This window comes from Symphalangus syndactylus, chromosome 11, assembly GCF_028878055.3.
Source record: "Symphalangus syndactylus isolate Jambi chromosome 11, NHGRI_mSymSyn1-v2.1_pri, whole genome shotgun sequence".
In the NCBI taxonomy this organism is placed as follows: Eukaryota; Metazoa; Chordata; class Mammalia; order Primates; family Hylobatidae; genus Symphalangus; species Symphalangus syndactylus.
This window is the reverse complement of record NC_072433.2, coordinates 42,996,168-43,138,542: the sequence shown is the minus strand read 5'-3', so window position 1 is coordinate 43,138,542 and position 142,375 is coordinate 42,996,168. Positions and strand designations below refer to the sequence as shown.

Below are 142,375 nucleotides of genomic sequence, written 5' to 3'. Positions count from 1 at the left end.
GCAGCTCTGTAATCCCTTCCAACCCAAATATTCCAAGACTGTCCATCAGAATGACAAATGTTCTTCCAACAGCCTTTGTCCTGTTTAGAGGTTGTCACTAAGTGTTCTTTCTGCTGACTGCTTCCTGGAGAGTGGCCTCATGTTTATTCACAGGAGCCTTCATCTTCTGGGGCATGATGCCGCCAAGCACGATCTTCATGCTGGAGCCCTGGGGGACCCTGGGAGAGAGGAGAAAGCAAGCAGGGGGACGGGGTGGCACTCTTTTGAGAGCCCAGAGGCTTGGCATCCCAAGGCTGAAGCAGAGGCTTCAAGGAGAGCAGGCTGGGATGGGTGGGCAGGGTGGCACAGTGGGTAAAGCACAGGCTCTGAAGTCAGATCCCAGCTCTGCCTCTTACAAGCCATGTGACCGTGGGCTAAGCTCTTGTTTTCAGTCCTTTCATCTTAAAATGGGGGCAGTAATAGGGCCTACCTCATAAGGCCACTGTAAGGGTTAAGTGGGCCAGGTTCATAAGGTACTGAGCCAGGGCCGGGCTTGAGTGCCCTCCACATACAAGGCATGGGTAATTGGTGGTTATATTTATGTGGAGGCTGCTTGGAGCCTCAAAGCGAATCCAGGGAAGGCAGGAGCATTGGGTGGACTGGTGCTGATCACTTCCTATTCCAGACAGGTCCTTTCAGGAACCCTGTGCCAACACATCCCCAGATCTCACTACTGTCTACAGACAATGTATCAGCTAGCTATTCCTACATAACAAACAGCCCCAAAACAACAATAACATCTGATTTGAGTTCACAAAACACATGGCTGAGAATTGGCTGATCTTGGCTGAGTTCACCCACATGTCGGAGTGGGCTGGCGTCAACGGATCTCAGCTGCCTTGGCTCAGATCCACTTGTCACCTCATCCTGTGTCTCCAGCCGGATACCCTGGGCATTTTCTTCTCATGACGACAACAGAAGCTTAAGGGGGCAAGTGAAATGCATGAGGTGTCTTGAGGCCAAGGCTTGGAGCTGACACACTGTCCCTTCTGCCACATGACATGGGCCAAAGCCAGTGTCCAGGACAGCCTGGACTCAAAGGGGAGGGAAATTAACCCTGTTTCTTTAGTGAGAAGAACTGGAAATGTGTGTGGCAAATGGCATGGAGATGAGGGATGAAGACCCAGGCCATCACTGCAATTCACCACACACTAGTATGTTAAGGAGGTGCCTGTGAGGAACTTTTGGCCTCCTAGCTGGTTGCTATTCCTGATTCTTTCCTTAGAGAATCTGGGGCTTTGGAGTCAGAACACTGTGCTCGCCTCAGGCTCAAATTCTAGCTGTCTGACTGCTATCATACTTGGTGCCTAATAAATATTGAATTTATATTTGCTGCCCCAATTTATTCTTTTATTAACATATTTATATTTTTTAATTTTAACATTTTGTTTTTGTTTTCTTTTTTTGTTTGTTTGTTTTTTGTTTTTTTGAGACAGAGTCTCACTCTGTTGCCCAGGCTGGAGGGCACTGGCATGATCTCGACTCACTGCAACCTCCACCTCCTGAGTTCAAGAAATTCTCCTGCTTCAGCCTCTCAGGTAGCTGGGATTACAGGCTCCCGCCACTACACCCAGCAAATTTTTGTATTTTTAGTAGAGACAGGGTTTCACCGTGTTGGCCTGGCTGGTCTCAAACTCCTGACTTTAGGTGATCCGTCTGCCTCAGTCTCCCAAAGTGCTGGGATTACAGGTGTGAGCCACCGCACTCGGCCAATTTTAACATTTTTAAATTTTAATTTCTTTTTGTAGAGATAGAGTGTCACTATGTTGGCCAGGCTGGTCTCAAACTCCTGGCCTCAAGTGATCCTCCCACCTCAGCCGCCCAAAGTGCCAGGATTACAGATGTCAGTGGCTGCACCCAGCCTATTAAGATATTTTTATTGTGAAATATAACACACAGAGAAAAGTGCATAAAAGTGTACAGCTTAGCAAATTATTACTAAGCAAATACTCTTATAACCATCACCCAAGAGTAAGAACTGAGACTCCTCACTGTCCCCATCCCAGTCAAAACCTCCACACCCCCTGGAAGTGATAACCACCATCTCAACTTTTATAGTAACCCTCTCTGCTTTTTTTAATTTCAGGAGTTGTGATGGTTAATTTTATGTCAGCTTAACTGGGCCATGGGATGCCCGGATGTCTGCTTAATCATTATTTCTGGGTATGTCTGCTAGGAGAGATTAACATTGGAGTTGATGCCCTGAGTGAGGCAGACGGTCTTCCCCCATGTGAATGGGCATCTTCCAATTCACTGAAGGCCTGTACGGAACAAAAAAGGCAGAGGACGGTTGGATTTGCCTCCTCTATGACCGCCGAGCTGGAGCCTGGATCTCCTGCTGTTAGCATTCTTGGTTCCCAGGCCTGCAGACCCGGACTGGAGTCTACACTGTCAGCTCGCTGGCTCTCAGGCCTTCAAACTGCACCACCGGCCTTCCTGGGTCCCCAGCTTGCAGATGGCAGATGCTGGGACTTCTCAGCCTCCATAATTGTAGGAGCTCATCGCTTATACTAAATCTGTTTATATGCAAATATATAGACATATATGTCCATATCCATATCTATCTCTGCTCTTGGTTCTTTTTCTCTGGAGAACCCTAGAGCAGGAGTTTTGTCATCTAAGCAAGCATCCTTCAGCCGTCTGGTTGAGTCTGACCTGTCCTTGGCCTTCAGGAAATGGAACCACACAGGCTGCATCAGTCTGTGTCTGGCTTCTTTCGTGCAGTCTCTTGTGAGGTTCTTCCACTTCCTTGTGTCCAAGCATAGCTTGTTTCATAACTGTCTCATGTTCCACATAAGAATACCACAATTCCTGTCTCTGTTTTATGGTTTGCAGACACTTGGGTTGTTTCCAGCTGTGGGACAGTATCAGGAACGGTTCCTGCTGTGCAGTTCTGGTACATGTCTTTTGGTGAGCATGCTTGCCTATCTGTCTATAGGGTATATTCTTAAGAGCGGCATTGCTGGGTACTTATAGGGCAGTTTACGTTCAGCTTTGAGGGATGGTGCCAAATGGTTTTCTTAAGTGGTTGTACCATTTATACTCTAACAAGCAGGGAGTGTCATTTCTCTTTTCTTTTCCTCCCAGCCTCCTTCCATTTTCCTTTCTTTTACTTGTTTATCCAACCCACATTACTCACAGTCTCTACAGCCTCGTGTGTCTACTGGTGAATTAAAAGGTCACTAGTGGCGTCCCCTGGGAGTCCTCTTCTCACTCCCCCAGTTCAGTAGGCAGATGGGTGGGGAGCCCCTCTCGCCATCTGGGTCCTGAAAAGGTGGGAGATGGGATCTGTAAGGAACAGGGCATTCAGTCTCTCCCCCTGGAAAGTGACGTGGCGAGGACCTTACTGGGGAAAGGCCTCTCCCCCCAGACCGAGAGAGGCGCAGTTAAGCCCTTTCCCGGGAGCCATGGCCGGTCCTGCTCCTGGGGGCGCCGATACTGGCTATTTGCAGCGCCCTCTCTTATGAAACCCTGAGGATTCCGCTTGTGGGAGGTGGAGGGCGGCGGCCTCCGTCTTTTGTGGCCTCTGTGCTGAGGGAAGAGGATGGTGGGGCAGAAAGGGAGGGAGGTCCCAAACCCCAAGTGGAGGTCGCCCGGGGACCCCCCACCAACACTTGCTGGGGAGAGGTTATAGAAGCAGCAAAGCTCTTTCTTTGCAGCATGATTTCAAATCCCGTCTAAGGGCTTTCAGAAGCCTGGAGAAAGTTTCGGTTTCCCAGCTGTTTCAGCTCTTTCCGCCCGCACCGCGGTGATGCGTTCGGAGCCGCCGAGGCTGCAGCGCCACCTGCTGTCTACTTTTTAAATTGCAGGATCAGATCCTCTCGGTCTCTCCAGACGTGCCCCGTGGAAAGGCAAAAAAATTAAACCAGTAAAAATAGTTTAGATCACCTGAGGTCAGGAATTCGAGACCAGCCTGGCCAATATGGGGAAAACTCCGTCTCTACTAAAAAAAAGTACAAAAATTAGCCGGGCGTGGTGGCGGGCGCCTGTAATCCCAGCTACTCGGGAGGCTGAGACAGGAGAATCGCTTGAACCCAGGAAGCGGAGGTTGCAGTGAGCCGGTATCACGCCACTGCACTCCAGCCTGGGAGACAAGAACGAGACTCTGTTTCAAAAAGAAAAAAATAGTTTAAAGGCCAGGCGCGGTGGCTCATGGCTGTAATCCCATCACTTTGGGAGGCCGAGGTGAGTGGATCACAATGTCAGGAGTTCGAGACCAGCCTGGACAACATGGTGAAACCCCCGTCTCTACTAAAAATACAAAAATTAGCCGGGCATGGTGGCGGGCGCCTGTAATCCCAGCTACCTGGGAGGCTGAGGCAGGAGAATCACTTGAACCCAGGAGGCAGAAGTTGCAGTGAGCCAAGATCGTGCCACTGCACTCCAGCCTGGCCACAGAGCAAGACTCCATCTAAAAAAAAAAGTTTAAGGCCGGGCGCAGTGGCTCACGCTTGTAATCCCAGCACTTTGGGAGGCCGAGGTGGGCGGATCACGAGGTCAGGAGATCGAGACCACAGTGAAACCCTGTCTCTACTAAAAATACAAAAAAATTAGCCGAGCGTGGTGGCGGGCGCCTGTAGTCCCAGCTACTCGGAGAGGCTGAGGCAGGAGAATGGCGTGAACCCGGGAGGCGGAGCTTGCAGTGAGCCGAGATCGCGCCACTGCACTCCAGCCTGGGCGACAGAGCGAGACTCCGTCTCAAAAAAAAAAAAAAGTTTAAAACGCCCACAGCCACTGTTATGCAAAGTTCAAGGGCCTCTCTCACACTTAGCTGGTGGAGGAGTGAATACAGCCTTTCTGAAGAGAGAAAAATTAAGTAATAGCAAAATCATTGTTTATGATTCATAAATACAATTTTTGTCAACTAAAAAAATAAAATATGTAAAAGTCAAAAAAGTTTCTATGATTCAGAAATGCCACCGTTAGGAGTTGCCATAAGAGTGCACACAAAAAGGACATATGGGTCAAAGTGTTTGCAGCAGTGTTGCCCCAAATAAGGACATTTTGCAACATTGTGGGGTGGATAAAATAACTATAGAATATGCATTAGAATACAACAAAACCATTAAACATAATGTGGAAGAATATTGTATATTATAGGGAAATGCTCATAATATATAGGGACAATTTAAAAAGTAGATTACAAAACAATATGCCAAGACATGATTTCTGCCCAAGTCTGCCCTGATGGGTGAGCTAACCAAGGTTGCTGCACTGTGAGGGTACAGGGGCTGCCCCTCAGCCCCCACCCCAGCCACTGGGCTCCTCAGGAAAGGACATGTGAGTGTTTACTGCACATCCGACAGATGAGGAGCTCATAAGGACCCTGGATGGGGGAGTCCTCTGAATTTGCTGGAGCTGCTGCAGCCATCTTGTCACTGCCAGGGGAGAGCTCTCTCTGAGAGCGAAGGCACAGTGGAGGAAAGCAGAACTAAGAAGAGACAGAGAAAGCGAAAGTGGGAGAGAGAGAGAGAGAGACATGAGATGACAAAGTGTGAGTCTTTGGATTCTGCTTGGTGTAAAGCTAGCCTGCTCCTGGACTTTACAGATAATCAATTCCTTCCTCATCAGATTAACCTGGGTTTTTGTGGCATGTAACCAAAAGGGTCTGCACAGCCTACACACAGGCTCCCAGCTCATTTCCTTTGCAATGAGCGGTAACTGGAGGTGGGCAGTGCATGGACCTGCCTTGCAAGGCTTCTCTGTTAGTGGCACCTGGAGCCCACTGTCTCAGCTGGCACAGCCAGTGTGACACATCAGGCTGGGTGTGTCCTGGACCTGCCCCCTTTCTGGGTGCAAACCAGAACTGAGGATCCTGAGGGTGGGGGGGGGGGGGGCGGGTAGTTTCCTGCCTCAGGGCTGTGCTCCTGCTACCCCTTTGCCTAAAATGCTCACCTCTCTGTGCTCCCAGGGCCAGCTCCTTTGTATGCGCTGCAATTCTTTGAACAGCGCCTCCTCTGAGAAGACTTCCCTGACCACCTGGCTGAGGACATCATTCTGTCCCAGCTTCCATTTGTTTTGGGAGTGGCCTCCTGACACTTCACTTCCATGAGGCAGGGACCAGTTCTGTCCTGGTCACTGCTGTATCCCCAGCTCTAGATAAGGCCTGAGACATAGTAGGAGTGCCAGGGATCTTTGGTTACTGAGAAAACGAGCAGCTAGATCAAGGCTCCCAACACCAACACGCTGGGGACATGTTGGGAGTCAACTTAGCCCTACCAGCAGGTGGAACTGGTTTTGCTGCTCCAAAACAGAGTTCTAGCTATGGGGACAGCCACTAGAGAGCAGAGCTAAGGCCATGCTATGCTGAGGGGCCACAGTCTGCCCTGAACTGTGCCTCCCAGCCTGGAGCTAGTGAGGGGGCCGGACCTGGGAGCTGATGGATGGGGGCTTGGTGTGGGGACTTTTGGAGGGGAGGGCATTTTCTTGCTCTTACCATGGGGGCAACAGCTAGATGAGTGGGGGATCCACTCAAGGACATACTGCGGCTTCAGGCTTCCACCAGCCCAGAACACTCGCTCCATCTGAGGGTCTTGATATCAGGGTGTGGCGTCAGGAGCTGGAGCCTATGGGTTGAAAGCCAAGAGTGGGCAATCAAAGCTGAAACCAGGCCCACGTCTTAGGAGCTGGAGAGCACACAGGGCTGAACACACGACTTGGGGACCAGGAAACCAGGGAGCAAAGTCTCCAGGGTGCTTGGGCAAGACCCCAGATGGTCTGCAGCAACGCACAGGCAACATGGGATGATCAGCGCTACGTGGTGAGAAACTTACCTCCTTTCACAGGACAATATTTTCCAGTCCTTCTGAGTAAATCAAAGAGAAGTCTTAGCTTGGTGATTGCAGGTCTCTAATGCTTATTTCTCTGTCTCTGTCTCTCTCTCTTTTAACAAAAGTCTATGAGCGGCCTCAGGCTCAGGGCCTGTCTCAGGTAAAAGCGGGTTAGGGTGTAATAACAGTGATCGGTTTCATTGTGTTTATTTTTATAGTTACTTTCTAATTATAGCAAGTGATTCTGAGTTTCCATTTAGGATAGTAATAGGAAGTTTCTTTTTCAAGTAAATGTGCATAAGTAAAAGGAGACTGCTCAAAGGAAAACAGCTGGTGATTGATAGAACAGGCTGTGGCATTGTTGGGCCCCAGAGGGAAGGGCTGTGTGAGCACGCAGGAAGTTCTGGGAAGGCAGCTAAATGCAGTTGCTGCATGGGGACCAGGAAGCATTTGGAGACGTGGCTGGGCACAGCTTGGCTTTTGAGCCCAAGACAGGCCTGCTGGGGATGTGTTGGGAGCCAACGTACCCCTACCAGCAGGTGGAACTGGTTTTGCTGCTCCAAAACAGAGTTCCAGCTATGGGGACAGCCACTAGAGAGCAGAGCTAAGGGCATGCTAGGCCGAGGGGTCACAGTCCATCCTGAACTGTGCCTCCCAGCCTGGAGCCAGGAAGCTCAGAGAGGCCAGCGGCCCTGCCCAGGCCTCAGCACTGACCCTGCACCCCTAGGCCCAGCTGGGTGACCCCTAAGGGCTTCCTGGAATTTGAATGCAGGGTTATTCTGTGTGTGCTGCCTCTCAGAGCATATCACTTTGACGTGGACATCTCGGGTCTGGTCCTGGTGCTGTCCCTATCTTGCCATGTGACCCTGGGTGAGTTACCTCTCCAGGCCTTATTTCCCCATCTGTAAACGGAGATGAGTGAAATGACCTTTAAAGGCATGTCAGTCCATTTTGCATTGCTGTAAAGGAATACCTGAGGTTGGGTAGCTTATAAAGAAAAGAGGGTTATTTGGCTCACAGTTGTGCAGGTTGTACAAGAAGCATGGCACCGGCATTGCTTCTGGTGAAGCTTCAGGAAGCTTCCACTCATGGTGGAAGGGGAAGGGGGAGCTCGTGACTTAAATAGCAAGAGAGGGAGCAAGAGTCATGTCAGGCTCTTCTAAACAACCGGCTCTCACGTAAACTAACAGAGCGAGAACTCATTCATTACCACCGGGAGGGCACCAGGCCTTCCATGAGGGACCTGCCCGCATGACCCAAACATCTCCCACCAGGCCACACCTTCGACACTGGGAGTCACATTCAGCATGAGATTTGGAGGTGGCAACCATACATCCAAACCATAACAAGGACCCATTTCGGTGAGGGGACCAGGGACATATCCCTTCCCCTCTCCTCCACATCCTTTAATGTGGGGCTCAGCAAGGAAATTAGGGCTTGGGTCAAATTAAAGCCTGGGCTTAATTTCCTGCTCCAGTTATTAGCTGTGTAACCCTGGGCAAGTCACTTAACCCCCTCAGGTTACAATGTTACAAATGATCCCATTTTCCTCAACTGAAAAATGGGATAGGAACATGTCCTGAGCAGAGCTGGAGTGATGGTGCTATCAATGGCCCAGCAGTGCCTGGTCACACAGTAGGCCTGGGGAGCCCTGACTTTTACCGCACAGGGAGCTGCTTGCAGAGCTTGTTTTCAATCGTGGGCGTGGCAGGGACCTGCCAGCATCCCAGGGGACAGGGTCTCATGAGGATGCCTAATCCCAGCTCAAAGTGAAGACCCCAGGACTCCGTCACAGCCAGTAGGGGGGAGTGGCTGCTGCAGCAGGGCTTCACTGGAATGAACCCCTTTAAGCTCCAGGCCAAATGCCCACAGTGGTTTTGCAGGTATGGTTGTGAGGCTGGCATGGTGATCCCATCTGCAGTCCTCTAGGATGGGGCACCTGTATGGTAGAGGGCCAGGGTGGAGAGAAGACAAGGATGGGGATGAACCCAGGACCACAGACGACCCAGTTCCATGGACGATTTTCATCGAGGTGCCTTCAGGTCAGTTGAACACTGGGCTTCTCAACCTTTGAGGTATGCAGGTAAGAGTCACCTGCGGCAGTGGGGGATGCTCTTGTTAAAGTGCAGACTCAGATTCAGCAGGTCTACGGTGGGGTCTGAAATTCTTTGTTCCTAACAAGGCCCCATCCTGGAGGTCAGGTACTCCTCACCTTTCCTGTGGACCCAGCTTTTGAGGGGTCAGGAGAAGAATGTTCAGTCCCAGCTGCCACCACTCTAAAGTCCCCTAGAAACAAAGACTAATACAGGTGGCGTGGGAGAGGGCCCAGGCAAACAGGGAGGTGGGGTACCCCGGTGGGGCTGCAGTGGGCCCCTCGGAAAGCTTGCGGGAGGTGGGGGCCTGAGGAATTCAAGGACTTGTTCCAGGAACCCAAGGAATGAGTGGGCTCTAACTGCTGCAGCATATGGGAGATGCCAGGAGGAGCTGGCTGTGGCAGGCCATTCCAGGCCATCAGACAACTTGTAGCAGATGAAGATGCAATGTCCATGGCCAGAAAAAACTCCCATGGACGCTCAGGCAAGGCTGCCAGAAGCACGAGGAGGGGGAGCATAGAGTGTCATCGGGAAGAGGCAAGGTGATGGTCCTGAAGCTGCCCCATGTGGCCAGTCCCTTTTTGGGAAGCCTGAATAAATCCATTTCCTGTGCACTGTGTGGGAAGCCAACCCCTCTTCAGAGGTACTGATGGGGAACCCCCATGTGATTCTATAGGCTCCTTTACTCCCATATAAGTATTTTCTCTCTCTGTGCACACCACACACACACACACACACCCCACACATATCATCTATCTGTGATTTTGAGATGCACTTTTTTTTTCGCATTTCAGCACCTCTGAACTCAACAGGATCCTACACTTCTTATAGGCCTGGCTTGATGCTGACATCCTTCAGCCCCAGGGAAGACCTAAAGATCTCCAAGTCTTGAGGCACCTGGAACACCTCCATCTGAGACCACTTTAACATGATTTCTCTGCTTGAGGGATTTTGGACCACGCTGTGTGTATTCAGCCCTAAAACATGGGTGAGTGCCCGCTTGCAGTTCAGATTCTCAGAGGAAGTTCCCTGTACTCCACCCAGTGTCAAGTTTAATTTGTGCAAATTTCCTTAATGTCCCCTCCTGTACAACAGGTTTATTTGGTGTTAACTCTCACATCGGGGGTCTAACTCTTCGGTTTTCCAGTTTTCTTGCTGGAATACCACATTAAACTGTCCATGTTGGGTATTTTTTCTGTCTTAGTAAACATTTGGTGCATCTTAGAGTTGATAGCATTTTAGATTTGAAGAAATAACTGAAAAAATCAATATCATGTTTCATCATTACAAATAGACTCATAGCTCTTTAATTTTTCCATTTAACACTTTAATGTTCCATAGGCCTAGATTTTCAAGAAGTCCAATATCTCTCACTTGAAGTGTCTTTTCCCTGGAGTAGATTGGGAGATTTGAGGGATATCTGCCCAAAGACGAGACAGTCTGTTTTAGTTTCCCATCCAGCCTGATGGGGCGTCTACAGTTGTTACCACAAGGTGTCGCTGTTGAACAGATTCTGATGCAGTCTAGTGCATGGTTGTCCACTTCGAGTGATCACTTGCTGGGCCAAGTTCCTCTCCTTAAGTGGTGCCTCACATTAAGGTTCCCAAATTACAGACTCATTAATTCACCCTAATAAGCTCATCCAGGCAGTTTAGGTCTTCAGGGGCTTCCAGCCTCCAACACACATTGGGCCAAAACCAGCCTGTACCACCAGCTCCAAGCCCTGTGTTGAATCTAGATCATTGGTCCAGATTCCCCTTCATTCTGGGCCTGTGGTGTCCTTTCCAGACAGCAGACCTCAGTCAAGGGCATCCCAGTCCATCAGAGAGGTTCCAGGATCACAGATCCTCAAAAGGGGCAGTGTTGAGGATTCAGTCTGTTTTCTACCCAGAGGCCCCATTAAGTATGTTGTTATCACCTCCTCCCAGGGCTGTTTCTACATAACCCAGGGAAGCCATTCAGGGAACAGCTGCCTTATGAATGAAAATCCACCCCTAGACAATGTGCTATGCCATTCCAGCCAGAAAAATTGTTGGCAACTTCCCTTGCCAAAAATGCCTTGTATCACAGAATCTTATGCCATTATTGCTTTCTGGCCCAGGGTCCTCCCACCCTTCAAAAGGATGGCATACAACTCCCACTGTGTGTGTGTGTGTGTGTGTGTGTGTGTGTGTGTAGAGGCTGTTCTTGAGGGCAATAGGTGAGCTTTTGTTTTGCTTCTTCAGGTCTACGTGGTAAGGGGGAAGGGCTAGAATACTAAGATAGTATTAGGATAATGGATGGAAATATTTTAAAGCAATTCCAAGGTGGAAGGAACAGAGAGAAAAGCCTTGGAGCAGCTGGAGAGAACTGTCTTCAAGGAAATGGACTAAGTTTCGTCTAGAATGTGCGAGGTAAACTTCTCCTCCAGCTTCCCACGAAGACACTGGTGGGGTGGACACTGCTCTGGACGGTTTTGGCAGTTTGTTTTGTGTTTTGGAGATGAAGTGGCCCTGGCATCAAGGGGACGTGGGACACAACCCGAGACTTCCAAGGGGTCCGAGGAGCACCTCTGTCCGATACAGATGGGGAAACTGAGGACCACAGGAGGGGCTTGTCCAAAGTCACCCAGCGAGGTAGAGCCCCCAGTGGCTTTTTCCATTAAAAATGAACTCCAGGCCAGGGGCGGTGGCTCACACTTGTAACCCCAGTGTTTTGGGAAGCTGAGGCAGGAAGATCATTTAAGGTCAGAAGTTTGAGATCAGCCTGGGCAACAGAGAGACCCTCTACAAAAAAATTAAAAATTAGCCTGGTGTGGTGGTGTGCACCTGTAATCCCAGCTACTTGGGAGGCTGAGGTGGGAGGATTGCTTGTGCCCAGGAGTTTGAGGCTGCAGTGAGCCATAATTGAGCCACTGCACTTCAGCCTGGGTGACAGAGCAAGACTGTCTCAAATAACAAAAAAGAAAAGAAAAAAGAAAGACAGAAGAAGAACCCCAAACAGCTCACTGTGAGCCATGGTGACCCCAAATCTCCAGCGTCCCTGTGGGGTCCCAGGCCGGCTCAGTGCAGGTATTCTCGCACGGTGAGCTCCTTCAGGGTGATGCCGCGGGGCGTGGGCCTCCGGAGCTGGCTCGCCTCCAGCTTCTCCTGAAGAGATACGAAGTCCTTGCCCAGCGCGTAGGCCAGGCGGACCATGGCGTCCAGCAGAGGCGCATAGTAGCGATGGCCCTCCCGGGCCTGCAGGCGCTGGAGGGCCCTCTCTCCGGCCGCGAAGGCCTCGGCGGGGCGGTCGAGGTCGCGGTGGCACAGCAGCACGGCGCACAGAGCCGGGACGGCGGCCGCAGGGCAGTGGGCAGTGAGCTTCTCCTGCAGCGGCAGCACGCGCAGCAGCAGCTCCAGAGCGCGCGGGTACTGGCCGGCCCGCAGGCAGCCGAACGCCTCGCGCAGTTCCGGCCGCGTGAGGAAGTCCAGGAACTCCCGGGAGCGGCGCACGCAGCGGATGGCGTAGAGCAGGCCCAGGTACTCTTGCAGGGCGCGCCGACGCTCACAGATCATCTCCTCCGCGAAGTTCCCTGTCAGGTGCTTCCTGGGGAACTCCACGTCTTCGATCTCCTCCCTGAACGTCTTCAGCAGCGCTTTCTGGAGCTTCGCGAAGTCGGAATAGCGCCTTTCCAGGACGGCCTTGTTGTTGTCAAAGCTCCCAGTCTGGATGACGATGATTTGGTACACCTAGGGCGCAACCAGAGAGAGCTGTGGCCACCTCCCGGCGGGGGCTGCGGTGGGCAGAGCACCCCGAGAGTAAAGTTCACCAGGCCGGTGTAAAGCATGCCCTGAAAACGGGCGATCCTTATATGCAATTCTGTTAATTAATTAATTAATTTATTTATTTATTTTTAGAGACAGGGTCTCGCACTGTTACCCAGGCTGGAGTACAGTGATGCGATCATACCTCACTGCAACCTTGAACTTCTGGGCTCAAGTGACCCGCCCACCTCAGCCTCCTGAGTAGCTGGGACTACAGGCACACCCACTACCCGGCAGATTTTTTGATTTTTTTTTAAAGATGGGGTTTGGCTGTGTTGCCCAGGCTGGTCTTGAACTCCTGGGCTCAAGCGATCCTCCTACCTGGGCCTCCCAAAGTGCTGGGATTACAGGCATGAGCCACTGTGCCTGGCCCAATTCTGTTTTAAATTGCTATTGGCATCAGCTGAGTCAACCCTGGAACAACAACACAGCAAGGTGGGGACATCTGGGAGGAGAAAGGGCAGAGGGTCCTGCCCTGCAGGCTGCTGGGGTCCCTCTTGGCTTTACTTGCTAAAACTGGGCCTCTGTTTTCTGAACTGAGATGCTGTGTTTTCCAAATGTTTCACACTTGGGAATTAGTTTTAGGTACAATATAACATCATTTAGGTACACTGGTGATGCCGTTATATGGTAAGAAAATCAATTCTTTTCAATTCTCTTTCAAGAGAATCCTGATTACAGGCAATTATATATTAAGGGCAATTATAACCCGTGCAATCTGACTCCAGAGCCAGATTGCATGGGTTATAATTATAGCCCCACCATGGTCTAGCTGTGTGGTTTTAGATGAGTAATTTAACCTCTCCAAGTCTCACTTTTCTCATTCATAAAACAAGGATAGGCATAGTGCCTACCTCACCTAGTGAGGATTAAATGAGTTAATGCACTGAAGCCACATGGGGCTGTGCCCGGCATGCCATTGGCATTCAGTGGTAGCTTTGTTATTTATCCTGGTCCCAGGTAAGTGAAGGAGAAGGATGAAGTGTGGCTCTTAGGCAGTCTTTAACATCCCTTAACACAAGCTAAAATTCCATTCTAACAGAGAAAGCAGCTCCCAGGTGCAGGGCTTTCCTGAAGCCACAGTACCCAGCTAGAATTTAATAACAGCACATAGCTTTCCTTGTATTGACTTTCCTTGTATCGACTTTTCTAGTATGTTACTTTTTCTTTGTGCCATGTGATATTGGTTTTCCATTTAACGTATTTCTCTTTGAAATAAATGTGCTTCGTGTTTTTAAAAAGTGATCCAATTTAAAGAAAAAAATAAGTAATAATAATTATAACAGATACAGGGATATGGCAAAATTGGTGAAGAAAGGATACAGGTGACCAACACCCGTTAAGATGGGATTAAACTGGGCTATTTCCTTCTTGGGACCAAGAAATACGACTTATATGGTTCGAATCCTCACAGACCCTAGCAGGTGCTGAGCCTGAAATCTTGCTCTTTGGCCATTTTCTCCAGAAGAACGCTGTGAGTTAGTGTATTGACCCATTTCATAGTTGGGAAACCTGAGGCTCTACAGACGTATTCAGGGCCAGGAAGGAAGCAGAGTGAAAGAGGCTCCACCATTTCCTGATCTCTGCTTACCACAAACTTAGAGACTTTTCTCTCCTCGATGCGAGCTGAAGCTATCTCAAAGAGCAGTTTGACGTGCTTCCAGTGGCATTTCTCGTTCTGCCAGTACTGCTGAAGCTCCCGCGTGGTCATGCTGGAGTTGGAGCTCAGGCCACTGTGTGTGTCTGGAAGGGCAACACCCTTAAGGATCTGCACCCGGTCAGTGCACTTTCAAGGCATGGGCTTGGGGAGATGGCTGGGTCTATCTGAGATGGCATATCAGAACTCCTAAAGAGTATTGAATATCCCTCTCTCCCACCCCGCTGTTTATAGGCCCAATCGGGGCGTCAGACAGACCTCTGTGCCCAGCCTGGCAGAATCCACCCTACCACTGACAATCTCAAATAGCCCATCACCCCCAAGTGGTTTCTCAGCTGTGGAATGCGGTGCGGGCACCTTGCATCATCCACTTATGGTCTGCAGATTGGCCACGGTGAAATCCCTGCTCTGGACAAGCAGAGACGGTGGCTTGTGTGTTTCTGTGCTCCCTGCAGCCCTGACTTCCTGACTCTCGCCAGGACTCCTTGAACACACATCAGTGGGCAGGGGAGGCAGCGATGAGGATGTTATGTTCCAGCCTCAGCGAGCTGGCCCTTCCTAACCTTCTCATCTAACTGCCCACATGCCGGGCTCTTCTCGGACATGCACTGCTCTGCCTTGCATCCAAACCTCTATTTCCATGCCTGGAAAACGAACACAGTGTTTCTTAAACCCCACTTGAGCCCTGCGCCACTCTGAGCTTCTTAAGAAGCACAAATAATTGTGCATTTTATTGCAAAGGGCATGGGTCCCAGCTCTTTTCCAGTCTACCCTTCAAGACCCAGCCCCCACATCACTGCAAATGCCCCTTGGCATTAGAGTAAGAGCTTCCCAACTTGTTCCTATAGGTTTTTAATTTTATTTATTTATTTTTCGTGGCACGTCTAACTATTTTTCACTGATCTGTTTCTCTACCAAACCTCAGGACTAGTGCAGTGTTTGATTTGTTCCTGTTTCTGTTTCCCCAGTGCCCTGCATAGGGCCAGGAACAGCAGGTATTGAATAGGGGCATCTCGAAGGATTGTAAGAAAATATTTGTTCCAGGAGATGGCACTACGGCAGATGCTGTCCATGCCCCAGGCTGGACCATGCCCTCTTGGCACCCACTTTTCCAGAACATGCCACTGGCTTCCCTAAGGGCTTTATAGGGCCATAGCAGCAGGCCCAGGAGCGTCCCTTCTCCTATGTAGGGCAGGACTGGTAGATAACAGCCCGGCTTTCTCACCCCTAGGATAGGACAACCCAGAGATACATTCCAGGGTCTCCCAGAAGACCCCCGCTGGGGTTGAGCCTCAGCCACCTACCGTGCCTATCTGTTCACTGATGTCCTGCCCTGGCCTCTTGCCCTTTCCTTCCATTCCCACTCCCCTGCCATGACTCCTAGGACCGTCTCCCGGATAAACAGCTTGCACCAGATCTGTGTCTCAGTGTCTGCTTTGGGATAACCCAAGTTACAAGAGCTGCCCGGGCCTCTTGCTGTATCCACCAAAGTGACCCACATTTGTACTTTGAATGTCTTCAGACCTCTCCCCCAGACTGAGTCTCAAGCCTCAAGCCCACCTAAGTGCCCGTCAGGTCCTGGGCGCAGGAGGTCGGGGCCAGTGGCTGGTGCTTCCTGCTGGGTCCTTGCCGTGCAGTGGGTTATGGGTCCTGTGCAGCCAGGGCTCCCAGGGTGCTCTGGACTTGCCATGCTCCAAGGCTGCCAGAGGAACAAGAGAACAGTGAGGACCCACTCCAGTTGGGGTTCCCGGTGGCTCCTGGGGTGCCTAGGTGCTGTGTCATGCCCCCTACTGGCAGGCAGAGGGAATGACAGTGGCTCCACGGCTCAACCTTCCCTACTCTCCCAGCTGCCAGATCCCAAACCTGGGTCTGCCCCTTTGCTGGACAGGTTACTCCAAGGCAGAGAAGACCCTTCACCTATTGTGATGATCCATGTGTTATTGAGGTGATCCTTACGTATTGCTCAGAGTTTTAAATGAGATGATTTCAAGTAAAAGTATTGGCTTTAGTGATTACTTGAAAGAAAGATGCTGGCTTGTCTAGATACTCAGTTTTATGTTACACATGCGAATGAAGTCTCAGTGTTCAAGCTGAACATGGCCGCTCATGCCTGTAATCCCAGCACTTTGGGAGGCTGGGTTAGGAGGATCACTTGCGCCCAGGAATTTGAGACCAGCCTGGGCAATGTAGTGAGACCCCAACTCTAGAAAAAATAAAAAAAAAAATTATCCAGGATGCACGCCTGTGGTCCCAGCTACTTGGGAGGCTGAGACAGGAGGATCCCTTAAACCCAAGAGACTGAGACTGCAGTGAGCTATGATGACGCCACTGCACTCCAGTCTGGGTGACAGAACAAGACCGTCTCAAAAAGAAAAAAAGAAAGGTCAGTGTTCAGAGCAGGTAGATACTGGTATGAATCTTCTATTGATCAATCAATCAATTATCTATCTATCAGCAAAATTAACTGATAGCTTATTATACCCACTTCATACCCACCTAGGTTCTTCATAGCCCCTAATCTAGTTTAATGCTCACAGAAGTCTATCATTACCACCACATAACAGATGAGAAAACTGAGGTCTAAAGTCACGCAGCTGGTGAGTGTGCGCAACAAGCAAAGCTGAATTTGTCTCCAGTGCTTGTGACATGTTGGCTGTGCACTTCACACCCAACACACACTCTTGCACTAACCTGAACACTGTCTGTACTCAGGACTGTTTGCATCTCTCTTTTATGATAAGGGAACTGAGACTTAGAGTTGGCAAAGATGAAGAGCTGGTGAGTGGTGGGCAGGATACAGACCCAGGCTGGGCTGACTTCAGAATTCTCTCCACCTTACTCAGGGAGGGAGAACAGGCAGCTGGGATCCGGTTTACATAATAACTCTGTCTGTGACCCGGATACGTGGATGGGATGATCTGGTAGCTGGCAAGTGACTCAACTTTTCTGTGCTTCTGTTTCCTACAAATTGGGGATAATAACAGAACCCACGTTCACAAGGCTGGGGTGAGGATTCAGTCAGGCAGACTCTGAAGCCTCAGCTCAGGGCCCTGTCCATCTGAGGGACTGTGTAGTGCCCCTGCTCTTAGTGTCTGGTAAGTGCTAGATGTTTCCAGAAATATTTGTGAAATAAATGACTAAATTAAGGTGGACTGGAATAGAATTACAAATGTTTGAGACAACTTAGAAAAAGGGACAATTAAAACATTAGCTTGGCTGGAGGGAGTAGCTGGTATACGGGTTAGGCATGGAAATTCAAGACAAGGAAGGTGCAAATGACCTGAGGAAGCTGCCAGTGGAACATAGAGGTAGAGCTGGGACTCGAACTCTGGTCTGTTGGATTCTGGGCTCTTGGTCTGAACCCCTGGGCTGACTACGGCCTAGAGAAAGATAAAACCAATGCCTCCCTGGCACCCCCTGAGCACAGATGGGGGCAGGAGTCATGCATGTCCCTGAGCACAGCCAGTGCCTGTCCCTTGCTCCAGGAGTGAGAGCCCCTGGCCTGGGAGAGGGGAGGTCAGCTGGAGCCCAGAGCCTGCACTTCAGGGGGAAGTGCTTGCTGTGTTGGGTGAAAGGAACCCTGGGGCCTTCTCCATATGGCTCTGCACAGCCGTCCAGTGGGTGGCCCTCAGGGACCCTCGATCCAACCTCACCTTTTACAGATGGGAAAACAGAGGCATGGAGCAGGGGCCTGACTGGCCCAGGGCTGCACATTCTTGAGCATGCCGTCACGGGTACCTCTTGCTTGTCTCTTGTCCCTGTCAGGGAGTCGGGAGACATCGCCTTCCATCCTGACCAACTGTGTGTCCTTAAGCAAGTGCTTTAATATTTCTAGGCTTCAGTTTCCCCACCTGAAAAATGTGGCTACAAGCCCCGTCCTGCTGATAAGATGACGGATGACTAGGGGTGGGTTCCCTACATTCTGATAGGTGCCTAAGTGAGACAGCGGGTGGTCTACGTGATTCTTGGTGGCTGGGATTATTGGGGGCCCAGGGCACTCCTATGCTCAGCACTTCTGTAAAATGGGGGATGGCGAGTGGCCTTGGCCTCAGGGGCCCCAGCCTTTGCAGATCTGCTTTCATGACCAGGCAGCTGGCTCCAGGTCAGAAGCAGGGCACTACTGGCCCAGAGACCCTGTAAGACCCTAGAAATGATGCCTCGGCTTGACACTCCAGTAAAGACTGAGAAAGCTGATTATGAAACCAGGCCTTAGAATAAAATCAAATTCAGCAGCCACAGTCAGCGCTCTTATGGTTGTTTCTTACAGGTTTCATTGGGAGTCACCCATTTAAAGAGGAGGGGGAAGGAAAGAGTTGTGCACTGGTGTATCCATGGGGTCTTGGGTAGCTTCCCATCCCTCTCCAGGCCTCAGTTTCCTCATCTGTGAAATGGGAAAGCAATCCTGTCACTCTAAAAGCTCTCTGGGGATAGCCACATAGACGGTTCCATGGCCCTTTCCTCCCCTCTCCTCACCCTCTGTAGCAAAGATTTCTTGACTTTATAACAAAATGCTATAAGTGTTGTCGCTGCTGGCCTGGGGGCCTGTAGTTAGCCCACGGGACAGAGCAGCTTCCCAGCCCCCTCTACCTTCCAGCCCTGTGTGCATAGACAGTCATTCTCCAACTCCTGTCCCCGGGTGTCCTAACCACCCCCCTCTCCAAGAGCTGACTGCCAAATCCAGTCCTTCTTCTACTGGGCCCACAGAGGCCACACTATCTTTCTGAGGGCCTGCAGAGGACTTTTCATGGGGGATGAGCCTCTAGGGGGTGAAATAAAGCACCTGGCCCACTCTGGGAGACAGGAGATCTCAGGTTGTTAGATGTGTGGCTGCCTCTCTTGGGGAAAGGGTGGGTACCCTCCAACAACTGGATGCTCACCTGAGAAGCCTTGCCAAAGCCAGGGGCTCCCAACCCGAGTGTGAGTAAGAATCCCCTGGTGGGGTGGGGGTAGGATCCCAGGGGCTTGTTCAAAAGCAGGTATCCTGGCTCCTAACATAGGAAAGTACGATTGAACAAGCCAGGATTCTGCATTTTCCATGAGTTCCCTAAGGCTATGCTGACGCAGGGGTTCCCTGACACTGTTTTTTGAGAAACACAGGTGTGGTGACTTATTCTCCAGGCCCAAGATGCGTTGTACAAGCGCCTAGCATTTCAAAACGAATGGAGGTGGTGGAGGATCCAGGAGCTGTCCCTTCCTCTGCCTCAGTGCGCTAAGGAGAGCTCCAGACACAGCGGCTGTCACTAACTCTTTCCCCTCCCACCCTGCCCCCAACAGGTGCCAGGCAGGGCCCCAGGAGAAGGGGACTCAGGCCACAGCGGGCAGAGGACAGCTGAGCTTGGGATCAAATACTGACCTCCAGTCTCCAGGGCTGTGTGTGTCCAGGGGTCCGGGAGGAGTGTCACATGGCCCCTTTGAGCTCTTGGTTCCCAGCTCCGGCGACCAGATGAGGGGCTGCCATTTTCTAAGTTCCCCGTTTGAAAACAGGAAACAGGCTGTGTGACCTGCTTCTGATCGCCCCAGCCCATTGGCTGGTGAAACATGGTATATTGAACTCAACTGCCAGCCTGCCAGCTGTACCCACCTCTTCCTCCGGGTAGCGCAGGGAAGGGCGAGGCAGTGCCGGGCCAGCCCTGTGGGATCTAGCTCAGCCTCACTTTCCCTGCAGCCTTGCAGCAGTCTGGCTGTCCTTCGAGTCCCCGTTGATCTCTGGCATTCAGGCATTAGCTCCCAGAGCCCTTTAACGTTCATTATTCTACTCTATGAGCTAGGCATGATGGGGGCCGTCATGCCCCTTGAACAGATGGGAAAACCGAGGCTTGGATCACAGAGCTGGTGGGACACAGAGCCAGTGACTGACACAGAAGAGCAGTAGGGTAGAATTACAGTTCCATCTGGTGCCTTTTCTCTGAGCAAATCTGTATCCATCACCACCAACAGAAAGTCCCAGGGAAGCGAAACCCCAGGGCAGTGGTGTGATTCATGGCCACCCATCTTTGTGGCCTTGAGGGCAAGAGACGGAAATCAGACAAAAAGAAAAAAAAAAAAAATAGAACTTTGCTGCCTCGCCCAGAAGTTTACCATGTGTTTTTTTCTGAGCCATGATTCCCTTCCTCTCTATTAGAGGTAGTCACAGTCCTGATTCAGATGGGGGTTACTTCTTTGCTTTTCCTTAGAAATTTACCACCTATGAGATCCCCAAACAATTCAGTTTCATTTTACTCATTTGTGAATCTTATATAAATTGAACCATGCATACTGTGTGTATTCTCCAGTGCCTTGCTTCTTTCTTGCAACATTTATAAGATTCACTGATGCATTTCTGTGTAGCTACTTTTTTTCATTTCCATTGTTGTGTTGCTACATTATTATTATTATTTATTTTACTTTAAGTTCTGGGATACCAGTGTAGAACCTGCAGGTTTGTTACATAGGTATATATGTGCCATGGTGGTTTGCTGTACCTATCAACCCATCATCTAGGTTTTAAGCCCTGCATTCATTAGGTATTTGTCCTAATGCTCTCCTTCCCCTTGGCCCCCACTCCTGACAGGCCCCAGTGTGTGATGTTCCCCTCCCTGTGTCCATGTGTTCTCATTGTTCAACTCCCACTTATGAGTGAGAACATACTGTGTTTGGTTTTCTGTTGTTACATTATTTAAATACATCACCATTTATCATTTTTTTTTTTGTCTTTTGATGCACACTTGGGTTGTTCCTAGGATGGCCATCATGATCAATGCCACTGATGATATTCTTACACATTTATCCAAGTCCGTGTACTTACCTGAGGTGAAATTGCTGGGTCTCAGAGTATGGATAGCTTCAACTGTGCTAGATTACGCTACGCCAAATATTTTTCAGAGTGGCTGTGCCATTTTGTATTCCCACCAGCAGTGTATGAGAATTCCAGGTGCTCCACCTTCTCACCTGCACTTGATATGGTCATTATTATTATTATTTTGGAGATGGGGTCTTGCTCTATCACCCAGGCTGGAGTGCAATGGTACCATCATAGCTGACTGCAACCTAGAACTCCTGGGCTCAAATGATCCTCCCACCTCAGCCTCCTGAGTAGCTAAGACTACAGGTATGTCACCATGCTTGGCTAATAAATTTTTTTTTTTTTTGTAGAGATAGACCATCATGGCCACTATGTTGCCCAGGCTGGTCTTGAACTCTGGCCCCAAGCAATCCTCCTGCCTTGGGCTACCAAAGTACTGAGATTACCAATGTGAGCCACTGTGCCTGGCTTGGTCAGTGTTTTTTAGTGTACCACTGCATTAATGTGCAGTGGTCTCTCACTCTCATCATGGTTTTAAGTTGCATTTCCCTAAGGACTAATGATGTTGAGCATCTTTTCATGGGCTTATTTGCCATCCTTATACCTTCTCCAGTGAAGTGTCTGTTCAAGGTCATTGCTCATTATTGACTTGATTATTTTTAATTGTTTGTAGGTGTTCTTTATTTATTCATTTGGGTTTATGTGCTTCTCAATATCCTTTTCCATCCTGCAGTTTGCATTTTGTACTCTCTTAATGGAGTTTTGTGATGAATAGAAGTTGCCAACTTTAAAGAACCATATTAGTCCTTTGATATGATTGAATTTCAACTTTCCTAATTGCAGCATGAAATTTAATGAAGTCCTCCTAGTGCCAAAGCATTCTGCCTTGAGCCTGTGTCATCCTTGGAGGGCATGGAGGTTTCTCCCGTATTTGCTTCTGCAGCAACCTCATAGGCCTGTGAACCTCAAGAGGAGTTCAGATGAGCCAAACACTTAGAACGACACTGTTCCGTGCTGTACAAGTGCTGGCAGTTCTTGCTATTCTAAAACCGTTACTGCTTGTCTTTTTCATTGGAGGCTCTATAATGTCCCTGTTTACCTATTGACCTTGCTTATGACATGGCCCTGCAATCCCACCTCTCTGTAGTGCCGTCACTGTCATTAAGAACCTCCACATCTGCAAAGGTCTGTCTCTGGGCAGAGCTCACGAGGAGCGCCATGAATGGTGTGCCTCTGGCCTGCTAGCTGGGGCACCCCGTAAGTGCAGGGCCCATAGGTCAGTCATCTCCACCTCCCCCTGCCCAGCAGAGGGCCTGGTGGTGTGGCTCCCTGCATACAGTGAGGCTGGAATGTTCTTTCCTCCCTGGGTTGTGTCCCGTAACTTTCCAGTTTTCTCGCCTACTCTCTGCCCAGGCCTGGAATCTGCGAGACACCAGAGTGGACTCTAAGACTTTCTCTGCAGCCCTGTGAGCCTCTCATGCTGCAGAAGGCAACCACAGGGGAAAAATGTGTGGTTGCGACCGCTTCCTCTTATGGTGAAAGGAGATGTTTCTTGGAAACCCCCTGATGGAGAGGGGCCTGACCTACGTAGGTAGGACCCAGCTGAGCCAGAGTGACCGGAAGATGCCACGCATGGCCACCTGTTGGATGTTGCTTTTTCTCTGCAGCCAGAGGCAGAAGGCATAGGTAGTGTCTTAGCTTGGGCTGATGTAGCAACACACCACAGACTGGGTGGCCTAAACAACAGACATCGCTTTCTCACAGTTTTGGAGGCTGGGAAGGCCAAGATCAATGTGTTAACAGATTCAGTATCTGGGGAGGGTTTGATTCCTGGTTTGCAGATGGCTGCCTTCTTGTTCTATCCTCACATGGCAGAATGAGGGCTAGAGAGTGCTCAGGGATCTCTACACTCATGGCCTAATTACCTCTTAAAGGCCTCACCTTTATCATTAGGATTTCAATATATGAACTATATGCACTTGGAGGGCACATACTCTGTTCATAACAGGCAGGCAAGGTCCCATCGTCATGCGGGGGACACAGGAGTGGGCATCCTCCATTGCAGCGCTGAAGCCACATGGCGAGGAGGGTCACCACGAGGCAACAGGAGTGAGAAAGGCGAAATGGTAGTAGTGTCTCAGAATCTGATGCCTCTCCTAGAATTCAAAATCAGAGCACCTCTCCATCTCGCTTGGACCCTTCAGTGGCCTTCCACCACATTCAGAGTAAATCCGAACTCTCTGCTGGGGCTTCCATGATCTGCCGATTGTCTGCCTTCCCATTTGTCACTCGGTCCATTCCCAGTGTCACCTACCACACACCAGCCGACCCAGCCTGCTCTCTGTTGCTCAAACGTGGCTTTGTTTTCGCAGTTCCTTCAGCTGGAAATACCCTCCGCTTGGTTTTTCCATCTCTGGCTGTCTTGTCTCGTCTCATCTCGTCTCGTCTCGTCTCGTCTCGTCTCATCTCGTCTCGTCTCATGAAGCGGCAGCTTCGTTGTCGCTCCTCCCTGCAGCCTTCTCCTGACCCCTCTGTCGAGATCTGTCCTTGTTTTGCTTATTCGTATACTTGTGCATTTCCTGTCTCAAATGCCACGATGGCAGGGACTTTGTCTGTATCATCATCTGTGTCTCTAGCGCCTAGCACGTTGCCTGCCGCATAGTGGATGCTCAGTAAGTCATTGTGTGCATGAATGAATGACGGAGTGAATGCAGAGAAGTGGCCACCCAGGCTGTGGCTGCAGCTCAGCCCTGACTCATTGTGTGATTCTGGGCAGGCCACCACCCTGTCTGATTTTTGGCTTTCCTAATTGCAACATGAGATTAAATGACGTCCTTTTACCACCAAAGCATTCTACATTGAGCAAACAATTGAGTACTAGAAGCTACTACCCCTCACTAGCGCTCTGGATGCCTGACGTGCTTGGAACTGCAACAGTGATATGCCTTCTTTGAGAAATTCAACAAAGAAGTCCCAGGTGTGCCTCTCAACGCTGGTACAGCAAACCACAACTGGCCAGGTGTTTTTCGCAGGTGACACAAAATTTGATCTTGTCAATCTTGTTTTTCTGCAGCTGGATGTGCCTGTATAGCTTTTTATTAAATTTCAAAGGTTCTTAATATTGCAGGATTTAAAAACTGGGGCTGCAGACAGGATGCACTACGGGGCACCGCTGTGGCTGTATTGAGACATGGCAGGGTGTGGCTGGGTACAGGCCCATTTACTTCTACATTGCAGGCTGTGGGAGCTTCAGTCACCATTACTGAACTTCCTGGTCTTTGTCAACCTCAGGACTGTCAGAACTGCTGATTGTGTAAAGACTCATGGCTAAGATTAGGAGAAAATCCAACTTTTCTGATCAGGAGAACATACACCTCCCATTCTTGGGACATCTGTTTGGGCAAAGGTGCTGATGAGCAGTTTGGGTGGGGTTAAGGGCCATCAGGGCCATTGTAAATAATTTTAAGGTATGTGCCTTGCACAGAGGACCTAAAAAAGGGCAGCAGTGGGCCGGGCACAGTGGCAGATCACGAGGTTGGGTGATCGAGACCATCCTGGCCAACATGGTGAAACCCTGTCTCTACTAAAAATGCAAAAATTAGCTGGGCATGGTGGTGCATGCCCATAGTCCCAGCTGCTTAGGAGACTGAGACAGAAGAATTGCTTGAACCCAGGAGGTAGAGGTTGCAGTGAGCCGAGATCATACCACTGCACTCCAGCCTGGGCGACAGAGTGAGACTCCACCTCAAAAAAAAAAAAAAAAAAAAAAAAAAAGGCAGCAGTGATGCTAAAATCCAGCCCTGGCTCTTCTGTTCCAAGCCGGCACTTCTGACCATACAGATGAAGCTGGCACTTGTGTCCACACATTGGAAAAGAAGAATGATATGGACTTCTGTGAGTTAATTAATAATGGAGGAGTGAGAAACTGATTTTCAAAGACAACACCCTCAGCCAATGGAACATTTTATTTTGCTGAAGTGGGGTTTGTAGGCTTGGGGCTAGAATGGCAGGGTTTGAGAACAGAGGAGTGATTCTAGAAACAATATGGCAGAAGGGAAGGAGAGAGAGGAGGCACAGCACGGGGTCTCAGGAGGAGGCTTAGGCAGGGGAGCTGGATTGTGTTTTCAGGGGTCTGATCTTCCTGCCCAATGTACTGATGAGCTTGGAACTGGGTTAGGACCTGAGGTAGGGAAGTGACAAAATGCTGGGTCTGGTCTTGAGGTGGGAATGGGGCAACCTCAGAGGCTGCCCAAGAGAGGCAGACACGTCGGGTTCCCAGGCTGGAGGCTGCTCTGTGGAGAGCTGCCTGCTCCAATGTGTCCTTCTTTCAAGCATTGTCCCTCTGTCAGTAAGTAACCCATGGATAGGGTGCAGTGGCTTACGCCTGTAATCCTAGCCTGGGAGGCTGAGGCAGGCAGATCACCTGAGGTCAAGGGTTTGAGACCAACCTGGCCAACCTGCTGAAACCTCGTCTCTACTAAAAATACAAAAATTAGCCGGGCGTGATGGCACATGCCTGTAGTCCCAGCTACTTGGGAGGCTGAGACAGGACAATTGCTTGAGCCCAGGGGGCAGAGGTTGCAGTGAGCTGAGATGGTGCCACTGCACTCCAGCCTAGGCGACAGAGTGAGACTCTGCCTCAAAAAAAAAAAAAAAAAAAGTCACTCTGCAAACAGACCTGGCCAAGCACTGGGCCAGAGGCTGAGGTCTAGCAACAAGGAAGGGACAAGGAAGGGATACCTTGAACCCTCAGAGACTGGTGAAACACAGGACGGACACATGGAACTTGGGCCAACAGTGGAGGACCGTCTCGGCTGATGGCCAACAGGAGGACAGGCAGGCTGATCTTTGCAGTTGAGAGGACTGGGAGAGCCCATAGTGACTGTGGGGTCTGGAGAGCCTCCTTGCAGGAGGTGGGCATGGAAGGTCCAAATAAAAGCGGGTAAAGAAGGACGTGGACTTGACTCATAGTCCCACCATTCCACAGCTGGGTCATCTTAGGAAATTCATGAACCTCTTAAAATCTCCGTTTCTTCATCTCAAAGATGGGGATGAGGAATGGAACCTGTTCCACAGAGGTGTTGTGAGAGTACAGGACGTGGCATATGGCAAGTGTTCAATAACATATTCACACTGTGGAGTGCTCACTGTTTACCAGGCACCAAGTCCTAGTGTATGCATCCCTCATGACAAGATCTAAGTGGACTGTCATCCCCACTTAACTGTGAGGGAGACTGAGGTCAAGAGAAGTGAAATGACTGGCCAAGAGCATACAGCCACTAAGGAGCAGGGCTGGAATTCAAATCCAAGTTCGCTGGGGCCAGAGTCCTTGCAGTTGCCACCTGTTGCCTCTGCCTGGGGTGCAGAGTGAGCAGAAGCTCAGAGGTGGGAGTACTGAGAGCTGCGGGAAGTTGGTGAAGCTGGGGGTGCAGAGATATGGGGAGGGAAAGCCATTCCTGTCTTCATCCATTTGGGCCAGCTTGTGGAAGTGTTTGGACTTTGGTGAGTGGGCGGGCTGCTTGGAGCAGAGGATCACCAGCGTGGAGACTGCAGCCCAGTGTGAGGTGGGGTAACCACCACTGTCAGCAGCAGCAGCAGCAGCCGCCAGTCCTGGGCTGAGCTCCTACCATCCAGGCCTGCTGATGGGGGCAGTCCTCACTCCTGGGGGAAGTGCTCAGGCACAGGCAGCTTCCCGGCCTGGGAGAATTTTAAATGACACAACCCAAGGATTTCTCTCCTCAGAGGCCCGGGGGATTCTGGAGGCATTTTCCCTCCACCTCTTCTGAGCACTTCCTGGCTGGTGCCCAGGTCAGAGCACTCAAGGACAGAAATGTCCCCAGGGCATCCCAAGTGCCTGTCTCGGCAGAGGGCCCTGCACACAGGGAGTTTTAATCAATGTCCCTTAACTCATGGAAAGTTTTAAAAAAAATTATTAAACAAGTAAATTATGCTTATTAGGTAATACAGGTTAGCACAGAAGAGTTTTAAAAGTCCAGTTAAAATTCTATCCTAACTTGTCTTTTAGTTGTTTCAATGCATATATTCACACATATCTGTTACAGAATTTTCGTATAAAGTATGAGGTAGTAGTCCAAATTCATTTCTTTTGCAAGTGGATATCTAGTTTTCTCAGCACCCTTTGTTAAAGAGATCATTTTCTCCCCTTGAATTATCTTGGCATCCTTGTTAAAAAAAACAGCCTACTTTTTAAATTTAGCCTTATATTCTTTCTACACAAAGCATTTGGCAGCCCAACTGTTTTTCATTGAGATATAATTCACATACCATAAAACTCACCCTTTTAAGGTGTGTAATTCACTGGTTTTTAGTCCATTCACAAAGTTGTGTAACCATCACCATGATCTAATTCCGGAATATTTTCATCATGCCAAAACAAAAAACAAAAAACAAAACAAAACAAAAACCAAACCTCACGCCCACTAGCAGTCACTCCTCATTCCTCCCTCCTCAGTTCCTGGCAACCACAAACTACTTTCTGTCTTCATGGGTTTGCCTATTCCGGACATTGCATGTAAATGGACTTATACAATAGATGTCATTTTGTGACTGGCTTCTTTCACTTAGCATAATGTTTTCAAGGTTCATTTATGTTGTAGCATTTATCAGTACTTTGTTTTTTTCACAGCTGAATAATATTCCATTGCACAGATAGATCACATTTTCTTTATCCATTCATCAGCTGAGGGACATTTATGTTGCTTCCACTTGTTCCTCTTATGAATAATGTTGCTATGAACATTTGTGTACAAGCGTTTGTGTGCATATATGCTTCAATTCTGTTGAGTATACCTAGGAGTAGAATTGCTGGATCACACGGTAACTCCATGTTTAACTTTATGAAGAACCCACAAACTATTTTCCACAGTGGCTTCACCATTTTACACTCTGACCATCAATGTATGAGGCTTCCAATTTCTCCACATTATTCCCAGCACTTGTTTTCTGTCCTTTGGACTAAGGGCACCTTTGTGAGTGTAAAGTGGTATCTCATGGTGGCTTTGATTCACATTTCCCTAGCAATTAATGATGCTGAGCATGTTTTCATGTGCTTGTTGGCTACTTACATATGTTCTCTGAACATTTTCAAATCCTTTGCTCATTTAAAAAGTTGTTTATTATTGAGTTTCAGGAGTCCATTATATATTCTGGATATGAGTCGTGACTATTTTCTCCCATTCCGTTGGTTGTCTTTTTACTTTCTTGATCATGTCTTTCAAAGCACAAAAGCTTGGAATTTTGATAAAGTCCAATTTATCTAATTTTTTCTTTGGTTGTTTGTGCTTTAGGTGTCAAATCTGAGAAATCATTGCTTCATCCAAGGTCACAAAGATTTTCACCTATGTTTTCTTCTAAGATTTTTATATTTTAAATCTTGCATTTGGGACTTTGATCCATTTTGGGTTAATTTTTGTATAAGGCCTGAAGGAGGAGTCCAAATTCAGTTCTTCTGCACGTGGATATCTAGTTTTCCCAGCACCATTTGTTAAAAAGACCACTTTTTTCCCTGCTGAATTATCTTGGCATGCTCCTTAAAAAAAAGTCTACTTTTTAAATTTAGCCTTATATATTCTAGGCAGCTTTCTTCTATCTGATAAACATAGTTATAGCATCTTTAAAAAATAAATATCTATTGAAATATGACAAGCATAAAGGAAAATGTAAATATCATGTGTTTAACTTGGTCAGTTTCACATGTATTTGCATCAATGCAACCACTATTCAGAGTAAAAATAGGAGATTACTGGCACCCCAGAAGTCCCCTTCACTCCTCCTCTAGTCACTACCTCCAACTTTCTCCCCAGTGGTAGCCTCTATCTTGGCTCCTACCTGTAATGCAGTTTTGCCTGCTTTTGAACTTTATAGAAGCAATACCATTCCGTATGCATGCTTTTGCACTCAGCCTCTTTCACCCAACATTATGTCTGTGAGGCTGCAGTTCTCGTGGGGGTACAGTGGTTCATTTATTTTCATTGGTTATTAGAACCACAGCATTATTTTTGGTATATTCACTTAACAAAGATTTATTGCATGCCAGGTCCTGTTCTAGGCCTTGGGAGAAGGCAAGGAACAAGGCAAAAATTCCCTGTTCCCTTGGAGCTCATGCTGTCTTGGGTGAGAGGCAACAACAAAGACAATAAATAAGTAGAATACATAATGTGTTGTGTGCAGAGAAGTGCTATGGAGAAAAATACAAAATAAAGCATGAGAAAGGATTGGGGGGTGTTGCAGCTGTACACTGAATAGTTAGGGAAGGCCTTGCTGAGAAAGTCATATGGAAGCAAAGACCCAAAGGAGAGGAAGGAAGGAGCCATGCAGATTTCTAAAGAAAGAGCATTCCAGGCACAGCAAAGGCAAAGGCCTGAGTGTAACTGCAGGTTTGGCATATTTGAGGAACAGCCAGGAGGCCAGTGTGGCTGGAGCAGAGTGAGTAAGATAAGAGTGTAAGAGGTGGGCAGAGAGGGTGCCAGGGGCCAAACAGCAATTGTAAGGACCTTGGCTTTTACTTTGGGATGGGAGTCATCAACAGAGGAGTTTCAGCAGAGGAGTGATATAATTTGACTTAAAACAACAACAACAACGAAAAACCAACAGACTCACTCTGGCTGCTGGATTGAAGAAGGGCTGTAGTTGGAAGCGTGGAGAATGGCCAGGAGCTCCTGCTATCACCCAGGTGAGAGATGATGGAGATGTGGACCCAGGTGGTAATGGTGCATATGGCAAAAATGGGCTGCATCTTGGAAATATTTGAAGGCCAAGCTGAAAAATTTGCTCCCAGATTGGAGAGTAGGGTTGAGAGAAGATGGGTCGGGTTAAGTGTTCTAGGTTCAGATATTCTGTCAGTTTTCTTAATTAATTTTCTGTTACTGGGCATTAGGGAGGTTTATAGCTTCTCACTGCTATAGGCAAGATGGTGGTAAACATCCTTGTAGATGGATCTGTGCACTGCCCAGAATGAGTTTTCTAGGGTAGTTTCAGTCCCTCTAATGCAGCATTTTCCAACCTCGGCTGACTGTGCACCACCTGTACAGGTATTTACCTGAAAGCGGTATGGGATGGTGGTTAGACCATTCATTTGTGCCAGAGGCCTGGGGCAAATCCCATCTCTGGGGCAAATCCCCATCTCTGGTGCCAGAGGAAAGGGGGCATCTCGAGGCTGGGGAGGCCCCTGGCAGGAGTGAGAAGTCCTGAGGAGCCCGGGCTTCAGGTCTCAGAGGGGGGCCACTGTTTTTTGAGTTCCTTCCTCTCTGTGGGACTCAGTTTCCCCATCTTCACCATGCCAGTGAGTGGGTGGGTGTAAGTGAACGAGTCTGCCTGGAGGATCCTACTGCTGCTCTCTGCACCTCTTAGGGGAATCTCCTGCCTCCTCCTTCTCCCTTGGTGGGCATGAGATCCAAGTTCAAATTTGTACCTCAGTTTCTGCATCTATAAGTTAGAGGCAATAATAGTCAATATCCTAGAGGTGGAAGTAACTGAGTTACTGTATGTAAAGAGCAGCACATGGTAAGCACTTTCAAGATGCCAGTTATTTTCGTTATTTTTAAAAATTGACTTAACATTTTTTAAAACAACCAAATACAAGAGTTTCAAAAGGAACATTTACATTAACACGTTAAATGGAAAACCGGCGTCATTTGCTCTGGAGAACAGAAGAATGTAAAATAAAATATATTTAATGGAAACAAAAAAAAATGCTATTAAAGCTAATTAGATAGTTTCAGAGCCAAGTAGTCTAGGCAGTGCTAGAGAGGTACTCAAGCCCTATTAGTACTAAACTGAGAAATAGACTCCATTCAACATAAACGGAAAAATTGAAAGGAAAATGAAAAAAAAAGAACCTTAAATGACCAGTCCACTCTTACCTAACATGTAACCTGTCACACTCCGGAAAAGTTTTCCTAGTTTTGGCTGTGTGTGCGTGTGTGTGTGTGTGTGTGTTGGGAAGTGAGGGTGTGTGTGTGTTGGGAAGCGATGTGTGTGTGTTGGGAAGTGGGGTGTGTGTATATATTGGGAAGCATATTTGTGTGTGTTGGGAAGCCGTGTGTATGTGTGTGTGTTGGGAAGCGGTGTGTGTGTTGGGAAGTGGTGTGTGTGGTGTGTGGTGTGTGTGCGTTCGGAAGTGGTGTGTGTGTGGGGTGTGTGTATGTGCACGTGTGTGTTGGGAAGCAGTGTGTGTGGGGTGTGTGTGTGTTGGGAAAGCAGGGTGTGTACTGTGTGTATTGGGAAGTGGTGTGTGTGTGGGGTGTGTGTGTGTGCACGTGTGTGTTGGGAAGCGGTGTGTGTGTGGGGTGTGTGTGTTGGGAAAGCAGGGTGTGTGTGTGTGTGTTGGGAAGTGGTGTGTATGTGTATGTGAGTGTTGGGAAGCAGGGTGTGTGTGTTGGGAGAAGTGGGTGTGTGTGTGTGTATTGGGAAGCATGTTTGTGGGGGGCAGAAGCAGGGCACGTGTGTGTGTGTGTGTGTATGTGAGTGTTGGGATGTTGGGGGAAGCGAGGGCTGTGTGTGTGTATTGGGAAGCATATTTGTGTGTGGGAGGGAAGCAGGGTGTGTGTGTGTGTGTTGGGAAGTGTGTGTGTGTATGTGAGTGTTGGGAAGCAGGGTGTGTGTGTTGGGGAAGCGAGGGCCGTGTGTGTGTATTGGGAAGCATGTTTGTGTGTGTGGGGGAAGCAGGGTGTGTGTGTGTGTGTGTGTGTTGGGAAGTGTGTGTGTGTGTATGTGAGTGTTGGGAAGCTGGGTGTGTGTGTGTGTATGTGAGTGTTGGGAAGCAGGGTGTGTGTGTGTGTATGTGAGTGTTGGGAAGCAGGGTGTCTGTGTTGGGGGAAGCGAGGGCCGTGTGTGTGTATTGGGAAGCATGTTTGTGTGTGTGGGGGAAGCAGGGTGTGTGTGTGTGTGTGTGTGTTGGGAAGTGTGTGTGTGTGTGTGAGTGTTGGGAAGCAGGGTGTGTGTGTGTGTGTGTGAGTGTTGGGAAGCTGGGTGTGTGTGTGTGTATGTGAGTGTTGGGAAGCAGGGTGTCTGTGTTGGGGGAAGCGAGGGCTGTGTGTGTGTATTGGGAAGCATATTTGTGTGTGGGGGGAAGCAGGGCGTGTGTGGGGGGAAGCAAGGCGTGTGTGTGTGTTGCGAAGCGGTGTGTGTGTGGTGTGTGTGTGTGCGCGTGTGTGCTGGGAAGCGGTGTGTGTGTGGTGTGTGGTGTGTGTGTGTGTGTGTATGTGTATGTGTTGGGAAGCGGGTTGTTCCGAGGACTCCCCGGTTCCCTCCTGGTTGAAACGTGGCCCAGAAGGAGAGGCATACTGGCTAGGGCACACAGCCAGGGCCGTCCAGCCTCGCAGGCAGCCCCGGTCCTGCCCTGTCCCAGGTAAGCCTGGCCAGCCCTGGAGCCGGCGCTGCTGGGTTGCGGGGCTGCGGAGCTGCGGGGCCTCGGGACAGGAGCGGGTGCTGCGGTCCCGGCAGAGCAGGGGCGGGGTCCGGGCGGGGGCGGAGCCGAGCGCCCGCGCACCCGGAGCCGCAGCCCGATCCGGAGCTGGAGCCGGAGCCGGAGCCGGGAGTCGTGGCCCGGAGCGGGCCCTGGAGTCGGCGCGCAGGCGGCTCGCGGTGAGTGCTGTGCCCAGCGCCTGGGGGTGGGCTGGGGGGAGACTGTGGGCACCGAGAGTCCCGCCCCCGGGACTTGAACACTTGGCTTCTGAGCCGTCCTGGCCACAGGGCTTGGGCAAGGGTTGCCTCGGTTTCTCCTGTGGGAGTCCCAGGATGTAGATGGGAAGTGAGACGGAAAGGGGGCATCTCGAGGTTGGGGAGGCCCCTGGGCCACTCTTTTGATTTCCTTCCTCTCTGTGGGACTCAGTTTCCCCAGCTTCACCATGCCAGTGAGTGGGTGGGTATAAGTGAGAGGGTCTGCCTGGAGGATCCTACTGCTGCTGTCTGTACCTCTTAGGGGAATCTCCTGCCTCCTCCTTCTCCCTTGTTGGGTGGGAGATCTAAGTTCAAATCCATCCCTTCCCAGACAGCCCACACCAGCACCTGCGAAGCCACATCCCCTGGCTGTTTGCTCTCCTCTGCTTCTCAGGTTGATGGAGCAGCCATCTGGTCCTGCTTTCATTCCAACAAACTGAAAAGCCCTCCACCCCAATCCCCCTGGGGAGGATCTCCTGAAGCTGCATGAGGGCTGGGGGCTGGACCCCTGCTTCTGAGTTTGCTGTTTCTGAGCCTCTCCTGCCATGGCCTTGGTTTCCCCATGGGCTGTGACCTGGCCTCCTCCAGGGTCCTTGTTCTACAGAGGGGAAACACCTGCCCTGTCACCCCTCCCCTGACCCCTTAGTGAAAAATACCAGAGTGACATCCCACCACCTGTACTTGCCTGTTCCGATCACTCAGCCATAGGGCTGCTGGGGCCCCTGAGTTTGTTGGCCGCTCAAGGCCCCTTTGCCTCTCTGCACCCTGGGATCTGAGGCTGGAAGCATCCTCATCCAGCCTACCTCCCTCCTACCCAGTGCAGAGCCCCTCTGTGACACATAGCCAATGGTGGGGAGCTTGTTACTGATGAGGTGGCTTTTTAGTCCCTTGCATCTCTTGTTTCCTTTAGCTAAAATCTGTGGCTTACAGATTCTACACCTTGGTTCCATGTCTGTCTCCCGGAGCCATGCAGAGCATGTCAATTCTTTCATTCATTCCAGCGGTCATCATTCATGCACTGGATGAGACACGAAACAGAGCAACAGGAAAATCAGACAAAACTCCCTGCCCTCATGGAGTGCACATTCTAGAAAGGAATGGACAGCAATGAAATAAATAAATACATGGCATGGCAGGTAGCGGGAAGTGCTATGAGTAAAACAAAACTGGGAAGCAGGATGGGGTGCTGGGGCTGGGTATTGCATTGTATGTAGCACAGCCAGGGAAGGCTTCCCCAAGACCATAATAGCTGGGCAAAGTCATAAGGAATTAAGGAGTGAGCCACTTGAGTATCTGGGGTCTGGGAGGCTTTGGTTTTCACTCGAGCGTGATGGGAGCACGGGTTTGGAACAGAGGAGTCACCTGCTCTGACTTGGGGTCTGGCAGGCCCATCTAGCTGTGGGGTGGAGAATGGATTATGGGGGGCGAGGTAAGGGCAGAAGGAGAGCCCGGTGAGAGGATCATTGCTGTCATTCTGGGGAGAGACCATGGTGGCTTGCCCATGGTCCAGAGGGGTTAAAAAAAAAAAAAAACTCAGACATTCAGACTTGGGATATATTTCAAAGGCTGTGTCGATAGGATTTGGGGTCCAAGAGAAAGGTAGAGTCAAAGATGATTCTGAGTTTTTGGCTCGAGCTTCTGGAGGTTTGAAGCTGCCATGAACTGAAATGGGAGTTGCTTAGGGGAGAGATCAAGAGTTTCGTTTTGTGCTTGTGGAGTTTGAGCTGTCCATTAGGCATCAATGATGAGTAAGCAGTTGGGAAAAGTTAAGGGTGGAGGTTGGAGTTGAAAATAAAACTTTGGGCATCATCACCATATAGCTGGTATTCAAAGCCACAAGAGCAGATGGGCTCATCTTGGGAGGGAGTGATATGGAGAAGAGAAGGGGTCTAACCATTGAGTGCTGGGGCCCCCAGTGTTAGGAACCAGCCAAGAAGACAGAAAGTGAAAATCAGAGAGTTGGGGTGTCCTGGAGGAAATGAGAAAAATGCCCCAAAGAGGAAGGAGGGAACAAATATGACCAATGCCCCTGGCAGAGCAAGCAGGCTGAGGGCTGAGGATTGAGCAATGGGAGGTCACTGGTGACAGTTTCACTGGAGCTAGATGGGGAACTTGAGGGAATGGGAGGGGATGGGAGGACCTGGGGATAGCAGTACAGGCAACAGACAAGGGGGCCTGCTGTAACGGGAGCAGATAAATGGGATTGGAGCCAAATGAAGAAGGGGGTGTCAAGAGAAGGCTTTACTTTTACAATGGAGAATTAGAGTGCATTGTGCACTGGTGGGGGGATTGATCTCCTAGGGAGAGAATAGTGTTGGGGAGGGAGAATGCAGGATGGCTGGGGGAGGGTGGGGGGCTTGGCCCCAGCAGAGACTCAGGACACTTGGGAAGTTGAGCTTCCCTGGGCTTCCCCTCCTCTCCTGTCTGCAAGGGGTCAGTGGGCTGAGATTTCAGCACTTAAGCAAAGCATTTGCTCTTAGCCCCAGAGAAACCAGGCTGGCTGTGGTCTCAGGAAGGAAGGAGGTGTCCAGGTCCAGGCTCAGGCCTGGGCCTGGGTTTCAGGGAGGGCCCACGTGGGTCACCCCTTGACCCTCTCTTTCAGCAAGGAAATGCTCCTTTCTCTACATGGGCCTCACCTTGGGGAGGACAATGGTGTCTTTGAAGTTGTAGTAACTGAAGTAGAGATCGAAAGGCAATGCAGATAGACTGATAGATTTCACCTGAAGAGGGGAAGCCCGACCAGGTAATAAAGGGGTTAGAGGAAGGATGTTAAGGACAATTTTTAGGGAACAGATAATGAGTGAATATTTTTTCTCTCTCTTTCCCAATTTAAACTGAAGCAGGAGAAACTGAAGCTAGACATAATGAGGAACTTCCCAAGCTGGTGAGCTTCCTGAGCTGGTTAGTGAGAACAGCACTAAGGCCAGGTCCTCCTCCCCAGATGTTTAAGATGAGACAGGACAATGCCTGCTCAGAGACAGGGGGCTGGCTGAATTGGCCCTCAGGATTCTCTCTGCTCTGAGGTTTCTGGAAGAAGACCAGGGCAGAGGTGCAGTGATGCAGCTGCTGGGATGACAGAGCTCCGAGTCATGTGGCTTGGGCGGGCCTCCCCTTCCTGGTGTCCACAGAAGCCCAACGTCACTAGCTGGGGTGTGTATGGCTCACACGTAGGCCAGGCTGCCCTTAGGCTTGGTGTGTAAGGGAGGGGCCCCTACTTACTTGTGGCCTGTCTCCTCGTGGATGTGTCTCATGTCCCCAGTGGGGGTTTTTCAGTGAGGGTCATGGTCTCCAGGATGCACAAGGCTTTGTGCCAGAATTGCCTGGAATTACCTAGTTCTGGAAGGCTGATTGACCAACTCTGGCCTCCGGCTTTTCCTTTGGGAATTTCCCTTGAAGGTGGAGTTGGTAGGCAGATCCAGGCTCACCAGTCCTGTGCCACTGGGCTTTTGGCGTTCTGCACAAGGCACACCCACAGATGCCATGCCTACTCCACCAGCCTAATGGGCTTTGATGGGGGAAGAGGGTGGTTCAGTCTCTCACGATGAGGAGGAAAGAGCAAGTGTCCTCCTTGGACAATATCTGGGTAAGAGGAGCAGGCATTGTCCTGTCTCAGCTTGACTCTCAGCCTTCTTTCATCCCTGGCTGCGCACATGCTCCCGGGCCTGGGGTCAGATGGGGAGTGCTGACTCTGTTTCTGGGCTGTTTTCTGGGGAGAGTGGGTGGGTGGTTATTTTCCCCAGGAGCTGGGCAGGAGCGATGGTGGGGGCTGCTGTCGCATCCTTGGCTGGTGTTTCCACAGCTGAGAACCACTCCAGGGCCAAGCCCAGAGCTTATTCTACCCCTTTTTTGTCCTCTCTTCTCCGTCCCTGGCCACCCCACCCTCTTGGCTCCTCTGCTTAGACGTGGGCACAGGGAGGAGAACTCCTTGGCCTGAGAGAACTACCTTAGATCCTGGGTTTCCAGTGGCCTCTGCGGCAGGGAACACCCTCTCTCTCAAGCAGCCAGACACACAAATAACCTTATTGCCTCAGTTTCCTCATCTGACCAGCACAGGGCCCCATGTGCCCCAGCAGCATTCTGAGAGATTGGAGCTTTCTCCTTTTGCTTACCTTGGCTACCGTATGAGGACGGGTACAGAGTTTTCCCCCCGCCCCCAGCCCAGGGCATATTTGATTCATGAACATTCCCGCAGTGTCTTTGTGGGGGACAATGCTGTGCCAGGCTCAGGGATGCCAGGACGAGTAAGACCCAGGCTTCCACGTGGCCCAGGCAGGGAGAGAGACACATAAACAATCATCAGGAAAGAGGTAAAATCCCCAGGCCACTTGGCATCTGCTCCCTCGAGTGTCTGGGAATGTCCCTGATTTATAAAAAGAAGCTGACGGCCCTCCTTGTTGTCCATGCCTACACCCTTTCACTTTCGTTTCTTCGGGGCACTGCAGCAGCCCTTGTCCACGGACCCCATGACAATCGCAGAACTGACCATGCTGAGAGATTTTCTTGGCTGCTCAGGGTCCCTCCCAGGGTTTGAAGCTCCTGGAGGGTCACTTCCCCTCAAATTCCCAGAACCCACAGCAGGTCACTGATGATAGCAGTGGCAGCAGTCTGTGCACCATGGTTTCGAGGGCGTGGGAGGGAGGTGAGGGCCCTAGGGCAAGTGTGTGTGGGAAGTGTTGATGGGGGACAAGGCACCAGAACGCTCGGAAACAACTTAGTTTGCACCGTAATTTTTCACTTTGCCTAGGACAGGACCTTTAGAACAATATTCTGAGTCTACCCCTTGGAGTAGCAGTGTGCAAAACACACAGCACGGGCTTGGGGCCCCCGTGGGGAACCCAAACGGAAGAGTTAGAGACATGCATTACGGAGTCGTACACGGCTCATGTTGAAATCCTGACTCTGCCTGTCTAGCTGTGACACATCGTACAAATCACTTAGCCTCTCGGTGCCTCAGTGTCTTCCTCTGTAAAATGGGCAGATTATAGGCACTACTTCAGTGTGGCTGGGAGGGTTCAGTGAATTCATGCAGGAGAGCACTTAGAGTGGTGCCTGGTGTGTAGTTTATGCTTAATGAATATTAGCCGTTACTGAAACTGCTGTAGCCTGAATCCAGCCAGCATGAAAGAGCCCCTCTCATCCTGCTTCGATGAGAATGAATTCCCTGATTGCTTGGAAGATCTCTCTTTCTCTTTTTTTTTTTTTTTTTTTTTTTTGAGATAGGGTCTTGCTCAATTGCCCAGGCTGGAGTGCAGTGGCGCCATCTTGGCTCACTACAACCTCTGCCTCCCGGTTCAAGTGATTCTCCCGTCTCAGCCTCCTGAGTAGCTGGGATTACAGGTGCTCGCCACCACGCCTGGCTAATTTTTGTATTTTTAATAGAGACAGGGTTTCACCATGTTGGCCAGGCTGGTCTAGAGCTCCTGATCTCCAATGACCTTGGGAGATCTCTTGCTTCTAATATTACCTCAAGCCTTTTTAAACGTTTTAAGCCAGAGACCAAGCATGGATATGGGAGTTAGGGGTCTTGATTTAATTCTTGGTTGCTTCAAACTCTGTGGGACCTTGAGGTGTTTCCTGCCTTCTCTGGGTCTCAATTTTCACATCTATATGGTGGGGAGCTTGGATTGGGTAATGTCTGAGGCTAGAACCATGGCCAACTCGGGTTCTGCTGGGGCTGACTTGCCCTGGCCTTCCCCGACCACCCTGCATCTAGCTTCTGGAGAAGTCCCGCACTGACCTTGTTCTCCTCCCCAGGTTGTGAAATGTGCTCGCAGGAGGCTTTTCAGGCACAGAGGAGCCAGCTGGTGGAGCTGCTGGTCTCAGGGTCCTTGGAGGGCTTCGAGAGTGTCCTGGACTGGCTGCTGTCCTGGGAGGTCCTCTCCTGGGAGGACTACGAGGGCTTCCACCTCCTGGGCCAGCCTCTCTCCCACTTGGCCAGGCGCCTCCTGGACACCGTCTGGAATAAGGGTACTTGGGCCTGTCAGAAACTCATCGCGGCTGCCCAAGAAGCCCAGGCCGACAGCCAGTCCTCCAAGCTGCATGGCTGCTGGGACCCCCACTCGCTCCACCCAGCCCGAGACCTGCAGAGTCACCGGCCAGCCATTGTCAGGAGGCTCCACAGCCATGTGGAGGGCGTGCTGGACTTGGCATGGGAGCGGGGTTTCGTCAGCCAGTACGAATGTGACGAAATCAGGTTGCCGATCTTCACACCGTCCCAAAGGGTGAGGCACTCCTGGCGTGCATCACAGAGTTCCCAGGAAAGGGGTGCTTAGTCACCAAGACTGATTTGTCCTCATGAAGTCAGTCTGTGGGGTAACTTGGTCCGTGGGATTTCCCCTAAAAAGGTAGCCAGGCAGGTAAAATTTGCTCTTGACTCTTGGCAGGAAACATACAACTCTTTCTTTCTTCTTTTCTTTTCTTTGTCTCACTCTGTTACCCAGGCTAGAATGCAGTGGCACAATCATAGCTCACTGTAGCCTTGAATTCCTGCACTCAAGTGATCTTCTGGCCTCCGAGTAGCTGGGACTACGGGTGCTGTACCACCATGCACAGCTAATTTTTTTTTTTTCTTTTAGAGATGGAGTGTTGCTATGTTGCCCAGGCTGGTCTCCAGCTCCTGGCTTTAAGCAATCCTCCTGCCTTGGCCTCCCAAACTGTTGGGATTGTAGGCATGAGCCACGTTGCCTGGCCAACAGAACACTTCTGCCGAGAGGAAGTGTGTGGTGGCCGGGAGCTCAGATTCTGGAACCAGAATGGTGCAGGTTCAAGGTCAACCCTGTGTGATCTCAGGCTTCCCTATGGAGCCTCTCCAGGCTCAATCTCTCTTGTTTCAGTTTCCTCATCTATAAAACAATGGTTAATAGCCAAATGGTGCCTATCCTATAAGGCTCTTGGGAGGATTCAGTGAGTTAATTTGAGTAATGCTTAGGATGGTGTCTATTACCACTGGCTGCTATTTATTATTTCTGTTATGAGTGATACTCTGTACTTGTACACTTTTATTTCTGTCTGTTTTAAATTAACAGCATGACAGATCATAACACTGCAGTATATTGAATTTATTTTATAATTAACATAGCATATTATAAACTAATACAGCTTAAATGTTTGTAGGATTTCTGACATGAAATTGCATTAGATGATAGATGTTCAGAGTTGGTATATAACTGCCCCGCAGAATGTAATAACTCAGCAGAGGCCAGAAGGTCAGAGAAATGACCACTGAATATTTTTGAAACTCTTTTGTTTTCTTCCAAATAGTGATTCTTAGGGCTCCTGAGAGGTAGATGGAGCACTCAGTAACATTACACTTTATAAACCGGGAAGTTGAGACCAAGGAAAGTAGTTTAAATAAGCTCACAGTAGTTAATGAGGGGGCCAGTGCTGGACCAGTTGGCCAGCACTGGTCATTGACTTATTCATCCATCATTCATTTATTCATTCATTTATTGAGCCAGAATCTATTAGGTTCTTCATACATATTTGCTTAAAGTTTGTTGTGTTCATAGAGCTTTGCATATAGTAGGTACTCCATAAATATTTGTTGATGAAATAAGTGAGTTATTGAATGAATGATTGAATTACAATGACACTGCAGTGTTAAAATGGGCTGGGTTGGAGAACATTTTAGTTTTTATTTTTGTCTGCTTTCCAAAAATATATGTGTTGTTCACATGAGTGTGGATAACCCTAGATTGAGATTGATGAAATAAACGAATTTGTCTTCAAGGCTGCACTAAAGCTGGCTCACATGGCTAGGTATTTACAGAGCAGATGTGGTGCAGTCCTCTCTGATTAGTTGCACATACAGAAGACATATTCGTTATTGGACTGACCTTAGTTTCTCTTATAATTTGTTAGGGGAATTGAATCAGCCCATCTGAGAAGTTACAAGATTGTGTCTTGTCGTCTTTAAAAGTTCAGCAATGTGATCTGGCACAGATGGTCTGAGGGGTTTGGAGAAGGTAGCCGAGATCCCTAGGGCCCAGAGAAGGCAGGACATGAATAGAGGAAGTACATGGATTGGTGAAGAAAAGAAATGGGATAACTCATGGGTCAAAGAAGAAATCATGATGGAAATCAGAAAATATTCAGAACCAAACAATAATGAGAATATTATTTGTCAAAATCTATCAGATACAGCTAAAGCAGAACATAGGGGGAAATTTACAACCTTAGATGCCTAGATTAGGAAAGAAGAAAGGCATTTATTTATTTATTTGCTTATTTATTTATTTGAGATGGGGGTCTCACTGTGTCACCCAGGCTGCTGGAGTGCAGTGGCACGATCATAAATCACTGAAGTCTCGAACTTCTGGGCTGAAGTGATCCTCCTGCCTCAGCCTTCCAAGTAGGTGGGACACAGGCTAGCACCATCATACCAGGCTAATTTTTTTTTGTAGAGACAGGGTCTTGCTATGTTGAGGTCTCAAACTCCTGGGCTCAAGTAATGCTCCTCCCTTGGCTTCCCAAAGTGCTGAGATTACAGCCATGAGCCACCGCGCCCATCTAAGGCTGAATTTTAATGAGCTAAGATTTCATCTTAAGAAAGGGCTAAATAGACAGCAAAAGCAAACATTGAAGATTGGGACTGAGCTGAGTGGGTAGCAGGGATGGGAGACAACAGATCTGAGGCGAGCAGGAGATTTTGAAAGGATTGCACTGCCTGAGGTTTAAGCCTTTAGAATCCAGCTGTCTCTGAGCTCCCTTTGAGCTCTGACATTCTGTCACTCTGATTTGGTGGCCTTCCCTTAGTGGCCTTACTGATTTCATTTGGATGGTGCTTATGGTATATCCAACCAACATGTCTTCCCAAATGGCCTTTTAATTTCCTATAAAGAAGTGGTTGTCATTGATTGCAGGTTAGGGACAGAAAATGCTGTGGAATGAAACAAAATGCAAGTTAAAGAACTAAATTCCAAAAATACCCATTGCTACTATTGACTGAGTGAATGCCTACTGTGTGCCAGGCACTGTACCCAGTCCATTCCCTGTATTGTTTTATTTAAGCACCACAAGGGTGTAGTGTGACTACACTGTTTCTTAACAATGAAGAAACTGCCCAAATCGCCCATCTGGGAAGCGGCCCAGCTAGAATTTGAATCCAGGCCTGTTTTCCTCCAGAGCTTGTGCTATTCTCTGTCTGTCATAAAATGTGGGGGCTTTGTGTGGTAAACTTGCTCAGTTGGGCATAGCAGTTGTTAGGAAACCTGAGGCTGGTAACACCAGCTGTAATACCAGCTGTCCGTCTGACTCATGCAACTGTTAAAGTTGATAGGGCTGAGGTGTCAGACTGAGCTCTGAATTGCCTGATTCCTATAACAATATTAACTTAAACATTTTTAAATTGGGAAATGCAGTATGCATACAGAAGAGTGTGTATATTTCATATGTATAGTGTAAACTGTTCCCATCACCCAGGTTAAAAAGCAGGATGTCGCCAGTACCTGGGGCCTTCTTTAATTGCAAACTACTAGAGGTAAACACTGGCTTGATTTTTGTGTAAATCATTTCTTTGCCTTTCTTTAATGTTTTAGCATCTTTTAAAATAAATCCCCAAACAATGTATTGTTCTATTTTGAAAAACTGAGTAGCAAGCCAAAAATAGCTGTGTAAAGAAAGGTCACTTAAATTAGGCTGGGTGCGGTGGCTCAGGCCTTTAATCCCAGTACTTTGGGAGGCTGAGGCGGGTGGATCACAAGGTCAGGAGATCGAGACCATCCTGGCCAACATGGAGAAACCTCGTCTCTACTAAAAATACAAAAAATTAGCCAAGCATGGTGGCATGTGCCTGTAGTCCCAGCTACTCAGGAGGCTGAGGCAGGAGAATCGCTTGAACCCAGGAGGCAGAGGTTGCAGTGAGCTGAGATGGCACCACTGCACTCTAGCCTGGTGACAGAGCAATACTCTGTCTCAAAAAAAAAAAGAAAGAAAGAAAGAAAGGTCACTATTGCCTTTTCTTAGGTGAAGGTTCCCAAGGCAGGGAAAGCTAAGTGGAGTCTCAGGGACTTGGTCTGGCTTTTCCTTCCCTGGGAATTTATAAGGACCTCTTCTGGGAAGTCAGTAGGCAATGCCATGAATGAGTCTGGGGAAATATTGGGCTCATTGCAACTGGAGGGTCTGGTAGGGCTGATGTGAATTAGGTGCTGTGTCCGGAGGAAAATGGCCAGAGGAAGTGGGCTGCTTTGTACAGTCAGTGGTAAAGTTGCCAAAGGCTATTCTAGCTCACAGGAATAGGCCAAGGCTAAACACTTTTGTGGAGTGAAATGAAGGTCCTCAGCTGACTGAGGCAGCAGGAGTTGAGAAGAAATGATATTAGTTCATGGTGAAGACAAGTCAAATATAGATAAAGGTTAGGGTCAGGCTTGCCTGGACATCTAGGAGATAACTGCCCTCAACATGTCTGAATCTTGAGTCACTGCTCCATTCTGTCTGAACTGGTGGCCATCGACTTATAGTATACAGCCATCAACCTGAGATTTCCCTACATGGTCTTCCTGTGTTGGTCCCCTGTATCCTGAATCCTATGGCCTCTTCTTTCCTGGTTTACTACATTTTGCTAGACCATATCCTCCAGTCAATTCCTTAGAATGAATGTATGAAAGTTAAAATTTCTGAGCTCTCACATGTCTAAAAGTTCCCTCATACTGGATTGATAGTTTGGCTGGGTATAAAATTCTGGGCTGGCCATCATTTTCCTTCAGAATTTTGATTGCATTATTCCATTATCATCTCTTTTCAATATTGCTTCTAAGAATTCCAAAACCTTTTTTTTTTTTTTTCTTTTTGAGACAGCGTCTCACTCTGTCACCCAGGCTGGAGTGCAGTAGTGTGATCTCGGCTCACTGCAACCTCCGCCTCCTGGGTTTAAGTGATTCTTTTTCCTCAGCCTCCTGAGTAGCTGGGATTACAGGCACCCACCACCACACCCTTTAGTAGAGATGGGGTTTTGCTATGTTGGCCAGGCTGGTCTCGATCTCCTGACTTTAGGTGATCTGCCCACTTCGGCCTCCCAAAGTGCTGGGATTAAAGGCGTGAACCACCACACCCAGCCTCCAAAACCATTTTAAAACTCTTTCTGGAAGCTTTTAAAATTTTCTTTTAGTCCCCAGCATTTTAAAATTTCAATTATGTGCCTTGGTGTTCTTCCATTGTGTTGGTCACCCAAGAGGTACTTTGAATCTGGAAGCTTCTCTCTTTATGTTTTGGGAAATGTTCTTGATTAGTTTATAGGTGATTTCTTCCTCTCCATTTTATCTCTTCTCTTTTTATGAAACTAGTATTAATTCAATGTTAGAATTCCTTGACTGATCATTTAATTTTCTTCTATTTTCCATCTCTGTGTCTTTTTGCTCTACTTTTCTATGATAGTCACAACTCTATCTTTAAACTCTTGAATTTTTCATTTTTGATGTCATGATTTTAATTTGCAAGAGGTAGGTTTGACTGTTTCTTTTTTGTAGTATCTTACTCTTGTTTTATGGATGCAACATCTTCTTTGACTTAAGGATCATAAGTTAGGTGGGTTCTTTGTTTGTTTGTTTGACTGTTTTTCACCCTATGTAAACTTTTTCTACAAGTTACTTTCCCCTTCCCTCCTTGTTTGGCTTCTATCTCCCACATTAGATGCTTTCTCTGGGCTCATGATACTCTTTGGTTTTCTTTCTCAAGATTGACAGGTAGGACTTTAAAACTTGTTGAGCATGTGGGTGAAACTTGTCTACCACGAATTTCACTGTAGATATTTTGGCAAATGACAGTGTTTATATCTTTAGATCTCGCCTCCTGGGTTGATCAAGTTATCTGAGTAGACCACAGACCTTTTGCCTGGGGATAAACCAGAAATCTGTTTCAGAAACTACTTTGATGCAGTCCTCCTTGTTTTAGTCATTTCCTTCAGTTCCAGAGGTCCCTCATGCTGATCATTCCAGAGCCCTTTACAGCTCCTAGGGTACACACTGCATGGTTTTCAACTTTCTTGTTTTGGGTTTAAGATTTGGGGCAACCCGCTCGGGTCCCCTTCCACACTGTGGAAGCTTTGTTCTTTTGCTCTTTGCAATAAATCTTGCTACTGCAAAAAAAAAAAAAAAAAAAAAAGATTTGGCTTTCAGGAGTCTCCTCAGTCCATTACTATTCATTAATTCAGCAAGTCCTTGAGCACCTGATTTGTGCCAGACATTCTTCTAGGTGTTGGGGATACCTCAGTGAACAAAACAGACAAAAATCTTCGTCTTGGAAATACACACACTCCAGTCAGGGGAGAAGGACAATAAGCCAAAGGAAGGAGATTACAGAGCGTGCTAGAAGGTGATAAGTACTGTGGAAAGTAAGTAAAGTGGGTTTGGGAGTTGAGAGTTTGGGAAGGGGATAAATGATGGCAATTTTAAGTAGAGTAGTCAGAGTTCTCACTTAGAAGGTGAAATTCAAGTAAAGACTGGAAGGAGGACAGGGAATTAGCCACATGGATGGCTGGGAGAAGGCTTGCAAGCTGAGAGGACAGCCAGAGCCAAGGCCCAGAGGCAGGAGCATACCTGGTAGTTTTAGGAAACAGGAGGCCAGGATGCTGAGTGGAGTAAGAGGGGTCATGAAAGGAGAAACTTGGGTCCATGTGGTTCTAGACAGGTATTTTTGTCTGTTTTGGGCCCTGAAGGTTACTGTTGGACTTGGACTCTTACTCTGAGGAAATAGGGACGCTATTGGGACGTTCGTACAGGAGCGATGTGACCTGAGTTTTGTTTGTAAAGGATTAGACTCTGGCTGTGGCATTAAGGCTAGGCTGTGGGGGCAGGAACAGAAGCAGGCAGACAAGTTTTGCAGCCTGTGCAGCTTTCCAGATGAGCAGGGATTGTGGCTTGGAGGAGGATGGTATAGAGGAGGTGACAAGAAATGGTTCTGTGTCTGGTGTGTAGACGTTGGCCACAGATGGCATTTGAGCACTAGAGACCTGGCTGGTCCACATGGAGTTTCCATAAGCACGTAATACACACCAGATTTCAAAGACTTAATATGAAAGAAAGAATGAAACATACCTTGCTATTTCTTTTCTTTCTTTTTTTTTTGAGACCCAGTGTTGCTCTGTCACCCAGACTGGAGTGCGGTGGTGTGATCTCGGCTCACTGCAACCTTCACCTCCCAGGTTCAAGTGATTCTCCTGCCTCAGCCTCCTGAGTACCTGGGACTACAGGCACATGCCACCATGCCTGGCTAATTTTTTGTATTTTTAGTAGTGATGGGGTTTGACCATGTTGTCCAGGCTGGTCTGGAACGCTGGACCTCAGGGGATCCACCCGCCTTGGCCTCCCAAAGTGCTGGGATTACAGGCATGAGCCACCATGCTCAGCCATATCTTGCTATTTTCTACATGGATTACATGTTGAAATGGTAATGTTTTGGCTATTGTGGGTTAAATAGAATATGTGATTAAAGTTGATTTCATCTATTTCTTTTAACTTTAAAAAATGTGTCTGTTAGAGGATTTGAAATTCCACATGTGGCTTGCATTTGTGCCCTGCATTTTATTTCTATGGAACAGTGCCCTTTGGGACATGCTTTGAAGTTGGAGTCAACAGGATTTGGCAGATTACAGAGGAGAGGCTTCAAGGGTGACTCCAAGACTTCGGGGCAGAGCACCTGGAAGAATGGAGTTAATATTAGCCAAGATGAGGAAGGCTGTCGGTTTGGCAGTTGCGTGGGCAGGTTAGGAGTTTAGTTTTGAATATGTTGGAGGTGTTTATGAAACTTTTAAGTGGAGATGGAAAATAGGCAGTTGGATGTGTAAGTCCAGGGTTCGGGGGACAGTTCAGGCTGGAGATGAAGATGTGGGAGTCTGAGCAGAGATTGTATTCAAATATTCAATCCATGAGACTTGATGAAATCACTTCTCTTCCAAATGATTTACAGCCTGCAGAATCATTTTCCCTCTTTGTAGGTTTATGTCTTCATTTCGTTTCATTTATTTTTCAGTTATTCACTGTTTTAGTGAGTTTTGAGTAGGAGCCAGATTGGATGCATGTGTTCAATTCACCATCCAACACTGTATTAACTACTTGAAACTCATGTGGTTGTTCGGTTGTTTTTCTGACCTTTTATTCTGGATGGAAGAGAGACGCTTATGAAGTTGTAGTAATCAGTAAGCCTTCCCACATTGCTCCATCAGCCTCCTGGAAGAATAATGTCTTCTGCCTTTCCCATAGGCAAGAAGGCTGCTTGATCTTGCCACGGTGAAAGCGAATGGATTGGCTGCCTTCCTTCTACAACATGTTCAGGAATTACCAGTCCCGTTGGCCCTGCCTTTGGAAGGTAGGTATATGTTTTCAGTTAATCAGAAAGGGAAGGGCAGTCAGTGCAGATCCATGGTTAAGAGCAGAACACGCCTCGGTTAGCATCCCATATGCTGGCACTATAGCCTCCCGATGACTCAGTTTCCTTGTTTTAAGGCTAGCACCATCCCCTGTCTCATTGGGATTTTAGGAGGATTAGAAGGACAAAAGCGTGTAATGTTAGCTATTAGCTTTCATTACCTCCCACACAATATACTGACAATTGGGCTACCATATATTGAGGGCTAACTAAAGGTGTTGCTTATCATCCAAACTCTCATTATCTGTACCAAAAAGATATGGACACATGTTTTGAGTTAGGGCTGGTATTTCTTGATCTCTGAAATTTAGCAGCTCACAATTGAAAACTCAAGAACCAAGTGGATCTAGAGACTCTGGTATCCCTCAGTGCCCAGGGTCACCACCCAAACTCAGGAACAGGAGGGGCTTGGACCGCACCACTTGAACATACCAGGCATCCTGCCAGGTGCTTTATGGACAATGTCTACCCTTTGCAACAACCCTGAGAAGTAGGTGGTGTTTTTTCCCAACTTATAGATGTAGAAACTGGGCAGGGAGGTTAAGTGACGAGGAAGGGGGAGATGGGTCTGATTGTATATTGTCCCCACCTACACTTTCTCTCTTCTTGGGAGAAGAAATGTCAGTTGTAAAGAAAGAGTGCAAGCCTGGCACTCTTTAGGGCTTGTTCCTACACCACTGTAGGGAAAGCTCATTGGCACTGAAGCCCCCTGAGCTGTGCGTGGTGCTGGCAGATGGGTTTGTCACCCTGGGCTGTGCCCTCTGGGCAGCAAGCAAGCCTGTGGGAGGGGTGGCTGGAAGTCTGTGCCTGGCACTCGTGAGTGCACCGTCTTGTTGAAGAACAGGATCTAAACATCAGTGCACCACAGCGGGTGCGCAGCATGGGGCGCAGGGCCTGGTTTGGCCCTTGGTTGAGGTTTGCTGTTGATATCATCAAGCACAGCTGGTCACTGTAAGACCAGGCCAGGGTGCAAGATTCCCCACACTTCTAAAGGTGACAATTGGTGTGTTTATTTCTCTATAAAATGACATTTTTTTTCTTTCTGAAGAATTTTAGTATCATTGGTGATGGCTGGAAAACCTGCATTGGAAATCAGGTCAGAAGAGGAAGATATATATCTGATATGTATTGGAGAGGAAGATATCTATCTTATGGTCTAAGTTCAGGGATCCTGGTATATTCAGAGGGCAGAAAGCTCAGCAATAATCATCAACTCTGGGAACAACAGAGGTGACATAAACACAGGACATCCCCTTTGTGTGACTGCAGATAGTCATCAGTGAGCTCAGAGCCCTATGAAAATTACTTGTTAGTTTTTGGGTTGAAAATAGTGGGCCAGTGTTTGGTTGGGGGCAGTGAGGCTGTGATGGCAGGAGACCATGGCAAGCTCCTACCAGCCTGGGACTCTAAACCAGCACTTCCCCATTTCCTGAAAGGGGAACTAAACCCTGACACAGGAAATGGTTTCTCGCATTACTTTCAGGATGAGAAAGGAAGAGCACTGGCCTTCAAAACACACCCCGTGCATGAAAACTCTCCCTGCATGGGGTACATGGGGAGGATGGGGAAGTGGAGGCATGATCACAGACTCTTGTCCGAGTGCTCAGCTGGGGCACCCCGGTGACCCCGAGGCCTTCCCTTGCTAGGTCCACCCAGATCAATCAGGATCATCTCCCCATCTCGAAGTTTAACTTTATCACATCTGCAGAATTCCTTTTGCCACGTAAGGTAATATATTCACAGGTTCTGAGGATCGGGACATGGACATCTTCGAGGGTCTATTGTTGTGCCTAATATATCCATGAATAATAATGATAATAAACACCATTTTTTGAGAGTTTGCCATGTCAGATATTCTTTTAAACTCTATTTTATCTCACTGCCTCCTGAAACAATCCTTCCAGGTGTATATTGTCCCCATTTTTACAGATGAGAGAACTGAGGCCCAGAAAGGCTAAATGGCTTGCCCAAGTGTGTGGTGGACCCAGGTTTTCAAACTCAGGTGTGTCTGACTTCAGAGACTGGGCTTCTGAGCCCTTAAGCCCTTCGTTCCCCTTTAGAAAAAGTCAACTGAGGCTGAGTGGTGAAGGGATTTATCCAAAGCCACCCGGCCACTGTGGCAGGACAAATATCAGAATACAGGTCTTCCGATCCCAGCCCAGAGCCCCTTCCCATCATCTAGAACTCCTCCCGGTGTCAGTAATGATAATGGCAGTCACTGATGTCTTTTGAGCACTTACTCTGTGTTGGGCATTGTGCGAAGCACTTGACGTAGGTCATCTTAGTTGATCCGTGTAAAACTCCGTAAGGTAGTGACCAACATTTCTCCCACCTTACAGAGGTGGAAACTGAGGGTTAGGAAGCTTCCTTGACTGTCCTCAAAGTCCACAGCTTGTGAATGGAGGAGCCAGGATGGGTGCCCGCTGGCTCTCCTATCCCTTCAGTTATGTCAGCTTCCCCCGCAGCAGCCCACTGTCTGGTTAGGTCCCATCTTCACCATGGTGCCACCTTCATCTGCCTCTTCTTCTGCCTTCCAGCTGCCACATGCAAGAAGTACATGGCCAAGCTGAGGACCACGGTGTCTGCTCAGTCTCGCTTCCTCAGTACCTATGATGGAGCAGAGACGCTCTGCCTGGAGGACATATACACAGAGAATGTCCTGGAGGTCTGGGCAGACGTGGGCACGGCTGGACCCCCGCCGAAGAGCCCAGCCACCCTGGGCCTGGAGGAGCTCTTCAGCACCCCCGGCCACCTCAATGACGATGCGGACACTGTGCTGGTGGTGGGTGAGGCGGGCAGTGGCAAAAGCACGCTCCTGCAGCGGCTGCACTTGCTGTGGGCTGCAGGGCGAGACTTCCAGGAATTTCTCTTTGTCTTCCCATTCAGCTGCCGGCAGCTGCAGTGCATGGCCAAACCAGTCTCTGTGCGGACTCTACTCTTTGAGCACTGCTGTTGGCCTGATGTTGGTCAAGAAGACATCTTCCAGTTACTCCTTGACCACCCTGACCGTGTCCTGTTAACCTTTGATGGCTTTGACGAGTTCAAGTTCAGGTTCACAGATCGCGAACGCCACTGCTCCCCGACCGACCCCACCTCTGTCCAGACCCTGCTCTTCAACCTTCTGCAGGGCAACCTGCTGAAGAATGCCTGCAAGGTGGTGACCAGCCGTCCGGCCGCTGTGTCAGCGTTCCTCAGGAAGTACATCCGCACCGAGTTCAACCTCAAGGGCTTCTCTGAACAGGGCATCGAGCTGTACCTGAGGAAGTGCCATCGTGAGCCCGGGGTGGCAGACCGCCTCATCCGCCTGCTCCAAGCGACCTCAGCTCTGCACGGTTTGTGCCACCTTCCCGTCTTCTCATGGATGGTGTCCAAATGCCACCAGGAACTGTTGCTGCAGGAGGGGGGGTCCCCAAAGACCACTACAGATATGTACCTGCTGATTCTGCAGCATTTTCTGCTGCATGCCATCCCCCCAGACTCAGCTTCCCAGGGTCTGGGACCCAGTCTTCTTCGGGGCCGCCTCCCCACCCTCCTGCACCTGGGCAGACTAGCTCTGTGGGGCCTGGGCATGTGCTGCTACGTGTTCTCAGCCCAGCAGCTCCAGGCAGCACAGGTCAGCCCTGATGACATTTCTCTTGGCTTCCTGGTGCGTGCCAAAGGTGTCGTGCCAGGGAGTACGGCGCCCCTGGAATTCCTGCACATCACTTTCCAGTGCTTCTTTGCTGCGTTCTACCTGGCACTCAGTGCTGATGTGCCACCAGCTTTGCTCAGACACCTCTTCAATTGTGGCAGGCCAGGCAACTCACCAATGGCCAGGCTCCTGCCCACGCTGTGCATCCAGGGCTCGGAGGGAAAGGACAGCAGCGTGGCAGCTTTGCTGCAGAAGGCCGAGCCACACAACCTTCAGATCACAGCAGCCTTCCTGGCGGGGCTGTTGTCCCAGGAGCACTGGGGCCTGCTGGCTGAGTGCCAGACATCTGAGAAGGCCCTGCTCCGGCGCCAGGCCTGTGCCCGCTGGTGTCTGGCCCGCAGCCTCCGCAAGCACTTCCACTCCATCCCGCCAGCTGCACCGGGTGAGGCCAAGAGCATGCACGCTATGCCTGGGTTCATCTGGCTTATCCGGAGCCTGTACGAGATGCAGGAGGAGCGGTTGGCTCGGAAGGCTGCACGTGGCCTGAATGTCGGGCACCTCAAGTTGACATTTTGCAGTGTGGGCCCCGCTGAGTGTGCTGCCCTGGCCTTTGTGCTGCAGCACCTCCGGCGGCCCGTGGCCCTGCAGCTGGACTACAACTCTGTGGGTGACATTGGCGTGGAGCAGCTGCTGCCTTGCCTTGGTGTCTGCAAGGCTCTGTAGTGAGTGTTACTGGGCATTGCTGTTCAGGTATGGGGGAGCACCATCAAGGCTAAGTGTGGGAGCACCGAGCTGAGATCTAGAAGTCTGGGCCCAGCTTCGCCTCTGCCACCCTTCTTTGCAACACTGTCCAGATCCCTTCCCTTCTGGGTCTTAATTTCAATATGTGATGATGACAGCCATACTTTATTGACCTGCCTATGTGCTGGGTCTGGTGCTATGCTTTCCAGAATGACCTCATCTAATCTCTACAACCATCCTGGGGGGTAGGCAGGAATGTTATTATCTCCATTATCCTTGACTTGAGGCTCAGAGAAGTGAAGTAACTTGTCCAGGGTCACACAGGAAATGGCAGAGCTGGGGTTCACAAATCGCATCATTCTGATTACAGGTTTCCTGCCCCCCACCAGTCTGTGGATACACTTCAGAGGCTCCTTGAAAAACTTGAGGTCACTTGCAGAAAGTTTTGTGTAATATATGTCCGTATCAGGAACGACACCAAATCAGAGGTGACTTGTGCCCCATCAGAGACTTTCACACCCCAACCAGATGGGAATTTCAGGACCCAAGAAATAGAAAGTGGCTGCAGGGTTACAACCACTCTTGGATTCCTGAGGTAGCACAGTGTCCAAACAGGATTTCAGCACTACCCGTATTGCTTAGAGCCCCGGCCAAAGATGTGAGGTTTTGCCCTTGGGAGAATCTGTGCCCCTGAACTCAGGGGCCTCTTTCCACGTCTTGGGGGCAGGCAAGGGCAGAGGGTGTGCCTAGGCCTGCGGGTCAGCATGCCACAGATTCCCCAACATCCTTCCAGCTTGAAAGGGGAATGCCCTGCTTCTATTTAGAACCTATAGGAAAGCAGAAGTTTTAGATTGAAGTTAAAATTGATTCCCAGCCTCCAGGGGCTTTGGGCTACATCTGGATGAACTTAATTGACCCTAAGCATGGGACAAACCTCTTCTTGAGAGTATTAGGATGGTATACATCTTCTCTGGGGGCAAAGCAACAAGATTTATTTTTCACCATGGACCAAACACATGGATACCCACTAGAAACTGTGCAGTGACTTTTGTTAACCCTGACATAGGGACCGTGGTCATTAGGTTAAAGCATAATAACAACATAATACATAACATATATAGCATATATATATATATATATGTATGTATTATATGCAATGAATATAAATATGATTATACCCATCATGGTCTTGGAGGAAACAGATGACACACTTAAAATGGGTGATTTGAGGAGAGTTTAATAAACAGATTGTTTACAAGCCATGGGCAGGAGTTAGAAGAGCGAGAGGGTTGGTGCAGGGGCCTGAGGTTAGTAACAGCTGGGGGAGGGTAGACTTGAAGAGGGAAGGTGAGGGAGACTAATTAGCTGGGGGGAAGGTATGGAGATGGCTGCCTGAGCTTCTGCAAACTGGAAGAATACCGCTTGGCCCTAACTCCCCACCCCGACTCTTGCCCCTGGCCAGCGCCTTCCACTGACTGGACCCATCAGGGAGGCCGAGTGGGCTGTCTGCTGGAGTAGTCCCCAGGCATCAGCCTCCCAGGAGCCAGAGACGGGTAGAGAAGGGGGAGAGTGGATCTGGCCAGGCAAATGGAAGACAGCCAGTACCAAAGTCTATTTCCCTAGGAGGGAGGATCATGATACTTTGAGTGGGAATTTGGAAACCTGTCTGTTGGAGCAATTTCCCTGATAGAAATAAGAATGTACATTTTCCTGGGTAGTAGACTCATAGTTTTTACCCCAAGAGGCCAGGCATCACTGGCCTGTGTGATCCTTATAGGCAAGTCCATCTCTGGAATTGTTGAATGGATCATCCATTCTTGATTAGGGATGTCCCCGTGATTACCAGGGTGTGCAGAAGGGCTCTGGGAAACCTGTGGGTCTGTCTCTATGTTCAGAGAAAGGTGAGGGTGGCCTGGTTCTAGCTCATGGTGCTCAGACTGTGGTGTGTAAAGGCACTTGTGGCAATGCAGATTCCTGGGACTGCCTCTAGTGATTCCCTTTCAGTAGGTTTGGGGTGGGACCCAGGAAATCTATATTTTTTCGCAAACACCCCCGGTGATTCTGACACAAGTGGTCTCGCCCTGGGAGAACTACTGGTCTGCAGCAACCAGCTTGGTTTTCCATTAGCAATTACTGTCCTTGAGCGAGTTTTACTGCTCTTCACCTTACACACACTAAAACTGCCAAGGCCGTAGGGGAGGGGAAGCAACCATGAGGTTGCTGTGAGTGCATTGTGTGTGTGTGTGTGTGTATGAGAGAGAGAGAGAGAGAGATTGAGAAAGAGAGGAAGGGAGGAAGGAGGAGGGCACAGGCTCCTCTCCCACAGTGCCAACCTGCCTCTCTCCCACTTGAAGTGTTTCCATGCCAACCGAAATCCTCAGCCTCTAGGAAACCCTATAGACACAGTGCCCCTATATAGGTTTCTTTAGACTCTGGCTCTCTCAGACTCTAGAGTGATGGCTTTAAAAGTTTTTTGAATGTGACCCACAACGATTGAGAGAGAGAGAGAGAGAGCGCGCCACCATGTCAACATGGAACCAAAGCTTCACAAAATGACTTTGCTTTATGAACTCTGAGGCACTCTTCTCTCTTCTGTTCTGTTCTATTTCCATTTTAGAAATGCTGCTCAGGACCTTCAGAATGATTTGCATGACCTGCAACCTGCAGTCTGAAAAATCACTGCACTACAGAGGTGGCCATAAGAGGCCCTGAGGGAGAAGCTGCACAATGTCATGGTTAAGAGTGGGGTTTGGAGCCAAGCTGCCTAGGCTCAAAGCCTTTATGTGCCGTACAACCTTGGCAAAGTCACTTCGCTTGTCTGTGCCTCAGTTTCTTTCTCACGAATGCACATAATAATGGTACCCATTTCACTGGCTTGTTGTGAGGATGAAATAATGTTATTATTGGGAAGTGCTAAGGATAGTGATCAGTGCTAGCGATCATGATTCTAGGTGACTTTTATTGTGTACCAGGTGCTCACAAGGCTTTATGTGCACAGCCTGGTGAGGCCGATAATACTATTGTTCCCTCTTTTTTTTTTTTTTTTAGACGGAGTCTCGTTCTGTCACCCAGGCTGGGGGTATAGTGGCGCAATCTCGGCTCACTGCAAGCTCTGCCTCCCGGGTTCACGCCATTCTCCTGCCTCAGCCTCCCAAGTAGCTGGGACTACAGGTGCCCGCCACCACACCTGGCTAATTTTTTGTGTGTTTTTAGTAGCAACGGGGTTTCACTGTGTTAGCCAGGTTGGTCTCGATCTCCTGACCTCGTGATCCGCCCGCTTCAGCCTCCCAAAGTGCTGGGATTACAGGCGTGAGCCACCGCGCCCGGCCTGTTCCCTCTTTTATAGATGAAGAGACTAGCAAATAACTAGTAAGTGGCTGATCACGATCACAATATCCAGCTGAGGCACTCCAGAGCCTGAGCTGTTAACCATTCAGTCAGGGCCTCCCAAGTTTGCCTAAAGATAAAGAATCATGTGCACAGTTGTTAAAATATACAGATTCCTGGGCCCCACCCCGCAGATACTTGATTGCCAGCTCCAGGGTACGAGCCTGAGAATCTGTATTTTAGGGAAGCTTTCAGATAATGTTGTGATCAGGTGCGTTTTGGGAATGGTGCCCCAAGAGGAGTGGCCGACAGGGCTTGCTCGGGAGGGACTAGCTTGTTGGAGTGGTGTCATTGGGGTTAAGGACTGGGCAGCAGGGCCTCACTAACCACTGCCTACATGCCTGTTTCTGAAGTTTTGGCCCTCTCATCCAGCTGGTCTACTGTCTGCTGGCCTAGATGATGGTAAATTGTCCCCAGGGGTAGCCTGTCTAGTTCAGGCTGCACCTTTCCCATATATCAGCTCCTTTCCACCATCATCCCCTTTGTGAGGCTGCTGTGATTATCATGTTCCTTTTGCAGAGATGGAAACATTGCCTCAAATTAGCTCTGTCATTTCCTAAGGATTCCAGGGTTCTTTAGTAGGGGGTCTGGATCCTATGTCCTGGGCCATCCCCATCATAGTGCACCATGTCACCTCTCTGGCCAGGGACCATGGGGTTTCCACTTTTTTGGGATGCTCCATCTATGCAAGGTTTCCTGGAAGCATAGATGCGGGCACTTCAGGGATGAATGAAAGTCTTTTTTGCGGGATTTGTAGATTTTTTTCTTGTCTTACTAGCTCCATTTTCAGATGTATTTATTTTGTCTCTTTAGTTTGCGCGATAACAATATCTCAGACCGAGGCATCTGCAAGCTCATTGAATGTGCTCTTCACTGCGAGCAATTGCAGAAGTTAGCGTAAGTCAGCCTGGGCTGTGGACAACGGGCCCCAAGTCCCCTGGTCTCACCCCAGGTCGTGCAGCCTGGGAAGCTGTGAGTGATGGGCTGGGGCAGGGGCTGTTTGCATGATGGGGGATGCAGGTGATTCCTGCCCAGAGGGGAAGGGCAACCCTGGGATTTGGTGCTCACTATCCAATGTGCTTTGCTTCTGTGTCTCCTCTCTTCTGGAACTGAACAGTCTATTCAACAACAAATTGACTGACGGCTGTGCACACTCCATGGCTAAGCTCCTTGCATGCAGGCAGAACTTCTTGGCATTGAGGTGAGCTCCGGTTTTCCTTATTCCCTGGAAACTATTTTTTGCCCCATACCTGAGTCAGTCTGATCTGGTCTTGGCCTGGCACTGCCCACACTGGCTCCTGACCTCCTGATTGAATGCAGGCACAGTGTCTCATTTTAAGCAGGGGTTCTCTAATGCTATGATCTCCCCAGTAAACTCTGGACTAGCCCTGCTGAGGACTTCCTGTCTTTTGACCTTTAGCCCGTAGGGCAAGAAAGCTTTTCTAGGCCCCTTTCCTTTTCTGTGTCTAAGAGTGTCAGAGCTTTCTGGGGTTACTGAGTTCCACGATGCATGTTGAGCTCGTCCTGGTGGGGGAGGCATACACAGTTACTTGCCACCCCAGCTGTGGCAGCCAGTTGCTGCAACACTCCAAGGAGGTCCTTTCACCACTCAGAGCATACAAGGTTTGCAGTCCATCTGGTTCTGCATTTCTGCTACTCCAGTGTCTCCCAGTTTCAACTGGAGTCTCTCTCTGTCCTACCTGATGCCATTAAATTGCCCCTCTGGCTGGCCGCTGGGTTGGCCTGGCTTCTCTCTCCTTCTCTCTCTCTCAGATATTCTTGCCTCCTGTGATTTGTGAGGCAGTAAAAGAAGACAAAGTAAAGAATTGCTTCCACCTCTTGGGCTGGGTTTATGGATGGGAGCTGCCATTTTAAAATGGCGGGCCACATAGCTCAGTCTCGGCGAGGGCTACTGAGATCAGAACCACAGGTGCCAACTTGTACAAAGGTCTCAGTCCTGCTACCACTGCCTGCTCCCTCAGACTCACAAGCCTGGAATAAGCTGTGGCCAGACCTGGCTGGCCCATCCCTGAGAAGGGTGCTAGTTTCAGAAATGGAGGCTGAGTTTGTGGCCAACACAGTAGTCCTCCGGTATGTGCAGGAGAGACCCATTCTAAGACCCCAGTGGATGCCTGAAACCATGGAGAGTACCAAGGCCTACACATACCATGCTTTTTCCAATACCTACACACCTGCAATAAAGTGTAGTTTATAAATTAGGCACAGTAAGAGAGTAATAGCAACTCATAATAAAGTAGAACAATTATAACAATATACTATAATAAAAACTATGTGAATGTGGACTCTCTACGTCTCCCTCAAAATATCTTCTTGTACTGTACTCACCCTTCTTCTTGGGAAGATGGGTGGTGGTAAAATGCCTGTGTGATGGGAGGAAGTGAGGTGGATGACGCACGCAGCACTGTGCTCTAGCGCTGGGCTGCTGTTGACCTGACCACACGTCAGGAGGAGAATCATCTGCTCCCAGAGATCCTGAATCTTTGAGCAACGATGAGGTCGGCAGCTGGATGTCAGGAGCAGACGATCTTGATGACTACCAAATGGGAGCATATAGGATGTGGATGCGCTGGACGGGGTGCTGATTCACGTCCTGGGTGGGATGGAGCTGGATGGCGCGTGATCAGAATAGCATGCAATTTAAAATGTATGAATTGTTTATCTCTAGAATTTTCCATTTAATATTTTTGGACTTCAGTTGATTTCAGATAACTGAAACCATAGAAGGCGAAGCTGCGGATAAGCAGGGGGCGGGGATTACCGTATATCATTGTAATTGAGAGCACAGGCTCTGGAGCCAGACTGCCCGAGGTTTGAACCCTCATTAGCTGCGTGACCTCAGGTCAGCCCAATGTCTGTGTGCCTCCGTTTCCCCTTCTGTAGAATGGGGGTAATAACCATGGCTACCTCACAGCCTGTAGTGATGAGCAAGCAAGTTAATCCACATCAAGGGCTGCACCACCTGGCAGGGGCTTTATATAGTAAGCAAGTGGCTGAAAGATGATGGGTAAATCACACAAGAACTCAGCTTCTTTCTCCTTATGTGAGTCTGGTCCTCCAAGCAGGGATTTGACGTGCCACATATTTATTGGGGAAAAGTCCTAAGAGGGAAAGTGGGGAAGGGAGCTGGGGGAGGCTGGGAGATGTGTCCCTGAGTGAAGGAGAGAGGGAAGGAAGGAAGGTTGAGACTGGGTGCCTCGGACTTCAGTGCAGTCCTAAGACATCTTGGCAAGGCTGATGAGGAGTTCTTGAACCAAATTCACCAGGCGGGGGAGCCTGATGTCTCAGGCAGGGGATGGCAAGTGCAGACGCTAGGATATGAGATTTTGGAGCATAGCAGCTGGGGCGCTTGGCTACCTCCAGGGAGCTGAGGCTGAAAGGTGAGTTATCCTAGCCACTACACCCCTTCTCCAAGGATACAATAATATCTGCCTTATAGGATTGTTGTGAGCTAAGTGGCTTGACATTCCTTGAAAGAATGAAAGCGTATAGTTATCCCAGGAAGCCTAGGGTTGCAGGTGAGAGCTCTGGGGCTTCTCCGAAGCTCTCGGAGGTGTCTGGATTTGGTTGCAGCAGGAGCCTTCCTTGTTGGGATTTCCCCTCACCCCTAGCCTTGGTCCTCCCTCTCTCCTTCCTTCCTGGAAGTCTCAGTGGGCCCCATCCCTCCCTCTAGCCACCTGGACCTGCCCAGCGCTCTTGTGCAACAGGTAAAGCCTACCTGTAGCAACAGCAGATCTGGGAAGGCTGCAGAGGGCACGATGGGGTCTGGATCGAGGGTGGCTGAGACCGGAGGGAAAGGTGTGACCCTGAGTCACCCTTGCTGTCCCGGGGAAACCACCTCCCAGGACAGCTGCCTACTGCTCCTCCTGCCTGGACTTGTCACACTGCTGTGCAAAACAGCGTCCCGCTGCCCCTTTCCCTTTGCTGGGGGAAAACGAAGTTGTGGGAGCCGCTGAGTAAACTGGACCGAGCAGCGAGGGCACCTGCTGTGGCTGCCGCCTCCCGGGCAGGTCCGCCTCAATGCTTTCTTCCTGTGTTTCCCTGGCCAGGGCACAGACGGCCTTCCTCTTCTGGCTGCCGCTGTGTTCTCTCACCTCCTCTGTCTTCCCTTCCAGGCTGGGAAATAACCACATCACCGCCGCGGGAGCCCAAGTGCTGGCCGAGGGGCTCCGAGGCAACACCTCCTTGCAGTTCCTGGGGTAGGTTGGTTTCCAGGAAGAGGGACCTGCATGGAGGGGCTTGGGACTTTTGAGGATTTAGGGGCAGGTGAAACTCTTCAGCCAGGAGGCCCCAGAGGCAGCCCAGCTCCAGTGGGGAGGACAAGCCAGGGAGAGAGTGGGCGGCCCTTGACTGCCACCTTCACACTTGGTCTATGCCTGACAAACAGGAAGTTTGGGATGTTGGGGCTAGGGGAGGACAGTGCCCTCGAGCTGGTGACAGGAAGCCCTCTGATCCTCAGGGGGCGCTAGGGCTGTACTTCGGCTGCATATAAAAACCACCTGGGAGCTTGTAAACACTGTTGCCAGGCCTCCCACTGCAGACTGATGAAATGCAGATATCTAGGTGCAAGGCCCAGGTATCAGGAGTTTTAAAAAGCTTCCCAGGGGATGTACAGCCAGGGGTGAGGACTCCTGACCTAAGAAAGAAGGAAATGGGGAAGGATAGGAAGGCACCCAGGATAAGAGGGGCTGTGCTAGGTCCCTCGGAGCTCTTGTTCCCGTAGGACCACGCTGGGGCCTGCCAGGGAGGGGAGTACCCCAAACTGCAGCCCCAGGGTGGGCTTCCTCTGTTTGCTAGGCACCCAGGCTTGCACCTGTACTGTTTCCTGCAGCCGCTCTCCTATCCTGTCATGCCCTAGTGTGAACTGGGGTCCATTTGACAAGAACTGGGAGTTTTAGAACCTGGGACTCTAGGAAGAGAGAATAACCTTAGGGCCTAGGTGTTCCAGCCCATTTCACAGGGAGGCAAGTTGCCCCCAAGCTCAGTTTTTTTTTTGGTTTGTTTTTGTTTTTTGTTTTGTTTTGTTTGAGATGTAGTCTCACTCTGTCGCCCAGGCTAGAGTGCAGTGGCGTGATCTTGGCTCACTGCAACCTCCGCCTCCCTGGTTTAACTGATTCACCTGCCTCAGCTTCTCAAGTAGCTGGGATTACAGGCACCCACCACCACGCCCGGCTAATTTTTGTATTTTTAGTAGAGACAGAGTTTCGCCATGTTGGTCGGGCTGGTCTTGAACTCCTGACCTCAGATGATCTGCCCGCCTCGGCCTCCCAAAGTGCTGGGATTACAGGTGTGAGCCACCGCACCCGGCCCCCAAGCTCAGTTTGAGCCACGAATGGGACTATGTTGCTCTAGAAATCAACATCTTTTCCACACTGCATTAGTAGCAACAGAGTCTAGAACAAAGGAGGCCACACAGCCCCACTGAACTCTCTTCTGCTTGAGGTCACATCTGCCACATCGGGGGTATTTACCTCTTTCAACACATATTTATTAGGGCCAGTCGTTGTTCTAAAACCCCCAAACGCTGTCATATGATACAAAGTGTTCTGTAACTTGCTTGGTTTTTTTTTTTTGCTTCACAATATATTATAGGAATTTTTTTAGGTCATTATGACCTCTTTATTTACTTAATTATCTATTTATTTATTTTACTAATATTTACAGAAAGGGTCTTGCTCTGTCACCCAGGCTGGAGTGCAGTGGTTGCAATCATAGCTCATTGTAGCCTTGAACTCCTAAGCTCAAGCGATCTTCCTACCTCAGCCTCCTGAGTAGCTGGGACTACAGGCACACGCCACCGTGCCTGGCCAATATTTTTATGCTTTGTAGAGATGGAGTCTGACTATGTTGCCCAGGCTGGTCTCAAACTCCTGGGCTCAAGTGATCCTCCCTCTTTTGCCTCCCAAAGTACTGGGATTACACGTGTGAGCCGCCTTGCTCAGCCTGACCTCATTTTTCAAAGAGCTGCAGAGTGTTACATAATCTATTTAACTGGTCACTTTTTGATGACTATTAAGTTGTTTTTAGGTTTTTTGTTATTACAGTGTCATATCCCTGGGGCACAGAGCAGTGCTGGCACGTAGCCAGAGCTCAATAAATACATACCTAATGAATGAAAGTGCAGTAGACGTCCTAATTCAGCCATTCTTTGCTAACTTGTGCACCTACCTGTCCAGGGTAGGTCCCTAGAATACAGTCAACAAGTCAGAAGGTGTGAGTTGGACTCTACCTTTTGGAAAGGGATGTTTTCAAACTACAGTGAGTCAGAGGAGGATGGCCCAGAAGCTGGGGGAGTTGAAGCTGATGGCATGAAGGAATTAGGGGTGTTAGGAAGAAGCAGGAGATAAAGAGCTAGCTTGCAGAAGAAGTGTTAGACTTGTTATGGGCAGGTACTGGAGGGTAGCTAAGGACTTGTGGGTGGCAGTTACCAGGAAGCATATCTGAACTAAGTGTCAGAAAAAGTGTCACAACTGTAAATTACTCTTGTCAGTGAGTTCCTGTCCATAAGGGTTTGGGCTGGGTAGGCCTCTACTATTCTCTAAGTTTGTAGTGTAAAGCCACTGAAAACTCTTGGGTTAAGTTTGGCCATCCCACCCAAAAGATGGAGGCAGGTCCACTTTGCTGGGACCAGGAGCCCCAGTGAGGCCACTCTGGGATTGAGTGGTCCTGCCCCTCTGGGTGGGACTGCAGAGGGAGGAGGACTGTTAGTTCATGTCTAGAACACATATCAGGGACTCACTGACACTGTCTGTTGACTCTTTTGGCCTTTTCAGATTCTGGGGCAATAGAGTGGGTGACGAGGGGGCCCAGGCCCTGGCTGAAGCCTTGGGTGATCACCAGAGCTTGAGGTGGCTCAGGTAAGCTTCAGAGTCTATCCTACAGTTTTCTTGGGGAGATCAGGTGAAGAGGGAGGAGCTGGGGCCAGTTTTGAAGGTCTTCGAACTTTCTTTCTACCCCACAATGTTAGGCAATGGAGTAAGGAAAAAAGACCATTGGATTTCAAGAGAGGACACTTGAGTCTTTCTGGGTGACTTTGGAAATGTCCCTTGTCCTCTCAGGGTTTTGATACAGTATCTGTAAATTGAAGATATTGGGCTGGATCAGGTACATTTTATCTTAAGGACCAATTCCAATCCATTGGTAGTGGGTGCCCAGTGCACCACATTAAAAAGAATTCTAAGGCTGCACCTGGGCTTAAAAAGCACTATAATCAATTAGTGATGTCTAAAAAAGTTTAAAAAAAGAGCACTGCATTCAATTAGTGATGTCTAAAAAGGGTTAAAAAAAAAAAAAGAAAGAGCACCGCAATCAATTAGTGATGTCTGAAATGGAGCAGACCAGGCAAGCACCATGAATTTTGCCCTCCATAGGTTAGCTCATCTCTGAGGTCTTTCTCTGCCCTGACATGCTTTTGTTCCATGATTACCTCCAGCCTGGTGGGGAACAACATTGGCAGTGTGGGCGCCCAAGCCTTGGCACTGATGCTGGCAAAGAACGTCATGCTAGAAGAACTCTGGTGAGTTTGTCAGATTCTCTGCTCTGGGGAGGTGGATCACAATCTCTTTTGATCCCCTGGCTTCATCCATAGGAGCAGTTGTGTGGACAGACAAAGGTGGATGATTGAGTGATTGACTGATTGATCGATTGTGTTTGTCTTTATATGTACTGAGTGGTATGAAGCTTATAGAGCCTGGTATGTACATGCTAATTTTTTTATTTAATAAAATATATTGGTTTGCTGGTTTGATGACTGCCTCCGCATGGCATAAGTGTTAAGAGCACGGACTTTGGAATCAAGCAGGCCATGATCTTAGGCAAGTTAAATAACAATTTCAGAATCTCAAGTTTCATGTCTGTAAAATGAGGGTAAGAATACTTCCAACCATAAAGGATTTTTGCAAGAATTAGATAAAGTAGTGCCTGTGAAGACCTTAATATAGTGCCTGGCATATTTGTAAGTGCTCCGTAAATGTTAAATTAGAATAATGGCAGGGTTACTACTACTATTACTGCTGCTGCTGCTGCTGCTGCTGCTACAACTACTATAGTACTGTGGCTACTACTAATAATAAAGGTTTGTTATTTTAAAGTGATTTTGAGTTCCTAGGAGCACTGGGTATTCGAGTCATAGGTCATTTTGGAAGGTGAAATGGAGTTTTGATAGTTGAAAGAGGAACCATGAATCATGCTTATACTGCTGACCTGAAGCAGAGTCTAAGTTTCTCATCCTTTAGATGCCACTAGTATAGTATTCTGACATGTTCTGGGCAGCTTCAGATTATGTCAGGGAGATAAAATGCTGAATGTTTGATTTTCCCAGGAAGCAGAAAGACACTGCAACATATGGGCATTGCCATAAACAGATTTTATGGATGGACCTCGGCTGTTGCAAGGCTTACTAGCTCTACTCAAGTATCATTGATTCTATCCTGACTGGATTTTGCCACTTGGAATTTCTTAGTAGAGGAGAACCTTATTGTGAGAGCATCAGTTATGATTACTGTTAAAAGAAAAACTTTAGGCAAATTAAATTTAGCAGAGCTGTTTTGAACATACAGCAATTTATGAATTGGGCAGCATTCAGAACTGGGAGTGCTCCACCCAGCAAGGTGGGCAAGCAGTATCTATAGACAGGAAAAGGAAGTGATGTACAAAACAGCTTGATTGGTTGCACCTGGGCATTTGCCTTATTTGGGCATGGTGTGATGAGGCATTTTCCTTATATGGACATAGTCTGATCAGCTGGTAGACTGTGATTGACTGAAGCCTGGCTGCTGTGATTGGCTGAGACTTAGCTGTTTGTTATAAGGATATATTGTTAGGTTGCAGTTTGCTACATAGGAACTCAAAGTATGGAGGCAGTCTCAGGCCAAATTTAGTTTAACTGTATGTTAAGCTGCAGGTGACAGAATACCTCCATCTATAGAGGTTTAAACAAGGAAAGGGTTTATTTTTTCCCGTATAGGCAGCTGGAGGTAGGCAGTGTAGGGTTTGTACAGTGGCTGCAAGAGGCCAGGAGGGGTCTCAGCTCTGTCTCATTCTCTTTCTTTTCCATCATCCTTAGCCTGTGACTTCATTCACATGGTTGGTTGTCTCATGATCACAGGATGGCTGCTCCAGCTGTAGCACTACTTCTGTATTCCAGGATTCGATCTATATACCCTGGAAAGCCATCTGGGTTCTCTCCTTTAAAAAGCATTCCTGGAAGCCCCACCTATCAGTTTCCCCTTATGTATCAACCACGTGTATGTCACTTGACCAACCCACGTGTATGTTGTTTGACCAGCCCTGGCTGCAATGGAGAGTGGGAAATACAGTTTTTTCACCAAGTGCATGGCTGTCCAAATGAAATGAGACTTCCATTAATAAGGAAGAAAGGAAAGATGGATATATGGGAAGCTGGGGGATGAGGGAACTTATTACATAGAGAGCCCTTGGAGTGAATTCTCTTGCAAATATGTCCCTGGAATTGAGAATCCCCACAACGTACTTTATCTGTTATTTCTTTATCCGTGAGTTTGGGTTTTCAGATGTTGGATTTCCTATATGGGGGGCATGTGAGTTCATCATCTTCCATAATCAATGTTATATCAACTAGATTTTCTCTCTTGTTCTCACCAGCCTGGAGGAGAACCATCTCCAGGATGAAGGTGTATGTTCTCTCGCAGAAGGACTGAAGAAAAATTCAAGTTTGAAAATCCTAAAGTAAGGAACCCATAAGCAGGAAACAGGACAATAATTGCTGGCCTTTGGAAGGGGTATTTCTGAATAAGGTCTGGGCCGCTCCCCGCTGGGGTAACTCATGTGAGGTGGCCTGGTAGAACAGCTTGCCTTGGTCTAGGTGGACAAGGATTCCAGTGCAAGTTGTTTATCTGGGAGGTGGTCCCAGTGAATGCTGATAGGAGAGTGGTGAAGTGAGATGGGGAAGCGAAGGTAACCAATAAAGGGGAGTTATCAAGCCAGTTATCAATGAGGGAAATTGGAGCTCAGTACTCTGGGGCACTCCTGGAGTCAGTGCAGAACACACATGGTCACCTACCCAACCAATGGCCAAGAAAGCCATGGCATTTATCCACCAACCCTCTGTCCTTCGTATGTTGATGTGCGCTCGTGGGGCACTGATTCTCCAGCACTTCCAGCTCACCCTCACCCAGCTGAACATGCTTCTGGGGTCAGGAGAATGGCCTCAGGCAGAGAGTGGCAGGTCTTCTCTGCAAGCAGTGGCTGGGGAGGTGATGTGATGGGGAGCACTGTGGCCTCCTCTAGTGGCTGACTCAGTGGCTTGGGTCTTGTGCCACAAAGAGATGGACAGCTGAGGTGAACACGAACCCAACTAGTGACCATCATGGGTTTGTCAGGGTGCTCTCTGAGGCTGATGCCAAAATTCTTATTTCAAGTAGGCCTCAGGAACCCCATCAGATGGCTCCTTTTGCTGGAAGAAAGTGGCATCTGCCTAGGCAAATGTGGTCCTAGGAAAACGCTTGCCTTTAGAGACAGACAGACAGACAGCTGCCTCTGTGAGTGCCAGCTTTGCTGCCAGGCTGCTATCCACTCTGGCGACACTTGTTTGTGTTGCTTTCACAAGCTAGGAAGTTTCCAAATATTTGGAGAAAACACTTCCACTAATTATTTGGGTGGAAATGGGCTGGGAAGTTGGGGTGAAGCCAAGATGTGTCTGAGCCAGATGCCAGCTTTGCACTGAGGGTGGGCCTTTGGGAATACCAAGCCCATTATCACCCAGGTGTGGATATGGCAGGTTTGTCTTCCCTCCTTGTCACAGCCTCACTCCACTTGACTCCCGTGGATGCCAGGCAATGAGGCTGGGGTTGGTCCCATGCCACTCTGTCATCAGCCTTATTTTTCAGCATCCTAAACTATGTCATCCCCCACAAAAATTGAACTTCTGATACATCTTTTATAAAAAAGAGAAATGCCTACATCTTTCTTTTCCAGGCTTAGTTTCTGCCAAGAGTTGGTTGAGAGCCCAGGCTTGCTGGGTGCAGTGGCTCACACCTGTAATCCCAGCACTTTGGGAGGTGGAGGCGGGTGGATCACCTGAGGTGGGGAGTTCGATACCAGCCTGACCAACATGGAGAAACCCCATCTCTACTAAAAATAAAAAATTAGCTGGGTGTGGTGGCACACACCTGTAATCCCATCTACTCGGGAAGCTGAGGCAGGAGAATCACTTGAACCCGGGAGGTGAATGTTGCCATGAGCCGAGATCACACCATTGCACCCCAGCCTGGACAAGAGGGAAACTCCATCTCAAAAAAAAAAAAAAAAAAAGATGAGAAGAATAATAATTAAAAAAAAAGAGTCCAGGCTCTGGAACCAGACAGCCTGGGTCTTACCCTTGCTCCACCATTACCAGCCAGTTCTTCTTGGATGAGTGCCTCAGTTGCCTCAAGTGTAAATGGAGATAATGGCTGGACCTTCATTATAGGCCATGAGCATTCACTGAGAGAATGTAGGTAACAAAAGTAAGTTGTGGGTTGGAGCAAAAGTAACTGTGGTTTTGGACCATGAATTTTAAACTATTATAACTAGGCTAAAATACATCTTTATTAATCAAAATAGGAACCATTAAAATCAACACATTTTTGCCAATAAGAAATGTTTGTTTATTCCTGTAGCATAAAAATTCATGCTTCAGGATTCAACAAACTCTTGGAAAGCATTTTCTGCATCCTCCTGGTTGTGGAAGCATTTTTCCTGCAAAAAGTTGTCGAGATTCTTGAAGAAATGGTAGTCAGTTGGCTAGAGGTCAGGTAAATATGGCGAATGAGGCAAAACTTCATAGTCCAATTCATTCAACTTTTGAAGCTTTGGTTGTGCGACGTGCAGTTGGGTGTTGTCAAGGAGAATTGGACCCTTTCTGTTGACCAATGCCGGCTGCAGGTGTTGCAGTTTTCAGTGCATCTCATTGACTTGCTGAGCATACTTCTCATATGTAATGGTTTCGCAGGGATTCAGAAAGCTGTAGGGGATCAGACCAGCAGCAGACTACCAGTGACCATGACCTTTTTTTTTTGGTGCAAGTTTGCCTTTGGGAAGTGCTTTGGAGCTTCTTCTTGGTCCAACCACTGAGCTAGTCATTGCCAGTTGTATAAAATCCACTTTTCATCGCACGTCACAATCAGATCAAGAAATGGTTCACTGTTGTTGTGTAGAGTAAGAGAAGATGACACTTCAAAATGACAATTTTCTTGGTTTTCACTCAGCTCGTGAGGCACCCACTTATCGAGCTTTTTCACCTTTCCAATTTGCTTCAAATGCCGAACGACCATGGAATGGTCGATGTTGAGTTCTCAAGTAGTTGTAAGAAAATCATCTTTGATGATTGCTCTCAATTGGTCGTTGTCAACTTCCGATGGCCTGCCAGTACACTCCTCATCTTCAAGGCTCTTATCTCCTTTGCAAAACTTCTTGAACCACCACTGCACTGTACGTTCGTTAGCAGTTCCTGGGCCAAATGCGTTGCTGATGTTGTGAGTTGTCTCTGCTGCTTTACGACCCATTTTGAATTCGAATAAGAAAATTGCTTGAATTTGCTTTTCCTCTAACATCATTTCCATAGTCTAAAATAAACATAAAATAAACAGAAAGTATTAAGTCATTAGCAAAAAATCATAAAGTGAGAATTGTGCATTAAAATGATGTATAGCATAACCACATTTATTTAAGAATGTATTCCAATATCAAATGGCAAATTTCAACAATGCAAAAACTGCAATTACGTTTGTACCAATCTAATAGAAGCTCAACAAATACTGGCAATTACAACTGGCATTGCCTTAGGGTCAACTTGTAAGACATTCCTGAAATTGTGGGAGAGGGGGAAGACCTGGACTGGACATTATTGGAAGGCAAAGCTATAAGCAAAAGAGCAACATGGGAAACACATGACTCCTCTGTTGCTGTCCCTGGCTCTATCCTGTCTCCCCTCCCTGTTGTCAGCTACCTCATATGTTCTCTAATCTCTGTCTCTGTGCCCTCAAAGACCCCCCTGAAAATGGAAATATTACTGCTCATTGGTTATTTTCTATCAATTAAGTACTGTATTAGTCCGTTTTCATGCTGATGATAAAGATATACCCAAGACTGGGCACTTTATGAAAGAAAGAGTTTTATTGGACTTACAATTGCACATGGCTGGGGAGGCCTCACAATCATGGCGGAAGGTGAAAGGCACATCTCACATGGCAGCAGACAGGAGAAGAGGGCTTGTTCAGGGAAACTCCCCTTTTTAAAACCATCAGATATCATGAGACTTATTTACTGCAATGAGAAGAGGATGGGATTCAATTTCCTTCCACCAGGTCTCTCCCACAACATGTGGGAATTCAAGATGAGATTTGGGTGGGGACACAGCCAAACCATATCAAGTACTGTGCAAGTGTTTTAGGTATGCAGAGAGTGGTGGGTCTTCCCAGCAAGCAGAGTGTGAGGAGGTAATGGGGGACTGGTGGCTGACTTAATGGCCCGGGACCCATGCCACAAGGAGATGGATGGTGGATGTGAACAGGAGCCGGCTTACACCCATCACAATTTAGATTCTTATGCTCGATGGCACGGGTACTTTTTTAGGCCCATTTTACCAATGAGGAAATTGGGACTAATTTGCTCGAGATCAAAAAAGAAGTGGTGTAGGTGGGATTTAAACCCAGGCTGTCTAGCACTAAAACGCAGGTACTTAACCGCTATCCTAAGGGAGTGGCTACTTAATTTGATAAACTCATCTAGTGAATGGAAGAGAGACGGGTACATTTCACTGATGGTACTGAGCCTTTGTTGATGAGCTCATTGGGAATCTCAGACATGAGCAGGATGTGTCTAAGGGACAGGTGGGCTTCAGTAGGCTGGCTAACTCCTGAAGTCTCTTTAACTGGACAGTTTCAAGGGGAAAACCAAGAATCCTTGAAGCTCACCATTGTGTCTTCTTTTCCAGGTTGTCTAATAACTGCATCACCTACCTAGGGGCAAAAGCCCTCCTGCAGGCCCTTGAAAGGAATGACACCATCCTGGAAGTCTGGTAGGGCCCCTGGGCAGGCCTGTTTTAGCTCTCCGAGCCTCAGTTTTTCTATCTGTAAAATGGGGTGACGGGAGAGAGGAATGGCAGAATTTTGAGGATCCCTTCTGATTCTGACATTCAGTGAGAATGAGTCTGCATGTAAAGGATCTGATTCTCTGTCTAAGAAAGAAGTCTTTACATCTTTAAGTAGGGAGCAATGATTTCATTTTTAAACCTTTGCTATTTATTCAGCAACTTCTCTGTTCTATGAGATAGTGTAGGAATGGGGATGTGGTTGAAGAATGAAAAGAAAAGTCAGCTCCCACCCTCCTAGAAATTGCATCTGCCTTCACAGGTCAAGGATATTGGATCAGACCTTCTGCGGTTCTGAATGGAGGTTACACAGGTCAGGAGCAGGTTGCACAGTGTATCCAGTTCTCTATAATTAAAGCCATAGACTTTCATGTATTTGAAAAAAGCAAGAATTGCATTCTTGACAGATTCTTTCATTGCCTTAAAAAGAATGACTAGCCTTGGGAGTCTGGGCAGCTGGGTCCAGTGTTGTAGACTTTCTCTCTGCTGAGCCACAGCTTCAAAGATTTGTCCTTCTTGTTTTCAGGGATCTATTTCTCAGACAATAAATAAAGGTTTTCCCTGGCCTAATGTGCTATAAGTGAATGTTACTATATATGTTCCAGGCACTGGGCTAGAGACTAAAAGCCAGGAAATTTCCTATAAAAAATCTGTATCTCAGAGTTTTCTCAAAAGAGCTGGGAACTCTGGATGCCCATTCATGATTCCAGTAGTCAACCAGAGTACAAGAAGGGCTGAGTCTTCTCAGATGGACAAACCCACTCTGGCTGACTGCAGATCCACCAAGCCTATTGTCTTAGACCAGGACCCTTTGGCAACTCATTCCCGTAAGCTTGTGACCCCTGCTTTAAATATGCAGGCCTTGTCTTCTCTCAAAAAGCATATCAAGGCTGCAGCGAATGCAGATATCAAATGATGAAGTTAGGCCGGGCGCGGTGGCTCACGCTTGTAATCCCAGCACTTTGGGAGGCCGAGGCGGGCGGATCACGAGGTCAGGAGATCGAGACCACGGTGAAACCCCGTCTCTACTAAAAATACAAAAAGTTAGCCGGGCGTGGTGGCGGGCGCCTGTAGTCCCAGCTACTCGGAGAGGCTGAGGCAGGAGAATGTCGTGAACCCAGGAGGCGGAGCTTGCAGTGAGCCGAGATTGCGCCACTGCACTCCAGCCTGGGCGACAGAGCGAGACTCCGTCTCAAAAAAAAAAAAAAAAAAAAAAAACAAAAGCTTTGCTGGGCGTGGCAGCTCACACCTGTAATCCCAGCACTTTGGGAGGCTGAGGCAGGAGGATCACTTGAGGCCAGAGGTTCGACACCAGACCTCATCTCTCAAAAAATAAAAAATTCAGCTGGGTGCGGTGTAGTTCCTAGCTACTCAGGAGGCTGGGATGGAAGGATCCCTTAAACCCAGGAGTTCAAGGCTGCAGTGGGCCATGATTGCATCACTGCACAGGTGGCAGAATTAGATCCCATTTCTTAAAAAAATAAAAAATTTAAAAGTGACTTCAAAAATCTATGCTGTGATGGAGAGATTTTTCCTTCTGTATGATTGTGACATCTCTGTGGCCTATGATGTCATCAGGTTCTGGGCAAAGTGTAGGTTTTCTGTTTCTTTGTTTTTGAAACCATTGCACAGTTCTAAGAAACATCACATTCTGTGTTCTGGGCACCAGCCAACACGAGGTTGATATTTTAAGGGGTCTGATGTTATTTGCTGCCTGTTGATGGAACTTGGGAGGGCACAAGGATTTGCTCATTGTATTCTTGACAGATTCTCTTGTTGCCTTAAAAAGAATCACTGGCCTTGGGGAGTCTGTGGCTGGCTGGGTGCAGTGTTGTGGACTCTCTCTGCAGAGTCATGGAGCCTTGTTCAGAATGCTTCATGAACTGCCCTGGTTGGCCAAGGGTAAAAACACCCCTGACTTCCCTGCAAGAAACACTGCAGCTGGGCCAGAGAGTCAGCCCATCCCAGGCATGGGTTTAAAAAGTGGAGGCTTCTGTATGAAAGCCCTGCTCTAATTTTGTCCTCACTCAAACCTCTGTTCACTTGATCTCCTTTAGGCTCCGAGGGAACATTTTCTCTCTAGAGGAGGTTGACAAGCTTGGCTGCAGAGACACCAGACTCTTGCTTTGAAGTCTCCAGGAGGATGTTCATCTCAGTTTGTTTGTGAGCAAGCTGTGAGTTTGGGCCCCAGAGGCTGGGTGACATCTGTTGGCAGCCTCAGCCTCTTCAAAATGAGCCCTGTCCTGCCTAAGGCTGAACTTGTTTTCTGGGAACACCATAGGTCACCTTTATTCTGGCAGAGGAAGGAGCATCAGTGCCTTCCAGGATAGACTTTTCCCAAGCCTACTTTTGCCATCGACTTCTGCCCAAGATTCAATCCCAGGATGTACAAGGACAGCCCCTCCTCCATAGTATGGGGCTGGCCTCTGCTGATCCTCCCAGGCTTCCATGTGGGTCAGTGGGGCCCATGGATGTGCTTGTTAACTGAGTGCCTGTTGGTGGAGAGTCCTGGCCTCTCACAAAAGACCCCTTCCCACTGCTCTGATGAAGAGGAGTACACAGAACACATAATTCAGGAAGCAACTTTCCCTGTGTCTCGACTCATCCATCCAGGCCATTCCCCATCTCTGGTTCCTCCCCTCCTCCTGGACTCCTGCACGTGCTCCTTCCTCTGAGGCTGGGATTCAGAATAATAATGACCTCAGCTTTGATATTTCACTTACGGCGCCCCCAACCCTGGCACCCAGGGTGGGAAGGGCTACACCTTAGCCTGCCCTCCTTTCCGGTGTTTAAGACATTTTTGGAAGGGGACACGTGACAGCCGTTTGTTCCCCCAAGACATTCTAGGTTTGAAAGAAAAATATGACCACACTCCAGCTGGGATCACACGTGGACTTTTATTTCCAGTGAAATCAATTACTCTTCAGTTAAGCCTTTGGAAACAGCTCTACTTTAAAAAGCTCCAAATGCAGCTTTAAAAAATTAATCTGGGCCAGAATTTCAAACGGCCTCACTAGGCTTCTGGTTGATGCCTGTGAACTGAACTCTGACAACAGACTTCTGAAATAGACTCACAAGAGGCAGTTCCATTTCATTTGTGCCAGAATGCTTTAGGATGTACAGTTACGGATTGAAAGTTTACAGGAAAAAAAATTAAGCCCTTCCTTCTAAGCAAATGTCTTCCTGGATTATTCAAAATGATGCATGTCAAAGCCTTTGTAAATTGTCAGATGCTGTGCAAATGTTATTATTTTAAACATTATGATGTGTGAAAACTGGTTAATATTTATAAATCACTTTGCTTTATTGTCTTAAGTTTATACTCTTAGAGACAACATGGCCGTGAACTTTATGCTGTAAATAATCAGAGGGGAATAAACTGTTGAGTCAAAACAGCCATCTTCCTTGTGACCAAACATTTAAAAATATTCTGGCCAGGCACAGTGGCTCACGCCTGTAATCCAAGCACTTTGGGAGGCCGAGGTGGGCAGACCATCTGAGGCTGGGGGTTTGAGGCCAACCTGACCAACATGGAGAAACCCTGTCTCTACTAAAAATAGCGGAGGTTGCAGTGAGCCGAGATTACACCATTGTCCTCCAGCCTGGGCAACAAGAGTGGAACTCCATCTCAAATAAATAAATGAAATAAAATAAAAATATATCCCTAAAACCTGTCAAATTTTAAAGCACAATTTTCTACTTGAAGCCGGGGAAAATAATGTTTTCAACCTGATCATGCATAGCTTAAGGCAAAAGCAATTCTTAGAAAATAGCCAGGCAATCAAAACACTTCTGGCTTCAGATTAGAAAAGTTTAACCCTGTGAAGTTTTCAGCTGTGCAGGAGCCTCCCCATACCCAGCCTAAAAGGCTGCAACACATGTGAAAAGGCCCCTTGGCCTCCCTCGATTCTCTCAAAGTGGCTCCAGGAGTCTTTAACAGGAGAAAGATGGAGAAGGTTTACCTACGGCTGGCTCTCCACAGCGAGCAGCCTCTCATGCAGGCCTTGTGTTAAAACAATGCTTAGCTGCGTTTAATAAGCAAGGGATCAGGTGGTCGCCCAGCAAGATGAAATGCTACTTCCTTGAAAGGTTTTGTGTCTGGTTGACTCGGTGGTGTGGCATCTCCCTGGACCCTGCGAGGGAGTGTGTCTGTGGGTTTTCTTTGTGATTGGTGCCCTGTTCTGCCCAGACCATTGTTTCTGATGTAGCAGATCAGGAGGAAGGTGGCGTTGAGTCTCCTTTCGCTGAGGAGTACACAGCAGCCCATTTGCATAGCACTATATTGGGTTGTCAATTTGTAATCTTTAAAGTCATTCAGCAATGAGGCCAGACATGGTGGCTCATGCCTGTAATCTCAGCACTTTGGGAGGCTGAGGCAGCTGGATCACTTGAGGTCAGAAGTTCAAGACCAGCTTGGCCAACATGGCAAAACCCTGTCTCTAAAAATAGAAGAAAAAAAAAAAAGTTAGCTGGGTGTGGCAGCGCACACCTGTAATCCCAGCTACTTGGGAAGCTGAGGCGGGAGAATCTCTTGAATCTTGGAGGAGGAGGTTGCAGTGAGTTGAGATCATGCCACTGCACTCCAGCCTGGGTGACACAGCGAGACTGTCATAAATAAATAAATAAATTCAGCAATGATTTATTAACCAGTTATATTAGGATGACCAGTGGATGGACAAAACAGTCATGGTCCTCAAGGTGCTTACGTGAGGGTAGAGGGAGAGGCAGGCAGAAAACAAGTCAATTGAAAAAGCCATGAAAAAGTCTTCAGCCAGGCACTGTGGCTTATGCCTGTAATCTCAGCACTTTGGGAGGCCAAGGTGGGCAGATCACTTGAGGCTGGGAGTTCGAGACCAGCCTGGCCAATGTGGTGAAACCCCGTCTCTACTAAAAGTACAAAATTAGCCGGGCATGGTAGCAGGTGCCTGTAATCCCAGCTACTTGGGAGGTTGAAGCAGGAGAACTGCTTGAACCTGGGAGGCAGAGGTTGCAGTGAGCCGAGATCACACTACTGCACTCCAGCCTGGGCAACAGAGCAAGACTCCGTATCAAAAACAAAACAAAACAAAAAAAGTCTTCAGGCTGTTAAGGGGCTGGTCCAAGACAGGTTGTCTGAGGAGGTGCCAGGTAAGCTGTGTCCCCAAGAATGAGAAAGATATGGCCAAGCAAAGAGTGAGAGGGAAGAAGGGAGCATTCTAGCAATGGGGGACAAGAGGTACAAAGACCCTGGCGAGGGAAGGAGCCTGGTATGCATAGTAGGCTCAATAGTCACTCCCGAACATATGTAGATCCTAATCCTCGGGACCTGGGAATGTTGCCTTACCTTGCAAAAGGGACTTTGGAGGTGAGATTCAGTTAAGGGTCTTGAGATGGGAAGATCATCCTGGATTACCTGGGTGGGTCTTAAATGCTATCGCAGTTTCCTTATAAGAGAAATTTGAAGGACAATGTAAAGCAAAGGGAAATATGACACCGCAGAAGAAAGCAATGTGATCCCCAAGTAAGATGCTACACTGCTGGCTTTGAAGGTGGAGGAAGGTGCCATGGGCCAAGGATTGCAGCTCTAGAAGCCAAAGAAGACCAGGAAATAGATTCTCCCCCAGAACCTCTGCAGGCAGCATAGCCCTGCCTGCCTCGGCTCCAGCCCATTTTGGACTTCTGGCTTCCAGGACTATAAGGGAATAATTTGTGTCATTTCCTACAGCAGCCGTAGGAAACTAATACACTATGTTGGAGGCAAGCTAAGGGAAAGGTGTCACTAGATGGGTTTGCAGAGAGGTAGGTAGGACCAGTTCAGGAAAGGTGTCACTGGCCACAGTCAAGAGTTTGGTCTTGATCTTGGAATAACGTCAAGGCCTTGGAAAGTTCTAAGCAGGGGAGATGTGAACCAATTTACAGTTAAAGAAGATCTTGTTTGCTCCTGGGTGGAGATAGGACAGGAATATGTAGGGGTGGGGATGGGAGGCAGAAGAAGTGGGGAGGCTGCCTCAGAGCTATTGCAGGTGAGAGGCAGTTGGCAGTGGAGGTGGAGAGAAGAGGATGGATTCCAGAGACATTCTGGAGGTCGATTCCCAAGAGCCTACGAATGGGTTGGATGGGAGGGATGAGGGAATGGCAAACATCAAGGATGACTCATAGATTTCTGACTTGAGAAACTGAGGGCCTGGGAAAGTTGGGTAGGAAACCAGTTTGGAAGTGGGAGAGAGTTCTGGTTTGAATTGTCAAGTTTGAGACACTGAAATGGAGAAATTAAGTGGAGACGTCAAAAGATGGTGTGAATTTGGAGCTCATGGGAAAGGTCACAGCCAGAGATAATAGCGTGGGTGTCCTCAGTGTCAAACTGAGAATGGGGACCTTGAGTCTGGATGACATGAGCTAGAAAGAGATTATGGAGAAAGAAGAGGTCAAGAGGGCCTAGGTAAGATAGTAGTGAGATCTTGATATGTGATTCCTGGTAGAGTTCAGAGTAGGAGAAATTCCGTAATTTTCAAAAGTCCAGCGGATACCACCAAAAGCCTCCTGGGCCTGTGTAGGGAACTAGGGAAGTAGGATTCTTGATTGTAAGCCTCTCTGATAGGGAAGTTACCTGAAAGGTACATGTTCATGGCCAGAAGTTTATCCATTAGCAGACGGATTCCAGTTTTGCAGCTAAGAATACATAATTCTTATGCACAGAAAAACAAGTATTAGAGCAGAATTTTAAAAACAGCCTCAGACTTTCATAATATTCATCATCATCCTGGAAGAAAAAGGATGCCCGTCTGAGGGCCCTTCCCTTCCCATAGCACCAAACAAAAAGCTGAAATGAATACACCGCACAGAAATGTGAGAGTTGGAGTCATATTCCAAGCGGCTGAGCTGAGACTAGCGCTTCGTTCCATTGTTGTATCAGGACAGCTTCAAGCCTCCTTCTTCACTCCGGTGAGTGGTCCAGCCCAGTGTGTGAAGTGCCCAGTACTCAGGGCAATGCCTGGCAGTGCCCGGGCACGAGAGGATGTGCTGCCTCGGGCCCTAGGTGGAGGGTTCCAGGTGAGCTGTAAGGTCATAAAGGACATTTCCCCTGGAGAATCGCAGGCGGAGATCGCAGCAGGGAAGACTGGCAATCCAGGCTCTTTGATTGGCTTCCCTTGGATAGTTTTTTTCCCTCTAAATTTAATCCCAACCTACTATTATTTCCTGAACAATCCACAGATCCAGTTCCCTAAGCATCACCACTCCCCTGATCACTCACCCTGAAAATGCTTCTTTTCAGGAGTGCTACATCTCTTTCTGCTTTGTAACAACTTCTCAATATCTTCAGTTCCACATCCCCCTGCCCTCCTGCACCCCTCCCTCTCACCTGCTCTGCCTCCACCCCCAGGAAACAAGGGGGTCCCTTTGGGATCCATCCTTGCCTAGGTTACTGCATCAGTCTCCCTGTTACTGACTTTGACCTGGGGCATGAACCTATTAAAACATAAGTCAGATCAGCTACTGCTCTGATGTAAACCCTCCAGGACTTCTTGTCTGGTGCAGGGTAAAAGGCAAGGTCTCATCTGACTTGGACCCCCTCTATCCTCTCTGGCCTCCCGTTTGCCACTCACACCTGTTCTCTGGGCTCCAACCTCACTGGCTTCTTTGCTGTTCCCTGAGCATACCTGGCACATTGCTGAGGACACCAGGCACATTGCTGCTTCCAGACCTCTGCACTAGCCTTTCCCCTCCTATGGGAACACTGTTCCCTGAGATGGTGGTGTGGTTGGCTTCTTCATTTCCTTCCAGTCTTAGTTCAGATGCCACCTACATGAGGTAGTCTTTCCCCGAACAATCTACCTAAATAGCAGTTTCCAGCCACTGCCTGCCCTCCTTTGTATTGTCTTCTCTGCATGAACTACCTGATGCATGGTCATTTTTCCCTTCCCCTAGAATGTCAGCTTCTTGAGAACAGGAACCATGCTCACTGCAGTGTCCTCAGAGTCTACAAAGGTGCCTAGCACATAGTAGGTGCTCAATACCTATTTGTTGAATGAAGGAAGGATCCACTTTCTTTATTAAAGGGGGCAGAAGATAGAAGTTGGGGCAGCTTATAAGAATGAGGCACCCTTTTTCTGACATCATTTGTGTCTCCTTCGTAAAGGAGGAAGATTCCCTGGGAAATGGAACAATCCCTAATGCATCAACTATCCAAAATGGGATCCAGATGTAGCAGAAAGTTCCCCTTAATAAAGAGCTTTCTGTGTGTGTTTTAAAAATCAGACATAGAAATTATTTGTCATTGATACCAGCAAATAGCTCAAATGGGAGAGCATGGATTTATAGTTCGGCTGGATTAGTTTAAAGATGATTAAAGTAATCCCCTTTATCTTATCAAAAAGAGCTTTTAGGTGGTCAGAGTAAAAGTCCTCAGACAGAATGTTCAGTTGCACTTGGAATTCCCTTCCCTAAGAGATAAGCACATCTGGGAGATGGAAGACCTCAGCCCGTCATCCATGGATCAAAACACTGTGCTGGGCTACTGTGGAGAAGGCGCCTGTGACGTATCCTTGCCTGTGCGGATACCTGGTCCAGTTAGCCGCTTGGCCCGGTGTTCATTCTGAATGCCCATATTCACAGGATTGGTGTGAAAATGGCTGGAACCATGGGAGGTTGGATGGACATCTGGGAGTTGCCATTTACTAAGATGGGGAGTGCAGAGGGATTGCAGGGGGTGGTGGTGGGGAATATCACGAGTTCACTTTTGGCTGTGTTGAGTGGAGATGCTGAGAAGGCAGTAGGATATAAAAGAGACACCGAATTTGGAGAGATAGCAAGTAGGAGTACCCCGTGGTAGGCACTGAGAAACATGGAGCAGGGTCTAGTCAATAACCATGACCGGTGCCACTGAGCAGGTTCCTTTGAGTCCTGACCATGTGTTACTCTATGTCCCATGCCCCTAGCAGGCTACCTGGAGTTTACCATCCTCCATGGGGAAAGCTCCATTCAATTCAATAGCTTTATGTTAGGTTCCTGCTGTGTGCAATGAGAGAACTACATAAGACAGCTTAGAATCAGTGTTAGGTCAGGCACAGTGGCTCATGCCTGTAATCCCAGCACTTTGGGAGGCCAAGGCAGAAGGATCACTTGAAGCCAGGAGTTCAAGACCAGCCTGGGCAACATGGTGAGACCCTCATCTCTACTCAAAAGAGAAAAGTTAGCTGGGCATGGTGGTGCGTACCTGTGGTCTCAGCTGCTCGGGAGACTGAGGTGGGAGGATCACTTGAGCCCAGGAGATGGGCTGCAGTGAGCTATGATTGTGCCACTGTACTCCAGCCTAGGCAACAGAGTGAGACCCCATCTCAAACAAAAAACAAAAAACAAAAAAGGAACCAGCGTTATGTTCCCTGCAAAACCCTTCAAAACTTCCCATTGCTCTTGGGATGGAGAACAACCCCTGTCCTTGGCTCCCAAGGCCCTTTTGTGCCTTCATTGTCTGTGCTCTGCCTCTTCCAGTTTCTTCAATTGATAGGAAACTTTCCTGTTTCCTATTTCTGGAGTCTTCCCCCTCACTCCTGCCTGCCAGTTATCTTTCCCATCTCATCTCAAAGGTGACTTCCTCAAACAGGCCTTCCCTGAGTGGCCAACCTCCCTTTAGGCATGCTCAGAGAGATTCTTCTTCTGAGGCTTACCACAGCCATAATTAAGTAAGTGATCATCTAATGAGTATTTTAGTTTGCCTTTTTTTTTTTTTGCCAGAGGGAGTGTGGCATCTCTCTTGTACACTGCTATGTTTCCTGGAGCCTGCTTAGTAACTCAACCACTAGTTCCATGAACCCAGGACCAGGCTGGATGGAAGAGGCTGTGGGGTGGTGGATTGAGAGAGGTCGTTAGTGAGGGCTGGAGCCCTCTGTGAAGACATGTCTGTAAAGGACTTTGACTAGGTCCTCCATGAAGGGAGGATTTGGAAGGCAGAGATGATGAGCATTTCAGTTGGGGAATCCATTTTAACAGAGGTGGAAAGAGTCTTGGCTTGGAATCAGGGTCTCGGCCCATCTCCTGAGTGACAGGGGGCTTGTAATTTACCATCTTTGGGCCTTCATCTCCTACCTGTAAAATGAGAGGCTGGTTTACCAAGGACTGCAAATAATAGCACCATGACTCTATCTCCCCATCTAATCCCCTGGCAGATATCTCTCTTCCCAGTGAGCCTGAATACAAGTTCAGAATTAGCTTTAACGCAATGTTCTAGGCAGCCATTCCCAATTGATAGGAAATGATAATTGAGATAAGCCCCATTTGTCAGGCTTGACTTGGATGAAGATCCCTTAGATGAAGTCAGGCCCTGGCACTGATTCAGTGAATGTATGACAGGACAGAGCCTGGGGAAGAAAGCCCTATGGAAGTAGAGACCTCAGCAGCACCAAACACTATCAACAGAAAGGACACAAAAATGGGCCGGGCACATTGGCTCATGCCTGTAATCCCAGCACTTTGGGAGGCCGAGGCAGGCAGATCACTTGAGGTCAGGAGTTTGACACCAGCCTGGCCAATATGGTGAAACCTTGTCTCTACTAAAAATACAAAAATTAGCTGGGCGTGGTGGCAGGCGCCTGTAATCCCAGCTACTTGGGAGGCTGAGGCAGGAGAATAGCTTGATCCTGGGAGGCGGAGGTTGCAGTGAGCTCAGATCGCGCCATTGCACTCCAGCCTAGGCAACAGAGCAAGACTCTGTCTCAAAACAAACAAACAAACAAACAAAAACAACTCAGCAACAACAACAAAAACAAAAAGAAGGGACATGAAAATATTCCAGTCCAGAGTGGCAAACTCAAATGCCTTAAGGGACCAGTGGATGTAGATCATGCAGATAAGAGAAGTGGTCCCAGTGGTAACATGAGAATGTTTGCCTTGCCTAAAAGGACCCCAAATCTCTCTCCTTCACGTTCTTTTCTCCTTCCTCCTTCTTATTGTATGGATTAGGCAAAAACAAATTTCAGTTGAAATTTTCTTCCAGACAGTTGGACTGTGACCTCTGAGTCCTACCAGCTTGGTTGGAGAATCCAGATGTAGATGAGAACGGTGTTGCCTAAGGCCACACTTCAAGCCAGGCCTGTTGATTTCCAACTTACGGCTTCCTACGGCAGTGTGGTCATAAAGCCTGGAAAACAGGAAGATAGGGGTGACAAAAGAGGAACAGGAGTAGAATGAGGCTTAGGTTTTCAAAAGATGCTCATTTCATTTTGGATGACTATGGCAAGGAAGAACGATGGCCTGTCTGCTGCTACTGTTAGTCATCACTCATGTGACTGCTTTTATGTATTCATTGGTTTAAATTCCCTGGATCTCCAGAAACATGTCACTTTCCACTGGGGGAAATTTGTGTCATGATTAAACACACACACACACACACACAGACACACACACACACAGACACACCCCTCCTCCTTTCTCAGTGTTAATCACCTTCTCCTATAATTAGCACTTAAAATGTCAAAGTAGAAGAAATTAATTAACAGGAGTATCCAGTGCAGCAAGGCTCTAGGACTGATTATAAAAAGCACTTCCTTAAATATTTTGAGTACTTTTGGGAATCAGAAGCCTCCCTTCTAATTGAAAGATCCTTAACTACACCCTAAGTCCTGGCTGGTGGCCAGGGGTGCGGGGCTGAGTGAGGCGGCGTGTGGAAATCCCTTCTTCACCATCCTTGGGAAAATTCCCTCCAAACTGGGATAGGTGGCAACAGAAGTTCGGAAACAGCAAGCGTCCCAGGCTGAATCTGCGGAGGAGGAAGAGATGAACCTTTCCTGAGCTGGTACTGCGTGCCAGGAACTTTAGCTCGGTATTTTGCCACAATCCTGTAAGACAACGGATACTATGATCTCCATTTTACAGATGAGGACATTGAGGCTCAGCGTGGTTGTGACTTCCTCAGGTCACGCAGCCACTGAATGAAAGCGCCAAAGATTCAAACTGAGCTCTGATTCTAAAGTTTTGCTTTCTCACGGCATCCTGGAATCCTATTTCCAACCTTCATCTGGACTCTTAACCCAGCCCAAACTTAAGCGTCTACAGTTTTGACAGTTGAGGCAGGAGCACGGGAGGTGGAGCCGGTGGCAGCGCCCCGCCCCGCCCCGGCTCCGGCATCAGCCAATGGTGACGCGGCACCCGCAGCCTTTCGCCCAATCAGCTTGAGCTTCCCGCCTCCATCCCCCTCTCTTCTCTGCCCCGCCCCTTCGCTTTCCCTTTGGTTCCACCGAGCTTGACAGAGCGGAAAGTCCCTTCGGCCGGCGCCGGGCCGGCAGCCATTGGAGGAAGGTCTGTCACAGGGAGGCCCAATCACGGCCCGCTCAGGGGCGCAGCTCGGCCTACGATTGGCTAGCGCGGCGGCTGCCCCCTCCGCCCCCGCTCCCTCCCTCTCCCCTGGGCGGTTCGGAGGCGGGGCAGGTGGGGGCGGGCCCAGGTAGCAGGTTTGGCTGCGCGGGGGCCGCGCGTCGGAGGTAAATACTAGGGCGGTGGGTGTGGGGAGCCGGGGCCGGCCCGGGTGGGGAGCCGGGTCTAGGGGCGAGGGGCGACGCCCCGCCGCCCGAGGTTAGTGAATGAGCTGGCGGCGGGCGGCCGGCGGGCGGCCTGATCCCCTCGGCGCAGCCGCCTGGCCTCAGGGCGTCCGGAGCCGCCGCGGCGACCATCGGGCCCTCGGCGCCGGCCCGTTAGTTGCCCGGGCCCGAGCCGGCCGGGCCCGCGGGGTGCCAAGCCCGCTGACGTCAGCCCGGGCTTCCCCCCCACCGGGGCTTCCCCATCCCCCGAGGCTTCCCAGGAGGGCTCCGAGTCCGGGGAGCGTGCGGGATCGCCACCGTCGGGACCCCCGGAGGAGAGAGGACTTGGGTCGGGAGCCGCGCGGGACGCTGCCCCCCTCCCGCCCCCCACCCCATTTACAGATGGGGAGACTGAGGCACAGGCCGCTGGCGGGCCCCGACGGCCACGGTTGGCCTCAGGAGCCCGGGGCTGTGATTCCTACCGTCCGCGCCGCGGGGCGTATGTACGGATCGATTTTGCGGGTGTTGGTGGCTCCTGTCCAGGAATCGCAGTCGGGGTTCTGGCCTCGTTAATGGCGTGTTCTGCTTTTTCTTTCAGTTTCCCCCTTTCCAGGGTGAGGATGGTTCTACACAACCACCCGGAGTTCCTTAGTTGAAGGTGCGCCCTGTTGTGACAGGTATTCTTTCTTTATGTTTTTCTTTCATGTTAACAATCGAGGGGGGTGGGGGGCGAATGGGGGGCGGGGGTGAAGTCATGAAATCTTGAGGAAGATGATGTTGAATCTGGGACTCAGTTGGGTCAGCTGCCGGTTATTCATGTACTTGGCATCGTTTCTCTTCCACCCCTTGGCATTTGAATGTTTTAGGATAGTTGTCATCTTCCAGCCACCAAGTCTGTGGCCTTGCAATCTCCCAGCCCCTATCATCCCTGCCACCTTCTTCTCCTCAGTTTTTCCTGGAAAGTTTTATCCTTAGCTAAGGAGCATGCCTACCTTGCTTTTGAATTCGGGCTAATTAGGGATCTTAGTAAGATTGTTCATTTTGCAATCATTGGCTCTCAGAGAAGCACCCAGGCCTTGAGAGGGTGTACATTTGATTGTTGGCTTTCTACACACCCCCTCATGCCCCAAGTAGACTGAATGGCCTTAAGAATTTAGCCTCCCATTCCCCACTGAGCAGTAGGTGGATTTGAACTAGAACAGTATTAGGAGAAAATGATTTGCTGGAAATTCTTATTGAAGTAACACCCAGAACATTCTCTAATATTCTGCTGCAAAATTGTATAGTATTCTTGCAAATAAACCTTCCTCTGGGTGGTAACTTTTGTGAGAAGCAGATAAGGCTTATTATATAAAGCACAACTAACAATAAGCAGCAATGATTTTTGTAGTCTGGCACACCTAAACTGTGGTTTTGTTTGATTTAAGGAAGTCTCCAACACAAGGAGAGAGAAAGCAATAGTTATGTTGTTTATCAAAGTATTAGTATTTTGTTCCTGATTTTCACACTATGATTTTAAATTAGTTTTTTTTTCATTGGTTGTACAGAATTTATAAGCATCATACATGCTAGTGAGGCTCTAGGAAGCTAGTGTCAAATAAACCTCAAAACAACTTGGTTTCATAATTGTGAAATTTTCCATATTTGTTTCTTCTTATATGAAGTGGTTTAACATGATTTCATTTTATCCAGAGAACTGGTAAAGTTTTAGGCAAAATTCATTAAATACTCCCAATTCTTGAGTCTTTTTCTTTTCTCTTTCTCTTGGTTTAATCCCTTAAACAGGAGGAGGAAATGCAATTTTGTTTTCACTGTTACCACTTGAGTCTTTCATTCATTTCTCTGTATTCAGTGCCTAGCATATGCCAGGCTCTCGTGTGGGCACTGGATAATATAAAAATGAAGGACTTGGGGAATTCACAGTTGGCAGTGGAGTGGCTAGGTTTAACACTAGAGAGGCAGCAGTATTCCTCGTTCCAGTGGGAATATGCAGATATGAGAGGATCTTCTTTTTTTTTTAACCTTATAAATCCCACTTATATTAAGGACTGTGCACTTGTGACACAAATTAGTCATTGAGGAAAATTAAAATGGACTCAGTCTTTTTTCTGGCCACTGAATCTCTGTATCTCTATTCTTTAGCTGTTGAGAAATATAACAACTTTGTCTTTTAGTGAGAGATGTTCTTTTTTAAAAGGATAATCATTCTAGCTATCCAGAAGCTTTTGGAAAAAGGCCCACATGTCTTCTTTCTTCGGTGTTCAAGCTGACCTTCCTACCTCTTTGCCATTTATAATTAGGGGCAGAATTAAGTATTGTAATTTTTATTCTAATTTAGATAGCTTCCTGTGGTTTTTAGAACAAGCAGGATATCTTAGGAGATGCAAAAAGCTCTTGAATTGGATCTGTCTTTGTGAGATCCTTATGAACAATATAATCTGATAACTTGAGAATCAGAAAAACACTGTATCTTCTGGATAAGTTAACCATTGTTAGTTTTCTGTAGCTACTGATGTTCATTTGTACTATATGTTGCCTTTCAGAATGTGGTAATTGTAATCTTTAACATTTTTCATGTAAAACGTATTTCCTGATCATCTTTCCATTGTCTTCATGGAAAATTGATAAATATTTGTGCCTTCCAACCCTCGTCTTGGTTTAATGACTTTATCTTAATACAAGTAAGTTCCCCTTTACTCAGAATCCAGACCATCAACAAGCTCAGATAACCAGAAATGTTTTCAAATCTATGTTAACCTGAACTGTTCTCCTTCGTCAGTGACCTCAAAGGAAAGGCCTTCTGTTCAACATGGCTTTAGGGTTAAACGTATTATTGTGTTTCAACTCGTTGGTAATTTTCATTCAGTGTTTATTACCAAGATATTCATAATCACACAGTTATCCAGCCTGAAGTAAGATGGTATTTAGATGAGTCATTTGTGATATACTCACTCAAAGTGATTCAACCTGCAAAATAATAAGAGAATACAAGTGAAAATTTCTCCCTTCACACTGACCCCTCACTCCCACCTGCCCTACAGTGACTTTGAATTTAGCTGTGCTTCTTTTTCCTTCAGTTGTCTTACTGTTCCCTAGGCCTTTACTTAAAGGTAGAAGCTGAGTGGATGTGGATTGATGTTGGGTTTTTGTGTGTGTGTGTTCTTTCTTTCCTCTTTTTTTTTTTTTTTTTTTTTTTTTTCTGAGACCAGGTCTTGCTCTGTCACCCAGGCTGGAGTGCAGTGGCATGATCATAGCTCTCTTCAGCCTGGTCCTCCTGGGCTCTAGCGATCTTCCCATCCTCCAGAGTAGCTGAGACCCTGAGTAGCTGGGCCCACAGGCAGACACCACCACACTCGGCTAATTTTCTTTTTTTTTTCTTCCTTTTGGGACAGGCTCTCATTTTGTCACCCAGGCAGGAGTGCAGTAGCGCTATCACAGCTCACTAAAGCCTTGAACTCCAGACTTAGGGGATCCTCCCACTTCAGCCTCCAAAGTGCTGGGATTACAGGAGTGAGCCACTGTGCCTAGCCTAGATGATGTAGTTTTCAGTATCTAACTCTGTACTGAAAGTGTAAAAAATACCAAACCAACAAACCAACCTTCTTGATGATAAATAACTCATTTACAGTGTGATTTAGATCTTTCCCTTCATATTGTGTTGAGTCAGTTTTTACTGCTTGGGGTACCTAAGACTTTAACTATTTAACTGCTATGCACATCCCAGTGAAAGTAGAATGTTGGTGTTATATTCACTTCTACAGTGGGGAGAAATGTATGTTAGCATATTTTTATTGTAATACTGGTATTTTGAGTACATAAAATAAATAAATATATATGTATATATATTATGGAGTGTGTATATATGTGAGAGAGTGTGTGACAGGGTCTTGCTTTTTCACCCAGGCTGAAGTGTAGTGGCCTGATCATGGCTGGCTGCAGTCCCTCTCTCCAGGGCTCAAGCCATCCTCCCACCTCAGCCTCACAAGTAGCTGGGACTACAGGCACATGCCATCACACCTGGCTAGCTTTTGTACCTTTTGTAGAAATGAGGTTTCACTGTGTTGCACAGGGTGGTCTCAAACTCCTGGGCTCAAGCTGTCCACCCACCTTGGCTTCCCAAACTGTTGGGATTACAGGCGTGAGTCACTGCGCCTGGCTGAGAATATTAATGATCATTCAGTTTATTGCCTTGTATATCTCTAGACTCGAGCCGTAAAGTTTCCCATTCAACTTTATCAGCTGCAGTGAAGAGAATCAATTTTTAATAAGAGAGTTTCAAACCTGTTCTTAATGTATTCTTTCTGAAAGAGGAAAGGCTGTATCCTTCATGTTTGGATAATGCTTTTGAAATATTTGATAACTCGTGCTTGACTATTCTAGTTATCTAACATGACCCATCCTGTTACTAAGTCTAAGCTCATTTCCACTTATGCTAATGAAAGTTAGGAAAAAAGTTACCACTCCTTGTAGAGTTCACTTTAAAATATGGTACTTGAAAGCTATAGTTTATTACCCTAAAACATTTTTATAAACCTAGCAGTTATATCTATTTTTACTGTGGATTCTCTTCCTTAAATTATTTCAGAAAGCTAGCTTATAATCAAATTTATTTAACATAATGTCCTAATGCACATATAGTAATTTAGTTTTGTCTTAATAATAGATTATTAGCATTAATGATTTTTATTTTAAATTGTGACATGAATAGTTAAGCTACAGGACCAATAGAGTAGGAGCTGTTGGTATAAAGCAATTATTAAGATTCAAGGAAGTTTCTGATTGTAATATTTGAAGACATTATTCTTAGGAATTTTAAAAAAGAATTTCTTTTCAAAATAGAATTGCTTTACCTTTTTCAGAAAAATTTTGGCCCAAAAAATCTAAATACATTTTAAAGAGAACCAAAACAACAGCTCATTTTTTTGAAAGTTGCTTTTTGACTATCTTAACCTTCTGCGAGTGACCAGAATCTCTATTCAATAAAGCCTATGTGCCCTTTGCTCCTAAAGACCCTTTCAGAATGTATGCATTCCTCTTTTCATGATTGTTGCTTTGTTTTTTCAAACACACAAACATATTTCACTACCTGGCTTCTCAGAACTGATTCGAAGTGGTAAGTTGGAAAGCAACAAGGCCGTAAAAGGAGTCAAATGCATACAGCAGGAAACCACAGAAAATGGCTGATTGCAAGGGAAAACTCTAGACAGTAGATCTGTAGAAAGCATTCGTGATCTCAGGAAGCATAAGATACAGCCTTTGAACAAAATAACAGCCTTGCTGATCAAGAGTTATGCAAAATAATTTACAGTCATAATGATACATCAATGATCAAGAAAAAAATAAGGACATTTTCTTGTGGAAAGTGTTGACATGTTAAAAGCATTTTGGTCAAAAAGAACCAACACTTCAGTTTGGTCCTTTAAAGGAATAGAACCAAATCGAGGGGTTTGATAGCTGTTTGGGCAGCCCTTATAAGGAGTTTTGTTTATATCATGTCAAGAGCGAGGTTTCCACAGGTGTCTTATATAAGTGGCAAATATAAATTGATCCCATTCTTGCTGAAGTAGACAGTGCCCTCAAGTGGAATTAAAACAAACACACCACAAAAAAAAGAAGAAAAAAAGAGAACCACTTCATGCTACCTCTGCTTTTACCCTCACTGAGTGTACGCAGATATTTCAGTCATGTTGGTTTGAAGGAGGTGCCTAACCTGTATCCTGTCTTGGCTAAACCACATGTCTCATGCTGGCTTAGAAACGTTACCATTATGGAATACTTCATTATCTAGCAGTGCTTTCTAAAAGAAGTGTTCCGCTGTGTATAGATTTGCCAGGTTGTTTGATCATTAAGTGATTAAATCTAAAATTTGGTTCTTTAGTTTTAGGAGTATTTATTTTTTAATTGCTAGAATAAAATAAATATGATAGTGCTATCAATTTCAGCCATTACCCAGAATAATGGAAATGGATACCTCTATCTCAAGGAAGGATGAAATGAAAGTACTGTCTTTGGAAACCAGATAGCCACATTCTTATGACAGGGATACCTAGGAACTATTGTTTTCAGCAGAAAATTAATAAAATAATGAAGTAAAGTCTCAGTTTGAATTAATGAAATTGTGTAGTTTTTTAACCATCAGTTAAAATAGGTTTGAGAATGAGGCTACTTCATTGGAAAGATTATTATTCTTGTAAAAATTTTAATTGAGGACCAGGTGCAGTTGCTCATGCCTGTAATCCTAGAACCCTGGAAGGCCAAGGTGGGAGGATCACTTGAGCCCAGGAGTTTGAAACTGCAGTGAGCTATGATCGCACCAGTGTACCCAAGCCTGGGGGAAAGAGCGAGACCCTGTCTCAAAAATAAATAAATAAATAAATGAAAATTTGAAAAAGAAATCATAGAAAGAAATTATAATGCAGTTATATCATGATATTCCCTTACTATGTAGTACAAGTTTTGATGCTACAAAATTGATTTTTAAAATATTTTTAATATAGTCACATTTTATAATATCTGATATTTGCGATTTGAGAAATCAGATAACTATGATTAATGTGATGAACATTGCCCATCTTCAGATAAAATATATGAAATGAAGTTGAGTCAGAGGTAAAATGTTCCATTATCACAATATGGCCATATCATAGCTATCATTTATAGGCATGAGCCACACAGCTCAGCCCCAAATGCTACTTTTAAAAGTTTATTAGTGTCAGAATATGGGACAGGCCTAGTGGCTTACGACTGTAATCCCAGTGCGTTGGGAGGCCAAGACAGGAGGATCACTTGAGCCCAGGAGTTCAAGACCAGCTTAGGCAACATAGTGAGACCCTGTCTCTACAAAAAATAGAAAGCTTAGCTGTGTGTGGTGACACCCGCCTATAATACCAGCTACTCGGGAAGCTGAGGTAGGAGGATCACGTGAGCCCAGGAGTTCAAGACCAGCTTAGGCAACATAGTGAGACCCTGTCTCTACAAAAAATAGAAAGCTTAGCTGTGTGTGGTGACACCCGCCTGTAATACCAGCTACTCGGGAGGCTGAGGTAGGAGGATCACTTGAGCCTGGAAGGTCGTGGCCACAGTGAACCGTGATTGTGCCACTGCAGTCCAGCATGGACAACAAGAGTGAGACCCTGTCTCAAAATAAATAAATAAAAATAAATTTTAAAAAGTTAGAGTATGTATATAAGGGTAATCTTTAAAAGTTTTTACTAGAATCTGATTTTTTAAATTTCAGTGTCTTGGAAGCAAACATTATTGTGTTGTCTTTGAAAGTACTTTACAATTGGATTTCATTAATTAAATATGCACAGTTACAGTAGATAAAAGTAATATACTGTATGTCTTTTAGCCCTTTTAGATATTTTTTGAAAATATTTCATTTGTGTGTATGTGTTTACTGGTCAAATGAAAAATTTAAAAGTCTTAAGTCTTAATTTTCAGTCATGTAGAATGAAGTCTAAAGTTTATTTTTGCTTTTTCACTAGGCATTTTGATTTCTTTTTACAGCATGGACACCACGTTGCTGAAAACATGCTTTGGGACTGCCACTGAATTTATCTTTTGCGGTTTTATGACAAAGTTATTAGTAGTTTCCTTTTTTTGAATTAGTATTTTGAAGTTAATATCACAATGAGTTCAGGTTTATGGAGCCAAGAAAAAGTTACTTCGCCCTACTGGGAAGAGCGGATTTTTTATTTGCTTCTTCAAGAATGCAGCGTTACAGACAAACAAACACAAAAGCTCCTTAAAGTACCGAAGGGAAGTATAGGACAGTATATTCAAGATCGTTCTGTGGGGCATTCAAGGATTCCTTCTGCAAAAGGCAAGAAAAATCAGATTGGATTAAAAATTCTAGAGCAACCTCATGCAGTTCTCTTTGTTGATGAAAAGGATGTTGTAGAGATAAATGAAAAGTTCACAGAGTTACTTTTGGCAATTACCAATTGTGAGGAGAGGTTCAGCCTGTTTAAAAACAGAAACAGACTAAGTAAAGGCCTCCAAATAGACGTGGGCTGTCCTGTGAAAGTACAGCTGAGATCTGGGGAAGAAAAATTTCCTGGAGTTGTACGCTTCAGAGGACCCCTGTTAGCAGAGAGGACAGTCTCCGGAATATTCTTTGGAGTTGAATTGCTGGTAAGTTTGATAAACCATTTTAGTAGTGTGTTTGTTTGTGTTCATGTGTCTATGTGTATTTGTATGCACATTTGTATTTTTCTTCTTTAAATACGAAATAAATTTTCCCAAGAGTCTTCTGTAATTTTTAATATTCATCATCCTTGCTGATGAATCCATGTTATGGTTGAATCCATAATCCAAAACTTGCTTATATTGTCACTGATAATATGTGTGAAAATCACCTTGGAGTTTATTTCTGTTGGAAAGAGACCCGAGAACTCTGTGATATGTTTCCAAGCTTAATATTCATTCTCGAGAACTTAAATGTCAATTATATTTTGACATTCTTGCAAATAGAATTGTATGCCTTCTTTGCTTCTTGATTTAATTTTTTTGTTTACTTTTTAATGATGAATTGCGAAGATGTAAAGATGATGTTGAAACTTTTAAAAAACTATGTACTATGGTAGGAACATACAAAGAGATTCACCTGGTTATTGCAGACATTTATATTTTAGAAACTTTAACATTGCCTATATTAAACATGAACGCTACCAGTTGTAAATACTTACATCAAAATTGTTAATTACCTTGCGTTATCATCTATAGGTTTCTTAGCTCTTCTTAATATATGTTATTAAATAACAATTTAGATATAAGATTTTTGGGCCGGGCGCGGTGGCTCACGCTTGTAATCCCAGCACTTTGGGAGGCCGAGGCGGGCGGATCACGAGGTCAGGAGATCGAGACCACGGTGAAACCCCATCTCTACTAAAAATACAAAAAATTAGCTGGGCGTGGTGGCGGGCGCCTGTAGTCCCAGCTACTCGGAGAGGCTGAGGCAGGAGAATGGCGTGAACCCAGGAGGCGGAGCTTGCAGTGAGCCGAGATTGCGCCACTGCACTCCAGCCTGGGCGACAGAGCGAGACTCCGTCTCAAAAAAAAAAAAAAAAAAAAAAGATTTTTGAAAAAAAAGTTGCAGAAATTTAAACTTGCTTATAATTGTCCCTGATAATATATGTGAAAATCCTTAGAATTTATTTCTACTGGAAGGAGACCCAAGAATGCTGTGATATGTTTCCAAACCTAATATTCATTCACAAGAACTGAAATGCCAATTACATTTTGACACTCTTGCCAATAGAATTGCATGTCTTCCTTGCTTCTTGATTTAATTTTTTTAAAAGCAGTGATTGTAAACAATTAGGAATTTGAATCCCAGTTAAGCCATTTACTAACTGGGTTGCCAGGTTACTTAACAAAGCTACTTAACTTCTCTAATTCTGCATCCTTACCTGTACAATGGTGTTAATAGTACACGACTTGTAGTGTTTTTGTGGTACATTGTTACAGGATTTAAGCACAGTGACTGACAATAAGTGCTTAATGAATGGAGCTAACATTACTGCTATTTTAAAATAACATTTTCTTTTTATAACCAAATTAATGTTAGAACCACAACGTGGAATTCAGCTTAGCTTTCTCATGATAGAGTTATGAATTGAAATTATCAGATAATATTATTTCAGCATCAGATACAACTTCTTATTTTTTTAAACACTCTGAATCCAACAGAAACTGCTAATAATTATATTTCTTATTATATGTATCATTTAGAATTTTTCCAGAATGATTTTCCTGAAATCCCTAGAGTGAACCCCTTTTCCTATGGATTGTCTTTCTATATCTATTTCTTTCCCTTCTCTCTTAAAAACTAGGAAGAAGGTCGTGGCCAAGGTTTCACTGACGGAGTGTACCAAGGGAAACAGCTTTTTCAGTGTGATGAAGATTGTGGCGTGTTTGTTGCATTGGACAAGCTAGAACTCATAGAAGACGATGACACTGCATTGGAAAGTGATTATGCAGGTCCTGGGGACACAATGCAGGTCGAACTTCCTCCTTTGGAAATAAACTCCAGAGTTTCTTTGAAGGTTGGAGAAACAATAGAATCTGGAACAGTTATATTCTGTGATGTTTTGCCAGGAAAAGAAAGCTTAGGATATTTTGTTGGTGTGGACATGGTAAGAAAATTTTGGATTAAATATCTTTGTGATATATGTATTAGTTTATAGATATATGTATATATATCTATAAACATACATATACACATATATCTGTATAGTTTATATATATGTATGTATTAGTTTTAGGACCAATTTACTTGCAAATTGAATACTTTGAATATTTAACATGATCTAATTTGGAGTACTTTAAAGAACATGTTCTAATTTATCTTTGGTAAAGGAGCACTGAAATAGACCAGGGGTCTAGATACAGAATTACATTTACTTTTTTTTTTCCCATTTGAATAAACTAGAATAATGTTCTCAATCTTTAAATTTGCCTTATTGTAGCTGACCAGTAGACAAAACAAAACAAGACAAAACACAAATGTATTACATCAAGTCCTATTTTTCTTTATTTTGAAACAGTTTTTTGGGATAATCTATGTTTTTCTGTGATATTCTACACAATTTAATGGCTGATCTGATTTTAATAATTAGTATAAAATTATTAGTATAAAAATAGTATAAATCATTTATAGAAAATAATTATAATTATTATAGTATAATTAGTATAAAAATCATTTATAGAAAATACCTGAGTAGAGGAAAACCACATTGATTTTGAGGAATAGACAATTAGAATATCTCATAGGATTTCATTCACTTTAAAAACCTTTTTTAATTGTGGTAAAATATACATAACAAAATTTACCATTTAAGCATTTTTAAGTGTGCATACAGTGGCATTAAGTGTATTCACATTGTTGTACTGTCACCTATTCATCTCCAGAACTTTTTCATCATCCCAAACTAAAACTCTGTGCCTGTTAAACAGTAACTGCCCACTTTCCCCAACCTCTGCTAACCACAGTTTCTTCTGCTTTCTGTATCTGTGAATTTGCCTGTTCTAGGCTCCTCATAAGAGTGGAATCATACAACATTTGACCTTTTGTTTGTGTCACTTATTTTTAATGTTTCCTTGCAATCATACTTGTTAATAATGGATCTATTCCAGTGTGGCAGATTGAATTATACCTGTGGCATTGAGAGAATAAGAAGAGAAAGGCTGAGACCATTTTTATCATATATTGAACATATGGGCAAGACTTTGTTATGTATAAAGAAGGAAATTCCTATGGAATTACTGAACATTAGAATGAGTTAGGAGGGGATGTGAGTAGTAATCTCTTATACTCACGGTGGGGATGCTTTTAGTCATCATTTTTATCTATTCAGGTATACTTTGTGGTTGGTAAGGTAATGTTCTAGTGTAATGTTTCCTGTGCTTGAAAATTCTAGGAAATTCTATTTGATACTCATTGGTTAGTTACTAAACAAACGTTTATTCTTAACATGTGAAAAGTTAGAACCAGAGTAAAACATGTATGCCCCTCAGGATAGCTGACAATAAATCACTCCTTTTAACCAATATTCTTTAAATAGTAATTCAGTCTTTATTTCAAGGAGAATTGTGGCCTGCATGGAGGGAAGATTGGAGAAAGAGGGCCACTAGTGATCGGGGTTGGTCTCTCCTTGTGTCAGGTTCTTTACCTGGGGCCTCAAACTTGGCAGAAGCTGTTTAGGGTTTAGGCCTTGCCTTTTTCAGATGGCAGTCTGGGGTCAGCTTGTTTACCTGGGGCAAGCTGCCTAGAGATTTGCCCTGCCAGCTTCTCTCCCTGCCTCCGTCTGTCCCATAGCTGACTTGTATAGATATTCGTTCCAAACACTTCTATTATAGTCCTTGAGAGGAAAGTTCTGGCAAATGCTAGACTTCTTTCTTTATCTCCTTTTCCTTCTATTCGTCCTTTATTTCCAGGGACGTTTTAGCATGCCATCCACATTGGTGCCCAGGGCAGTTGTCTGACTGGCCTGTCTACTGATGTAGTTCCGTGTACAGCACAGTGCTAGTTGGCATTATATTAGAATATCAAATAATTAAATATAAACATCTCCATCTTGGAGAAGATTCCTATATGCCCATAAAATGACAAAAGAACAATTAGAAAATAGACTTTTTATGTACAGAAAGGCATGCAGAAGTTCAGATGGACTATTTAAATGCTCAGGGAATATGAAGAACTTAGGGCTAATTAGAGGCAGGTTTCTGGGTGAAATAATATATTATTAATGAAACTTCCTATGCAAAATATTGTCTTTTTAAACCTCAAATGAGTGTTATCCCACAGATTAGTATTTATTGTTCAGTAAAGTATGAAAAACACTTCCAATTCTTTGCTTATCTGGGGGTTTACTATAACTTGGTTATTCTTGAATCTCATTTCCCTAAAGAAAAAAATGAACAAACAAATGAAAAAAGCAAAGCCTTATTACTATGGCAACTATTCCTAATGTATTCTTTCTTTCTTTTAGGTAAAATTGTTAACATTTACCAACGTAAAATATTTTGGAGGACTCTTTATGGAAAATACAGACTTTCACATTTACATTTCATTGAGGAGGATTTTAATGTTTATCATTTAATTTCTAGGATAACCCTATTGGCAACTGGGATGGAAGATTCGATGGAGTGCAGCTTTGTAGTTTTGCGTGTGTTGAAAGTACAATTCTATTGCACATCAATGATATCATCCCAGGTATGTTTTCTTTGTTTTATACATTTATAAGGCAAACTTTCTTTTTTTAATTTTTAATTTTTTTATTTCAATAACGTTTTGGGGAACAGGTGGTGTTTGGTTACATGAATAAGTTCTTTTGTGGTGATTTCTGAGATTTTGGTGCACCCATCACCTGAGAAGTGTACACTGTACCCAACGTGTAGTCTTTTACCCCTTGCCACTCCCCATTCTTTCCCCGAGTCCCCAAAGTCCAATGTATTATTCTTATACCTTTGCATCCTCATAGCTTAGCTCCTACATATAAGTGAGAACATACAGTGTTTGTATTACATTTTCTTTATTGACTCGTTGATTGATGGGCATTTTGGCTGGTTCCATATTTTTGCAATCACAAATTGTGCTGCTGTAAACGTGCATGTGCAAGTATCTTTTTCCTATAATGACTTTTTTTCCTCTGGGTAGATTCCTAGTAGTGGGATTGCTGGATCAAACGGTAGAGCTACTTTTATCTTTAAGGAATCTCCACACTGTTTTTCACAGTGGTTGTACTAGTTTATATTTCCACCAACAGTGTGAAAGTCTTCCCTTTTTACCACATCCATGCCAACATCTATTATTTTTTGATTTTTTGATTATGGCCATTCCTGCAGGAGTGAGGTGGTATCACATTGTGGTTTTGATTTGCATTTCCCTGATACTTGATGATGCTGAGCATTTTCCCATATGCTTGTTGGCTATTTGTATATTTTCTTTTGATAATTGTCTAAAAGTGGGCTAATGTCCATAGCCCATTTTTTCATGGGATTGTTTTTTTCTTGCTGATTTGTTTGAGTTCTTTGTAGATTCTATATATTAGTTCTTTGTAGGACGTATAGATTGTGAAGATTTTCTCCCACTCTAGTGATTATTTCTTTTGCTGTGCAGAAGTCTCTTAGTTTAATTAAGTCTCATCTATTTATCATTTTTGTTGCATTTGCTTTTGGGTTCTTCATCATGAAGTCTTTACCTAAGCCAATGTCTAGAAGGATTTTTCCAATGTTATCCTCTAGAATCTTTATGGTTTCAGGTCTTAGATTTTAGTCTTTGATCCCTCTATAAAGGCAAACTTTCTAATGTATATTTTGAGAACGTAAATGTAAGCTTCCAGATATATTTTTAGAACTTGAATTTTATATTATGGAATTGTTATTAAATAGGATATCCTTTGTTACCCTCAAATGAAAATAATTAAGATTTTTGTTTCTGGAAGTATATAAGGGTGGCATTGATATGTTTTCATTCACTTTTTCATCACCTGTCCATTCTTAGTAGGGGAAAAAATCCTTCCTGTTAATTAGAAGGATCAGAAAACGTAATAAACTGCTACCTGAGTGAGAGCTTGGTTTAAGCTAGAAGGCTTTACACAGACATTGGTCATCTAATCTAATCTAATGTACTGTGGAGAAGATTCTTGCTGGATGACCTGTGAGATCCCTTTTAGTTTTGAGAAAGTGTGATTGATCAGGGATCAGGACTCTAGTCAGAAATAGATTGCTCAACTTTACATTTAGAAGAAAAATCAAGCAATCTTTCATTTTGCCTCAAACAAGTAGCACCTAGTGTCTGCTGTCAGGTAATTGACAATTTCTGTTGATAACAGCATCAACAGTTTCATCCCCCTGCTGTTAGTGGAACTCTCTGTGGTATAGGCTAGTACAATAAAGCCAACAGTGGCAGTCAGAGATGGTGATTCTCACTGAGCATTATGCAACTCTGATTAAAATCTCAGAAGGCCTGCAGGCAGACTGTAGCCAGGAATGTACCAGGCCCTGAGTTAGATGACTTAATACTTTTTTACATTCTTAACAAACTTATAATGTAGGTCTTAATGATCCCCATTTTGCTGATAAAAAGCTGGGGCTCGGATGGACAAGAATTACCAAAATCAAAGTAAATAGTAGAGCCAGAATTTAAATCCACACCTGTCTGATTAGAAAGCTGTGCTCTTTTCAGTACCTCCCCACCCCAAATCCTATCTATATATTTAGGATGTGAAGACCTGCATAGAAAACTATACTTCTCAGTCTCACATGTATACTTGGGAATATTGTTTCCATGGAGATATATTTTGTCTCTCATTCTATAAAAGCTGAATTTTGCTATAGCAAGGATCACAATTGAATAAGCAAACTGAATTGTTTTTTTCAGGTCATTTCAGGTCCTCAGTTTCTTTTGTTGTAAAAATGAAAGGGCTAATACTAGATGATTCTTAAGGTTCCTTTTAGCCTGCACTGTTTGCGCTTCCTGTTTTCCTGTCGCTGAGGCAAGTAATCAATGCTTGTTTTTCAAGTTAGGGCATGCTTTCTGCTTTAGTTTTTAGCTTCACAGCAACAACACATTAATTTAGTTGGAGGTATAGGATTCAAATGATAGCTTTATTTCAATTTTACTTCGTCAAAGTGTGACATACTTTGCTTTACTTGATCTTTGTAAAATCAATTTTTAATTTATTGCAAACTGAGTTCCTAGCTATTTTTTATTTTGCTTCCCTTTGGGAACAAATGGTTTACATTCAGGAAAAAGCATATATGTGCTTGATATTTTACTTGGCAAAATTTAATTTAGTTTTTCACGATTGTTAATGGAGATAATACAATTTATTTTATGAATTAAAGTACTTTTAAATATTATAATAAATGCTTATGGTTTACAAAACAGTTTAATAAAAGGCCGTTCCTTCATTCAGATATTATTAAGCCCTTACCTAGATGTTGGGGATATAGCAGGAAGGAAAACTGGTAAAAATTCTTCTCGTGTGGAGTTTTCATTCTAGTGAGTGGAGACAGACAGTAAATATGTAATGTGTATTATCAATTACATGATAATAAGATGAAAAATGATAAACACGGTGAGGAGGAAGGGAGCACTGGGTTGTAGGGCGGGATTTTTCAATTTCATATAGGGTAGTTCTGATGAACCTTCTAATAAGGTGACATTTGAGCTCTCGACATGAAGGAAGTTTGGGAGAGAACATGTGGATTCCGAGGGAGAGCCCAAGGCCGCAGCCAGCGTGGCCAGTTTGAGCAACGTGAAGAGTTGACTGTGGCTGCAGCAGATGGAGTGAGGGAGAAAGTTGTAGGAGCTGCAGTGGGAGCTGGAACAGGTAGTGATAAGTGGGCTGTTGTGTGGATTCTTGGCTTTCATAGTGACAGAGGTGGGGAGCTATAGGTGGGTTTTGGACAAAGGACAACTCACCCTAATTTGCATTTTTAAATGATCTCTCTGGCCGCCTGTTAAGAATAAACTAGACAGAGGATAGAAACAGGGAGACCGGGAAGGAGACTGTTGTAGTTATCCATGTGAGAGACGGTGGTGGCTGGGATTGGGGTCGTATGAAGAGGATGGTGAGAAGTGAAGGATTTTGGATATAATGTAAAGATCCCTAATAAGATTTTCAGATGGGTTGGGTGTGAGGTTTGAGTGAGAGAGAAGAGAATCAAGGATGATTCCAAGGTTTGGACTGAGCAACTGGTAGGCTGGAGAGGCAATTTACCCAGGTGGGAAAGACAACAGGAAGAGCATGCATGGGGGAGTGGGAGTTGGAAGTCAGGATCTTTTTTTTGATCATGTTAAAATTGAGTTAGCTATTAAAGAATTTCATTTGAATGTTTATGTTAAGATTATACGAATTCATGTTTAATCCTTAAAAATGGGCAGTGTGCTCATCATTTTCATATTTAAGAAACTTTTGGCTGGGTGCAGTGGCTTATTATTGTAATCCCAGCACTTTGGGAGGCCAAAGTGGGAAGATCACGTGAGGTCAGGAGTTCGAGACCAGCTTGGCCAACATGGCGAACCCCCCCGTCTCTACTAAAAATACAAAAATTAGCCAGGCGTGGTGGCGGGCACCTGTAGTCCCAGCTACTCAGGAGGCTGAGGCAGGAGAATCGCTTGAACCTGGGAGGTGGAGGTTGCAGTGAGCTGAGATTGTGCCATTGCACTCCAGCCCAGGTGACAGAGCGAGACTCCATCTCAAAAAAGAAACTTTTTACTGTAGAATGTATTTGCAAAAGTATATATAACAACATATATTAAAAATAATAATGAACACTCATGAAACTGACCATCTAGGTTAAGAAACAGAACATTAGAAGTACCTTAAAAACCACCTGCAATACCTTGTTTTCATTATAATTGCAATCTCTGCCTAGAGATGACCACTATTCTGATTTTTTTCATTATTTCCTTGCTTTTTATAATTTAATTATATCTCTATAACTAAACAATATATGGTTTAGCTTGCTTTTGAACTTAATGTAGTTAAAATCTTACTGATTTTTAAATTACTTGCATCATTTACTTAAAATGTATTTTGAGATTCTTTTCTGTGGATGAGGGTATTAGTAGTTTGTTCACTCTCACTGCTTCATAGTATATTTCGTCGTGTGACTATCCCACAGTTTGAGCCCATTGTAATATTAATGGACACTTGGGTTTTAGGTTGTTTCCACCTCCTTTTCAACACTTGGTACTGATTAAAATTTTTGCCAGCCTGATAGCTGAGAAATGGTATCTTGAGGTAGTTTAAAAGTTTGTGGTTCCCTGATTACAAGTAGGATCGAACAGCCTTTTATGTTTATACATTCGTGTCTTCTATTAAACACGTATTTTTTGCCTGTTTTTCTGTTGAGTTGCTCATTTATTGATTCATGAGTTCTCTAGTTTTAGAATTTTAATAAAACATCTTTTAACGTTTTGTTATGACATTTTAAACAGAAAAACTGAAAATTTTATATTGAGCATCCTTATGCATATCATCTAGATCCTACAGTCAACATCTTACTTGCTTTATATGTATCTGTCCACCTCTCTATTCACATACTAATCCATCACGTTTTCTTGAGCATTTCACATTAAGTTGCAGATACCAGTTCACTTCCTCCTAAATACTTCAGTGTGCATCTAATTAACTAGAGATAAGCATTTAGGGTTTTCTTTTTCATTTCGGATAGAAGTCACACATATAATGACATACATATGGATTTATTTGGGTTTTAACTAATACATATATACCCTTGAATTAGAAACCTCTATCAAGTTGTTAAAACAATTTTAAGAAATCATTCATATATCTCAAATCAAAATTAAAAAGTACGGTAAAATATCTCATTTCCATTTTTATCCCCTCTGCCTCAGTTGCCTGCTTACTCCTTTGTTTCTCACTAGTCACAGTTTTTATGAATTTCTTATATATCTTTCCAGTGTTTCTTTATATAATATAAATATTCTTATTCCCCCTTTTAATTCAAGAAGTGTACTAGATACACTCTTCTGCCGTTTGCTTTATTCTCTTAATTTTATATGTTAGAATGCTTTGTATATTTGCAAACAGAGGTTCTTTTTTTATAGTGTGTAATTTTCCATTGTATGGAAAAAAATTCATAATTTATTTAACCAGTTTCCTATCAATGGATAATTGGGTTATTTCTGACTTTTTTATATTCCACACAATGTTACTGTAACGTGTACATATCTGTTTCCCACATGTGCTAGCATATCTGGAGGATATATTCCCAGAAGTGAAGTTGTTTGATGAAAGGGTGTGTGCGTTGGTATTGTTCTAGATATTGCTAATTGCCTTCAGTCTTGGATATAACAATTTATATTCCTCCCAGTAGAATACAAGGGTAACTTATAGCTTTCCCATGAGAGTGTGTTATTAACTTTTTTTCCAATCTGATAGATAAAAAATATATTTCAGTGTATATAATACATTTGCAAATAGAAATTTGCATTTCTCTGAGTGATGTTGAACATTTTTGCTTATGATTAAGGGCAATTTTACTTTCTGTGAACTGTTTGCATCTGTTGCCTATTTTTAAATTGGGTTAGGTTATTGGTCTTTTTTCTCACTGATTTCTTCATGTGTTAGGGTGGCAAAGTCTTGTGATCCGAGGTGCAAGTGTTGCCCACTCTTCCACCCTCATTTGTCATTTGTCTTTTTTTAAAATTGCTTATTTATCTGGTCACCCTCATTTGTTTTTATTGTGGTAAAATATACATAGCAGGATGTACCATTTTAACAATTTTTAAGTGTATAATTTAGTGTAAGTAGGTTTACAATTGTGCAACCATCACCACTATGTATTTCCAGAAACCTTGTTCGTTATCCCAAATAGGAACTCTATACTCATGAAGAGATAGCTGCTGGTTCCTCTTTCCCTCCAGCCTCTGCTCATCTCTATTCTCTGCTCTCTGTCCTTATGACTTTGCCTACTCTGGGTATCTCATATTAGTGGAATCATACATTTGTCCTTTGTATCTGGTGCATTTCACTTAGTGTGATGTTTTTGACTTTGGCACTTTTTGCCATGCAGGATTTATAAAATTTTTATGCTGTTCTATTCTTTTTGTTTTAATAGATTCTGGATTTTGAGTTACTGTTAGGTTATAAAGGAATTTCCCTGTGTTTTCTTCTAGTACTCTGTGGTTTTAGTACATATCTCTCTCTCTATCTATCTATCTATCTATCATCTATCTATCTTTCTTTCTTTCTTTCTGTATCTTTGACCCATTTCTGTTTTATGTGGTATATGATGTGAAATATAAATCCAATTTAGTTTTTTTTTTTTACCCACAGGTAGAAGACACCCTGTTCTCTTAGTATCATTTATTAAAAAGTCCATCTTTACTGGTTTGAGAGGCCACTTTCATCATACTAAATTTCCATGTGTAGTGTGGTATATTTTTGGACTTTCTATTCTATCTCCCCACGTTTCAATACCACATTGTTCTTAATGATTTTTAAAAAATTGTATATATTCATGGGGTACAAGTGTAATCGTGCTACACTGCTGTATTGTATTGTGGTGAGGTCAGGGCCTTCATTCAGCACATCCATCACTGGAGCAATGCACATTGTACCCACCAAGCAACCTCCCATCATCCACCCCCCCGCCACCCTGAGTCCCCTTTGTTCATCTTTCCACACTCTGCTTCTACGTGTGATTCTTTATGTGTTTTAATATTATTAACACTAGTCTCCTCTCACTGTTCTTTTGAATTTTCCTGTTCTATACTGTTTTCAAAATAGTTGTCTTCTTGATAGTTTTGCATTTTCACATTTAAGTGTGTTATTCACTTAGATTTGGTTTTGTACAGGATATGAAATATGGGTACAGATGTCCAATTTGACCTTCCGTGCTTGCTGTGTATAAATCAAGTTTCCAGAGGTATACGTGTGGATCTTTCTGAGCGCTGTTATTTCCCTACACTAAAGCCTATCCATAGCTTTAGAAGTCTTGGTAGCTGTGAGCGTACATTTCCATTGTTCGTTTTCTTAATGAATGTCTTGGCTATTGTTAGCCTTTGGGCTTCATTGTAAGTTTAACTATCAGCTTCTCAAATACTATAAGAGAGTTCTGTTAGGATTTTGGAATTGCAGTTAATCTGTAGAACAATTGGAGGAGAATTGACATTTCTGTGATATTAAAACTTCTAATACATGAACATTGTATATCCTTTCATTCATTTAATTTCCTTTTAGTAAAATTTTATAGTTTTCTCCATGAAGAGCTCACTTGCATTTTGATGCATTATAAAGCATATTTTCTAACAGTGTCATGCTGATGTAGAAATACAATTGACTTTTTTTTTTTTAGAAAACAGCTTTACTGAGATCTAGTTTATAATTCACGCGGAGCGTAAAAATCAGTGCATTTTAGTGCATTTACAGACATGTGCAATTGTCAAGATAATTTTAGAATATTTTCATCATCTCTAAAAGAAACGCTGTACCCCTTAGTGATCATCTCCCAAACCCTTCATCCTTGTTAGTCCTAAGCAACTACCAGTCTACTTCTGTCTCTGTATGTTTGCCTTTTCTGAACATTTCATTTAAATGGAATCACATTATATGTGGTCTTTTGTGATTTACTTTTTTCACTTAGCATAATGTTTTCAAGGTTCCTCCATGTTGTAGCATGTGCCAGAATTTCCTTCCTTCTTAAGGCAGAATAATATTCCATTGTTTGGATACATCACATGTTGTTTATTAATCAGTAGATAGATATTTAGGTTTTTTTTCACCTTTTGGCTAAAATGAATAATGCTGCTACAAACATGCATGTACAAGCATATGTGGACATATGCTTTTGTTTCTCTTGGGTTTATATCTAGGAGTGGAATTGCTGGGTCATATAACTCTATGTTTAACCATTTGTGGAACTGCCAGACTGTTTCCCAAAGCAGCCACACCATTTTACATTCCTACTAGCAGTGTGTAAGGGTTTTGATTTCTTCATGTCCTTGTCAATACTTGTTATTATCTGACTTTTTGATTCTAGACATCCTAGTGGGAATGAAGTCAATTTCAATTGACTTTCGTGTGCTGATTTTTCTTACAAACAGTCTTACTAAAATATCTTACTCGTAATCTGTGGATTACTTGTAAAATATTCAGTCATTATAGTTTGCACATAACAGTTTTGCCTCTTCTTCTGAATTCTTATCTTTTATTTTTAAAAATGGTTTCTTACTGTCCTGGCTAGGACCCCTAAATACAATATTGAATAGAAGTAGTGATGGAAGGCATCTTGGCCTTTTTTTCTGATCTTAAGGAAAATGCTTTCAACATTTCATTATTAAATATGATGTTTGCTATAGAGTTTTATTGTTGTATCTGTCATTTGTCAGGTTAGAGAAGTTACCTACTGTTCCTAGTTTTCTAACAGTTTTATCATGAATTGATGTTGAATTTTATCAACCACTTTTTCTCTATTGAGATAATCCTATTTTCTTTTAATCTGCTAATTTTCTTATATTGAATCAACCTTACAATTGTGATGTAAACCCAACCTCATCATGATTCATACTTTGCTTGGTCCAGTTTGCTTGTATTTGCATGCTGTTTTTAAAATCTCTGTTTATAAGAGATACTGGCCTATACATTTTCCCTCTTAGCTGTCCTTGTCTGGTTTTGGAATCAAAGTCATGCTTGTCTCATAAAGTACCTGGGAAATGTTTCTTTTATTTTGTTATTTGAAAGAGTTTATGTAAGATTAGAATTACCTATTCCTTGATTATTTGGCAAAGCTTGTTTTTGTGAAAATGTTTAGCTACTGATGAAATATCCTTTAACATTTCTATTTGTTTTTGACTGTCTTTTGTAAGTTTTATTTTTTATGAATGTATCCATTTAATTTGTTTTCAAAGCTTTGGGCATAATGTTGTTTATAAAAGCTTCTTAATTTTCTGTTCAACCTCAGCAGCATCTGCACTTGTGTTCCTATTTTCATCCAAAATGTTAATCATTTGTGCTTTCTTATATTCTTCACCAATCTTACCAGTGGTTTCTGACTTTCATTTTTTGAAAGGACCAACTTTTGGCTTTCTTAATTCTTTCTAGATATACTTGTTATTGTTTAAAATATGCTATTATTTTTACTGTGTAACTAGTGGATTTTTTAGGTCTAAGCCCATAGTTCTCAGCCTGGGATGCTTTTGTCTCCTGGGGACATTTGGCATTGTCTGGAGATTTTTGATTGCCACATCTGAGGTGAGAGTACTACTGGCCTCTAATGGGTGGAGACCATAGATGCTTCTAAACTTCCTACAGTACACAGGGCAGCCCTACACAACACAGAATTATCTGGTTCAGAACCTCAGTAGGACTGAGCTTGAGACACTCTGTCCTAAGCAAATTCTAGGAGTTATGCTCATTTTATAATGTTAACTTGCTGGATAGCTATGGGGGAATCACTTGTAAAATAAATTTTCTTTCACTATTTGTGTATTCTTGCAGAGATAACCAATTCTGTGCCAATATCGTTTTCCCCAAAGTAACACGGCTAAATGTAATTTCACTTGTTTTACGAAATCAAATACAGGTATACCTAATTTTATAGTGCTTTTCTTTATTGTGCTTCACAGATATGTGTTTTTTATTAATTGAAGGTTTGTGGCAATTCTGCTTTGGGCAAGTCTGTCAGTGCCATTTTTCCAGTAGCATGTGCACACTTTGTGTCTCTGTGTCACATTTTGGTAATTCCTGCAATATTTCAAACTTTTTCATTATTATTATATCTGTTATGGTGATTTGTAATCAGTGATCTTTGATGTGACTATTGAAATTGTTTTAGGGCACCACAAACCACACCCATGTGTGGCAAACTCCACTGACAAATGTTGTGTGTGTTCTGACTGCTCCACTGACCAGTGGGGCCTCTCTCTCTCTCACTCCTTGGGCCTTCCTATTTCCTGATAACCAAAAATGTTAAAATTAGGCCAAGTCATAACCCTACGATGGCCTCTAAGTGTTCCAGTGAAAGAGAGAGTTGCATATCTCTCACTTTACATCAAAAGCTAGAAATGATTAAGCTTAGTGAGGAAGGTATGTTGAAAGCCAAGAGAGACTGAAAACTAGGCCTCTTCTGCCAAAGTTAGCTGAGTTGTGAATGCAAAGGACAATTTCCTGAAGGAAATTAAAAGTGCTACTTTAGTGAACACATGAATGATAAAAAAGCAAAATAGCCTTATTGCTGATATGGAGAAAGGTTTAGTTATCTGGATAGAAGATCAAACCAGCACATTCCCTTAAGCCAAAGCCTAATCCGGAGCAAGGCCCTAACTCTCTTCAATTCTGTAAAGGCTGAGAGAGGTAAGAAAGCTGCAGAAGAAAAGTTGGAAGCTCACACAGGTTGCTTCATAAACTTTAAGGAAAGATGTCATCATAACATAAAAGTGCAAGATGAAGCAGCAAGTGCTGATATAGAAACTGCTGCAAGTTATCAGAAGATCTAGCTAAGTTAATTGATGAAAGTGGCTACATTAAACAAAAGATTGTCAGTGTAGGCAAAACAGCCTTCTATTGGAAGAAGATACCATGTAAGACTTTCATAGCTGAGAGGAGTAGTCAATACCTGGCTTCAAAGCTTCAAAGAATAGGCTGACTCTTTTGTTAGGGGTTAATGCAGTTGTTTAAGTTGAAGCCAGGATTCTGAAAATCCCAAAGCCCTTAAGAATTATGCTAAATCTACTCTGCCTGTACTCTATAAATGGAACAACAAAGCCTGGGTGACAACACGTCTGTTTATAGCATGCTTAACTGAATATTTTAAGTCTACTGTTGAGACCTACTGCTCAGAAAAAGGATTCCTTTCAAAATATTACTGTTCATTGATGATGCACCTGGTCACTCAAGAGCTTTGATGGAGATGCACAAGGAGATTAATGTTATTTTCATGCCCACTAGCACAATATCTGTTCTGCAGCATATGGATCAAGGAGTAATTTCTATTTGCAAGTTTTATTTAAGAAACACATTTTGTAAGGCTGCCATAGATGAGGATTCCTCTGATAGACTGGGCAAAGTCAATTGAAAACTGTCTGAAAAGGATTCACCGTTCTAGATGCCATTAAGAACATTCATGATTCATGGGAGGAGGTCAAAATATCAACATTAACAGGAGTTTGGGAGAAGTTGATTCCAACTCTCATGGATGACCTTGAGGGATTGAAGATTTCAGTGGAAAAAATAACTGTAGATGTGGTGGAAATAGCAAAAGAACTAGAAGTAGAGGTGGAGCCTGAAAGTGTACTTGACTGAATTGCTGCAATCTCATGATCAAACTTGAATGGATGGAGAAAGGAAAAGTGGTTCATCGAGATGACATCAACTCCTGGTGAGGATACTGTTAACATTGTTGAGATGACAACAGAGGATTTAGTTTATTTCCATAAACTTAGTAAAGAAGCAGCAGGGCTTGGGAAAGGATTAACTCCAGTTTTGAAAGAATTTCTATTGTGAGTAAAATGCTATCAAAAGTATCACATGCTACAGAGAAATCTTTTATGAAAGAGCCAACTTCATTGTTGTCTTATTTTAGGAAATTTGCCACAGTCACTCCAACCTTCAGCAACCATCACCGTGATCAGTCAGCACCCATCCACACTGAGGCAAGAGCCTCTGCCAGCAAAAAGACTATGACTCCTCGAAGGCTCAGATAATCATTAATATTTTTTAGCAATGAAATATTTTTTAAATCAAGGCATATACATTATTTTTAATAATGATATTGCACACATAATGGACTACAGTATAGTGTAAACATAACTTTCATATGCACTGGGAAACAAAAACACTTGTGTGACTTGCTTTATTGTGATATTTGCTTTATTGTGGTGGTCTTGAACAGAACCTGCAATATTTCCGGGGTATGCCTGTGTGGGTTTGTGGGTTTCAATTTTTTTTTTTTTTAATTTCCAAAGGGTACTTTTGAAAGCTCAAAAAATAATTTAAAAAAAGAAAGCATTTTAGATTGACAGTAACCGTTCTCTTTACCTACCTTAATTGCATTTCTTTGAATTTTACATTTTACAACTGAATGCAATTCATTATATTGAATAAGTTAGGAGACTGGGGAAATCATTAGTTTAGTATTATAATTTAAGATTGAGATACCTGAACTATGAAGTTGGCTTATGTATAATTGATTGTTTTTCTCAGTTGGCTGTAGAATAAATACTTGAAGTGCTTTCTCCCACACACACACTCTAGAGCTGTATTTCCTTCTGTCTATTTTTTCCACATCTCAATTTGGTTTGAAATGTAAATTATCTTGGGTTCTACAGTAGCACTTAAAAAGAAAAGCAAAGAAAAAAACCACCCTTTCTATTTTTCCTGGAATATAACCTGACAAGGAATTCTTCATTAGTAGTATTTATCTTAAAAACATTTACAGTTTTGTTTTGTTAAAATATTGGTGGAGGATTAAAATAATAAAAATTAGTTACATGAATATCTTGGGTGTCACTTGTCAGGCACACTTTGATCTTCTAAATCAGTAGTTATCATTGTCAGTATTGCTGGCCCAGAGCAGTGAAGAGAAAGGAAAAGAATGGTATTTTTTTTTTTCTTTTAAAGCTTGATTTTCATAAACCCTCAATAGGAGATAATTAAGAATGATACCAGCTTTTATAACATAATACATAAATTACACTTATTTGTCAACAAAATAAAGCTTGCAAATAGACTTTAAAAACTAAAGTTGTTTAAATGAAAATTAATTTAGTTTATTTAAATGCGTCTTCATCTGCCTTTTATGTCATCATTAGGACTCTTTTCTTGAGGGGAAAAAAAAGTCAAAGCGTCTCCTTTAGTTCCTTAGTTTCTTTTTCTTGCCCAATTACCTTCATCTGTAAAACAAAATTAATATTTCCAGCAGTTAAAAAAGAAAAAAGATTCTTTTTGGAGCAGTTGAACAGCTGGGAAGCTTAGGAAAGAATTCTATCAATTGCTTGTAATAGTTGGCTTCTGAAAGATACCTTTGATTGAAAGATGCAGGAATCTTAAACCTGTTATAGAATTGTTTCTCTCTTATATTTCTGTTCTAAATGGTTAAAAACACTGCTAACATATCTAATTTGACATTATGTTCATGTTCTTGAAGTTGCTATGATGAAGCATATCAATTAGCACCACCCCAAAATTATACATTTCTGCTTTTCTAGTTCAACCTGTGTCTTCTGTTCTAGTTGTGGGGGTTGGGAGTATAATGCTATTTTTTTTTGATGATCTCTATGATCAGGATAGTGAACATATTCATCACCCCAAAGTATGTCCCTTGGGATCCCACCCTCTGCCTCTTCCTGTCCTCCCACCCCCTACATTCAGACAACCACTGGTCTTCTTTACGTCAGCATACACTTGTTCACATTTTTAAGTATTTTACAGAAGTGGAATAACTCAGGATGCATTCTTTTTTGTCTGGCTTATTTCACTCGACATAATTATGTTTTATTCATCCATGTTGTCCTTTTTATTGTTGATATGGTTATACTAGTTTCTATATCCATTCACTTGTTGATGGACACTTGAATTGTTTTCAGTTTTTGGCTATTATGAATAATGCTGCTATGAAAATTTGTGTATGAATCTTTGTATGGACATATGCCTTCATTTCACTTGGGTACCTACCTAGATGTGGAATGGCCGGTAATATCATAGGTGATTGTTAACTTAAATAAAACCCCCAAACCTTCCAAGCTGTGTTTCCAAAGTGGTTGCATTATTTTACATTCCCAGAAGCAGTATATGAGAGATACGGTTCTTCCAGATCTTTGCCAACACTTGGTGTGATCAGTTTTTAAAATTTTAGTAACATCTAATTGTGGTTTTACTCTGTGCTTCATTGGTGACCAGTGATATCAAACATCTTTCCATGTGCATATTTGTCATCTATATATCTTCTTTGGTTTAGTATCTGTGAAAGTCTTTGGCCAATTATTAATTGCTTCTTTATGATTGGGTTTTGACAGTTATTTATAAATTCTGAATACAAGTCGTTTTTCAGATATATAATTTACAGCATTTCAGATTATTATAGATTCACATGCAGAGAGAGGGATCCTGTGTGCCATTTAGCCAATTTTTCCCAGTGGTAACATCTTGTAAAACAAGACGTGTGCAACATCACAACCAGAATGTTGACCCTGATATGATCAAGAAGCAGAACATTCCCATCCCACAAAGATCTCTTATGTTGCCCTTTTATTGCCGCACGAATTCCCTCTTACTCCTGCCCCATCCTTAACCTCTGACAACCACTCATCTGCTCTCCATTTCTATAATTCAGTCATTTCAAGAATGTTACATAAATGGAGTTGTACAGTATGTAGCCTTTTGAGACTGGCTCTTTTTTCACTCAGCATAATTCTCTGGAGATATATCTGTGTTATTTTATATATCCATGGATTGTTCCTGTTTATTCCTGAGTAATATTCCATATTATGGATGTATCAATTTGTTTAACTGTTTACCCATTGAAGGACATCTGGTTTGTTTCCAGTTTTTGGCTATTATGAATAATGCTTTTATAAATATTTGTGTGTAGTTTCTTGAGTGCACATAAATCTTTATTTCTTGGACATAATTGTCCAAGTGTGTATTCGCTGATATTTGCAAATTTAGTTTCTTAAGAAACTGCTAAACTGTTTTCCAGAGCGACTGTACTCTTTTACTTTACCACTGGCAATATATGGGTAACCTGGTTTCTCTGTATCCTTTCCAGCATTTGGTGTTTACCCTATTTTTAATTTTAGCCATTCAGAGAGATTTGTAGTTGTATCTCATTGTGATTTTGATTTGAGTTTACCTGATGGCTGCTGATGCCTTCTTTTGTCTGTGCCTATTGATGTTTCCAGGGTGCTGATTTTTTTAGCTCTAAGTATGGAATAAGAATGTAGTCAAGAAGAAATCCCAGAGGGAAATCTCGGTGATGTTATTTCTTAGGTCTTGAGGTTCCTAGCTGGTCTACCTTCTCATCTCTACCTTTCAAAGTCTTCTTATATTTGTTTTATATATTATGTCTAGAGATTTTAGTTGTACTTAGCAAGAGAAATAGGAAGTACATCTACTTTATCTTCCCAGAAGTGGAAGTTGCACCTTCCTTTTTAACTTAACAATAGATATTAGAGATTATTTCATATTAGTACGTAAGTTGTATACTTAGTCTTTTGTTTAAATCATTGCATTATATTTCGTTTTATGCATGTACCATAGTTTTTGAACCAGCCTCCTACTGATGAGCATTTAGGTTGTTTTCAATCATTTGCTGTTATAAACAGTGCTTCAGTGAATAACTTCGTATCTATGTATCAGTTGTGTGTGCCAGTATAAAAAGATAACTTCCGAGGAGTAGAATTGCTAGGCCAAAGGCTATATGCATTTTACATTTTGATAGACAGTAATACATGGCTTTCATAGAGATTGCTTGTCAATCGGAGTCACCATGAATGTTGCCAGGCGGTACTCCTGGTCCTATGAGACAGTTAGAGCTGGAGCCCTGAAGAAGGATAATTTGAAGCACCATATCTCAGCATGCAACTTTTGGTGTTATCTGTATGGCACCTTCAAGCATTTCTTGAATAATTTTTCATATACTATTATGGAAAATATTTATTCTGATCAGGAACCCAACCTTTTAGAGATTTTTGAATAGTTGCTATGTAAGATATTTCTGGTATCGGATTTAATAATACCTCATTCTACTCAAGTAAACTGTGTTTTCTTCACAAGATTTCTGTGGATGTTAAATTCTCATTTGAGTCTGAATTATGCTCTTGTGGCTGCTGATGTTAAGCGGTACATTAATTAAACAATTTCTCTTAATTTACTGGGTCATTCAAATTCATAGACATTTCATTTGATTTGAACAGTAACTTGTTCACTAGTTTATTGTTATGATTTCCTGCTCAAGGTTCTCCAAGGGATTTTTCTTTTCTTGGTTAAATCAACAAGTGATGGATAAGCTGTGAATTTTATCATTTAAATGCAGTCTTGCTGTGTATATATAATGGATACTTTTGATTTGGTTTCTTTTGCTGAACACAATGTCCATGTTGCCCTGTTTATCAGTAGTTTATTCCTTTTTTTATTGCTATGTAGTATTCCATTGTATGAATAGGCCATAATTTGTTTCTCTATTCTTCTGTAGAATAGCTTGTTTCCAGCTTTTGATTAGAATGAATAGGGCTGCTCTGTACATTTTTACACGTGCTGTTTGGTGGACTTATCTTCTATATCTTTTAATATCTTTAATCAGGATTGTTTTAATCACACAAAATTGCCAGCTGAATTTATTTCTTACCTTGTTTTCCAGCCCAAATTTATCTTTTCCAGAGTTGGTAATCACTTATAATTCATTTAAGTTTGAAAGTTTTGCTTCATGACCCAAGTAGTTTTGGGCCATCAACACAGTTGTGACAAAGTAACAAGAAATATTTGGTGTGTAATTGCTGGAGGGCAATTAGAGGTGGTTTGTGCCCCTTTGTATAGAATTCTGATGGAATGTCCTCTTCTTTAGAGCTGATATTTGACCCCCCTCTCAGACAGCCTTTGGCAGAAGGTAGCTACAGTTTCCAACTCCAATGCCCTCCTGCTCACATTCCTAATCTTTGGAGCTCCTCCCTAGTGTCACCTGCAGAACTGTCACCACCGGCCATCCAGTTGGCCCTCCAATCCTGCCAGGCTGCCTTCAAAGCCTAACAAAGGGAAGAGCACTTGCTGCATTTGTTATAATGGTTACTAACTATATAATGGATCTATGTCGTGACATACATGTGAACATACTTAAAAAATGTTATATGCAGTTAATTACAGTTAATAGTGGGAGTTGTTTTTCTTTAGTAAATTTATATGCTATAATTTGGGAACTCTTCTCAGTGACTAAGATTTTCCTTCTGAAGTAGCTGTCATGGGTGCTATTCAAAGATATCTGAATGACAACATCATAAAAGAACAGTAGCCTCCTCTTTCATCAAGGGATACTTGCAAGACCCCCAGTGAATACCTGAGACTATGGATAGTACCGAACCCTACGTATACTGTGTTTTTCCTCTACATTCATGCCTCTGATAAAGTTTAATTTATATATTAGGCACAATAAGATATTAAAAACAATAATTAATCAGAGAAGAGACAATAATAACAATATGGCAACATCACTACTCTTGTACTTCAGGACTATTATTAAGTAAAATAAGGGTGACTTGAACGTAAGCACTGTGATACTGCAATAGTTGATCTGTTGATTGAGGTGGCTACTAAGTGACTAACAAGGCAGGGAGTAGACACAATGTGGAGATGTTGGACAGGGGGATGGGTCACGTCCAGGGGTTATGGATTAGGATGTTGCAAGATTTCGTTATAATACTCAGAACAGCATGCAACCTAAAACTTACGAATTGTCTGTTTCTGCAATTTTTTATTTAATATTTTTGGACGGTGGTTGACTGTGGGTAACTGGAACCATGGAAGGTAAAAGTCTGGATAAGTGGGGACCACAGTGTTAGTACATAGCTTTTCTCTTATTATATCACTTGATCGAAATCATGGTTAATTGGTGTAATTTTTGAATTAAAATATTTTCATATTCTATTGGATCATATTATGAGATGTTTAAGATATAGTTTAATAACACATCCCCCTCCTCTTTCAACCATGGAAAAAAGTTACCAAGTATTTACATATAATTCATTTAGTATAATTTCCTCTTTTTTTAAGAAAAGTCTTTTCCTTGTGTTTAAAATGTAAAAATTTTCCTATTTCTTTCTTTCTGTCCTCAAATCCACTGTGGGTGATACCGTTTTTGCTGACACACAGCTTTATCAGGTATGACTCCTAAGTGTCGTGTTGGACTCCACGGATGTATTGTTGAATTTTTCAAAGGAAGAACTTTTCACACTGCCTCTTCTACGTTCCCTTGATCAGTATTTAGGAGTATTTTATGATCATTGCTGGGCTTTAAGATCTAGAGTGGTCTTTGTATTCGAAACAAGTTTGCCACACTTATTATACCTATATTTCAGAAATAATTGTGAGTGTTTTCTTCAAATATATTGTTGTATGTCTCTGGTTTTCTGTATTTTTAATCTATGTATAATTCTCTATGTTTTCCTCCTTTATATGTATAAGTGTTTGTATACACATCTGTGTTATTCTTAACATACAAGTTTTTAAAAGCAGATATATATTCTTAACCAGAACTTTCCTAACCATGATACATATTCCTAACCAGGCTTTTTTCAAACTGTGTTCATGAACTGTATTAATCTGAGATGCTAAGCAAAGTGGCATAAAAATTTTTGTCAATAAGTTTATTTTGCTTCCCCTGAGCAATTCACAATGCACATTAGCATATTAAAGGCTCTGGTTCCATGTAGTGAAGAAATTGTTTATCTTTGTTTATCTCAGCATCTTCAAGAAATATTTGAGTTCGAAACACTTCATAATACACCGGGGTGTTCTAGGCCTGCTGATTTGGGAAATGCTGTAAAAAACTGAGTAAGATTTTGTTTGTAGTGTTTTAAGAGATCAAATAAAATTGACTACAAGCGATTAAATTTTCAAGAGGTTAAAGCATTTAGCGGAATTGTATTTTGAGAGGGTGTTTTCTTATAGGAATTACATTTTGAAATGCAGCATTGATTTTTCCCCCATGGTATTATCTTTTTCAATACTTTTGATGGTCTTTAAAAAGAATTCGTAAAACTGAAAATTCTGCCTTTTTGTAGAAAGAGGGTTTTTTTTTTTTTTGTTACTGTCTTTGCTTTGTAGATTGTTTCTCTTCTATAAGAATTTGCCTTTATCTTTAAAAAACATGTTTACTGTTTCAGAGAGCGTGACACAGGAAAGGAGGCCTCCCAAACTTGCCTTTATGTCAAGAGGTGTTGGGGACAAAGGTTCATCCAGTCATAATAAACCAAAGGCTACGGGTATGGATTAATAGCGTATAACCTTTAGTTATTTATATAATGCCTAACTTGCCATAGCATTAGAAAAGATTATAAGCTATTACTTCTGAAGATGTATGTAGACTTTTTTTCTTTCAAACATTTTTAGTAGTGAAACTAAAGCTCGTATATAAATACTGTTGCTTAAGCCAAGTGTTCCCAGCCTTTTTTTACCTCAGGAAGAGTTCCCCATAAGGTCTTGTGTGTTTTGCTGATCTATAATCAACTGGTTTTTGGAACTCCTTACTTGGAATATTTGTATGTATAGTTTAGGATTGCAACTGTGTAAAATAATCCTATATGGATAATGTTATATAGGATAAAGTACACTAGAGATTAATTAAATGGATTTTACTAACTAGATGTGGCACAAATTAAATCCCAAACTGCTAAGCGAAAATTTCTTCTCTTTCCCAGAAGCTTCCTCACAATATGTGTGAAGCTTACAGCTCTTTTTTTTGTTAGCTTCCACATACTTCATAGATTTATAGAATAGTAGTTATACATGCCAAAGAGCTCATTAAAAAGGCTCTGAGAATTTTTGTTAACTCAGATGCAAGTTAGGAAAAGGATATTTTTTCCTCAATTATTACAATTTTGACTCTTTTGAAAGGAAATTGTACTTTAAGAATTATTTTGTGTGACATTGGGGCCTGGAAGACTTAGGATTAATTGCAGGATATATGGGTAACAGTCTTTTTTATGTTAACCTATAGATCTCTATAGGATAGCTCAAACTTGCTACTCTCACTTAAATAGAAACAGACTAAAGATTTTCTTAAGCTATGGCATGTTAATTGTATTGTAGTAGATCTTAAAGTTATAAAATGTACAGCTACCTGCTTTAATTTGAAAAGGGAAATCAGCTTTTTTGTGGGTTCTGGAGAGCCCACTGCCCCCCACTGTGTGTGGCATGTCCTTGAATTAATACTGAGGCAAGGTAATGTCGTGAAATGGCTGTGGCATAGCTACACTCGCCCTCTCACGTATAATAAATCCAATCTATAAGAAATAATAGTGCTTGATTTTTTCAAAGACACAAGGAATTTGATGACCAAAAATCCCAAAATGTTTAAAACTTAACTGTTTTTAAACGTAATTTGTGTACTGATTTATATATAGAATTTGAGGATTACCTTCTTTTAAAATAATAGGTTAAATTTGTGAACCAATGGGTCTATGAAGCTGGAGAATGGTGTTTTTGACATTTAGAAATAAGCTGTGGTACGTGGAACAATTAAAGCAGTTCATTTTTTAAAAAATGAGTGGGCTCGTGATCCGCCCGCCTCGGCCTCCCAAAGTGCTGGGATTACAAGCGTGAGCCACCAGCTACTCGGGAGGCTGAGGCAGGAGAATGGCGTGAACCCGGGAGGCGGAGCTTGCAGTGAGCCGAGATTGCGCCACTGCACTCCAGCCTGGGCGACAGAGTGAGACTCTGTCTCAAAAAAAAAAAAAAAAAAAAAAAAAATGAGTGGGCTTTTCTTTTAACTTACTCCTGTTTCCCTTCTATCTTGACTTTTGGGCTGAAAAATATTTTTAATATTGCCAAAATGGTTACTAAATTTTTAAAAGCTGAAGACAACTAAAAAACATATTGTATTTATATACATTTATTGGTTATGTAAACAGTTATTAACATCATATTCATAATTTCTCTTACCAAAAAAAAACTTTGATGCTATATTGACTTTATTTTTAAATGAAACTTTTCTTGTTCTATAGGATCTACCTCAGACCCTGGAAATAGAAACAGATCTGAATTATTTTATACCTTAAATGGGTCTTCTGTTGACTCACAACCACAATCCAAATCAAAAAATACATGGTACATTGATGAAGGTAATCAGTAATTTTAGTGTTCTTTATAATGATCCTTTCTTTTTAACTCATCAAAGAAAAATAGTTTTTTATATCAATATTTATAGTTTTTGGAAACAGAATAAGTAGACCACTCTTTGTGATATTGCTGAACTAAAATATTGTACACAGTTTGAACTGGACTACTGTTAAGATTATTAAAATGTTTAAGAAATGTCTTAGTAATTTGTTCTTTTCCTTTAACTGATCTATTTAGGGTGGGAGATTTCTGTCTGGTTCCTTCTTGACCTCTTTAAAGCATTCCCTTTTAAAAAAATTTATCTTCCCTTGGTCCTGGGACATATCATTTTCACCTAGTTTATTATCTTCTTTGTTCATTTGTTCAACAAATATTTATTGAGTGCTTATGATTGCCAGGCATTCTTTTAGGCATCAAGATGAAAATGGTGAGAAAAAAATAGACATGGTTCGTGCCCTTTGTGAGTTTGCAGTTGTTAAGTTGTTGAGATAGAAATTAATCAAACAGCCACAGACACTGAAGTAGAGTTGCCTTGGTGGTGTGTGTGGTGAAGGTGCATGGTGCTGTGAGAATACACCAAAGATGATTTTTCTCAGGGTCTTAGGGATGTTTCTTTGGGGCAGTGACACATGCTTGGGTTTACCAGAGGAGTGACAGATGGCAAAGTGAAAGGGGCCAGAACCTCCTCGGGAGAAGAACTAGCACAGGGGAAGTCCTCGTGGAAGAATGGAAGCTAGTGTTTGCCAGGGACTAGAACAGAGAGAGGCATGACACTCATGAGATGAGAATGGAAAGGCAAACAGGCCTGACTCTGTGGTCTCCCAGCCTTTAGAGTTTTGCCTGCCACGTTTGTTTTTAAGCCACCTGGAGCTGATTTTCATGTAGAGTATGAGTAGGATTCCTGTTTAATTTTTTTTAAAAATACGGATGACCAACTATCTCAACAGCATTTAGTAAGAAGTTCATTCTTTCCTCATTGATCTGCAATACCTGCCTGTCAGCTGTATTAGTCATTTTAAGGAAATAGCTTTTGTCTGTGGCTCTCTTTATCATATATTTGGTTTCTCTTAAATTACATTCTGTGTTTGTGTTTATTCTGGCTTTGAACTTCTTATTGTATGTTTGTTTTCTCTCTTCTATTGTTTCTGTTCTTTAGTTTATTCTTCTCTACTTTTTTGAGGGTTATTCTGTTCTTTTAACTTCCCAAGTTGTATGCTGAGTTCATATTTAGCTTTTATTTTTTTCTGAAATAAGCAATTAAGTCTATAAAATTCCCTTGTAAGTATTAATTTAGCCATGTTCCACAAGGATTCTTTCTTTCTTTGTTACTTTTTCTCTCTTTTTTCTTTATTGTTAAAACGTATTATTTCTTTTTTGATCTATTAGTTATGTAGAAGTGTTTCTTAAGGTTTTTGATATCTTTTTGTACTGCCTTCTCAATTAATTGTATTTTGGACAAAGACTATCACCTATACGATACCCACTGATAATAGATTTTTTTGGTTTGAACAATTGGGTGCCATTGACTGAGGTGCATAAATATGGAGGTGGAGAGAGAAGCGAGAACACTGTTGGAGATAATAACTTTGTGATGCCTATGATAGTACTATTAATAGCAGGGAGTTTAGGTGGGTGGTTGGACTAGATCTGTATATTAACTTTTAGAAATCTAAGACAGAGTCAATATCCTTGAATACATTTCTCTAATTAGAAATAATTTTGTAGTTGCAGAAGACCCTGCAAAATCTCTTACAGAGATATCTACAGACTTTGACCGTTCTTCACCACCACTCCAGCCTCCTCCTGTGAACTCACTGTCCACCGAGAATAGATTCCACTCTTTACCATTCAGTCTTACAAAGATGCCCAATACCAATGGAAGTATTGGCCACAGTCCACTTTCTCTGTCAGCCCAGTCTGTGATGGAAGAGCTAAACACTGCACCCGTCCAAGAGAGTCCACCCTTGGCCATGCCTCCTGGGAACTCACATGGTCTAGAAGTGGGCTCATTGGCTGAAGTTAAGGAGAACCCTCCTTTCTATGGGGTAATCCGTTGGATCGGTCAGCCACCAGGACTGAATGAAGTACTCGCTGGACTGGAACTGGTAATTTAACTTGACCCAAAAATTTCAATTTTTTTCTCTATGAGGTTTTGTGCAGATTTCACCCTATTATATGCTTTTTGACAAACTGTTATATTTGTCAGAAAAGCTGTCACTGCAGAATAATTTTCTCACCGTGTTGCCTGACTTCCCTTTGCCGCCCCTGAAGCTTGCGACCCACCTGTCCTAATGTTAGTTGATTTACGTTCAAGGAATGAAAGTTGATTTTTAGGCCAATCGATTTAGGCTCCTTATATTAAACAGAATTTAGTAAATCAAGCAAATTTGCCATCAGCTTTTCTCTTTCTTCTTCAGCCCCTTCCCCTGGTCAGTTCTAATAATTATATCACTGGCTTTAAAATTAATCACCATTTTTAGAGATCTTTTGAGACTTTTGCTAGAGAGAAAGATCAGGAGAACATATCGTTTGATATTTTGTAATCAGGAAAGGAGAAGTTGAGTATGTTTAGCATTTATTTAGAGATAGAGTCTCACTCTATCACCCAGACTGGAGTGCAGTAGCACAGTCAGGACTCACTGCAGCCTCGACCTCCTGGGCTCAAGCTATTCTCCTGCCTCAGTCACCTGAGTAGCTGGAATTACAGACATGTACCACCATGCTTGGTAATTTTTTGTATATTTAGTAGAGACAGGGTTTCGCCATGTTGCCCAGGCTGGTCTCAAACTCCTGGACTCAAGTGATCCGCCTGCCTCGGCCTCCTAAAGTGCTAGGATTATGGGCATGAGCCACCACACCTGGCCGATTTAAATGTATTTCTTTTCTTTTTTCTTGTTTGTTTCCATGCTAGTGAATACTATCTTATGGGGCATGGTGGGAAGGCAAGAATGAGGGTTAAAATAAATAGCCTTCTCCTTCCCTGCCTGTTTTAATGCTTGTAGAAATGGTGCGGGAAAGCCCGTTTAACCAGGGGAGGTTGAAGCATATATTCTGAAAGGAAATACAAGAAGGACTTCATGCTGGATTAAGGAATTCACTTCTTAAATCAGTAGCTGTGGGCTGAAGCACTGATTACTCAACTCCTTTTTCTTGATAAGGTTCTCAGTGCAGGTGCGAAGAGGGAGTGGTGAGAAAGGGTATACTAGAAACAGGTCTTAGAAACGTTAGTTCTTTGTATACGGTCTCTGTAAGGCATGGTATAATGCATATTGAAGCATTTCTTTTTCAGGAAGATGAGTGTGCAGGCTGTACGGATGGAACCTTCAGAGGCACTCGGTATTTCACCTGTGCCCTGAAGAAGGCGCTGTTTGTGAAACTGAAGAGCTGCAGGCCTGACTCTAGGTTTGCATCATTGCAGCCGGTTTCCAATCAGATTGAGCGCTGTAACTCTTTAGGTATTTGGATGCTTTTTGTTTACCTAACAACCTGGAATGACTCTAATTCTAATCTCATATCATGTTATATTAGATGATGGTGACAGTGTTTTAATATATTTCTTGCCAACGCTCATTAAGCTTTAAATTAGTAAAAATGTTGCATGGTGTATAAGAATATTGTTTTAAGAGGGGACATCTTAAAAAAGTATTAGGACTTGCATTTGGGACTTATAAAGTGAATAATAGTATGATTTGTTTTTCCTCTTCCTGTTGATGACAGACATTTAGTTTTCAGCAATACTGGTGGTAGAAATTGAAATGTGACCTTCTTTTTTTTTTTTTTTTTTGCTGACTTCCCTCACAGTGTCTTGTTTAAGTACAGCAGTGAGTGTATCTTACAAAGAAATCAGCATTTTAGTGTAAGAAGTAGATTTCAACTGATTGCTGGAGGACAGCTCTCCTCATCACGTGTAATTGGTGGCAGTTTCCTGGTGCTGTTCCTTTCCACTTCTACATAATAGTGGAAAAGCATCTTGGGGCCTCAGCAGGTGCAAACAGGAAAGCCATCTTCATGAAAAACACTCTTATTATGTTGAAATAGTACTTTGGAATTTTCATTTTCTTTTCAAACTTGAAAATGAAGCATCTTCAGATAAATAGTGAAATATTTGGGAAATATATTTTACTTGACAGATGCTTTTTACACATAATACTCTAAAGTGTGTTTTTAAATCTTGGAGGAAATGAAGTTGAAAATGAACAATAGCAATTTTTATAAGCCAAGTCGAATAGCAGTTAACCAAAGCCTACTTTCCACTTAAAGTTAAGAAACAAATTTTGCATCAAAATACAAAAACATTTTAAAATGAAAAAATATTTGTGGGAATACATATTGTAATAGTTTAAAAGAATTCTTTTCATTTACTTTTTTTAAAAAAAATCTTTTCAGCATTTGGAGGCTACTTAAGTGAAGTAGTAGAAGAAAATACTCCACCAAAAATGGAAAAAGAAGGCTTGGAGATAATGATTGGGAAGAAGAAAGGCATCCAGGGTCATTACAATTCTTGTTACTTAGACTCAACCTTATTCTGGTAAGTTTAAAATGAATGCAATAGGTATAGATAGTGCCATGGGGCAGGGACACATGTGGGTGTGTGTGTGTGTGAAAGAAACTGCCATCTGCATCTGAGTAGAGAAACTGGATGACTGTGGGTCAGAATCGAAAGGGAGATTTGCTTTTCATGACATACTCCTTGGAAGCTTTTCAATGTCGTCTCGTTTCTGTATCCAGAAAGGTGAATGATATTGTTACAAATGGAATAGATATACAGAGGGTATCTGGGAAATCTTTGTGCACGTATCAAACAACATAACTTGCAGTAAAGCCATTGGCTGTTATGTGCTGTATTTCTTTTAGTAGGTAAAGGCAGTCATAAAACTACTTTCTTTAAAAAAACGATTTTCAGTAGCAGCACTGCTGCCCTCATATATGCAATTTTTTCCAAAGTGGAACAACTTAACATTGCAAGATTTTTTTTTTTTTTTTTGAGACAGAGTCTCACTCTGTCCCTCAGGCTGGAATGCAGTGGCACAATCTGGGCTCACTGCAACCTCTGCCTCCCAGGTTCAAGTGATTCTCTTGATTCAGCCTCCTGAGAAGCTGGGATTACAGGCATGAACCACCGCTTCCAGCTAACTTTTTTTTTTGTATTTTCAGTAGAGACGGGGTTTCACCATGTTGGCCAGGTTGGTCTCGAACTTCTGACCTCAAATGATCTACCTGCCTTAGCCTCCCAAAGTGCTTGGGATTACAGGCATGAGGCACCATGGCTGGCCTTAACATTGCAAGGATCTTTAAGCTCTGGAAATTGAACCAAGAATCTTTAGGCTCTGAGGATTGTAGACTGAGCTAAATTGAGAGTAGACTGCCAGTTCTGTAGCCATATGATAAGAATTAGGAAGTTAATATGGGATGTTAATGTTTTTAAGGTAGGAAGAAGAATAAAGTGGTGGCCATTTTATTTGCAGAATACTTTGACAAAAACAAGGCTTATAGCATTGATATAATATTCTTTAGATTTCCTGATGAAAATCTGTATTAGCTAAATTTTCTTTTTCTTTGATAACCGCAAGTTACTGCTGTCACTCGTTTATTTATTTTTTTGAGACGGAGTCTCACTGTGTTGCCCAGGCTGGAATGCAGTGGCGCGATCTCAGCTCACTGGAAACTCCGCCTCCTGGGTTCAAGCAATTCTCCTGTCTCAGCCTCCCAAGTAGCTGGGACTTCAGGTGCACTGCATCATGCCCGGCTAATTTTTGTATTTTTAGTAGAGACGGGGTTTCACGATATTGGTCAGGCTGGTCTCAAACTCCTGACCTCAGGTGAGTCACCTGTCTCGGCCTCCCAAAGTGCTGGGATTGCAGGCATGAGCCACCGCTCCTGGCCTGTTAGTCACTCATAAGTGATTTTAGCATTTAAAGAAATTTATTAATGTAATAGATCTTTGCAAAGGGGGATGGGGAGAGGGAAGTGGGGTACTGAGTAGTGCTTGCCTCGGGAAGTTGTTTCCAAATGCTGTCCTCTGTTGTCTGTAATTTGACTGAGATTTGTAGACCCTCTTTCAACTTTTGCAAAGAGGTTTTCTTTCTTAATATTCTGTGAGCACGTTGTTATCCTTTAACACTGCCAATCTGCAGTTTGCTTTCTCAGTATTATTGGTATTGTCCTTAACATGGAGGGATCTGTAGGTCCTGATGATTGAACCATGGGTATCTTCACAGGGGTCCTGGTACCTGTGTTAATGAAAAACACAAATTGTTATATTATTTGTTCTCCAGACTTTACTTATTTTCCTCATCTAATTCTTTTAAAAATCTATTTCTTGAAAAATATGTTTACAGCATGAAGAAAAATATCCTTTTTCTTTTGCAGCTTGTTTGCTTTTAGTTCTGTTCTGGACACTGTGTTACTTAGACCCAAAGAAAAGAATGATGTAGAATATTATAGTGAAACCCAAGAGCTACTGAGGACAGAAATTGTTAATCCTCTGAGAATGTAAGTAGAAGACATATTGCTATTTTGCCTTTACATGGTGTTCTATTTGCTGTTTTCTGGTATAGTAATTAATTTATACCTTGTCTTCATATAATAAGAGATGGGTGAAAATTAGTTCTTATGGTAAAATATTACATCTTTAAACCTTTGGTCCTTGTGCTTTTTTGCTTATTTAATTTCTTAAATCTGGCCAAGGTGTGGAACATAGCATATTCCATGAAATGATTTAACCTATTTTGCTAGAGTAAACTATAATTTAGCAATTGCAGTATGTTTAGGAAAGCTAATACATAATACTTAGGATTCTTATCTTTTGAAATAGTTTATTCCAACACTTCTGCTACAAGTAATCATGCTTATTAGTTAAATTGGTATAGTCTAGCTTCTTAAATCTGAAAGAAAAGGAGCAAGGGAAATTCTTTATAGAATAGCTAGTGTTTAATACTTTGGACTAGCAACAGATGAGATGTATTTTAGTACCATATTTTTTGGTTAAAGGAATATATTTTGCCTCTTTCCACCTGCCTTAAAAAGGTGATTCTTTTTCCATTTCCTACTTTAGGAATTATAAATATGTTTTTTATGGCCACAGGAAGCAATTTGTAATGGTACAAGTACAAGTGACGGGAGATATCTAGTAAAGACTTTGAATAAGTGGTAGTAGTGATATGTGATAATGTCACATTATAAAATTTAAACTATGAAGAATTAGGACCATAGATCATAAAACAAATTTGTTCATTCAGGAGTGTAGAGAGAAAGTGATATATTTAAAGTCCATATTAAGATAAATTTGAATCATTTTATATACTGTTCTTATTTATCAGTTAAAGTAAAAAATAGTTTGATATCAAATTTGAACCAAAAAAGCAGAATACTCAAATACAATGAGCATTCCAAATTATCTGCTATATCACATGACTAGGAAAGTAAATTATAAGAGAATAAACTTCCTCACTTATATCTTTTGCTTTCCTTAAATTCTGTAATGATTTCTCTAATGATCTTACCCTTTAAGATGATTGTGAATCTTGATTTTCACATCAATTATTTTGTCTTATGCAAATTTTTAAACATACTATTTTTTTCCCCAAGTAATTGATACTGGAACAAGACAGGTCAAACCTGAAACTCTAAGGCATGTTAACACCTCCTTCCTAGAAGAGAGGAAGAATAAACATTCTTTGGATCCTATTGTTCAACCAGTTAAGAATCATAGTTAATCACACTTTCTTACCCTGTCCACGGTAAGAAACTGGTCAGATGCCCTGTTGTGATCAGGATTCCCTGTGTCTGTAGCATTCATATCTGTATATAGCTGACTGGTTTTATTTGGTGCTGAAATCTCTGCTTTTCTTCAGAGACCCTGTCTTTTTAACCTTACTCATTTTGTATTCCCAGTGGCTGACAGGTTACGTTACTATGTAAGTGGTAGATTCTCAGTCTGTATTGGTTGCAGGAAACTAATGAGTGAATGAATAGTATGAAAAGTGGATATAAAATTAGCTAGTTCTGACTTGTCCTTAGTAAACTTATGGTAGCTGCTAAGTTCTCCTCTGAAGCCATTTATAGAATTACAAATTTAAAGTGATATTAAACTTATTGAATATGTCTTGCATTCAGACAAAGAAGAGAGAAAATGTCATCATTATGCCAATTGGTTTGATTGCAGATTTTAGATTTTCAGTTTCTTATAAATTCCCTTTCCCATTTCCCTTGGTGGTGGTTTTACACTTTAGTATTAAAAGGATATTCTCTCTCAAAATTGTATATTCTGCTTTATAAAGTAAATGCTTTAATTTCCCAAGCAAATATTATTTAAAAAATCAGTCACAGCAAAAATTTTTTTATATTGTATTAGTGCATGACAGTTACTTGTAGAGCATATAATAGTGTCTAGCATAATTCTGGTTCTAGATCTTTAATTTTGCAAACTTCAAGAAAAAGCCTATAATTGTTTTCTTCAAAATAATTGTCTGTTGATTTATGACATACTGGAGTTGTATAAGAAATGTGTTGGCCAGGTGCGGTGGCTCACACCTGTAATCCCAGCACTTTGGGAGGCCGAGGTGGGTGGATCACTTGAGGCCAGGAGTTCAAGAGCAGCCTGGCCAACATGGTGAAACCCTGTCTTTACTAAAAATACAAAAATTAGCTGGATGTGGTGGTGCATGCCTGTAATCCCAGCTACTTTGGTGGCTGAAGCATGAGAATCTCTTGAGCCTGGGAGGCGGAGGTTGCAGTGAGCCGAGATTGGGCCACTGCACAACTCCAGCCTGAGTGACAGAGTGAGACTCTATCTCAGAAAAAAAAAAAAAAGGAAATGCGTGATTAAGATGTGTTATATAATTTAATACATGCCAATATCAATTAATAGTTTTTTACTAACTTAGATATGGATATGTGTGTGCCACAAAAATTATGAAACTGAGGAAAATACTTGAAAAGGTGGAGGCTGCATCAGGATTTACCTCTGAAGAAAAAGGTAACCATCTTAACTCATATGCATTAAAAATAACTGAAGAGCATATTCACATGTCAAAGTATTAGCTGAAATGTGTGTCTGTGTAGTTGGGGGGTTTTATTTTAAATTAGAAATTTCTTTTTATGTGATATATGGTTATCTCCTCTTTTAGTAAATTCTTCCTCTCTTCTAAAAGTGATTGATGATGTGGAATAATGAACTCCTTTAAGAAGCTGGCTGGTTCTAGTATATTAAATGCTTAAATAAAAAGTCCTTTCCTTTCCACCCAGCAATGATATTCTCAGTTGTTTCTCTCTTGTGGTGCAGAGTTGCATTGGGTTTTCTACATTTTCCCACTGAGTTTTCCCTGTTATAAACGGGAGTTAGAAAGCTGCTGGCTAGGATTAAGTTTATAGTCAGGGAACAGTGTTATAATCTCTTCCTAGCTAATGGGCTTACTCAAAGATTCACCACCTGACTGAACTTGCCAGCAGCATACTGTAAACAGCTGTAATGTTTAGAGGCTTGCAGGAAAAAACAGAGCATACTTCAGATTGTACTCCACTTAACCCCTCCAAAAGAAATAACAGCTGTTTCATTATGTGCGATCTGTTACACCCTTTCAAATGTAATAAACTTACAACAAAATTGAAACATAATACTTGATTATAACTTTTAAATGCCTTTTATGTTTTTCCTTTGTCATGAAAACTTGAAAACTGTGCTTTTAATGGAAACAATATTGGATGAATGAAACTGAATTCAGTATTAAAATATGACTGTTAGAAATAAAAAATAAAATGATTTAAAAATTTTGCCTATGACTTATTTGATTTTTAAATTTTCTCCTAGATCCTGAGGAATTTTTGAATATCCTGTTTCATCATATTTTAAGGGTAGAACCTTTGCTAAAAATAAGGTAACCTTTAAATTGTTCTAGAAGCATTGGAAAAATAGACAATTCTCATTTCCACTGTCATTATTCAACAGACATGATTTCCAGAATGATTTCTTAATATTATATTTGTTTAGGGCTCTTAATAGGTTAGGGGAATATCTATCATGCAAGTTAATTTTATTTGTTGTCCTCGCCACGGTACTGTAGTTTACTTGAAGATCAAATCCAATGTAAATTTGCACTATAATTTTTAACCCTAGCGATAAGTATTATTGCAAATTACTTTCTTTTGAAACTGTATATATATTTTCATAATTTCAATTAATGAACTTTTAAGAAAAAAATCTCATTCTAACTTAATCAGACACTTCGAGAACACTGTTTTCTGTCTACTCATCACTCAAAAAATTCAGTCTTAAATTAGCTTTCCTGTTCTTAGTTGTATAACTTTGTCTCCCCTCCCCACCCACCATGTTGAATGAAAGCCTTGTTTAATGTAGTAAAGTTCTTAATGAAATGTTCTAAATGACTGAACTTTCCAGGTAGTTTGAATGTTCTCAGTCTAAACAATGGACCTTTTTACATTTTAGCTTGGATTTCTCTGTTGAGAATCTTAGTAATATCCTATATACTTCCCTAAAAGCTAAGCATAGGCAAGTACTCTTCCTCATCTCTGTGTCTTAAAGTGATATTGTTTGATGCCACTGTTGAATTGATGGGTGAGGAGAAGAGGGGGAGGGTGGATGGTGCCATGGCTGTGGTTTGATATTGTTTGGGAAGTTCTTATGAATGAAATGAGACTGATACATAACCATCGAGAGCTCATATTATCTGTTCAAAGATGATAATAGCCATATGTACACCTAAATATCCTAGAGAATGGCCTAAAAATTACTACAATTAGCAAAAGAATTCATAATTTGTCTATGTAAAATATCCATGGAAAAATCAATAGCATTTCTGTATACCTTCAAGCAAATATGAAAAAGTAATTTAATACTTAATGAAAGTATAAAATACCAAGAAATCAATTTTATTGAGATAGATTTTTTTTAAAGACTTATACAGAGCTAAAAGGGTTTTGATTAATTAGTGAGAAAGATTACAATGTTCTGGGTAGGACAATTAAATAATTTAAAGATGATTACATAATAATTTGCACACAAGCAAGATCTTAACATACTTCAGGAAAGTGGATTTAGAGTTCTCTACAAAATGAAGTGGGCAAAAATCTTGAAGAATGCTTTTAAAATAGATTTCTATTATAAGCTACAAAGGCAAAGCAATAGACTTTAAAATAGTGTGTGATACTAGCATAAGATTAGAAATATGGATCAATGGGGCCAAATAGAAAGCTCAGAAATAGAATTAACTGTATGTAGAATTTCAGTATCTTATAAGTCAACTTTCAAACAGAAACGGGAAAGGAAAGATGTTTAATACATGATGTAGGAAACCTAGAAGGCACTTCGGGAGAAAAAAGTCAATTTGGTTTTTCATTTTAAAGAGATAAATTTCAGATGCTTAAAATAGTTGTTTTCATCCTTTTTACTCCCTTTTCTAGCCTACACACTTATGGAATGTAATACACGCCCAGTAATAACATAGGTTGAATACTGAGTGATCCTCAGAGTGAGTAGGGAGGGATCAGGGCATCTCTGAATATATCTCAGAGTCTGAATGCCTTGTGGGACTTGAAAGGGCCCTGGGAAGTTCTTACACCCTCTGAAGGGTACACTGTCCCCTTCACCCCTGCAAACAACCTCTTCATATTGAGAATCACTTTTTAAAGATTATAAATATTCTAAGTTAGCTCTTTTTCAAGAGTAATTCTTCCCCTCCACTAGCATTTCATTTGGACAGAGTCAGCAGATGCAACAAATAGGAGGATGAGTACCTCAAAAAATCTAAAATAATTAAATAGTCTAAAAGAGACTACAAGATGTTCTTAAATGATTGAAGAGACAAAAGAACTAGATGACAATGAAAGGTAAAACAGATTTGATAAACAGAATCAAATAACCAAAGACAGAATCTCCAGAAATAGAAACTATATCATGATGTTATCTCATTGATGCAGTGTGCACAGCTGAAGAGAGAAGTGCTCGTTTGGAAGAGGGAGCTGAGGAAAGTACCTAGAATGTTGCACAAAGGGATAAAGAGTTAGAAAACAAGAAAGAGAGGATAACAGACATGGAATATGGATTCTAACTGGAGTTCCAGAAGGAGATACTAGAGAGAATAGGGAAATGGCAATGTTTCAACAGATAATAGCTGAATAATTTTTAGAATTTTTGATAGACTGAAATTCTAAGAATAAAAATATTCAGAATTTCTGAGCAGGAAGAACCAGGACTAAATTACCATTCAGAGACTTACTATAGGATGTACTTCAGTAAAACAAAACTGAGTTTAGAATAAAGGAGTGGGATGCAAGAAACAAGGGAAAGTCAAGAAATTAGTAAATTGTCTTCTCCATCCTTATTTCTGCCTCCTTTCTCTCAGTGTTTGCAATGTGGTGCCCCCTTCAACCACCAGCCTTCCTCCCCTGCTGCCATTATTATGATTACAAACTACTTACCTCTACTACTTCCTGGTTTCTTATTTTCCTCTCTTATTTTTTTTTTTCCTGTAAACTGTTAATTTTCTATGCCTTTTTGGCTTTCACAGAAAAATTCTGGTCTTTTGTCATAGTCATCAACAACTGATTAAAACATTGGTATATCATAGCCTTCAGGTTTTTCGATTATCATCTGTTTGTATTTGTTGTGGGTCTCCAGAATCTCCTGTTTTGTTATCAATTAAGTTTTGTTTATTTGGGGATATGAGTTGCTTTGGGAAGCTGAGGATTTCTGCAGGCTGATCTCTGAATAGCTGATTTTTTTTAAGTGAAAACTATTAATATTTTCCCCTAAAAATCTTAAAATCTAGATATAAGTTTAGATGTAAACAGTCTAACTTTATATCCAGAAATTCTGCTGAAAAGGTAAATAGTAAACTTAAGGATTATTCGTCCTTCTGGTAGAGTTAGTTTTAAAGACTAATGACATGCTATAGTAAAATACTTAGAAGGAAAGATGCGCAAAATATAAGAGTAACACTATGATTGGCATATGGTAGGTGCTTACTTGGTATTTGTTGAATAAATGAGTGACTATCATACAGCATGCTTTAGCAGAAAGAATGGTAAGCGGTTATTAGGGCCCCTAGATTCTGTACACAGCTCTGCTTTTGACTTGCTGAGAAGTCATTCTCCTTCTCTAGATCTCAGCACCTTCATTTTAGAAATGAAAAGTTTGATCTAGAAGGTCTGGTAAGGGTCTGTCACATCCAGGCATATAATAATTTATTTTCAGGCATTAAATAGTTTTCTGCTTTCTAGATTTGGGCAGTGAAGTTGCACTAAGTGATTTACCTTTTGGTTAGTTCTGTTCACACAGTGCTTCCATTATTTTTTTCCTAATCACTAAGAGAACTTTCCAATCTAAAAACTAAACAAAATAAATCATTTATAAGGTCTTGTACCTAAGCACATTTAATTATTTTGTCCAAATCATTTATTTCTCTCTGTTGTTCTGACTATCCAAAGCTACACCATCAATTTTATGGTTTTTCTGTTCTCAAATACTGCTGGGACAACTTCACATTTTGATTTAGGCATTTGATAAATAGGTTGTACGTATTTTTTTCTCTGTGTGTTTTTAGATCAGCAGGTCAAAAAGTACAAGATTGTTACTTCTATCAAATTTTTATGGAAAAAAATGAGAAGGTTGGAGTTCCCACAATTCAGCAGTTGTTAGAATGGTCTTTTATCAACAGTAACCTGAAATTTGCAGAGGTTAGTGATACTTACCTGTGGTATTTTATATGAAAGTCTGTGGGAGTCTTAAGACTACTGGTAGATTCAGTATCTATTGATTTTAACTAGCTGAGAACAGTTTGAAACACAAACTGTTAAGAAACACAAATTTTAAAAAGTATGCAGTGTTTCAACTTTGCCTTTACAGAAAATATCTTAGAATTAAGATTGAATTTTTTGGATTTCTGCTGCCAAAGAAAACACCAAGCTAATTTGCGTAACTTGAAAACTTTTAGGTAGTTTAAAGCAAAAGGAGACTTATATTTTTTAAAATGCCATTTTACCCAAGCATATTATCCAAATATATCAAAATATAATGTTTACTTCCCCCCTTCATTAAGAGACAAAATGTCAATAAATTAATTTATACTTGCTAATGAACCAGTGATAGAAATTATTTTTCTTTTATTGTCCAAGAATCTCAATAATTTTAATAGTATATGCTTGTGGTTTATTTTGATTGTATTCATTTCTGAAGTCATTTTTGGTAAAACCTTAACAGCCACAGTTATTTATTTGTTGAAATATAATGAGTAGTGTCCTTCTGTGATGACATTTTCTGTATTATATTTGCAAAAACAATCTGTCCAAAACCTTTAATAAATATAAACCCAAACAAAATGCCATGATTTTATTTGAGACTCAAGATTATTGAACTCCATGACCTCTAGGTACTGGTGTGTCCCTGCGATCATGAGCCACTTGAAGACTTGTGGCTTGTTGGTGTCCTCTGTCCACAGCCCATGGTCATGTGTAGATCCTGTTTCATAGGACACCAATATTAAGGCAGAACTCACTGTTTTGTTTGACAGCCATGACTATTTTGGTTTCATAGGGAAAAGTTTTTTTTTTAACACTTTGATTCTAAAAATATCTGTCTTTTTTATAGGCACCATCATGTCTGATTATTCAGATGCCTCGATTTGGAAAAGACTTTAAACTATTTAAAAAAATTTTTCCTTCTCTGGAATTAAATATAACAGATTTACTTGAAGACAGTAAGTATGAGATTTTTTTAGTTTGTTTTGTTGGTTTTGTGGAAATTGTCAGATAATTCCCATCAGCTGTGGGTTAGACTCTAACTGGACACGGTATTTCCCAAGGCAATTCAGTATCTGAAGAGCCTGGAAATATGAAACCAGTCATTTTATTTCTAGGAATTTATTCTGAGAAAATGGAAATGAAAATAAATATTTGATATGCAAATATACTTATTATCATATGATTATAAATCATGCTGCTATAGAGACACATGCACACGTATGTTTATTGCGGCACTATTCCCAGTAGCAAAGACTTGGAACCAAGCCAAATGTCCAACAATGATAGACTGGATTAAGAAAATGTGGCACATGTACACCACGGAATACTATGCAGCCATAAAAAAGAATGAGTTCATGTCATTTGTAGGGACATGGATGAAGCTGGAAACCATCATTCTCAGCAAACTATTGCAAGGATAAAAAACTGAACACCGCATATTCTCACTCATAGGTGGGAATTGAACAATGAGAACACATGGACACAGGAAGGGGAACATCACACACCGGGGCCTGTTGTGGGGTGGGGAGGGGGGAAGGATAGCATTAGGAGATATATCTAATGTTAAATGACGAGTTGATGGGTGCAGCACACCAACATGGCACATGTATGCATATATAACTAACCTGCACATTGTGCACGTGTACCCTAAAACTTGAAGTATAATAAAAAAAAAAAGAAATCATCAGTGTAAGATTAAAAAAAAAAAATTAGAAACAACTTGAATGTTAACCAGAGGAGAATGGTTAAATCAGTGTGTATCTAACAATTAAACTACTGCCATTAAAATTCATGGTTTTGAAGACCAATGTGTATGAAAATGGTCATGGTGTAATATTAAGTGGAAAGGTAAGTACGTTGATATAGTCTACAAAAGGGGCCATATATATATACACACACACACACACACACACACACACACACACACACATATACCTATGTAAATATTCAGATATGAAATTATTAGAGAAAATTCATAATCATATTGACAGTGGTTATCTCCTGCCAACTAAAATTATAGATGCTTTTAGTTTTCTCCATTGTACTTTCTTGTGTCTTTGAATTTTCATCAGTGGGTATTTTATAATGAAGGGAAAAACACTCTAGGAGACACTATTTAGAAAAATGGTTTGGTCCGAGAAAATGTTTTTAAAGATATTTCAAATACTAACTGAGAGCTTAAGCGGATGGAAGAGAAAGAGACTTTTTTGAAGGCATGAACATTGTTCTTTTTAAAGCCTAACTTTTCTTTACATCTTCTTAATGAAAGAATGCATTATTTTAAAGGCCTCTTAACTTCCCTTCCCCTTCCCACATTTCAGCTCCCAGACAGTGCCGGATATGTGGAGGGCTTGCAATGTATGAGTGTAGAGAATGCTACGACGATCCGGACATCTCAGCTGGAAAAATCAAGCAGTTTTGTAAAACCTGCAACACTCAAGTGAGTTTCCCTTCACTTAATGGATGAACTTTTGTTGAACAGTAACTTATTTATAGTTGAAAACAGAATGCTCGTTTTGGAAAGTTTTTTAAAATCATAATTAACGGTTAAAAATGTACAATAAAATGGTATTGCTTTTGCCTTTTCTGTTTACTTGAGAGCTGTTGTTGAAGTACTTGATTGCTATAAGGGATGTATTTAATAAGAGTAAGGAAGCCCATTCACTTGACACATTGAGTTTCTTTCATTAATGACGTGGTTTTTTTTTTTTTCTTTTTTTTTTTTTTTGAGACTCAGAGACTGAGAGAGACTAATGCCCAGGCTGGAGTGCAGTGGTGCGATCTTGGCTCACTGCAACCTCCGCCTCTGGGATTTAAATGATTCTCCTGCCTCAGCCTCCCGAGTAGCTGGGACTGCAGGCACCTGCTACCACACCCAGCTAATTTTTGTATTTTTAACAGAGACAGGGTTTCACCTTCTTGGCCAGGCTGGTCTTGAACTCCTGACCTTGTGATCCACCAGCCTCAGCCTAATGACGTTCTCTTCATGGTCCATTTTAGGTCCACCTTCATCCCAAGAGGCTGAATCATAAATATAACCCAGTGTCACTTCCCAAAGACTTACCTGACTGGGACTGGAGACACGGCTGCATCCCGTGCCAGAATATGGAGTTATTTGCTGTTCTCTGCATAGAAACAAGCCACTATGTTGCTTTTGTGAAGTATGGGAAGGACGACTCCGCCTGGCTCTTCTTTGACAGCATGGCCGATCGGGATGGTACTGAAAACGCCTTTCTTCTGCATGTGGCACAGGGTTCTGGTTTGTAGTGGGACAGTTCATAGTGGGATCGCCTGTTCTGAGTGATATAATATTTTCCGAGAAAATCCTTTCAGGATTATTCTGGTGACAACAGTCTTATATCTTGGATTGCATTAACAACCTTGCTAGCTGAACTAAGGAATAGTATAGCTGTGTGTTTTTTTTTTCTTTTTTGAGATGGAGTCTCACTCTGTCACCCAGGCTGGAGTGCGGCGGCGTGATCTTGGCTCACTGCAACCTACACCTCTCAGGTTCAAGCAATCCTCCCACCTCAGCCTCCTGAGTAGCTGGGACTACAGGCATATGCCACCATGCCTGGCTAATTTTTCTATTTTTAGTAGAGATGGGCTTTTGCCATATTGCCCAAACTGGTCTCAAATTCCCGGCCTCAAGTGATTCACCCTCCTTTTCCTCCCGATGTGCTGGGATTACAAGAGGAGCCAGTGCGCCCAGCCTCATATTGTGATATTTTGACATGCATATGCTCTTTTTTTAAAAAAAGAATCCTAAAATTCTTATTTCAGCCCTGAGGGATCTTATTTCCAGCTTCGTTGTCTTCTTTCAGGTCCCTCTCATTTTTGTAGGAGCCACGGTAACTGTTTATTTAGCACCATTAAATCATTCTACCTAAATCCTGGCAAGATGGGGATTATTCCTGTTTTTCTGTTATTAAAGCTGAGGTTTAAGGTGCCTGATGTCTTGTAGTTTGTGTTTAACTCAGTCTTTCTGATCTCAGTGCTTACGTTTTTTTGTACTAAACCATGTTATCTTCCAATTGCCAAAAGCTGAGAGCAGAAGTAAACATCCTCTTTAGAAAAGTAAAGCCTCTTTTGCATGTAGTGTGTTTCTCCCTGAAGTGGGGAATGGGCTGCACTTGCCAGGCCACTTTCTAGGATGCTTAATCATTATTTAACTAATGCTTAATGAATGTCAGGCAGGCTAGTGGGTTTTAGGTAAGAAATGTTTGTTAAAGCAGCCCTGCCTCTACCTATAAGGAGTTTGCAGGTTAAGACCAGGCCTGGGCAAGGTTGTGAGGTGTGACTCTCATGTTCCTCCATTCTTATACTCTATTTTTCCTTTAGCTGCTCTCTCAGGTCCAGCCCCCATGGCCTTCTGGTGTGGCCCTCCAGTAGCCTAAGACATTCCCTGTGGCAGCCTCTTGAACAGAGGCCTGGGCCCTAGATCAAGAGTTCTCCACCTTTTCTCAGTTCTCTGATGCTTGAGGGATACATCCCAGCCCCATCTGTAGCTGTGCCCCCAACCCAGTTAACGTTTGCACTGAACAGCATAACACAACAGCATTGGTTTGGAAAAGCCACTGAGGTAACCCAGAGGAGCCTTTCTTGGAATCTCTGAAATCACACCCCAGAGCACCTTCATCAGGGCCTGGTGATGTGTCAAACAAACGGTGTTAGAGTTGTGTAAGGATGTGTTTAAAGTGTAGGGAGCTATAATAGCGTTCATTTTACTAGATCTATTCTGAATTGGACAGTCGTATGGTGAAGTGTGCTGGGTGGCTTGTGTCTGGGAGGAAATGAAATGTGAAGAACAGAGTGTTGTCTACGTATGTATTGATAACATGATTCCCTGAGTGACTACAGAGAGAAGTCTGGAAAGTAGGTTGGGGGCTTACCTCAGAATTCGTGTCCTTTTACCAGGTTTATTCACTGTTGGCCCCAGAATCTTTTGAGAAACCAAGAAATGAGAATATGTCAAGAGTTAAAGGAGGCTTTCACTTCCAGAAATCAGAAGTAAAATAAAAGCTTTTAGAGCATGAAATTAGCTTTTTGGAAATGATAGGATTGTAAAATCACTGGCAAAAGGGTTTAGAACTTGACTGCCCTATAAAGAGTTCTTCCTCTGTGCCATAGGTGGTCAGAACGGCTTCAACATTCCTCAAGTCACCCCATGCCCAGAAGTAGGAGAGTACTTGAAGATGTCTCTGGAAGACCTGCATTCCTTGGACTCCAGAAGAATCCAAGGCTGTGCACGAAGACTGCTTTGTGATGCGTATATGTGCATGTACCAGAGTCCAACAATGAGTTTGTACAAATAACTGGGGTCATCGGGAAAGGCGAAGAAACTGAAGGCAGAGTCCTAACGTTGCATCTTATTCGAGCTGGCAGTTCTGTTCACGTCCATTGCCGGCAATGGATGTCTTTGTGGTGATGATCCTTCAGAAAAGGATGCCTCTGTTTAAAAACAAATTGCTTTTGTGTTCCTGAAGTATTTAATAAGAAGCATTTTGCACTCTAGAAAGTATGTTTGTGTTGGTTTTTTAAGAAGTCTAAATGAAGTTATTAGTACCTGAAGCTTTAAGTTAAGTGCATTGATCATATGATATTTTTGGAAGCATACAATTTTAATTGTGAAAGTTTAAAGCCTCTTTTAGTCCATTGAGAATGTAAATAAATGTGTCTTCTTTATGGACCAAGGATATGAAATCATTTTTCTTTTGTAGCTAATGGTTGCCTTGAGGAAGAAATAATTTGGTTTTATTAAGAGTCTACTCTCAATCCAGTTATTGAAGATGTACTGAGTTTGATTTGTTAATCCTTTCTATATACTGCTGATCTTGCATGTCTACAATCTGCTCAGTTTTTCTGTGTTCTGCAATAGGGGTCAGAAAAATACTTAAATTCCCTTAATGGTGTTGTTTTCTATTTGTTCTGGTTTTGAGATAAATGAGTGATTCTGTCCCCAAATGTCCATTTTTGAAGTGATTTTCCTGGAGGATTAGGGTATTTAACAGTTGAAGCTCTTCATTCATAGTAGTTACTGTCAGCTAACAGGTATTTTAAGGCTTTTAACTATTAATATTTTATGGAATGGGGCAAAGTAAATTGATGAAAGAATTGGAGTGATAAGTAAATAGTCCTATACAAACATACAGTCCATAAGAAAATGAATTTGGCATATAGAATTATTACAATTTCCTGGAAGAGATGGATATTTAAACCTCTATTATTTTAGACAAGACTGTGTAGAACTTAAGTTTGATCTGTCAGCCAGTACTCCCATTAAATTCAGTGTAGTTTCACTTGATAGAATCAGATATGTCATCGAAATGTTAGCAGTAGCTTCATCCTCCTTCTGATTAAAGTAAGTAGAAATGGGATGTTTTGTTTAATAACAGCCATAGTGTGTGTTTAGACCACAGTGGATATTGTAGACTAGGACCATAGATTATACATATCAGTGCTGTGGAATGTGCATTCTCTGAGTGTTGTTTTGTGGTATCATTGTCTTTCCTGAATGACTTTCTAACTGTGCAGAAAGGCAGAAAAGTCATCATATGTATATGGCATATGACTTTATAAAATATTTAATGTGACAAAAAGTGGAAAGAATCTTTACAAACCCTGCAATTACTTTTTTAAAGGCACTTTTACTCTTTGGTTTTATCATTCCATTTTGCTAATATTTACTAGCTTTATAAATTACAGTAAGGTACAAAAACTCATCTTGTAATATTTTCATTTTTGAAGTGAAAAATACATATATTTTGCACAAGGTTTTATACTGCTAAGTGCTTGGTTGGGGTGGTGAGATGATTATTAGATCGGGGTGAGGCTGAGGGACTCTGGGTTTAGGGCTAGCCCTGCCTCCATCCCCCTTGGGTAAAACGAAGGGTGTGGGGTACAAGATGCGTAAGGGCCTTTTCTAGTTCTGACCACCTAGAAGTCCAATCACCCTGTAATAAATATGTGTTGAATGAAGAAATGGGTGAATGAGCTTGTCAATGTGATTTTAAAAAATTGACTACCTGGAGGAATGATTAGGAATCTGAATGGAGCCAGCCCTCAGTATCTGCAGGTTTCTCATCCATGGATTCAACCAACTGCAAATGGAAAATATGATTTTTTTTAAAAAAAAGGATGGTTGCATCCGTATTGAACATGTACAGACTTTTTTCTTGTCATTATTCTCTGAACAATACAAGAACTCTTTATGTAGCATTTACATTTATTAGGTACTCTAAGTAATCTAGAGATGATTTAATTAAAATATACAGGAGGATGTGTGTCAGTTATATGCAAATTCTGTACCATTTTATATCAGGGAATTGAGCATCTTCAGATGTTGGTATCTGCAGGGATCCTGGAACCAAACCCCTGCGGATACTGAGGGCTGACAATCTAGCTAAGACTGGATTTAACAGTTGGAAAAAAAAAAAAAAAAGGAGAGAGGAGACAGTTCCTTTCCTGTAGAAATTAAAACAAAATACAAATTGAGGAAGCTCTGCTACCCAGGCTGTCATGGTAGAGAACTTGAAGAAGACCTGTTTGGATGGACACTTCGTTTCAAAACTCAGGTGTGGAGACTGTCTTAAATGGGAGAGCCTCATCCATAAATGATTTCTGGCGACGTCTTCTTCAGGTGGAGCTTGATATCTTTTTAACGTTACTTGGGGAGGGAGTGCTCATTAAGGGATGCCAGGGCCAGCTCTGGTGGTTCCTGGGGAGGCTGCATCCTTCCCTGCTTCTGAGTGTCATGAGGCAGCAGCAAGATTTCCCCTGCACCTGTCTGTCCTGGCTCCCTCTGGGTAGCCCCTACTGTTCCGTGCTTCAGCACAGCCTGGTTTGTCAAGAGGGACATAGTTGGGGCCGGGCTGCATGGCGTGGGGGCTGATGTGCCTGCTGGTTATTTAATTTTTAGCCTTAAGTTTTCTTTAATATTTTCCTGTTGGCTTTTTAAAGGTTTTGGTTATCTTTTATTCCTTATCTACAATCAAGATGACAATATAATTGAATTATCTCATTTATAACATGGTTCATCATTCATGATTACGAGTAGAAAATATGTCATGTTCCTCACCTCCAAATAAATACGTGTGTGTGTGTGTGTGTGTGTGTGTATGTATGTATGTGGTGGAGAGGGAGAGAGTGGGGAAGGAGAGCAATGTTATCATATATAGAGGCTAAATGTGTCCCATCCCTCACTGTCAGCTTTATAAAGGAGTTTGACTCCCTCCACAGAAGAATGTTCTATAAGACTAGGAAAACACGTTGAAAACTAGGAAAAACAGCAACAAAAATCAACTAAATATGTTGTTACTGTTGCTAAGGATTTTCTCCTTAGAATAATTTACGGTTTTTAAAATTTCTGTTTGCCAAATGCTGTCGATAAATGGCCAGGTTCTTCCTATCCCTAGGATTCCTTTATTATTATTTTTTTTTTTCACAGATTTTGAGAACAAGGGGGAGACACAGTATGGAAGATTAAGATTCCATTAATCTTATAGAACTGTGTTGTCACCCAAATTCCTGCTTGTTTGAACACGGCATCTTCATAGATTCAGGATTCACTACCCTCTATAGCTGGATCTTGCAGATTATCTGGCCAGATAATTTTGCATCTGCTTGGATGATTGTAGACGGAGAGGTGAATAGAGGATAAAGTATTAGGCTTTTGCTGAGTAACTGCCAACCAAGAAGTATTTATCGGACACTTAGTAGGTGCCTAGGATTGTATCAGAGGGAATATGAGGTGTGTCCCTGCCCTACCTAGTTTTAACGACAGAATATTTATTAAAGGCTACTTAGCTGAAGGGTAAGGGTGACAGGTCTAGGGGAAGCTTTGGGAGGTGGTGTGCTGTGATGGAAAAAGTGGCAGAGTAGGGACGAGAGATCTGCATTCTAGCCCTGTTTCTGTCACTTGCTCTGTACACTTAGACAACAGCTTGACCTCTTGAGCTTTAGTTTCCTCCTCTGCGTAATGAGAGGGTTAGACTACTGAATTTTATGGGAAAAAAATACAAATTCCTGGGTCCTAGGCCATGCCTACTGAATCCGACTGTTCAGGAAGAGGCCTAGGAAATCTGTGAGGGAATCCCCAGGGGAATCTCGTGACCAGCCAGGTGTGAAATCTGCTAACTGGAAGGTCTCAAAGCTTCCTTCACTTTTTGTGATTTTGCGGTCATGTAACGTTACTGTATTATTCTACATAAATGTGGGTACTTGGATGTTTATCATGCTGTTTCTCTGTGTTTACATACTAATTTGTGTAAGAAATGCATTTTAGTCTATGTACCTCAACCTGCTGTTTCCTAGAGCTGTTAGTAGTCTTTAAATACAAGTAAGACTTAAGAGGATATTTGATGTTATTTACCGGGATATTTTCTTTCCCTTTTATTTATTTAGAGGAAATTGAGATTCTAGGAGCCAAAGAAATGAAAACAAACTTCTTAGGCAAAGTTAAAGAAAAAAATTACATTATTTCTTACCATTTGCTACTTTATAATGAAAATTCAAAAGTTATATGGGAAGATTTTTCTCTGGGATGACAAATCCTTGTCATAAAGTAAGAGGTCTTTTTAAAGCAGGTAGGCTATAAGGCCTGTAATTTAAAATAATACTCCTTTCTCTAGGGGTTGGTGCAATTCTCCATTAATGAAGATAACATTTGAATTCCCCAAAGGAGGTGAGGAGTCGGGGAGGAGAAAGGGATGCTAAAATGAAAACTCACATGCAAAAGAGGAGGTGGAGGAAGAAGGAATGTAAACCCCTTAAAGCAGATGTGCGTGGGGCCTTATGAAGGCCAGGATTCTGCGGGTGTCAGGGGATTGCCTCTCTTGACAGAGACTGGGGTTTGAGGCTGAGGCTTCCTGCAGGGAGTTCACATTGCACTTCTCCGTTCCCCTTCAGACCTCTTTGGGGAGAAGAGATGGGAGGAGGGGAGAAAGACTGTTCATCTTATTCTAAATCCTGGAGCAGCTGAAGGTTTTCTCTTGAGTCAGGATGCAGTGGTAACACATTAACCAGCAAGTGTGGTCAAGGATAATGAAAAAGTGGGAAAGGAAGGTCTTCCTCCTCCCTGATCGTAGCATTCAGCAGTCTCTGTAGCCGGGTTACTCAGCATTTGATTTCCTGGCCCTTTGCCTTGGCAGTGATGGCATTTTTATTTCACTGCGTTTTAAAGTCTTCATTTATTTTTATAACATGGGTTAGGGAGAAGGGCCATGAATGGAGGGACTGTCCTTTCAAGCACCACAGCTTCAGATATAATTAGTACTTTTAAATACTGTCCACTTTAACTTAAAAAATTCTAGAGGGATTATATTGGAGACTCAACTACCCTTGGTTTTAGTTTATACAATGGCCTAGTACTGTGGAATTTTAATTTTAGAAAGTCTTAGCATCAGATCATAAACATTCATTAAAAGAACTCACACCCCATCTGAAACTTCCCCGGGGAGTTGGGATTCTCAGTAGATTGGTAGAAAGGGGCTCATTTTCTACTGCATTTCCCGTTTCTGGTATCTCGTTCAGCATGTTTTATTTTTATTTTTTTGTCTGCAGAACATCCTATATTTATGAGAACATTCTTTAAGAAGACCACCACATAGAATACCCCTTCCTATCAGCTCGCTCTGATTTAGCCTTAATTTTGTTAAATTTTTTAGAGATGAATGAAGTGCTGCTGTGGAAAGAAATGTACATATACTATTTCTGTATCATTAAAATCACATTTTTATGGTTCCTTTTCCTGGATTTCTTTGAGGGAAGGGTTTTGGGTTATGAGAAGGCTGGAATTGGGTCTCTACAACACTTTAAGTTTCTGCTGTGGTAAGATTTCTTTGAGGAAATGCTATACCCGGGCACATCTCTGTTTCTTGATCAAGCCTCTACCACCATTACAATTGCTTTAGAAAACCTCACACACTTACCCTGTTCTGGGAGACGTGTCAGTGGCATTATGATGCTGTGTGGCTTCTTGATCTAGCCAAGTATTTCCGACCCCTGATGCTTGTTAAAGCTCAGCTGCTCCAGCCTCCAGGCCGCTCCAACCAGAAGTTGTCCCCCGCTGCTTCATTCCGTCATCTCTAAACATGAACCTAACACTGTTGACTAAGGAGTAGTGTGTCCCATTGTTTTTTCTTTCTTTTGAGATGGAGTCTCGCTGTGTCGCCCCAGTTGGAATAAGGAGGTGTGATGTCGGCTCATTGCAATCTCTTTCAGTTTCCAGCAATTCTCCTGCCTCAACCTCCCGAGTAGCTGGAATTACAGGCATGCGCCACCACGCCCGGCTAATTTTTTGTATGTTTTTAGTAGAGACAGGGTTTCACCATGTTGACCAGGCTGGTCTCGAACTCCTGACCTCAAGTGATCTGCCTGCCTGTGTCTCCCAAAGTGTTGGGATTACAGGCGTGAGCCACCACGCCTGGCCAGTAGTGTGTCCCATTCTACCACAGCTGTCACAGAGGCAGTTAAATATTTTACTTTTTTGTGATAACCAGAGGAATGATCGCATGATGTACTGTGTATTGAAATTCCTACTTTGGTCTTCTTTTAGGTAACAGATCAATCTTCCTTGGAAATTATTTGGAGTTTAAGTCACTTAATGTGCCATGATAGGAAAGCTAGAATGGTCTGAGTTGGTAATACTGGTATCGACAATACATTGAAGAACACTTCTGTTTCAGAACCCCATGGGTGGATATACATGCTGATATCCAAACAATGCTGTCCTGACATCACTGATCTTCCTTGTCAGATTCAAGGGTTGGCACACCTTTTCATAGTCCCCACTCCTTGTGACTCTGTTTGGGTCTGTTACTGTGACGGTGACAGCACATACTTTGTGCCCATCTGCCGATCTGGACAGTTAAGTGAAAACAAGTCCTTGTCAGAAGAAAGCTGGCCTGGCCGAAGGAGGAGCCACTGGCCCTCCCCTAAGTCCCAAACTTTTCCTGACTTGCTGAGGCACGTTCTTCCTCATTATCACCTGAAGAATTTATGTGCACTGCCTTCGAGCAGCAGTTCTCCATTCAATCCTGGTTGCACGTTGAATTCACATAGGGAGATTTTAAAGATGCCAGTGCCTGTGCACACTCCGGACCTATTGGAATCTCTGAAGATGGGGCCAGGCAGTGGGTCCTTGTCAAAGCTCCTTATGCATTTCTGTTTCAGAACCCCATGGGTGAATATACATGCTGATATCCAAACAATACTGTTCTGACATCACTGATCTTCCTTGTCAGATTCAAGGGTTGGCACACCTTTTCATAGTCCCCATTCCTTGTCACTGTGCAGCCAGGATTGGGAACCAGTTGTCAGGAGGAATGGAGTTTTCTGAGGGAGACAGAATCAACTTGGCATTCTCTGGTGGAACATTCTGCCCTGCAGAAAGAGAATGTGGATATGAACAAGCTCCTTGGGGAAAGTAGAAAATTTATTGCAAAGCTACCAGCCAAGTCCTTGAGGAAGAACCCAGGGAATATGTGGGGAATGTGTTCCCGTGGCAGGAGAGAGAATTTAGAAGTAGGATGAAAATTTTACTATTTGTGAAGAGGACTTAAAAGATATCCTTAAACGGGCATGATGATGATGCTATTCTCTTTGTTTAGGAAATATTTCAGAGATAAGCCTCAAATGTATAAAAAGAAAAGAGAGAGCTCACCAAGTTGATTAGGGAAGAAAGAAGGCAGGAGAATTCTTGGGGAGGGACTGTTTTGGGGCAAGCTTTCAAGCCTGTGTTTGCACTGAACTGTGGGCAGTCAGGTCTCTGTGGGCTGCCAGCTTCAGTAGACTGCTTGGAGTGTGGATTTTATTGGAGAGGAGGTGGATTCTGAGGCCTAATTAGAGTAATTAGGTGAGTGAAGCCTGAAATGGGTATTATAAGAATAGTGTAATTCACCCAGCAGACTGACCCTTATTACAAAAGCGTGACTAAAATTTGCAAGTTGCCTCCACTCTTTTGACTGTACCGCTTTACTAGGAGTTAATGAAAACCTTTAAATTCCGTGTATGAAATCACCTTACAAATAACACACAAATCTGTTTTAACATCCAATATGGCCTTTTCCAAAGTAAGTAGTTTGAAGTTATACTGGGGTTTGAAGAGTTGGTGAAGAAGTTGACTGTACCAGGGATGCCTTCCTGAGTCCCTCTCCTCCAGCCCTCCCCAACTTTAGCAGACTTTGGAAGTGACCCCTCAGGCCTTGCCTTGCAGGTTCTATTTGGTGGCAGACAGGACTCAGCAGCCTGTAGTAAATGCAGTCAGGCCTCAGGTCATGATG

The 142,375-nt window shown here is 43.6% G+C and overlaps 3 protein-coding genes and 2 long non-coding RNA genes across 34 annotated transcripts; 2 read left to right on the top strand and 3 right to left on the bottom strand.

Annotated features, from left to right (window-relative positions):
* Positions 1 to 5,117: 5,117 nt before the first annotated feature.
* On the bottom strand, positions 5,118 to 20,401 carry SNX20 (sorting nexin 20). Of its 3 annotated transcripts, XR_010114419.1 has the most exons (5): positions 19,698 to 20,277; positions 15,905 to 16,043; positions 14,279 to 14,430; positions 6,476 to 6,605; positions 5,118 to 5,470 (listed from the first exon to the last, which is right to left on the bottom strand). XR_010114419.1 is itself a non-coding variant. In XM_055298209.2 (4 exons), the coding sequence occupies exons 2-4, from the start codon at positions 16,032 to 16,034 to the stop codon at positions 11,944 to 11,946; spliced, it is 951 nt and encodes a 316-aa protein (XP_055154184.1). In that variant the 5' UTR covers positions 16,035 to 16,043; positions 19,698 to 20,401; the 3' UTR covers positions 10,179 to 11,943. The 3 variants fall into 3 exon arrangements, 2 of the variants coding, with proteins under 2 accessions (XP_055154184.1, XP_063468814.1); XM_055298209.2 differs by lacking the exons at positions 5,118 to 5,470; positions 6,476 to 6,605 and adding an exon at positions 10,179 to 12,612 and having other exon boundaries at positions 19,698 to 20,401; XM_063612744.1 differs by lacking the exons at positions 5,118 to 5,470; positions 6,476 to 6,605 and adding an exon at positions 10,179 to 12,612 and having other exon boundaries at positions 19,926 to 20,360.
* A 3,564-nt stretch (positions 20,402 to 23,965) lies between these two features.
* On the top strand, positions 23,966 to 72,439 carry NOD2 (nucleotide binding oligomerization domain containing 2). 11 transcript variants are annotated; one of them, XM_063612719.1, is made up of 12 exons: positions 23,966 to 24,157; positions 38,559 to 39,025; positions 46,997 to 47,102; positions 49,700 to 51,515; positions 55,735 to 55,818; positions 56,039 to 56,122; positions 59,055 to 59,138; positions 61,713 to 61,796; positions 62,372 to 62,455; positions 64,561 to 64,644; positions 68,891 to 68,974; positions 71,104 to 72,439. In XM_063612719.1, exons 1-12 carry the CDS (start codon positions 24,067 to 24,069, stop codon positions 71,174 to 71,176), a joined length of 3,141 nt encoding a protein of 1,046 aa, XP_063468789.1. In that variant the 5' UTR covers positions 23,966 to 24,066; the 3' UTR covers positions 71,177 to 72,439. The 11 variants fall into 11 exon arrangements, 10 of the variants coding, with proteins under 10 accessions (XP_063468789.1, XP_063468793.1, XP_063468794.1 ...); XM_063612722.1 differs by lacking the exon at positions 23,966 to 24,157 and adding an exon at positions 29,612 to 29,817; XM_063612725.1 differs by lacking the exon at positions 23,966 to 24,157 and adding an exon at positions 32,400 to 32,493.
* Positions 72,440 to 77,314: 4,875 nt separating this feature from the next.
* LOC134731817 (uncharacterized) lies at positions 77,315 to 81,021 on the bottom strand. Its single transcript, XR_010114417.1, has 2 exons — positions 80,628 to 81,021; positions 77,315 to 80,159 (listed from the first exon to the last, which is right to left on the bottom strand). It is a non-coding gene; the product is annotated as an uncharacterized lncRNA (long non-coding RNA).
* A 384-nt stretch (positions 81,022 to 81,405) lies between these two features.
* CYLD (CYLD lysine 63 deubiquitinase) lies at positions 81,406 to 134,789 on the top strand. 18 transcript variants are annotated; one of them, XM_055297699.2, is made up of 19 exons: positions 81,429 to 81,498; positions 82,133 to 82,211; positions 89,044 to 89,670; positions 91,371 to 91,673; positions 94,147 to 94,252; positions 112,374 to 112,382; positions 113,387 to 113,485; positions 115,226 to 115,342; positions 117,066 to 117,445; positions 118,630 to 118,795; positions 119,727 to 119,868; positions 121,710 to 121,832; positions 124,226 to 124,317; positions 125,149 to 125,215; positions 128,900 to 129,032; positions 129,943 to 130,051; positions 131,417 to 131,535; positions 132,096 to 132,312; positions 134,226 to 134,789. In XM_055297699.2, exons 3-19 carry the CDS (start codon positions 89,167 to 89,169, stop codon positions 134,408 to 134,410), a joined length of 2,871 nt encoding a protein of 956 aa, XP_055153674.1. In that variant the 5' UTR covers positions 81,429 to 81,498; positions 82,133 to 82,211; positions 89,044 to 89,166; the 3' UTR covers positions 134,411 to 134,789. The 18 variants fall into 18 exon arrangements, with proteins under 18 accessions (XP_063468780.1, XP_063468781.1, XP_055153674.1 ...); XM_063612704.1 differs by lacking the exon at positions 81,429 to 81,498 and adding an exon at positions 81,710 to 82,037 and having other exon boundaries at positions 89,022 to 89,670; XM_063612710.1 differs by lacking the exon at positions 112,374 to 112,382 and having other exon boundaries at positions 81,406 to 81,498.
* Positions 121,244 to 141,259, bottom strand: LOC134731816 (uncharacterized). The gene is made up of 3 exons (XR_010114416.1): positions 140,935 to 141,259; positions 140,024 to 140,177; positions 121,244 to 121,570 (listed from the first exon to the last, which is right to left on the bottom strand). It is a non-coding gene; the product is annotated as an uncharacterized lncRNA (long non-coding RNA).
* Positions 141,260 to 142,375: the final 1,116 nt, after the last annotated feature.

Coding starts and splice junctions, on each gene's coding strand:
- SNX20 (XM_055298209.2), bottom strand. CDS start 16,034: ATGGCAAGTCCAGAGCACCCTGGGAGCCCTGGCTGCACAGGACCCATA. Junction 14,431..15,904: donor AGGACCTGACGGGCACTTAG/GTGGGCTTGAGG, acceptor TTGCCCTTCCAG/ACACACACAGTGGCCTGAGC. Junction 12,613..14,278: donor GAAAAGTCTCTAAGTTTGTG/GTAAGCAGAGAT, acceptor GTTGCGCCCTAG/GTGTACCAAATCATCGTCAT.
- NOD2 (XM_063612719.1), top strand. CDS start 24,067: ATGCCTTCTTTGAGAAATTCAACAAAGAAGTCCCAGGTGTGCCTCTCA. Junction 51,516..55,734: donor GGTGTCTGCAAGGCTCTGTA/GTGAGTGTTACT, acceptor TTGTCTCTTTAG/TTTGCGCGATAACAATATCT. Junction 62,456..64,560: donor GTCATGCTAGAAGAACTCTG/GTGAGTTTGTCA, acceptor TGTTCTCACCAG/CCTGGAGGAGAACCATCTCC.
- CYLD (XM_055297699.2), top strand. CDS start 89,167: ATGAGTTCAGGTTTATGGAGCCAAGAAAAAGTTACTTCGCCCTACTGG. Junction 113,486..115,225: donor TAATAAACCAAAGGCTACGG/GTATGGATTAAT, acceptor CTTGTTCTATAG/GATCTACCTCAGACCCTGGA. Junction 124,318..125,148: donor ATTTACCTCTGAAGAAAAAG/GTAACCATCTTA, acceptor ATTTTCTCCTAG/ATCCTGAGGAATTTTTGAAT.